Source organism: Oncorhynchus kisutch, linkage group LG19 (genome assembly GCF_002021735.2).
Source record: "Oncorhynchus kisutch isolate 150728-3 linkage group LG19, Okis_V2, whole genome shotgun sequence".
In the NCBI taxonomy this organism is placed as follows: Eukaryota; Metazoa; Chordata; class Actinopteri; order Salmoniformes; family Salmonidae; genus Oncorhynchus; species Oncorhynchus kisutch.
In genome coordinates, this window is record NC_034192.2 from 41,656,881 (window position 1) to 41,801,059 (window position 144,179).

At 42.1% G+C, this 144,179-nt stretch overlaps 4 protein-coding genes and 1 long non-coding RNA gene across 6 annotated transcripts; 3 read left to right on the forward strand and 2 right to left on the reverse strand.

Annotated features, from left to right (window-relative positions):
- Nucleotides 1–19,921: 19,921 nt before the first annotated feature.
- On the forward strand, nt 19,922–30,411 carry LOC109910035 (pituitary homeobox 2). 2 transcript variants are annotated; one of them, XM_020509181.2, is made up of 4 exons: nt 19,922–20,356; nt 23,006–23,074; nt 27,794–27,996; nt 29,247–30,411. In XM_020509181.2, exons 2-4 carry the CDS (start codon nt 23,029–23,031, stop codon nt 29,808–29,810), a joined length of 813 nt encoding a protein of 270 aa, XP_020364770.1. In that variant the 5' UTR covers nt 19,922–20,356; nt 23,006–23,028; the 3' UTR covers nt 29,811–30,411. The 2 variants fall into 2 exon arrangements, with proteins under 2 accessions (XP_020364770.1, XP_020364769.1); XM_020509180.2 differs by lacking the exons at nt 19,922–20,356; nt 23,006–23,074 and adding an exon at nt 26,492–27,074.
- Nucleotides 30,412–31,881: 1,470 nt separating this feature from the next.
- LOC116355103 (uncharacterized) lies at nt 31,882–39,976 on the forward strand. Its single transcript, XR_004204348.1, has 2 exons — nt 31,882–32,181; nt 39,564–39,976. It is a non-coding gene; the product is annotated as an uncharacterized LOC116355103 (long non-coding RNA).
- A 12,931-nt stretch (nt 39,977–52,907) lies between these two features.
- elovl6 (ELOVL fatty acid elongase 6) lies at nt 52,908–77,598 on the forward strand. The gene is made up of 4 exons (XM_020452820.2): nt 52,908–53,287; nt 73,022–73,153; nt 73,470–73,621; nt 75,924–77,598. Exons 1-4 carry the CDS (start codon nt 53,205–53,207, stop codon nt 76,385–76,387), a joined length of 831 nt encoding a protein of 276 aa, XP_020308409.1. The 5' UTR covers nt 52,908–53,204; the 3' UTR covers nt 76,388–77,598.
- Nucleotides 77,599–114,291: 36,693 nt separating this feature from the next.
- Nucleotides 114,292–123,378, reverse strand: LOC109910226 (leucine-rich repeat, immunoglobulin-like domain and transmembrane domain-containing protein 3). Its single transcript, XM_020509356.2, has 4 exons — nt 123,076–123,378; nt 121,418–121,884; nt 116,163–116,468; nt 114,292–115,961 (listed from the first exon to the last, which is right to left on the reverse strand). Exons 1-4 carry the CDS (start codon nt 123,189–123,191, stop codon nt 114,925–114,927), a joined length of 1,926 nt encoding a protein of 641 aa, XP_020364945.1. The 5' UTR covers nt 123,192–123,378; the 3' UTR covers nt 114,292–114,924.
- Nucleotides 123,379–125,941: 2,563 nt separating this feature from the next.
- On the reverse strand, nt 125,942–142,679 carry gpm6aa (glycoprotein M6Aa). The gene is made up of 7 exons (XM_020509178.2): nt 142,216–142,679; nt 131,715–131,907; nt 131,189–131,345; nt 130,570–130,723; nt 130,322–130,398; nt 130,008–130,073; nt 125,942–128,464 (listed from the first exon to the last, which is right to left on the reverse strand). The coding sequence occupies exons 1-7, from the start codon at nt 142,250–142,252 to the stop codon at nt 128,312–128,314; spliced, it is 837 nt and encodes a 278-aa protein (XP_020364767.1). The 5' UTR covers nt 142,253–142,679; the 3' UTR covers nt 125,942–128,311.
- Between the last annotated feature and the right edge of the window lie 1,500 nt (nt 142,680–144,179).

Below are 144,179 nucleotides of genomic sequence, written 5' to 3' on the forward strand. Positions count from 1 at the left end.
GTGCAATCAAGCTCCATTTAGAATGACATGAGCAAACAGGATTACTGATATGTGATTAGACAGGAACATGTTCAAAACGAGATGCATTCCAATGGCAAGTTTGTGTATTTTGTGAGAAGTCTGTTGATGTGCCAAGGAAAACTGACCTCTCTGGCATTTATAGAGGCTTGAAAGCTACCAGGACTAGGCCCAACCTACCTTTCATTTCTCAACGTGTTCTCCACAGACAATTAGCAAGACCTCCTGCGCAATTTATATTTGAAGGTAATGTTTCAATGAAAAACATTTGCATGGAAATGATAAACAATAATAGCTCATACATGTATCGTGACATTTCACACTTGACACTTTTGAATTCCGCTGGTTTACCCTCCAAATCCGCTACGGTAATACTTTGCTGCTCTTGTAATTGTAGACATTGACAATCCTCAAGCTGTTTATAAACATCAAAGGCGTACTGGAGCCCCTGTCAAGCATACAGTATTCACTTTGTTAAAGCTTGCCCTGGCAGATTTATGCCATTGGGTGCTTAACCCTTGTCCCTTTTAAAAAGTAGTCCATATCTATTTGATAGAGGGAAAGAACGTTAATCTACTCCTCATTCCACTCTATAGATGACAGGGATCTGAGGTGTCTAGTGGATACTGTGTGGGATTCCCATGGTATATTGTCATACAGTTCATCTTAGTTACTAAGATAAAGAAAGAAAAAGAAAAAAAGAAAGAAGGAAGGAAAGAAAGAAATAACATATAGGTATGGAATAGACATCAATAGACAGTAATTAGTTAGTTAATAAACAATCAATAATGTGAGACAATATTTGAACAATCAATTATGTGATACAATAGTTGAACCATATTATGATACAAATCCAATCACATTCAAGGGATTGAATCTTGAACAAAAAGAAGAGCAATCTTGAAAGAAGGAATAAAAGAAAGAACGAAAGAAGACAGAGAAGAAGAAGACTGGAGCGAAGAAGAAGCACATCAGACACTATAACAGCAGTGTCTCTAACTCTTCAGATGGCCATTCCTCCGGGAAAAGGTTTAGGAAAACATCAAAGCCGCCGTTCTTATTTTTCTCTCTTTATCTCCTCTCTTTGACTAGAATTATTCCATTGGGGCCGAATGTGACAGTTACTAAAGATGGTGGTTGTGGAGAGTCTCCTCAGGATTACCGACCTCTCCCCTTTGATACCCACGGTCATCCAAATGAGGCAGCAGCCGCAACACAAAGCAACGCCCTCAATAAGCAACCAGTGCAGATGGACCGCCAGCCAGCCAGTTCACCAGCACCACAAGGCTATAGTTGGAGAACAAATGACTTTACCTCAAACCAACCGCATCCAAACAACCCAGCTATGACAACATGTCTCAATAAACCATATGAAGTGATTGCAGATCCTGAAGTCTGAGGTGATTCCCCATTACATACTCATCATGCTCATCCTAAGGGCAATAGCCAGCTATACGGCACATGTATATCCCATTATGTTGATATAAAGCAATGCCGGCGGTGGAGAGATTGTGAACACGTTGAATGCTAATCCCCCTTATCCTGCTGTTAGGGCAGGGTGTGCCTCAGTCCTCTGTAATAGTCAGCAATGAGAAGCTTGAGTAAACACAATCAATGGAAGACACCGGGATATGCACCGCCGAGACTTCTGAAGTCTCTCGCTCTTTATTTTCCCCTTTCCAGTTCCCAGCAAATTAAATCCCAAACAATGTTATTGATCGGAGATTGGATATTACAAGTGGACAACGATCATTGGGAATGTTATCAGTGAATCAACAATTCAGGAAAGTGTTGGGGGGAAAACTGTGACTCCCTCTACCGCTCTCTCCTCTCTGCTAGTGTCTTGCCACTCCTGCTCCCTTGCTTGAGGATTACAACCTATTCATCCATTATTAATGAAGTTAAACTACTAGTGGCATGCTGAATGTGCTGCATGGGAGATTTGTAGCTAATCCAACGCAAAACAGCCTCAGTCACATAATGAAGGGGGAAAAAGCACAAATGTCAACAGTTTCACACAGGGACTGGATTAGGCGCCTCCTTGCTAGCTAACACACAACACACACACCTTTCCCCGACGGTTCCTCACCCATGGATTAGTGTTTCTTTAAATGGCTTGAGGAGAGGTTGACATGGCTACATACTGTAGATATGTGTTGTTCATCCCATGTTAATATGAACTGTTTTACCATTGTATTTATATCGCATTGACTGTCATTGGAATACAATACTGAGGAAAATTGGAGGACATAGTTTATCTACATTTATAAACTGGGTGGTTCGAGCCCTGAATGCTGATTGGCTGACATCCGTGGGATATCAGACCGTATACCACAGGTATGACAAAATATTTATTTTTACTGCTCTAATTATGTTGGTAACCAGTTTATAATAGCAATAAGGCACCTCAGGGGTTTATGGTATATTGCCAATATACCACGGCTAAGGGCTGTACCCAGGCACTCTGTGTTGCATTGTACATAAGTAGAAGCCCTTAGCCGTGGTATATTGGCCATATACCACATCTCCTCGGGCCTTATAGCTTAAATAAACTCTGAGAGTAAGAGTGAAGAACATCGGCAAGAAGATGCTTGGTCAACACAAGGGATAGCATGTTTCAGTGTGAGGCAATGGGGCGTCTGGTAATTGCAGGGTTGGTGGTTCTACTGTAGTAGTCTGTGTACAAAGCAATTCAGGGAAGTAGTACCATGCAGCAGAGACCAATTTTGCCTCAATTGGAACAAACTGACAATGATAAATAAGATATGTTTCGGGTCTAGATAGCAGGACCAGCGTTCTATCGCCAAAAGTGACAACAGCTTCATGTTTATGATACAGTACTACACAGTCTGATTTCAGGGCCCGGATGTATAAAACATCTTAAGTTTTTCTCTTAAGGGTTTACCTGAATTTCAAAGCATGTATGAAAGAAACAGTATCTCATTACCATGGAGACAGCCTGATTCATTGACTAAACAAAGAGATCACATTTATTTTGTGAGATCCCAAAAGAGAACTTTTACAATCAAGACAGGAGAAACAAATTGCTTCATAAAATAATAAAACAAGTTTCTTCAGGTTCCCTTTTCTCAACTGGTTTCTAGTGCTTTCTAGCATGTCAAGCTAGCTTACAGAATAGCTAGCTAACTAGCCAGCTAGCTAGCCATGGATTGTGCACCTTCCATTGTTTAGCTACCTAGCTGGTGGATGTTTTCCTTTTGAAACCAGGGAAGAGGAAAGCAACATTCACCTCCACAAATGCTGTTTACAATGATATCTATACTAAATGAAGCACTTAAGGGACATCATGGACAAACCTTAACTTTTTCACTTAATTTAAGGAGGAAATTCAAGAAACTTCAAGGGAAAAGATAAGGGGAATATTACTTAAAGGGTGTTCCGCAACCTGGCCCTGGGCCATATGTAAAATGTATGCATGCATGACTGTAAGTTGCTTTGGATAAAAGTGTCTGCTAAATGGCATATTCAGTGCGTTCCGAAAGTATTCAGGCCCATTGCCTTTAAAAAAATATTTGGCAAGGCAATTAGAAATGCCAGACAGGCTAATTTTTCTGACTTGATCGCTATTAATCAGAATAATTCAAGACTGCTCTTCTCGACCAATGATTGCCTGATAAGTCTTCTCCCCCTCAAACCTACAGTTGAAGTCGGAAGTTAACATACACCTTAGCCAAATACATTTAAACTCAGTTTCTCACAATTCCTAATATTTAATCCTAGTAAAAATTCCCTGTCTAGGTCAGTTAGGTTCACCGCTTTATTTTAAGAATGTGAAATGTCAGAATATTAGTTGAGAGATGTAACGGCGTTCTTCGTTTGTTGAAAGAGAGTCGGACCGAAATGCAGCGTGGTGGTTAATCATGATCTTTAATGAGGAAATGGTGACGATACATGAAATAACTAATAAATACAAAAACAACAAACGGAACGTGAAACCTAATTACAGCCTATCTGGTGAAACTACACAGAGACAGGAACAATCACCCACGAAAGACAAAGCGAAACTCAGGCTACCTAAATACGGTTCCCAATCAGAGGCAACGAGAATCACCTGACTGCTGATTGAGAACCGCCTCAGGCAGCCAAGCCTATACAACACCCCTAATCAGCCGCGATCCCAAATACTACAAACCCCAATACGAAAATACAATAACATAAACCCCTGTCACACCCTGGCCTGACCAAATATATAACGAAAACACAAAAATACAATGACCAAGGCGTGACAGAACCCCCCCCCAAGGTGCGGACTCCCGGACGCACCTCAAAACCATAGGGAGGGTCCGGGTGGGCGTCTGTCCATGGTGGCGGCTCCGGCTCGGGACGTGGACCCCACTCCATAAATGTCATAGTTCCTCCCCTTCGCGTCCTGGGATAATCCACCCTCGCCGCCGACCATGGCCTAATAGTCCTCACCCAGAACCCCACAGAACTGAGGAGCAGCTCGTGACTGAGGGGCATCTCGGGACTGAGGGACAGCTCGGGACTGAGGGGCAGCTCGGGACTGAGGGGCAGCTCGGGACTGAGGGGCAGCTCGGGACAGGGGCAGCTCGGGACTGAGGGGCAGCTCGGGACTGAGGGGCAGCCCGGAACAGAGGGGAAGCCCAGTACTGAGAGGAAGCCCAGTACTGAGAGGAAGCCCAGTACTGAGATGAAGCTCAGGTAGGTAGTAGGCTCCGGTAGATCCTGGCTGGCTGGCGGATCTGGAAGATTCAGGTTGACTAGCAGATCTGGAAGATTCTGGTTGACTAGCAGATCTGGAAGATTCTGGTTGACTGGCGGATCTAGCTGCTCTATGCAGGCTGACAGCTCCTTGCAGACTGGCAGCTCTTTGCAGGCTGACAGCTCTGACTGCTCCATGCAGGCTGACAGCTCCTTGCAGACTGACAGCTCCTTGCAGACTGACCGCTCCTTGCAGACTGACCGCTCCTTGCAGACTGACAGCTCCCTGCAGACTGGCAGCTCCTTGCAGACTGACAGCTCTGACTGCTCCATGCAGGCTGACAGCTCCTTGCAGACTGACAGCTCCTTGCAGACTGGCAGCTCCTTGCAGACTGGCAGCTCCTTGCAGACTGACAGCTCCTTGCAGACGGACAGCTCCCTGCAGACTGGCAGCTCCTTGCAGACTGACAGCTCCTTGCAGACTGGCAGCTCTGACTGCTCCATGCAGGCTGACAGCTCCTTGCAGACTGGCAGCTCTTTGCAGACTGACAGCTCTGACTGCTCCATGCAGGCTGACAGCTCCTTGCAGACTGACAGCTCCTTGCAGACTGGCAGCTCCTTGCAGACTGACAGCTCCTTGCAGACTGACAGCTCCCTGCAGACTGACAGCTCCTTGCAGACTGGCAGCTCCTTGCAGACTGGCAGCTCCTTGCAGACTGGCAGCTCCTTGCAGACTGACAGCTCTGGCTGCTTCATGCAGACTGACAGCTCTGACTGCTCCATGCAGGCTGACAGCTCCTTGCAGACTGACAGCTCCTTGCAGACTGGCAGCTCCTTGCAGACTGGCAGCTCCATGCAGGCTGACAGCACCCTGCAGACTGGCAGCTCCTTGCAGACTGACAGCTCCTTGCAGACTGACAGCTCCCTGCAGACTGGCAGCTCCTTGCAGACTGACAGCTCTGACTGCTCCATGCAGGCTGACAGCTCCTTGCAGACTGACAGCTCCTTGCAGACTGGCAGCTCCTTGCAGACTGGCAGCTCCTTGCAGACTGACATCTCTGGCTGCTTCATGCAGACTGACATCTCTAACTGCTCCATGCAGGCTGACAGCACCCTGCAGACTGGCAGCTCAGGCTGCTTCAAACAGGCAGGAGGCTCCGGCAGCGCTGTAGAGAAGGAAGGCTCTGATAGCGCTGAACAGGCGGGAGACTCCGACAGCACAGGAGAGGAGGAAAACGCTGGCTGCGCTGAACAGGCGGGAGACTCCGACAGCGCAGGAGGGAAGGAAGGCTCTGGCTGTGCTGAACAGGCGGGAGACTCCGACAGCGCAGGAGGGAAGGAAGGCTCTGGCTGTGCTGAACAGGCGGGAGACTCCGACAGAGCAGGAGAGGCGAGGCGCACTGTAGGCCTGATGCGTGGTGCGGGCACTGGTGATACAGGAGCGAGGACACGCACAGGAAGCCTGGTGCGGGGAGCTGCTACCGGAGGACTGGTGTGTGGAGGTGGCTCTGGATAGACCGGACCGTGCAGGCGCACTGGAGCTCTTGAGCACCGAGCCTGCCCAAGCTTACCTGGCTCGATGCCCACTCTAGCCCGGCCAATACGAAGGGCTGGTATGAACCGTACCGGGCTATGCACCCGCACTGGAGACACCATGCGCTCACTAGCATAACAAGGTGTCTGCCCGGTCTCTCTAGCCCACCGGAAAGCACAGGGAGTTTGCGCAGGTCTCCTACCTGGCATAGCCATACTCCCTGTAAGCCCCCCCCCCCCCCCAATAATTTTTGGGGGTTGCTTCTCGGGCTTCCTTGCCAACCGTGTTCCCTCGTATCGCCGGCTCCTATCTCCTGCTGCCTCTGCTTCCTCCTTGGGGCGGCGATATTCACCAGGCTGAGCCCAGGGTCCTCTTCCGTCTAATATCATCTCCCAAGACCAGAAGTCCTTATATCGCTGCTCCTCATGATTAACAGGGAGAGTTGGCTCAGGTCTGACTCCTGACTCTGACTCTGCCACTCTCTCAACTGTCATGTGCAGTTGTAAACCGCAGTCTGGCTTTTTTATGGCGGTTTTGGAGCAGTGGCTTCTTCCTTGCTGTGCTTCCTTGCTGTGCCTTTCAGGTTATGTCGATAGAGGACTCTTTTTTACTGTGGATATAGATACTTTTGTACCTGTGTCCTCCAGCATCTTCACAAGGTCCTTTGCTGTTGTTCTGGGATTGATTTTCACTTTTCGCACCAAAGTACGTTGATCTCTAGGAGACAGAACGCATCTCCTTCCTGAGCGATATGGCGGCTGCATGGTCCCATGGTGTTTATACTTGTGTATTATTGTTTGTACAGATGAACGTGGTACCTTCTGTCACGCGGGACTAGGTGGGTGAGGAAGGAATCAGGCGCAGATAGTTCCACTGGGAAAAGGTGCACTTTAATGTGGCACAAAAAATAACAAGCCCAAACCACTCCACAATAATGTGGACCACCCAAAACACAGGGTGCCAGGTCCAGAAACATCTCTAGATTTATTTTTTATCTTTATTTAACTAGGCAAGCCAGTTAAGAATTCTTATTTTCAATGACGGCCTAGGAACAGGGGGTTAACTGCCTGTGCAGGGGCAGAACGACAGATTTGTACCTTGTCTGCTCGGGGGTTTGAACTTGCAACCTTCCGGTTACTAGTCCAACGCTCTAACCACTAGGCTACCCTGCCGCACTGTGTGTACATAACGCACACACGTAACATAAATACAATCCTGCACAAAACAAGTACACATACTTTAAATAAGGAAGCCCATTAAGCACATACAACAGGACCCAGGTGAAACTAATAAGACAAAACAAACAGACAACGAAAAAGGGATCGGTGGCGGCTAGTAGGCCGGTGACGACGACCGCCGAGCGCGGTCGTCGGGCGGAACAGGCAGGGGAGCCAACTTCGGCGGATGTCGTGACACCTTCAGGCATTTGGAAATTGCTCCCAAAGATGAACCAGACTTGTGGAGGTCTTCAATTTTTTTCTGAGGTCTTCGCTGATTTCTTTGGATTTTTCCATGATATCAAGCAAAGAGGCACTGAGTTTGAAGGTAGGCCTTTAAATACATCCACAGGTACATCTCCAATTGACTCAGATTATGTCAATTAGCCTATCAGAAGCTTCTAAAGCCATGACATAATTTTCTGGAATTTTTCAAGCTGCATAAAGGCACAGTCAACCAAGTCTATGTGAACTCCTGACCCATTGGAATTGTGATACAGTGAATTATAAATTAAATAATCTGTCTGTAAACAATTGTTGGAAAAAGTACTTGTGTCATGCACAAAGTAGATGTCCTAACCGACTTGCCAAAACTATAGTTTGTTAATAAGAAATTTGTGGAGTGGTTGAAAAACGAGTTTTAATATCTCTAACCTAAGTGTATGTAAACTTCCGACTTCAACTGTATGTGAACTTTCCTCGATATATAAATGTGATAAGTTTGTGGCGTATTTCAGAGATAATACAACCAACATTAGGCTGGGTATCAGTCAAGCAAGACTTAATGAGAAGTTTGATGATTTGTACCACCTTCTTCAAAACAGTTTTTAAATGCATATCTAAAGAAGCGCAAGCAGTTGTTAATCATGCCCTGTTCACAGGCACTTTCCACACTTCATTAAAATCTGCAATGGTGAAACCCCTTCTGAAGAAAGGTAAGATAGATTCTTCAGCTCTTAGCAATTTGTGGCCAATTTCCAACCTTCCATTCTTAAGCAAAATTCTTGAGAATTTATTTTTTAAGTGACAACTGTATTTAAAAAAAATTCCAGTCTGGTTTTCGTGCCCACCACAGCACAGCCTTAGTTAAAGTGGTCAATTATCTTAGAGCCAACATAGATGCCAAACAGCTCTCTGTCCTTTAAGATTTAAGTGCTGCATTCAACACTTTTGACCATTATGCCCTTCTGGGTAAACTGGAGGGGTGGGTTGGCTTCTCCGGCCTCTCCGGCCTCTCCGGTCCAGTTCTAAATTGGTTTAGGACCTATTTAACCGGTCAAGAGTTTTTTGTCAACCATGGAGAAACATCACTCAGAGAAAATACATATCACATGTGGCGTTCCACAAGGTTTGGTTTTGGATCCCGTACAGTTTATATATGTTACCCTTTGGCAACATTTTCAGAAAGAACAACTTTACATTTCTGTTTCACCAGAGGATTTTAGCTCCACGGATAAATCATTAGACTCAATTAGTGATTTAAATACTTGTATTGCTCATAACTTCCTCCAGCTAAATCAAGACATTATTAAAACGTATTATTAAAATGTATTGTTTGAGCCAAAGCACAGACATTATTAAAGCGTATTATTAAAATGTATTGTTGGAGCCAAAGCACAGACATTATTAAAGCGTATTATTAAAATGTATTGTTTGAGCCAAAGCACAGACATTATTAAAGCGTATTATTAAAATGTATTGTTTGAGCCAAAGCACAGACATTATTAAAGCGTATTATTAAAATGTATTGTTTGAGCCAAAGCACAGACATTATTAAAGCGTATTATTAAAATGTATTGTTTGAGCCAAAGCACAGACATTATTAAAGCGTATTATTAAAATGTATTGTTTGAGCCAAAGCACAGACATTATTAAAGCGTATTATTAAAATGTATTGTTTGAGCCAAAGCACAGAGAGAGAATCTGGCTGCACATTTTAATTCACAGACAATAAAATAAAACAGCAGGTAAATAAAACCTAGGTGTTATTTTAGATTCTGAACAAAATTTCTAATCATGTGACCAAAATAGCTTTTTACAACCTGAGGAACAATGCCAAGGTACATCCGTTTCTCTCTCAGGCTGATACAGAGAGACTCATCCATGCTTTTATTACAAGCAGGCTTGACTACTGTAATGCTCTCCTGTCTGGTCTACCCAAGAAAGCCATTGGTCAACTGCAAAACATACAGGTCCTCTGGCACTGGAATTTTAACTATCCCAAAGTCTAGGGCCAAGTGGCAATGATGCAGCCTTTAGTCATTATGCCTCCAGCCTCTGGAATAGCCTGCCAGATAACCTGGGGGGGGTGAAACTGTGGACATAGCTAAAAAAAAGAGATCTTAGCACACTTCGTTTTAGCTTTGCTTCTCCTTCGGATGCATTTTAGTCATTACATTTTTGTAATTTTTTGTTTATTATCTTATGTTTGTGTAGTAAATATTTCAGCTTTAATTCATAGTTTTATTTTTTTCCTGTGAAGCACATTGTGTTGCATTTCATGTCTGATGTGTGCTGAATAAATAAGGCTTGATTTGATTTGGAATATAAATATACACTGAGTGAACAAAACACTAGGATTACCTGCTCTTTACATGACATGGACTGACCAGGTGAATTCAGGTGAAAGCTATGATCCCTTATTGATTTAACCTGTTAAATTTACTTAAATCAGTGTAGATGAAGGGGGGGAGACGGGTTAAAGAAGGATCTTTAAGCTTTGAGACAATTGAGACATGGATTGTGTATGTATACCATTCAGAGGGTGAATGGGCAAGACAACATATTAAGTGCCTTTGAACAGGGTATGGTAGTAGGTGCCAGGCGCACCAGTTTGAGTGTGTCAAGAACTGCAATGTTGCTGGTTTTTTCATGCTCAACAGTTTCCCGTGTGTGTCAAGAATGGTCCACTACCCAAAGGACATCAAACCAACTCGACACAACTGAGGGAAGCATTGGAGTCAACATGGGCCAGCATCCCTGTGGAATGCTTGTGACACCTTGTAGAGTCCATACCCCCAACAAATTGAGGATGTTCTGAGGGCAAAAGGGGGTGCAACTCAATATTAGGAAGGTGTTCCTAATGTTTTGTACATTCAGTGTGTACTGTATGTACTGTAGATGATGGTGTATATAGACATTATGGACAGTATATGAATAGAAAAGGTGTAGAAGTTATATAGGATGAGCCTTAACTAGAATACATATGAAGTGAGTAAAACATGATGTAAACATTATTAAATTGTCCTGTTTTCAATGACTACAGTGCCTTTAGAAAGTACTCACCCCCCTTGACTTTTTCCACATTTTGTTCTGTTAAAGCATGAAAAAATGGATTAAATTTAGATTTGTTGTCAATGGCCTTCACACAATATCCCATAATGTCAAATTTGATAAAAAAAAAAAATGAATTCATAAAAAATGAATAAGTATTCAATAAGTATTCAACCCCTTTGTTATGGCAAGCCTAAATAAGTTAAGGAGTAAAAATTTGCAGAACAAGTCACATAATAAGTTGTAAGGACTCACTCTGTGTGCAATAATAGTATTTAAGATGATTGTTGAATGACTACCTCCTCTCTGTACCCCACACATACAATATGTAAGGTCCCTCGACACCCATTGGTAGATGGGTAAAATAAAAAAATACAGACATTGAATATCACTTTGAGCATGGTGTAGTTATTAATTACACTTTAGATGGTGTATCAATATGCCCAATCACTACAACGAGACAGGTGTCCTTCCTAACTTAGTTGCCGAAGAGGTAGAAAACAACTCATGGATTTCACAATAAGGCCAATGGTGACTTTGAAGCAGTTAGAGTTTAATGGCTGTGATGGGAGAAAACTGAGGCTTGGTCAACAACCTTGTAATTACTCCACAATACTAATCTAATTGACAGAGTGAAAAGAAGGAAGCCTGTACAGAATAAGAAATATTCCAAAACTTGAATCCTGTTTGCGATAAGGCACTTAAGTAAAACAGCAAATAATGCAGCAAAGAAATGCACTTTATGTCTTGAATACAAAGCTTTATGTTTAGAATCACTGAGTACCACTCTTCATATTTTCAAGCATGGTGGTGGACGCATCATGTTATGGGTATGCTTGTCATCGGCAAGGACTAGGGAGCGTTTTAGGATCAAAAGAAACGTAATAGAGCTAAGCACAGGCTAAAACCTAGAGGACAACCTGGTACAGATTGCTTTCCAACAGACACTGAGAGACAAATCCATCTTTTAACAGGACAATAACCTAGAACACAAGGCTTACCAAGATGACATTGAATATTCCTGAGTGGCCTAGTTACAGTTAAATGTGCTTGAATATCTATGGCAAGACTTGAAAATGTCTATCTAGCAATTATCAACATCCAATTTGACAAAGCTTGAAGAATGTTTTAATTAATGTGCAAATACTGTACAATCTAGGTGTGCAAAGCTTTTCGAGAGTTATCCAAAAGAATGACAGCTGTCATCGCTGCCAAAGGTGATTTTCACTCTCAAAATTACATTTTTTCTTTTATAGAACATCAATCTGATTGGGTGTGCCTATCAGGGCATGGCTCCCCAGTGGGTGTGCCTCAGTCCACCCAGGCCCATCCATGTCTACACCCCTGATGCAAACAGTGCATGATGACAATTGCGGATCAGAAATAGCTTACTAACCAACACTTTGGACTAAACGTTTTCAATACCTGGTTTGCATACCCATTGTTGCCTTAGTTAGCATTTACTGATAGATATCATACGTCTAAATATCTTTCCTACCCAGCCGGCTACCGATGACATTCTTCTGTGAGCTGCTCCATGCCAAAACCAGTCGAGAGCTGCGCACTCTTGCTGCCTGCAGATGATATTCCGCTGAAACTAGGCTATGTGTGCGGCGTGGCGTGCATGTGAATATATTTCACATGCTTTGCAATTGTGTAGGCTGCTTTGTGCATGATATCTTTATTATACTACATAATGAATAAGTCGTATACCTCCACTACACTACTTTGATACGCATCAGTAGGGATTAAGAAGTGAGTATAGGCAATGCCCACTGAAAAATATGTGTGTGTAGATGGTTTATACCTGCATATAGCCTCCACTACACCACTGGCCATTTGTTCTTTACATAAAGTGCTCTCTCCTACACAATGGTATTACGGTTGCTGTCCTTTCAGAATCATGAACCTGTCACACACTGAAGGCCTATAGGTTTGCCGCTGTACTAACCTGTCACACATTGAAGGCCTATAGATTCACCACTGTGCAAACATGTCTATAGTAGATATAAAGGCTGTTAAGAAACTGTATTAAGGTTTCAATAAATATTTGGCCTGGCAAAGGGGTTTTATGCGCTGACTGAATGGAAGCTAATTCGAGTTTTTTACTCCGCTGGTCTCGGCTGGTCTTGGGAAGAAATTAGGAGTCCTCGCTGTCCGAGACTGAGTACAAATGTATCTGACACGGAGACAAGACCAAGACACTCAACATGGGGTCCGTGACCGGTCTAGAGTACTACAACACTGCCCGGAGATAGAAGCTGTTTTTCAGTCTCTCTGTCCCAACTTTGATTTACCTGTACTGTCGCCTTCTAGATGGTAATGGGTTGAACAAGCCGTGGCTCAGGTGGCTGAGGTCCTTGATATATTTTAACATCATTGTTTTTTAACACAAATAAACATTTGATTAATAAAATATTTAGTCAGTCGTCTTCCTCAAATGAAGGGGATGATGACACAATCTTTGTAAGAGGCAGGGAAACTGATAAAAAAAAATCCTCAACTCGTGGCTCAGTCATTTCATTCAGGGTAAGTGGAGTTAGCCGTGAGTTAGCCTCTGAGTAGGTTAGTTCTGAAGGATTCGTTGACATAGAAATTTACCTGGCTAAAAAATGAGCCACTTTCACATGACCAAAGATACCTCGCTACAGTGCATTCAGGAAGTATTCAGACCACTTCCCTTTTTCCACAATTTGTTACGTTAGACTTATTTGAAAATGTATTAAATTAAACATTTTGGTCATCAATCTACACACAATACCCCATAATGACAAAGTGACAACAGATTTTTTTGTAATGTATGCAAATGTATTAAAAAGAAAAATCAGAAATACCTTGTTTACATAAGTATTCAGATCCTTTGTTATAAGACTTGAAATTGAGCTCAGATGCATTGATCATCTTTAAGATGTTTCTACAACTTGATTGGAGTCCACCTGTGGTAAATTCAATTGATTGGACATGATTTGGAAAGACACACACCTATTTATATAAGGTCCCACATTTGACAGTGCATGTCAGAGCAAAAACCAAGCCATGAGCTGGGCTCCCAAGTGGCACAGTGGTCTAAGTCATTGCATCTCATGCTTGAGGTGTCACTACAGACACTCTGGTTCGAATCCAGGAGTCCCCGAGGGCGGTGCACAATTGGCCCAGGGTCGTCTGGGTTTGGCCGGTGTAGTCCATCATTGTAAATAAGAATTTGTTCTTATTGACTGACTTGTCTAGTTAAATACATTTTAAAACATTCTGAGATTGAAGGAATTGTCTGAAGAGCTCAGAGACAGGATTGTGTCGAGGCACAGATCTGGGGAAGGGTACCAAGGAATGTCTGCAGCATTGAAGGCCCCCAAAAACACAGTGGCTTCTATCATTCTTAAATGGAAGAAGTTTGGAACCACCAAGACTCTTCCTAGAACTGGCCGCCGGGCCAAACAGAGCAATCGGGGGAAAAGAGCCTTGATCAGGGAGGTGACCAAGAACCTGATGGTCACTCTGACAGAGCTCCAGATTCCCTCTGTGGAGAACCTTCCAGAAGGACAACTATCACTGCAGAACTCCATCAATCAGGCCTTTATCGTAAAACATCAACCAGCTAGCTAGGTGTGTAGATAGCTAGCTACTTAGCTAAACAATGGAAGGTGCACAATCCATGGCTACACAGCTAACCTTAGCTTGCTCTTTAAGATATCTTGACGTGCTAGAAAGTAATAGAAACAAGTTGAGAAGAAGTCACTAAACAAAGCACGTTTTATTATTTTCTGAATTTATTTGTTTCTCCTGTGTTGAATGCAGAAGTTCTATTTTGCGATTCCCCCAAAATGCCGTCTTTATGACAAGATGTTCAGTCAATCTACATGATAACCAGACTCTTTCTGCCATACATAGATGTGGTGAAGGAGTCAATGGAATGCAGACATGTAGAAGTTGTCAGTTTAAGAAGAAGTGACTGCTAAATGCCTACTCCCGTTCGTATAAACTTGTTAGCATAGCTAGCATACAGAAATCGGTGGCGGTAATCAAATTCGTGTTTACCTGTAATGCAGTTGATTGGTAAGGATGACATGAACATGTGTTGGGGTTGACATCCATACATGCATTATACTCAGATGTTTACCTAAACATAGTGTGAAATACGCATAAACAATAGCCTACATGTAGGCTAATTCTGCTGGGGGGCAATGGCAAGACTCGGGATCTTTCCCCCATGGCCCTTTCCTCCACGTGTTTCCATGGCAACCACATTGTTTTGGTTGAGATCGATTGACCTCTTTACCGCATCTACAGTATGCATTCAAACTACCCTAAAACCTCTTAAATTATGCACTTACCTAAGGAAAATGTTTGAGGGGCTCTATGCAGCGCCCTTAAATTTCCTTAGGTAAGGGGAAATTATTTATTCAGGGAAATCTTTAAAGGAAACACTTAAGATGTTTTATGCAAACGGGCCCAGGTCCTTAGCACAATCGCTCTCCCTCTTCCTCTTTATCCCTCATTCTTTCTATCTTTATCTACCACCTTTATCTGTCCATCTCTTCCCCTCTCCTCTTCTACTATGAACATCTCTCTCTATCTCTCTCACTCTTTCCCTTACAGTCACACTCTCTCTCTGCCTCAGTAGACCAATTATGGCTAAGCTGATTCCGATTGCGACCTGCGATACACCTGAGGTACATGGTCAGGGGAGTTAGCGTGTAGCCGATCTGTTTTACATGTTATTGACAAGATGGAAGTATCATGGTCTTTTTATTACACCAATTTCATTCTTGGCCAATTTCCCCTTCGGCAGGTTAGTGGCAGTTCGCAATAGATTTTTGTTGTTGTGTGGAATTGATCAGCGAACTGCTTGAGCAATTTATTGGTCCCCTTGCATCTGTGATTAAGATCCGCATGCTACGTGCCCTTATCTATGTGTCCGTCAATATTTTGCAAGACTGATTGTGGGATCTTGGCACTCGTATTAAAAAAAGGTTGCATTGTGTTCTATATGAGCGTGGGTTGACTTCCCTGGGGGATTCTTTGTTGTTCTCTGGAACATTTAAATCAAGTCTGACCATAGCAATGTCATGTCTTAAGTCAATGAGAATACAGACATGCCTGTTAAATCTGACCAGAAATGACAACAGAATATTTGTTCACGTGTCAACGTGGGCCCAAGTTTAATTCAAACTAATCCTTTCTCATTGGAAGCCGATGTAATGTATGAGATTCATATTAGAGCAGTCAAAGGCCAAAACCACCATGACATCAGCGGAGCATTTTCTTTGGGAACTCAAGGCTAGGATAATTACAAAGAAGATAGTATAGGCAAACATCTGAGTACTTTTTAAATATACACTGCATTAGTTGGTAGGCACGGGGGAGTGCAAGCAACCATGTAAGTCATTATATGTGCCAGCTCTATTAAATTCAAACCACAGGCTCATGTTTAGCTGGACTGTACTAATAGCCTAGCCTACTGTCATGCTGCATCTTTCCCACTGGGTGTTGAGACACAGCTTGGATATAACAAGGATCAGGCGGAAAGCCATTCAACAAGCTCAAGAGCTATCCAGGAGTCACCCTTTTAATTTTGTTAATTTACAGGCAGCTTCTTCTTATTAATTTGACTTAGAATAATGCTGGGCCAGTTGAAATACATGTTTTTTCCATTGAAGACGTTTGTAGTAGTGAATTTCTAATCTTTCTCTCTCCCTGTTTCTCTCTCTCCCTTCCTCTCTCTCTTACTCTCTCTTTCTATTTCTCTCTCTCTCTTCTCCCTCCCTTTCCTCCTCGCTCAAATGTAGCGATGGTAAATTAAGCTGATTTCCAAGCCATTACTTTCTAACATATTAGCAGTACATAAACTGATTTGTTTCAAGATTTGTGGCCTTGGAAACATCATTTGACTCCAAATTTTATTACATGGCCACAGAGTGCCGGCCAGACATTACGTTAGGCGACAATCACATGTGGGTTTGAGGGCTGATGCAGAAAACGAGGCAGACCAGTGTCTCAGGCAGACGTACACTCCTGAGAAATCGACTTCACGTCCACATTACCAAAGCCTGCCACTGAAAGAGAGATTTTGTGCATAAAGACAGATTGATAGTGGACCATATGATGTCATCATGCATAGTCCAGTGTTTTGGGGTGGGAGATGGTATGAAAAATGTACAAGTTCATGTCAACCTGGAATGGAATGTATTGATAATAGTGATGTGGAGATTTGATTGGTGGAGGTGAGAAACATTTGCACAACGTTCTGCTTTGGGGTATTTTTAGTCTAATTTAACTATACTTTAATTGATTCCTCATGGTCTACGCTGGATTCGACTTTAATGACTAGAAACTGGGATACGAAAAATTATTGGATGTGCCAAACTATTTATCCTACATGTCAGAAGAAATAAAGTGTTCTCGAAATAGACTTATAACACACTGTGTCAGGGGCTTAATATTAATGACATTATGGAGCTGAATAGAGGGAGATGTGTGATACAATGCCAAATAGTTCAATATCTCAACTCTTCTGATTTTGGTGCATGAGTATCAGTGGAGGCTGCGGAGGGGAGGACAGATCATAATAGTGGCTGGAATGGAGTCAATGGAGTGGTATCAAACACATGGAAACCATGTCGTTGATGGGGTTGATACCACTCCATTGACTCCATTACAGACATTATTATGAGTCGTCCTGCCCTCAGCAGCCTCCACTGATGTAGTACAGGTGAGTGATAATTGAACCAGTGATAAATGATCTATAACAAATGTGTGCTATACACAGTGATCACTCACCCACTATACCCCCCACCGCACATAACAATCTAGTTATTGGGCTCACATCAACAAGGCCTATAGAGAGAGAGAGAGAGGACTGTCCTGCTCTGGCACAACACAGTCAATGAAGCATTTACTAATGTAACATACATCAAACCATAAATAATTTAGGAAGAAAAAGGTAGATGTAGGCTACATCAAAATCCAACCAAGAAAACACTCACATGCATGTGACACAGGTTTTTACAAATTCCATTTGCAATGCAATGTTTATTATACCATATTCACAATGAATAGACTATGGAGTTGATTGATTAGTTCAGCAACTGATAGTCAATCCCATATTATTTGCCCTCTCTTTGGTTTTTTACACATTCATATCGTGGAATAACAAATACATCCATAAACATGAAAGGGAGAGGGTCATGTCTAAAAGTTTAGAGTATGCACAAGTAAAAAGTTGAAAAGTCTAACTGTACTGCTTTCGACAGCTGAATGTGTGCCAAGTAGATGATGTGCTCGTTAAGAATCAGGAGAGCGCACTTGGTCAGGTCACCTCCTTTCCCACATCACAGCCCCATCAGAAATTCTTTCAAGTGTCCTTCTGCGTCGCCAAAGATGACAACAGCAAATCGATAAGTGCTTGAAATGAAAAGAAGCCGTCGGTTTGCCCCCGAGGCAAAAGATTTCATAGCACCAGCAGCAAGCAGTCTTGACTGAACTTCATGCATTCTTTTGCACCTTTCTTCGTGAAAAAGAGAAGGCAGGCTCTCGTTTTTATTCTCCAGATGAAGGTAAGCGCGGTTATAGAACAACGTGACTCTCAAGTCGCAGACTTTCCCCCCTTCTAATATGACAGGCGGGGTTGGGCGTGATGTACTAAAGGGATGCATGCCAGGTTGATATATTTGATAACAGAGTTGGGGGATTTAGGAATTCTACGGCCCACACGGAGATCAAATATAATGGGTGTATATAGGTCATCTTCAGAACATTTTGTGACCTGATATTAAAATAAGGCGTCGCAGAACAGAAAATGTAGTCCTATATCTGCATTACAGGCTACCTTGCGCGTGTATTCATTCATAATAGCCTACGAATGTGCTTGTTATGTAACTAGGCTATAGACATGTGTTATGCCTATGACCGGACGCAGAGAAAATCAGGGATGCAACTCTCATAAATAAGGGTAATTGATTTCCTGATCTAATCCGATTGCCTTACACGAAAATGATAGCACCAGTATAATCATATTACAATAGTTCATTAGACATGCACGTCGAATGCATAATTTACCCACAAGACTATAAGGCCTACATGTTAGGAAGGTGTTTTAAATAGTATGCGTAATGGTATTCTGCGCGCGTCATTAAATTAAAGGGGCAATGTGGGGAAAAACACAAGATATACAAGTCCTCTGTCGTGTGCATGTTTTGCTTCAGTGCCCCTTTGCCGCGAAATTCCCATGTGGTTGTGTGCATTAATTCTTTGTTTAATGAGAGTATGACTAAAAATGTGAAAGAAGGATTAGGCACGTGAAATGTACATCCGGTCTGCTTGGCTCATTTAAGATGTGAAAGGAATATCAGTCTGTATTTTAAGGATCTATAAAGTGCATTTGCATCCCAGCCAGCTGTTCGCTTCTGCAGAAAATATTCGACAAGTCTAACAAAAAACGTGTCAATTAAAATGTAGGCCTACTAACTAGATTTATATAAATGTTTATCTCTGTTGCACCAAAAATCTCACACAAAAATGTTTCACTTTAAACTGCCAAAACATTATATAAATGTTTTCAATTAACATTTAAGACATGGTAATTTACACTGACACTGTAAATCTGTATCAAATGGCAGATATTTGTTTTATCATGATATGAACATTCACAATTCTCATATTTGCACCTGCCAACTAAATTATAGTCTACTTTTATGATTTATTGTTGTGATGCTGGTTAGTAAATGTAATCAATTCATGAATATAATAGCTTTAGCGACTGGTTTCTGGTCAATTTCAACATGTATAAGACTCTCTTCCAGCAAATGTATTGTAGCCTATGTGGGCTGCAAAGAAATGGTTGACTTGGAAATAACAGTGATAAAAATTAACATAGGCTTCAAATGCCCTAATCTTACTGAGAGATATAAATAGTATAGGCTATTTTATACGGGAATTATAGAGTCAAAAAATATGTAGTCATTGCCAATTTGCTTAAGCAAACATACACTGTGAATTAATTCCATATTTGATATATTATCTTAATTAATGAAGGCCTAAAAACAGGAAAATACAAAGGGTAACCTATTTGTTTTAATGAGGTTTTATGCAATACTGTTACATTTCGTTTATTTTATTTTTCATTGTGGTTGTGAATTGAGCGTTTCTACGTTTATACTGTCTGTAACTACACATGCACGTCGGCGCAGATAAAGACACCCACTGAGGAACACACACTCACACCCACACGCTCTGTCTCAAAAGTCAAGAGTGAGAGAAAAAAATGCGCCACTCTTTGAGTGACTGTCTGGGAAAAAAAGTTGTTAAGGCTGAGGACGATCCAAGAAGAGAATTATCTACTGAAGTGACAGCGCCTGCTTCACCATTTTTAATCGCACTGTTAGCTAGATGGTTATAAAATCGTATGTGGCTTCAGTTTTTATCCAATAAGCGGGGAAGAAAATAAATCTAAGTAGCTCTGAGACTTTTTCCTTCGGGAGGCAGACAGCAACTTTCATATTTTGGACCCGGAATTTCGCTGTCTCCGGTTCTTATCTGAAAGGTGAGAAGCGGACCCATCGGTGTGGAATTTACCTCTTAATCAGACAAGAATAAAACAGGAAAGGACGAAAAGCGCTGGCGTCTTCGACCACTGGTAAGTGCTGAGGCTACACTTTGCGGAGATGTGAGTTAATGCAAGTGAAATAATTCGTTCCACCTCGGGTTAGCCTTTTCGGCGTAATCTGGGAAAGTCTGATGTGAATTTCATCAGCACCGCAGTAACATGAAGGGACATGATAAGTGAGTTCGTGGCAGGTTTCACCTTACAAGTCCGCCAGATGATAATGATGTATCGTTAGCACTGAATTGAACATGGAATGGACTGGACTTCATGGTTCTTGCGCCTCTATTAGCCTAATGCAAAAACACATGTTTTTTTATTTTTTATTTTTTTATTTTTTATTATTGCACACAGGCTGGACTGGGGTTGTTCGTGTTTTTGAAGGGAATTGTGCAAACCAAAGAAATAAAGAAGCATACATCGAACCTTCAAATATCGCTTCTGATTCAACAATTGGTTGTGGGCTAATGGACTGATTGCGCATCAGTTGCGTTGCGTATATTGCTGTGATTGCATTCTTAATCTCAAACTGTCCATGTATCCGATTGAAATAAATATAATATAGGCTATTTATATTATATGTCGATTATAGTAACACCCTCAAAATATTTTACACCAGTAAAAGGCATATTAATGATGATATAGATCAATACTGATCATTTAGGCGTATGACTAGGCTATCAACGACTATAGACCGAATGTTATGATTTAGGACAAACATAATTAGACATTCAATGGTGTCACAATACACACAATTAAATTGACCTAATTATTATTATTATTATTATCGATATTTGTGGTAATAATACAGTAGGCCTAGTAGCAGTAGTAGTAGCAGTAGTATTAGTACCAGTAGTAGCAGTAGTAGTAATAGTAGTAGTAGAACTAGTAGTAGTAGGCCTTGTAGTAGGCCTAGTAGTAGTAGTAGTAGTTGCTGTTGTTGTAGTAGCAGTAGTAGTAATAGTAGTAGTGGTAGTAGTAGTAGCATTAGTAGTAGTAGTACCAGTAGTAGCAGGTAGTAATAGTAGTAGTACTAGTAGTAGAACTAGTAGTAGTAGGCCTTGTAGTAGGCCTAGTAGTAGTTGTTGTTGTAGTAGTAGCAATACTAGTAGTAGTAGGAGTAGTAGTAGTAGGAGTAGGATCAGTGGTAATAGTAGCAGCAGTGGTAGTAGTAGCAGTAGTAATCATAGTAGTAGTTGCAGCAACAGAAGTAGAAGTAATAGTAGTAGTATTAGTAGTTGTTGTTGTTGTTGTAGTAGTAGTAGTAGTAGTAGGCCTAGTAGTAGTAGTAGACCTAGTAGTAGTAGTAGTAGACCTAGTAGTAGTAGTAGTAGGCCTAGTAGTAGTAGGCCTAGTAGTAGTAGTAGTAGTAGCAGTGTTAGTAGTGGTAGTAGTAGTAGTAGTAGTAGACCTAGTAGTAGACCTAGTAGTAGTAGTAGTACAATGGTTATCATAATGAGAGATTTGCAAAGTAATGTATAGTATGTATTAACTATGCTTGCAAGTTAAATTGGAGTTAAAATAAACTTCTACAAACAGGTACATTACCTCCTAATCGTGCAATATTAATTGAACTATTACTTCTTTTTTTAAGTAACACGAATCCAATTAATATAATCAATTGAACTTCCAACATTTCTCACACAGGCCTATGTGCATACAAGGCTACTGCTCCTTTTTGTGGCCATGTAATTTTATTCGCCCAAAACTTAAACAGGAACTTTCAAATTCAAGTGAACATTTTCGATATTTCTATGTGGCTTCTTTGAAACGGCTATTCCCCGTAAATATAATTTCCAACCCAGTTGTAAAGAGAAGGGGTTAAGGGGAGCCTGCTGAAATATGAATGAAATCGTATTTCTGCCGCTGATTAGATAACACGAGGGATTTGCAATAACCTTGCACCTTGCAACCTGACACCCCATCTTTCATTTTACGGCGGAATACACGAGAACCTGCTCCACTCAAACCAGGGTTAGCAGGTACACGCCATGGGAAAACTAACCTCCAATTTCTCACCCTTTTGAATAAAATCACAGATGTATGCTATAAAGCAGGTGAGGCGAGTAGGAGATCCGTGCCGCGCAGGCGGGTCCAGAGAGAAAAATAATGAAGGGGGAAAACGGTTAACAGCATGATTGCATGCAAATTTCCCATCTTAAATTATCATAAGCAAACAGTCGGAAGTCTGGTCTAATAAAATCCCATCTGTGTTACTTCATATCGAGTTAGTATAGAGCTGCGATAATGAATTTTGTAATATCCCACCGACAGACATCTCAATCAGCCATTAATCCCGTGATTTTACTGCGGATTCACTCAACTTCCAGCGCCCCAAACTGCTGCATGCTGCCTGGCACAATTTACGCCAACCCCGTCACAGAGTACGGTTGCACTGCTTTTCTGTGGGACTGCATGGGCCTCACATTTGAAGAGCAGTTTAAGCAATGGGGCCTATTCAAACGTTGGATATGTGAGGAAACTTGAGGAAAATTGTGTATAGCGTCATATATTAACAATTATGAAAACATATAGGTGAAACTTGTGTTTGGTCCTATACTACAATATATTGACTGTAAATTAATAATAATTGTGTGATTTCTTTGGAGTACACAAGGTAGTGTGTAATCGATGCAACATTTTCAGCATTCTAAGAATACATCCAGTCCCTCTCTTTTCCAGAAGCCGTTCCTCTAATTGCAACAATGGACTCCCACTGCCGCAAACTTGCATCAACTTGTGCACAAATAGGTGAGTATCTATGTGTAACTCTTGACGCACCATCACCACACGTCAACGTGACATTATTTTCGCCCACTACAGTAAACAGATGCTGAGATTATAGCAGCATAATTTCGCGTTTTGTTTCCGTTGCATAGCAGGAAATACGATGCATTTATCTTCTTTAATTGTCACTTTTTGTCACAAAGGCCTACTTCTTCGTTCCCAAAATGTCAGAGACCTGTCTAGGCCAAAATGCGCTTTAGTCTAGTTAATATGGAAAAAGTGGTCTTAAACTGTCTTAGAGTGGCACCTGGTGGCTGGGTATGGATGTGCAGTAGCGGGCGACTGGAAAAGGCCTAAGCATAAATTCTATCTTTATACACCCAGCTTTTGTTAAACGTGCCAGAGGTTACAAATTACTCTCCACACTATATATGGACTACTTTTCTTTGTTGTCATGTTGTCTGTTTTCTTCATTCGACGTATTAAGTAGTCTAATAGCCGACCCTTGGCCTATGAATGACAGGCTATCTAATTGTATTTATTAAATTAGCCAATAAGGAACTTATTTTTATGAGACTCCCATTGAAACTTTACAGTAGCTGTAATTGATATTGCACTCGTGTGGATATCCATGCTGAATTCATGTATCTTACACCAAGTTGTGACCCATATCAGTTAGCCTATGCCAAAATATGATGACGCATTTTAAATGCATACACAGAAATATGCACATAAACAAAAATGGCTATTGTCCGTATTTTTATAAGATGCAGAAAAATACAGTTTATTTCGTCTGGGCCATGTCAATAATGTTGGAGTGGATTTAATTGATTTTGTTTTCAGGGAATGACAGAAAACGAATATTGTTTAAGTGCTAAACGAATGACCAGTTTGTCAACTCTTAATTTAGCTCATTTTATTTTCGTTCATGCTATATTGGATCTAATCAAGTGACAAAGCACGCATCATCCCGTGAGCCTACTTTGCTCCATAGCAGCAACTTGAGCAAGGACGGTGTTATGATCACTCATTGATTAACAGTAATAAGATAAATAGAAAACATAATTATTTGAGGTAATGCAATGATGAGCTAACGAGGCTTGCAAATGTAGGCACCGGAGTGAAGAGACACTCGAGCGACCTGATTATTGGGATCCCCTTTCAACTGTTTTACACCAGCCTTAATATATGCAGGTCTTGATAGATTGACTCCAGGGAAAACTAAATGTATAATGAAAGCTTATTCGTGAGGAGGAATATACTAATGGGGGAATCTGATGTCCCCTTAATCTTATGTAAAAAGCCTTGTCGTCTCCCTTATATTGACTGAATTACTAATTAATGGCCCTCTATGGCGTATCGCGCGCGGTAATCCGCGGAAGAGAGATAAAGCATCCTGAAGGTAAAACAGAAGAGGAAACCGATAATCCACTGCAAGTCTAGTATTACTTTCAGAAAATAATTGAGCAATCACTTGCTTGCATAGCCTACACAAAACCTGTGGACTGTTATGCCATTTACATGTTTTTCTTTTGAAATGATTAGTATTATTTTTTTGGCCTATTAAAAAAGACATAAATCAGTCAACATAAATCAATACTCAGAATCCTCGCCAACACGCAGACTGCAGGTGAATACTTTAGGCCTATGTCATGTTCAAATCAAATGAGTCACCATTTAGATCATGAAGCATTAGACCCCACATGAATCGCATATCAGGGAGATTTAAACAAATAAAATCCACTTGATATGCCTGACAGGGGTGCATGGATAGGCATTCCCGAGAATCCTCAAATAAACTGAAGAAATAAATGATGAACGGAAGACATGCAGGCTAAATTCACATCTTCAGTCAAGGATTGCATATATTATCGGCCAGCTACATATGTACCTACAGTGGGGTGGCTAAACACACAACACGAAATTATTTTTATAAGGAGGGAGGATGGAGGAATAATCATACCCTTGGTTTCAACAGCTCTCGCTACCTTCCTCCATGGTCCGCGGGCAGCTCTCCCACAAGAGTGCAAATAACGTGTATATCAAGGGCTTTCACGGGATTAGCTCAATAACGTATTAGTAGCCCATATCCTGATATCTACGAGAATGGGGTGAAAAGACGCGTGATGGCTAAATATTCAGGAGTTTACATGCCGGCCTATTGCCTTATCAAGAAATCATGCAACAATTTTTATTTATTTTTATCAACTCAAATTATTCATAATTTGTGTGATATTTTTATTATTTCTATTATTATTAATTAATAATATCAATGCATTCATAAATAATAATATATTATAAATTAATATATTATCTGACTTGTGGGGACTGACAACGTTTTCTTCCAAATTATTGTGTATAGTGTTGCATGAATGAAGATTTTAATTGCATTTACAATGTTAACACAAAGGCCTAAGGGGAAGTATAGTGGTCACATGTAACTGCTGTCAAAAGCCTGGTTAGAGAATATCCTCCAAGCATAGGCCATTTATCTGCTAGGATACTGGACATATGTTGACTTTATTTTTACGCGTCATGATCTTGCGGGAATTAGCGAAAATACAATGGGAAATCAGCTCTAAGTCATTAAAAGTCCTTATACCAAATTCTTAGGCAAATGAGAGTCTTATCAGATTAAAACCCACTACAAGTCGACTCCCTGAGAACCGCTGAGAGGTCCAAACGTACAGGATATCGGCTAAGGACCGAGATAAACTGCGTCATTTTGACGAGCTAGAATGAAATGGTTACTTATTGCCTAAACCAAGGCCATTTAACTTTTACGCAATTGGTGACAAATTAGGATACATGTGTGACTAGATTGTGTCACTTTACTTCTGATGTGGTTGATTTATCTGGTCATCATTTATCTGGTAGTCCCGAAATGGGCAACAACTTGAAAGTGACAACATCAGTTCTGTGAACTGGGCCCTGCATGGGGTCAGCGCATCACCATATCCCCATCATAGACATACTGTAGCGTTGCTCTTGTGCGCCTTGCTTAGAGATAGCTGACTGTTAATGGAAAGGTCAGTTCATCAGGTCATCTTTATTGCTTCGTTTCTTCAATGGGAAGAAAATAAGATTAGCAAGAACACAATGAATAGGCCAAATTTTACCAAATAAATGCATCATGCTGTTCGTTTGACTTGATTTTTAGATATGATTTCCTTAGTTGGGTTAGTGTTCAATTCTGCAAAACGGGCATTCGGTTCGTCTTGGGTAGGCTACACTACACGGTGCCTCCTGTCTCTCTTTACATGCTTTTTAAAAAAGAAAAAAAAGCACCGTACTCTACCCCGCATAAACACATTGGCAGTCGTCTCTTATTTCTCCGCGCACCGGTTGGCTGGGCAAACCGTCATGTCCACGTTGACGGCCTGTATAACAAATGGGAGGGCTCTCGGTGACGTCAAAGGTGTAGGAGAGAGTCACAGTGGGACAGCCAGAGCGCAGCAAACAGCTGAAATGAAGAGTGAGCGGCGTAGTGTGCCTAGCCTCTGGATCTAATATCACCTACCTGCCCTTGTCACTCTGGTACTCCGCACAGTTTACAGTATCAGCCCGAGATACATATTTGCTCTTCCTTAAATCAAAACGCCGTTGCATTTTCATCCAACGCGAATAATGCTGGGTTTATTCTAAAGACATTTTAAACCGTTTAAACAACTTTTTTTAAACATTAATTTGCCAGAGGAGACGTGTTGCTGTGAATCTTAACACCACTTGATTCCCCCTTTTCTCTATCCGTCGGACGTCTCTCTTTTTTTGCTTGCACTGAGGGAACGTAATCCGCCTCTGACAGCGAGTTTTGCGCGCTATCCTATTCATATGAACTCTATGAAGGATCCATTGAATTTGGACCATCATCACCACCACCACCTAACCGGGACTAAACTCTCCTCCACGCACCACACGGCACTAGCAATGGCCTCTAGTCTGCAGCCGTTGCAGCGGTCTGTGGACTCCAAACACCGGTTAGAGGTGCACACAGTATCAGACACCTCCAGTCCGGAGTCCGTAGGTAAGAATCATCCCGTGGTGCAGACTACTGTCAGCACATGGCTTTTTGAGGATGGATGGCCATTTTTCTGATGATAGGAAACAAGATGTCTCTCTACAGCCTCTCTCAACAAAAGCAGTTTGAGACCGAGGACGTTATTAGTTTATGTATGCAAATAGTCTGGGTATTGGAAATATCAGACAGAGGATCACTCTTTTTGACTATGCAGATATTGTGATTGCGCCAGTAATTGATTTATTTGTGTCATAAGTGTCAGGGAACGTGACGCTGTCGTTACTTTCAAAACCACCTTTGACTCCGGTGAAGTTATATATATTTTTCTCGAAATGTTTCATGTCTTCACGCATATTTTTGTAAGTGTAATAATTGTAATAAAACGTTTACATTTTTTAAATGTAAACCTATATTCGATGAATTACAACATCTAGAAACGTTTTTAAATACCATTTGTGTAGTATTACCATTGTGCATACTGACATTGTTTTGGAGTCACGTTGTAGGCTTTTTAACTCATTTTCATGTAGCCTACATGCTTTAAATAAGGAATCGTTACATTATTAGTAGTTTAACTATGAGAGTAACATTTGATCCAAAGGTTTTAAAATGGGTTCCAATTTTATGAGGATACACCTCTTATAATACCACCCAGGATAGGCTACTTCACGCCTGTGACCGACCCGACAATGACTCATTTAGTATTTTGTTCACTCTTTCAACAGAGAAAGACTCAAAGGGCCAGAGCAAAACTGACGACTCTTCAGATGATCCTTCTAAAAAGAAGCGGCAGCGGCGACAGAGGACTCACTTCACAAGCCAGCAGCTACAGGAACTGGAGGCCACGTTCCAGAGGAATCGCTATCCGGACATGTCTACAAGAGAGGAGATAGCCGTGTGGACCAACCTCACAGAGGCCCGCGTCAGGGTAAGGCCCTTGAGAACGAACACCATTCATGTGTATAATTTCGGGTTATTTGTGCCACTCAATATGGAGTCGAGGCAAGGATGTCAATTATTACGCAGGGAATTTGGGCACGCATAATTTGGGCACTCACCTCCAGAACATGTTGTCTTAGGGAAATAAAATTGCATGACTGGTTATTCTTTCCAATGTTATGACTCAGTTATGTCACAAAATAGTAAAATACCATACATTAGATGGCTACGCCTATAATGCATTGTTATTTAGAAAATGTCTAATGATAGGCCGTCCACCTACTTTACTCGTATATTTTTCCCTGTACAACAGTACGATTTTAGTGTCAATATCTCTGCAGTGGATAAAATGGAAATGTATTAAATAGCAATTTCACACATTTACTATATTTAGGCTATAATATCACAGTTTTGTTAGATATCTGACATTGCTGATAACTAGATAATTAGGCTGTTATTAGTTGTTTTAGAAAAACAAAGCATAATTACAGGCTAATTAACTTGTTAGCTGTTAGAACTATTGACATTAATGGCTGACAGATACCAATCTTGTTACTATGTTCGTTTGAATGAGGTGCAAAGCTTGTATTTTGCGTTTGTCATTCTCGTGTTGTATAACTAAAGCTACTAACGTGTTTGTCTCCGCCTATGGAGGAATACACATCTTCAGACACCACATTAAGATGGTGCAAAGACAGTTAGGAACGATGGATGTGTATTGGGATTCTATTGGAATCAACCCAGATTGCTCTGCACGAGAGAAAGTGACTCAATTAGGCCTGGTAGAGTTGCAAATCCAACATACTATTGTTATCACAAATAGCGTTGCGCTTTTACAATCGTTTTTTGGGGGGGATTATGTAAATTATTTAACGTTTGAGAATAACTAGATTTTTGGCATAGCCTGTGTTAACAACAATAATAATTGAGTTGTATATTTATATTATTTTGCATTGGTAAGGTCGACATTTGTCATTTGTGAGAAATTAATTTAATTGATTTACAGTTGTATGTCTGATTTTGACTTAAGACACACCTGAAGGCCACACATGAATACCACATCTGGTTCCTTGCAGACCAATTAGGCTACCCATCAATTACATTTTTGTGAATTGCACAGGATAGCCAACAAGTCCTAATATTCTTCTGTTGGCTATAAAATAAAGCACATGGGGCCGCCTTCATATTGCATTAATAGCCTATTATTAAATTCTGAACTCATATTTGTCTTTGTCATAGGTGTGGTTCAAGAACCGGCGAGCAAAATGGAGGAAAAGGGAAAGAAACCAGCAAGCCGAGCTATGCAAGAACGGCTTCGGTCCTCAGTTCAATGGACTTATGCAGCCCTATGAAGACATGTACCCCAGCTACACATACAACAACTGGGCCGCCAAAGGGCTAACTTCGGCCTCCTTGTCCACCAAAAGCTTCCCTTTTTTCAATTCCATGAACGTCAACCCTTTGTCATCGCAGACGATGTTCTCCCCGCCCAACTCCATCTCTTCAATGAGCATGACTTCCAGTATGGTGCCGTCCTCGGTTACTGGCGTGCCCGGTTCGAGCCTCAACAGCCTCAATAATTTAAACAACCTTAGCAACCCCTCTCTGAATTCGGGAGTTCCCACGCCAACCTGCCCGTACGCCCCGCCGACCCCTCCTTATGTGTACAGGGACACTTGTAACTCCAGTCTGGCAAGCCTGAGACTGAAAGCCAAGCAGCACTCGAGTTTTGGATACACCAGTGTTCAGAATCCAGGCTCAAATCTGAGCGCGTGCCAGTACGCCGTGGATAGACCAGTGTAATACCTGAGAATTTCACGAGCCCCAGTCAGAGGAACAAGAGACTACTTCTTTTTTTTCAGAAGGGCACTAGAATACTAAACCACCGAAACCCGCGATGGAGTTTCAAACTTAAACGGAAGTAATTAGGCTTTATTTTTAATTTTTATCCTAATTAGTATTTTGTTCTACACCGGCGAGTGGAGAATGTATGATACTTTACTTTCCACGCTTGTTTATTTTGAGGTTTCTAATTTTGGACGTTAATTGACTGAAAGGTTGTATATATCGAAATATCATCTCCAGTTTATTGAGGCGAATGCTGTTGCTCTCCAGTTTTCTCAAGGTAAAATTTAACAAAGCATGTGAAAACCCTAAATGAATAATGTTTTGCTTGCAAACAAGGGAATGTACATACTAAACGCACCAGTTGTGTGTTTCTAACATATTATAAATTTATTATTAAATGTCTGTGTGAATATCGATTTAGAGTAGCAATCTTGCGTATAAAAAGACGCATCAAATGTTCCTGCGAAATTAAATTGGTTTTGCTGTGTATACTATTTAGTACGGAATTTTGTTTCGTTTTTTTCCAACAAAAAAATAAATAAACTATTGTGTTTTATTTAATGGAAGTAAATATATTGTTCAAAACGTTTTGTTGAGGATTTTTGTGCTGATCAAAGTGTTAGTGTGAGTTTTGTCGAGTCTATAGTGCAGGGAATGACAGTGTGTCTATCGGGGTTCGATTATGCTAGCTACCAGGCCTACTAATCTAAAGCGAAAACAATGGCCCTCTCCAATACACATATGAATCGAGACGCAGGGAGATTCACGGGTGGAGAGGGCGAGATGCCCCGCCAGATTAACTGATGAATACATGTCTGCTTTTTAGCCAAGGACCCGGAGTGATCACTGGTGCTTGAAATAACACTGGAATCAACAAACTGGAATTGGACCACACAACAAAGGCCCGAGCTCATTACCTTCTGACACATAATAATCACGAGTGCTATTTATAGCCAAACAATGAGCAGCACTGGACGTTTAAGATGCGCCTCTTGATGCAGTGGAAAGTGATTATAGACTTACATAACATTCTATATCACAAAATAATCAATAATACCAATACAATGTTAGCATCTTGTTTTTATTTTGACTTGTGCAATGTTCTACAAATCTCTCATAAACACAACGATTAACTATTGCAAAACTATTCTTTAGCTTATTGAGATATAGGCTATATGACAGGCCTATGGCGTCGTGTTCTGGGCGTAGATGTTCATATTGTAAATATTTTCACTTTTGCTATATTTGTTGTGCAGATCTACAACAATCTGTCTTTTCAATAAGATAACAACACCAATCATAATATCAATAACAATTGGCTAACTATGACTACGATAATAACAATGTTATACTTGGCTGAATAGTACATTAAACATTTTTAAATGTGGCCTACTATTTTTTCCAGAGAGCCCATGCACCTTCTTTTACGCATTGTGTTGACATGTTCGTTCCGGCATTGTAGTTTTGTCTATACAGTCCTGTTTACTATGTGCTGTGGTCCGTTATCAAATGCACCAGTGCGTTTATAGAAAATCAAAACAACTACAAGGCACCGAGAAAATATAATTCACAAGTTTGAACAAACAAAGAAAGGTATGTAGCTCGGGGACGGAGGAGGCTGAGACTTGTGATCTAATGTCAGCGCATTGCTCGAGATCATTGTAGAGCGCTGATGAAAAATGGAAGAGTTACCACTGTTGGCCACATTGGCTAACAAGGAAAATGCAACCTTCAGAAGATGTCGAGGGAAATAGCCTTCCATTCGAAACAAATGCACTGTGCAGGGGGGTTTATTTGGCCCAGAGGAATTATTTCATATTTTCAGGTGAGCCCTTGTTCATTTGATAATGTATTATTCATTATGCTCATACAATGTTTAAAACAATAATTGACCTAATTTAGTTGTGCTGTAGCGAAAGTCAATCACTATTTTATTAGCACATATTAATGCGCGTTGAGGCTGATCAAATATAACATAACATGAAAGAAATACTGGTCATCCACCAGCTGGAGCACCTAGGCTACAACAAACAAACCTTTTCCATAAAAAGAGTGCCCCTAAAAATGTTTCCTAAAGACCTGGAGGCAGTACATTTTGAATTTCAGATCCGCTCGAGTTTGATGGAGTCGGTAACATGGAGCAATATTAGGCTGACAAGGATAAGTCTTGCAGCCTGGCGAATATGCAGTCTGCGTCTCAATACACATCCCAATCAACATTTGGGCACAGAGGGCCTGAAGAGACAAGTCTTCAGAGAGACATCTCACTCGCCCAGAAACCGCCCAAGACTCCAGACCTCTCCTTCTGTTAAGCATGGACTACCCGGTAAGAAATATATTTCAATGTTTTCAATAAATTACAAAAATATAACAGGGTTGACAGGCTTATTTTTTGGTAATTGACCACAAGTGGTTTGCTCAAACATTTTTATTTGTGACCAAATTATTTCACGTTTTTGAATTTAAAATTATGCTTTTAAAAATGTAGGAAGGCAATCTATTTGGTTGCAGCTCAATTTTACCTACTGCAGAACGAACGTCCTTAATAATATTAAAAACGCTTCGGTTTGATATCTGTCATTATTGAGATTCATTTTAAAGCGATGTAAACAACCATTCAAAAGTAAACTCAACTCCTTGTTTCATGAAGTCAATGTTATTTCAAGAGCTTATCCTCCACTAAGCTGGGCCTTCTTCGCTAATAGCCTAATCATTTTAAAAATTAATTTCACCTTTATTTAACCAGGTATGCTAGTTGAGAACAAGTTCTCATTTACAAATACGACCTGGCCAAGATAGAGCAAAAACAACAACACAGAGTTACACATGGAATAAACAAGCGTACAGTCAAACCTCACAGTTTATTAGGCTACCACAAACAGCACCAATAAGACTAATAACTACTTCGACTTTAGAGAATAAGCAACGCTTTGTTACCTTTTTGAAGATGTTTCCCTTTTGCAGTTTTTTTCTCTCGCTTGGTTGTTTTATTTCCACTGTGATTGTAGCTTACTCTTTACAGAAATAGAAATATCCCGAAACATAATGTGAATGCTGATTAAATTCGTTGTCTAATTTTGTCACCTCATGTTGGGGTTCTTATGATAAGGAAAAGTTACAGAAAATGCAGATACCCTATCACCTCTATCCCACCCCGGGGAATTCAAATTAAGCAAGTGAGAGCACACATCCGTGCATGACTCGTTACTTCTAATCTAAATAATTAACAAGCTCTCAATATTCATGTCATGGTGTGCCAAACATGTGAGACATTTTGCCAATATGGTGTCTATTTGTTGTCCAATTACACACACCAATTACATGCAACTCCGATCTTCTGAAAGCTATTTTCCAACGACTTTGTTATGCACGTCAACTTGTTTAGGTCTTTCTGTTCTGTGCAAAATGTGCTCGACATGCCCTTGCAATTTTTCATTTCAGATACACGGGTGCACAAGTTGATAAAAATGCATGAGCAATTTCCTATTCAAATAATTTTGTATTCAAATATCAACCAAATCAGGCACAGGTTTGGTCATCTTAGTTGGTTATTATATATAATACATTAACAATCTTAAGCAAATGGAAAATTAATGTTTTCAAAATAGACATGCATTTTTTCATGTGGGCGCCAAGCGGTTATGGCGGGCGATTATTCAATAGAATCATGGAGTTTCTTCTCGTTTGAATTGGGAACGGGGTGAATTAGGTCTTAACTATCGAAACAACTATTTATATTTTCATCCTTTGTTTTACCAATGTGTTAAGTTGAATTATAGTATTTCAAAAGCTACCAATTTATTAACACTTTCAACACTGTTGCATTGTAGGCTGGCTTGTCATTGGCGGAATTGACGACATTATTTGAGAAGAATATGCCTACTTTTTTTGTCAGATTCAACATTCTCATGCGTTAAATTGGCTAGCCATTAACAAATAACTATTGAGCAGGCCTACATTAGAGGCGTTGCCTAAACGCAAATCCCATTCAGCCTGGGAAATGTACACCTCTTCCTTTTGATGATTTGATTGCATTATGCTGTACAAGGTAAATTGGTATTGTCATAATCAGTGAAATATCAAAGAGAATGGCAAGCCCTCTTGCATTGGCTGGATAGTAGGAATACACATTGAATAATCTCAGACAAACTCGTTCATGCTTATCAATTCCAATTATTCGCCTCTCACACACACAAGCACAAGAATCCACACACATACACATTGGCCATACCACTCTGGGTCAGTGGGGGGCTTCTGACCAATCATAGCATAGGGGTCGCTGCTAGAGGTCAGATGAGTTGACCTCACACATTCTAACCCCCCCCCCCCCCCCCCCCCCACACGGAGGCCCTCCATAACAAGATGAAATACAATTATATTATTCCCTCTCAGACAAAGGTGTCTTCCATAGCTAAGTGTATACATCACCTTGTCTTTGTTTGTATGAAGAAAGAAAGAAAAATACCTATACATGTTACATGGTAGTTGCATAGACAGTGTAATTACAGTGTGGGAACACATTTTTGCATAAAACATCTGTTAAACCTGTTTGTGGTAAATAATTGTACATTACACAAGTAAGAACCTTACAATAAAGGGGTTCTAAAGTCACTTGTTGTGTGTGTGTGTGTATATGTTTGCATGTGTGCACACCTATGTGTGTGTGTGCACCTGTGTATGCCTGTGTGTATATGCTTCTGCTTGTGCTGTGAAGCCTGGGAGCAAGCGTGTGTGACTCGGACAGCTCTAGCTCCTCTCGTCCTGTTTCCGTGGGCTGCTGGCTGGCCGGTCGGCTGGAGCGTGTGAAAGCAGATAACCAGGGCAAATTTCATGACTCACACACTTCCTGCTCTGTGAAGTTATATTAAAGGATGCAGGAAAAAAAACTGATGTTTTGTCTCCAAATCGATTGCTACACATTGAGCATGTTGGCTTCACCCTTGAGTGTGTTCAAAGGATCGGGACCATGGCCCTAATGTGCCTTGAATAGAAAAATAATATGATCCGAGGATGGGATTCAGTAGATAAATAAACAGTCTTGTGTTTTCTAACAGTCTTGCCTTCAACCATGTGGTGTTAAATTGACTATTCAGTTTTCTAGTAGTCTTCTAGAAATGTATTGGAATGGGAGGTAATAGCCTATTAGGAATGTGCACTGTGTGTCTTTTGGGTGACATGGGACCATGTATCTAGCGTCTCAGAGCAGGAGTGCCTTATGACCACAATGAATACAATTACATGGACAGGGGGGAACTGATCCTAGATCAGCTCTCCTACTTGAGACCAGCCAGGTCACCTGTGATACAAGTCAGTAATCAATGTCCATCCATGTCTGAGGACGTCGGGAGATGATGTGGAAACAGGCCACTAGGGGTAACAGTGAGCACTCTTACCTTCAAGTAGGTTTCAGTTTTGCGAGTGTGTTGTAGGCGGGAATGGCGGATGGGCAGATGAAGCCTATCCCCTACCTTAACCATTCTAAGTGAATGCCTAACCTTATACATTTGGAGTTAAAGCCTGAAGTTAACCCCAACCTTGTGTTTTTCTTCTGTCAGTGTGATGTTCTGTAGTTGCTGTGATCCATTTCACTGGGGGGGAAACATGTCATAGGAATGTTTTAACATGGTAAGACCAAACCAATAGGAATCATACCATATTTAAGCAACTCAGATGAGTAGAAAAAGGATAACATTCATTTATTGGTGGTGGATGGGACAAGTTATGCCTTTACAGCACCGGAGGTTGGTAGCACCTTAATTGGGGAGAACTGGCTCGTGATATTAACTGCCATTCCATTTGCTCCGTTCCAGCCATTATTATGAGCCGTCCTTCCCTAAAGCAGCCTTCTGTGCTTCACAGCGTGAGGGGTTTTTAAACGCAAAATACACTAATTCATTATCATTTACTGAATATGCCATACGTCTGTTGTGTCTCTGTTGGCTGCCCTATATAGAGACAGTATAAGCACATTCATAGTTCCTTTTGAGGTATTCCAACAAAAAAAAAACGATCTCAAACACAGAGCCATATTATCCACTAATCACCCCACCTACTGCAACTACCAATATCTTCCTCTTCATGTCCCTTCATGTTAACCTGAGTCTCCCCCTCATGTGAGTCATCATGTTCAGACACCTTTAGTTTACACTGTAAGTCTGCCGTCTGGCCAAACGGCGTCAATCGCTTCTCAATGTTTTCCTTTCTGCCGTCACCTCCTATAACATTCTAAATGGCTATTACCTCTACCCCCTACTGTCAGCCACCCAGAGTCTCTGACAACTATTCTGATACAGAACATACTTTCATGCTGGTTAAAGTTTGACCTTATGTAGGAGGATACATTTCCTAAAAGGCACATTTTATAGCAAAAAATACATAAAATAAATATATACAATGGCAAGAAAAAGTATGTGAACCCTTTGGAAATACCTGGATTTCTGCATAACATTTGATCTGATATTCTTGGGATGTCTGGTGTGAACTGCCCTCTTAAGGTCATGCCACAGCATCTCATTCGGGTTGAGGTCAGGACTCTGACTGGGCCACTCCAGAAGGCATATTTTCTTCTGTTGAACCCATTCTGTTGTTGGTTTACTTCTGTGTTTTGGGTCGTTGTCCTGTTGCATCACCAAACTTCTGATGAGCTTCAATTGGCAGACAGCCTAAAATTCTCCTACAAAATGTCATGATAAACTTGGGAATTAATTTTGCCATCAATGATAGAAAGCTGTCCAGGCCCTGAAGGAGAAAAGCAGCCCAAAACCATGATGCTCCCTCCACCATACTTTATAGTTGGGATGAGGTTTTGATGTTGGCGTGATGTGCCTTTTTTTCTCCACACATAGTGTTGTATGTTCCTTCCAAACAACTCAACTGTAGTTTCATCTGTCCACAGAATATTTTGCCAGTAGCACTGTGGAAGATTCAGGTGCACTTTTGCAAACTTCAGATGTGCAGCAATATTTTTGTTGGACAGCGGTGGATTCTCCCGTGGTGTCCTCCCATGAACACCATTCTTGTTTAGTCTTTTAAATATCGTAGACTCGTCAACAGAGACGTTAGCTTGTTCCAGTGATTTCTGTAAGTCTTTAGCTGACACGCTAGGATTCTTCTTAACCTCATTGAGCATTCTGCGCTGTGCTCTTGCAGTCGTCTTTGCAGAACAGCCACTCCTAGGGAGAGTAGCAACAGTGCTGAACTTTCTCCATTTATAGACAATTTGTCTTACTGTGGACTGATGAACATAAAGGCTTTTAGAGATACTTTTGTAACCCTTTTCAGGTTTATGCAAGTCAACAATTCTTAATCTTAGGTCTTCTGAGATCTCTTTTCTTCGAGGCATGGTTCACATTAGGCAATGCTTCTTGTGAAAAGCAAACTCAAATTTTGTGAGTGTTTTTTACAAGGCAAGGCAGCTCTAACCAACATCTCCAATCTCTTCTCATTGATTGGACTCCAGGTGAGCTGACTCCTGACTCCAATTAGCTTTTGGAGAAGTCTTTAGCCTAGAGGTTTCCAACCTACACTGGGAATGTTTAAATTATGTATTCAATATAGACAATAAAAATACAATAATTTGTGTGTTATTAGTTTAAGCACACTATGTTTGTCTATTGTTGTGACTTAGATGGAGATCAGATCCAATTCGATGACCAATTTATGCAGAAATCCAGGTAATTCCAAAGGGTTCACATACTTTTTCTTGCCACTGTGTATACACTACTGTTCAAAAGTTTGGGGTCACTTAGAAACGTCCTTGTTTTTGAAAGAAAAGCACATTTGTTTATCCATTAAAATAACATCAAATTTATCAGAAATACAATTTAGACATTGTTAATGTTGTAAATGACTATTGTAGCTGGAAACGTCTGATTTTTAATGGAATATCTACATAGGCGTACAGTGGCCCATTATCAGCAACCATCACGCTTGTGTTCCAATGGCACATTGTGTTAGCTAATCCAAGTTTATAATTTTAAAAGGCTAATTGATCATTAGAAAACCCTTTTGCGGGCTTCCCGGGTGGCGCAGTGGTCTAGTGCCACCAGAGACTCTGGGTTCGCGCCCAGGCTCTGTTGCAGCCGGCCCCTACTGGGAGGTCCATGGGGTGAAGCACAATTGGCCTAGCGTCGTCCGGGTTAGGGATGGTTTGGCCGGTAGGGATATCCTTGTCTCATCGTGCACTAGCGACTCCTGTGGCGGGCCGGGCGCAGTGCATGCTAACCGGGTCGCCAGGTGCACAGTGTTTCCTCCGACACATTGGTGCGGCTGGCTTCCGCGTTGGATGCGTGCTATGTTAAGAAGCAGTGCGGCTTGGTTGGGTTGTGTTTCGGGGGACGCATGGCTTTCGACCTTCATCTCTCCCGAGCCTGTACAGGAGTTGTAGCGATGAGACAAGATAGTAACTACTAACAATTGGATACCACTAAATTGGGGAGCAAAGGGGGTAAAAAAAGAAAACCCTTTTGCAATTATGTTAGCACAGCTGAAAACTGTTGTTCTGATTAAAGAAGCAAGAAAACTGGCCCTCTTTAGACTAGTTGAGTATCTGGAGCATCAGCATTTGTGGGTTTGATTACAGGCTCAAAATGGCCAGAAACAAATAACTTTCTTCTGAAACGAGAGGGGTTTACCAAAACAGCTGATATAACCTAGAGGATTTAGGGAGAAGGGGGAGAGGGATGAAGTGAAGGAGAGCGACTGTTATTGTGTGTGTGTGGTCTCACCTGGTGTCCACACTAAGTGGCTACGGAGTACTTTATGCTGAAAAACAGACACATGAGGACAAACACCTATCGTGGTGTACCTGAAACATTTAAATATAGAGGGCTATGTGTTTCACCACTTGGTTATTGCAAGGCTAACCCCCAGGGAAATCATGACTTGGCAGCAACAGATAAACACAGCCATTTCACTGGACTATGTGGTGTAAATCTGAAAATTAGCAGTTGACATCTTAAGGGTTAAAGTGTATATATATAATATATATAATTACTTGTTTTAAGCAACTGTAAAAAATAAAATAAAAACATTATATATATAATGTTGGCAATGCTTGAGTTTGCCTTTAATGTTATTCCTGTCAATTAAATGGTGAGAGAAATGACAAGATAACCCAATACGGCCCTCATTTCAGCTGAGACACTCAGACACAATCACTTCACTGTCTTGAGGCCCCCAGAAGCCAACCTAGGTACTGCTTTAAAAACAAAATGCAATCTTACCTAGATTGATAGTCTAGTATTGAAATAATGGAGGTATCAAGCCTTTTTTTAGGTTAAAATAAGGTAAAATTGTCTGCCAGTGCAGTAAGATAATTTATCTGGGTAAGACGTCAAGTCAGTGTATCCTAATGGTACGCAATATGACATTTTTTGCAGTCTTGAGGTTAGCAGGTATTGAGTGTCTATATGGCCCAATTCCAAACCAAAAACTTGTTCCCTTGCAGATCTGAAAATAACTAAATCATTGTCATCATCAGAAACTAGACCATGTCAACGAAAATACCTACCCAGATCTTTACGATCAGTAGATCATGGGTAATCAACAAGGAGCGAGGGTAGAAACCAATGGATAGCACTGGAACCCGGAAGCGACTTATTGGCTCAAGCTATATGTCACAGATGGTAGAATCTCAGGAAGTTGATCTAGGAAACACACTGAGGAATATTGATCTGTGGTAACATTATCTATGCCTGATCTCCACAGGATGTCCACTTCCACTGGGGGCTGCAGTGAGACAAAGCTACTGGGATCTCCTATAGGACCTACGGTCTTCTGACAGACACCTGCTACAGTACCAGGGAGAACCATGGCACCACGGTCCTCTACCTCTATTCATCTAGATTCTACACTACAGTGTGGTTCATGCTCATACTGCAGTGGAACATGATGCCCAGTAATACTGAATGACTAATCTAATCATATTGAAAATAGTTTGTTTCAGTTCAAGTTTCATTCTACTGTACCAGTGTTCATTATATGCAGTTGCTAAAATGTATATGGTTTGTCTTGACAAGATGCAAGCATTGATTATTACATTGTTATTCACAAAGATGATTATTGTCTCAATAAATAAAATGTCCATAAAACATGTTGGGATTAAAAAGGTTTAAACTGTTCCTATAAGTGACAGGGTGTTTATAGTGCTTTTCACCACTCTGTAATTCAGATAATATCCAACAACACCAAATAACTGTTCAGATGAAGTAAATATTGAAGCGATTTTAAAATAATTTATAAAGTATTTAAGATATGCTTAATTTAGTTTGGAGATTGCGCTTTTGGGACTATATATCCCATTAGTTCCATTGTAAACATAATCAAGTGCATCTCAAGTATTTGATGTATGACTTGACCCAGGTCTGGAGCACCGTCTGTGACAACCAACCCATGTCTCAGTTACCTTACTTTATTACAGAGCTTTAACAACAGTAGGAAGACAAGACAAGACATGCCTCACTTGGTGAGCATTAAAAAGAGTTCAACTTCTGACAAACATTAAAGGGATAGTTGATCTTCTCACAAACATTAAAGGCATAGTTAATCTTCTCACAAACAAAACAGTTCAACCTTCCTAACATTATCACATAGGCCTGGACTACTTTGCAGGTTAGAGCATGTACATTGGCTTGAGGCGGCTGAAAGGTAATTTTTGTGGTGCAACAAGGTATATTGAATTGACACCCTATAGTAATACTGAACCATGAATAGCAGTCTCTCCTAAACTGGCCAGTTTGACATGACTCCCTTCAATTGTTTGCTGTGAAATTGCACACCGGTGAAAGGGCCACGCACGGGTATATGTGCCGGGCAGGTTGAGATAACAAGCGTATAAATGTACATTGCATTACTTTTTATGTCCATACAACCATTAGCAGTTACCTGGCCATCTCCAACCTCCCTCCTTTTGCCAATTATAATATTTAATACGTAAGGCACGTCCGAACCCGCTCTCACTAATACACTCTGGTGAAAAGCGATCTGCTGCATGCTCCCATAATGGGAGTCCCATTCCAACATCGCTGCTCATTACCGGGCGCAGTGGGAAATCCACTGTGTGCGACGCGGTAATCCCGGCTGGAAGGCGCCGCGATCATTAATGGAATGGATAGAACGGTAAGGCAAGACACACAAGGGATTGGATGGATGGAAGATGGATGTGACTCCCAACACATAACCACAGATCAAATATGTTGGTGTTCTCCGTGGGAGAATATGAAGTGGTGCCTCTGAAACTGCCTAACAAATATGTTTTCTCTTGACGTCTAGGCAGGCTGCCCCTGAGGTCTACTATGTTCTTTAGCATGAACATGTTCCTTCCTGAATCAAGTGTGTTGCTGACCTTTTGCTGGACTTGACTTGTTCCTTTCAGCTCCTATGGTGGAGTAAAAGGCCTCAGCGGTTGCATCTTCGGCTAACTCTGGTCTGGACGGTTTTCTCCTGCCTTCATCATTCCGCGTTCATCCTTCTCCATGACTTCACCAACCTTACTTTTTCTGGACCTGTGAATACATTTTGGGACAAATATGTCCATTCTTAATAGGCCTGTATGCTTAAAAAAAGGTTTTAAAAAAAGGGTAGCTCCACACAACTCCCGTCCTCGAGGAGGATGCTCAGTGTGTTGATGCACACATCTAGCCAGAAGAGGGCAGCAAATTTAGTCAAACCAATTAAAATGGTGTAGAGCTCATTTGAGAAGTTTGTATGGTCATGACAAGTTCAATGAGCTTTGGTGTTTGGGTCATTGGAAAACATTTTAGTTAACGGTGCTTGAAATGAATTAAACCACTATTATCCTCATCAATAATTTGCATTATACACTCTTTGTAAACATTGTAACATGACAACTTCTATGTGTTCATGTTCAAACGACTTTATCTACAATTAGTCACAATAGTGTGCTGCCTATGGTCACAGAAAAGGTTGCCTCACTTGGTTGGACCTGCATTTTATCTGGTATCCTTCAGGTTACTGAAGCAGACAGGTCAGGCAAAATGTATTTTATCCTCACTAAACTGATTGTATAGCCACTTTCCAACAGCACAACCCTGTGACAGCAACTGGTATATTTTGGTTGAAGCGCCCACGCTAGAACTGATCACTGTTGTTTACCTTGTTCAATCACATATCAGATCACCCGTTTTCTTACCTTGTTCAATCACATATCAGATCACCCGTTCTCATTGAAAATGTCTCCCTTATTTCTAAAATGTAACTTAGTAGTAGAGTTATTGAGAGGTACAGAGCTGGTTGTATATAGATTATAGAAGGGGAGGCCATGTCATGAATCCTGATTGTCGAGGTGAGTGAATAGTTCTGTTCTGCTCCTTGAAGTTCACTGCTAATATATCACCAGCAGACGGCACTCTACTGGAACAAACCAATGACTGTACGGAACATGCAGACAAACTGTATACCTCACATTCATTGCCTTGAAGACAGACTTGTCTACTCCTAAACAATAGTGCGAGTGTGCTTGTATAATGTCGCCATCATGCAATTGAACAAAACCTGTTGTGGGCCCTCAATGTGTTGTCTGGATCAAATAAGTTTACTAAACTTAATTCAATAGGCTAGGCACACATAGAAAATGAACACTGCTCACCACTCAAAGCATTCTGAAACTCTTGTTACATATGCCTCTTGGAGGAATGAACGCAACACCCCGCTACATCAACTCCCCGTGGAGTGACAAGATGTGATCGTAGGGGCAGGGAAGGACAACAGAGAAATATACAGTTTACAGGGAATTTATTTATTCCTTAACATGCTAAAGTGGGGAAAAGGGGCTGGACAGATCCAAAACAAAGTAAAAATTAAAGAGTCCCCTCTCCTACCTTACCTGCCTTCCCACTACTTACCTAACCTTTAGCACCACCTGGCGCACTAACCAAAACCTGGTCCATCCCAGGTTTTACCTAGTGTGCATAGACAGAATAACTACTACGAATTATGTATGCCCGTAGGCCTCTTGCCTAAACACGCCAAGGGTGCGTTCCCCTTCCCCCCCTGGGAACCAATGAAACAAAATAATTACTAACACTTTAAGTGAACAATTTCAATAACACTAAGTCCTATTGGCATACACATACCGCTGAAGGAGCGGCTACAAACTAACACAGGACATAAAATGACACTCTTCCCTGGGGCAGGAACACTAGCTTTTATCAAGCTGGAGAAGGAGTTGGTAATTGCAGAGACAGCTGTATCCCCTGATGAGTGGGAGGGGTCAGAGCTCCAATCTGCGATGGGGCTGACCAATCAGCTGCTTAGAATCCAGGAAGACATTTCCTGAAATGCACACATACAAACCCACAACAACACAGAAACTGGGGAACATAACAGCTTTCTATGGAGATCCGGATGGAATTCACACTGGGTTGGGAATTGCTTAGCTTTGCAGGGCTTCCACAATTGCGGGGTCTAATCAAAAAGTACACATAGAACACCCATTTGGAGTTAATATAAAGCCTATGCCGTGAAGTTCAACTGTCCTGCAGGATTTCCAAAAGCAACCCCACTGAGCTAGCTAAGAGCTACCCCATCAATCCATCCAGGCCTAGTTAATGTGAACCACATAGTTCATGTGAACCGCATAGTTAATGTGAACAGCATAGTTAATGTGAACAGCATAGTTCATGTGAACCGCATATTTAATGTGAACAGCATAGTTACTTTGAACCACATAGCGCACGTGAACCTCATAGTTAATGGCACCACAGAAGGTTTTGTAAAATGTGTATTTTTCATGAAAGGGTGCAAGATGGAGGTGGATATTCAATTGGAGTTGTACTCTGCATCCCCTCGGAGTCGGATCCCTGGATTCCTGTGTCAAGGTTTATGGTGTGATTAATTTCCTTAGAAATGCATTGTTGGTTTTGGTACCTTCTGTAACTGTATTTGGAAAGGGTTTATGACAACTTTAAAGGATTGCTTATAGGAGCAATTATTTTACTAGGCAAGTCAGTTAAGAACAAATTCTTATTCTCAATGACGGCCTAGGAACAGTGGTTTAACTGCCTATTCAGGGGCAGAACAACAGATTTGTACCTTGTCAGCTCGGGGGTTTGCCGTGCTGAGAAGCGACCTATTGTAGAGTGTCAAAGATTTGTTTATAATTCACAGGCCGTGGCTCCCTATAAGAGCCTTTTCTGAAAGAGAATCATAATTGAAAGCACTTTCAAGTACTGGACTAGGCTTAAAGTCCCAATGCAACCGTTTTCATATTACTATAAAATAGTTTCTGTGTGACAATAATGTCACAATAGATTTCCTTTAAAATGGGCAAAAATAACTTGTTAGCAAAACATTTTTTCTTAATTAAGCAAGAATTTTGCTCAGACTGTCTGAGAGGGGAGGGGAAAACTTAAAACTAACTGTTATTGGCAGAGAGGTTTGGAACTCTTTGTTATTGGTCTATTAACCCAGTTACTGCATGGTGATGTCACCAGGCAAGCCAAAACAAACCTGCTGATTAGAAGGTCCTGTGTAGATTGTATTTTCACCAGAAACTACACTACATGGCCAAGTGTATGTGGACACCCCTTCAAATTAGTGCATTCGGCTATTTCAACCACACCCGTTGCTGACAGGTTATAACATCGAGCACACAGACATGCAATCTTCATAGACAAACATTGGCAGTAGAATGGCCCGTATTGATGATCTCAGTGACTTTCAACTTGGCACCGTCATCGGATGCCACCTTTCCAACAAGTCAGTTCATCAAATGTCTGCCCTGCTAGAGCTGCCCCGGTCAACTGTAATTGAAGTGAAAACGTCTATGAGCAACAACGACTCAGCCACAAAGTGGCTAGGTCACACAAACTCACTGATTGGGACCGCCGAGTGCTGAAGCGCGTTGTGCGTAAAAATTGTCAGTACTCACGAGTTCCAAACTGCCTCTGGAAGCAACGCCAGCTTAAGAACTGTTCATGAAATGGGTTTCCATGGCCGAGCAGCTGCACACAAACATAAGATCACCATGTGCAATGCCAAGTGTCGGCTTGCGTGGTGTAAAACTCGCCGCCATTTCACTCTGGAGCAGTGGAAACGTGTTCTAAGGGAGTGATTAATCATGCTTCACCATCTGGCAGTAAGAAGGACAAATCTGGGTTTGGCGGATGCCAGGAAAAAATGCTACCTGCCCCAATGCATGGTGCCAACGGTAAAGTTTGGTGGAGGAGGAATAATGGTTTGGGGCTGTTTTTCATGGTTCGGGCTCGGCCCCTTGGCTCCAGTGAAGGGAAATCTTAACGCTACAGCGTCCAATGACATTCTAGACGATTCTGTGCTTCCAACTTTGTGGCAGCAGTTTGGAGAAGGCCTTTTCCTGTTTCAGCATGGCAATGCCCCTGTGTACAAAGCGAGGTCCATACATAAATGGTTTGTTGAGATCGGTGTGGAAGAACTTGACTGGTCTGCACAGAGTCCTGACCTCAACCCAGTCGAACACCTTTGGGAGAATTGGAACGTCAACTGCGAGCCATATTAATGCCCATGATTTTGGAATGAGATGTTCAACATACTTTTGGCCATGTAGTGTATTTAAGTGATAATGCCTGAGAAGACGGTGTTTGGAGGATATATTGGCACGGGTGTTGTTTGGCCCGAGACTTACATTTTTCTGTACCAATATTCTGTACATCCGGGAGACGATTCTACAAGTAGATAACACCTATCACATCTATTCTCTCTGACTCTCTCCACATATAAGTGCTGTGTAATCTTGAATATCTGACTTTCAATTTATACCTCAGTTTGAGTATGACATCATCGGTTCTGCACGGTCTCTAAAAAATTCCACCTCAGTGCCACCTCAAGGATCCACAAAGAGGTGCCCAGTACAAACAAATGCAAGGGCATAACAAACACACAGTATGTAGATTCCCCTATGGTCCACTTAAGCATCTGTAGGGTGGCAGGTAGCCTAGCGGTTAGGAGTGTTGGGCCAGTAACTGAAATGTTGCTGGTTTGAATCCCCGAGCTGACTAAATCTGCTGATGTGCTGTGCTATTCACTCTGGATAAGAGTGTCTGCTAAATGAGCAGTGGGGGAAAGCAATACATTAACTATTATTTAACTTCACATTATTCATTTTCTCCTTCCCTCTCTTTTGCTGAGAAGGCAAGGGGCCTTTCTGTTTCTCTCTACCCTCTCTCTCTCTCTCCACATCCGCTCATCTCTCTCTGTTTCTAGCACTCTCTTGCCCTTTCTTGATATCAGGAAATAACTGAATACATTCATGTGAGCTGATGTTAGCTGATGTCTCCATGTACATCCTCTCTCGTTCTGTCTCTCACACCCAGATGAATTTCCTATCCCCCAGAGTACCTTTGAGGGTTATCCTATCCCAGCTGTGCAGAATAAGGCCCAGATGCCTGGCATGACTGACCAGAGAAGCTGGATACTCCCTCGAGGCAAAGGCCACAAAAACAAGTGGACACAGACACACACACACACACCAAACCAGTTCATCCTCCCCTGGACAATGAACACAACTTCATTCCTTTTTGATCCTCCTGTTGAGTAGTACCTGAAGCTTGGTCGGCAGGTAGCCTAGTGGTTTGAGCATTGGGCTAGTAACCAAAAGGTTGCTAGATCAAATCCCTGAGCTGACATCTGTTGTTCTGCACCTGAACAAGGCAGTTAACCCACTGTTCCTAGGCTGTCATTGTAAATAAGAATTTGTTCTTAACTGACTTGCCTAGTTAAATAAAAACATTTTAATGATCATTTGAAATGAAAGAGCGATGTGCACTTGTATTATCTCTAAGGAAGGAAAAAAACACAATCCAAGTAGAAAGCTTTGTGGGGGGTCCTTAATGTAATGAGCTCAGGCACTGACAGGCAGAGGGTCATCTAGCTTTGTGGGGTGTCCTTAATGTAATGAGCTCAGTCACTGACAGGCAGAGGGTCATCTAGCTTTGTGGGGTGTCCTTAATGTAATGAGCTCAGTCACTGACAGGCAGAGGGTCATCTAGCTTTGTGGGGGGTCCTTAATGTAATGAGTTCAGTCACTGACAGGCAGGTCATCTAGCTTTGTGGGGTGTCCTTAATGTAATGAGCTCAGTCACTGACAGGCAGAGGGTCATCTAGCTTTGTGGGGTATCCTTAATGTAATGAGCTCAGTCACTGACAGGCAGGTCATCTAGCTTTGTGGGGGGTCCTTAATGTAATGAGGTATGTTAATCTCGGCTGTATCACATCCGGCCGTGATTGGGAGTCCCATATTGCGGTGCACAATTGGCCCAGCATTGTCCGGGTTTGGCCGGGGTAGGCTGTCATTGTAAATAAGAATTTGTTCTTAACTGACTTGCCTAGTTTAATAAAGGTTACATTTAAGGTCTGTAGGGTATCCTTAATGTAATGAGCTCAGGCACTGACAGACAGAGGCTCATATAGCTTTGTGGGGGGTCATTAATGTAATGGTACACATTATACACTGAAACAGTCATCACTTTTATGCAGCCATGCAGTCATTACTGCTTTGATTGAGTTTCTTTTCACAGTTACAGGAAGGTGCATCAGTACACCACCCTGAATCCAGGACTTCTTATGAGTCACAGAACTGTGTTAGACCACAGAGTTAAAGCATAGGGACTAGCTCAGGGAGCTAATGCAAGTCTTCAGGTCTCAGGCGAGGTTACTCATCAGGCGAGCTTGGTTTACAGTACTTCCTCCGTTACACAGACACGATTGGTAACTTTCAAAATGCATACTACTGTGCTCCGAGCACACAAATTGGAGCACAGGAGGGTCGGAGTATGATTCCAAATAAAAGTATGGGAAACAGAGCACAGAGGGCACTTCTCAAATGCGTACTCCATTTGTATATATTTAGAAGCATGTATCGATACAAGCTTCAATTGAATGTATGTTAAGAAATATGACGCTACCATGCAAAAAACGACGCAAAATGTTTTCAAATCAATGGCGGACACCATTTAAGCTAAATCTAGAGAAAATACACTCCGACTTCAGAATGAAATGTTGCCTATATTATCTTGATACGTTAATAAATACATGCTGTGTTAATTTTGGAACGCTTACCTGCCTACGTACTGAAGATCGCAAGCCCATAATAAGTCAATAGGGCTAACTGGCTAGCTACAACTAATAGCTAGCCCACATTTTCTTTTATGTTTACCTTGCATAACATTACTTTAAGGTCATTTTTGTCTTTTTAACTAGCTGGATAGGTAGACATTTGCTTTGTGTAAATGTTGTTGCCATTGTCTTGGCTGGGAGAAGGTTCAGTGAATGGGGAGGTAAAGCGTGAGGTAATACAGTAGGAAGAGTGCGAGTGCTTCTCAAATGTAATGTTTTATGCGTTCTCCACACTCTCGACCTTAGAAGAACATACTCAAGAGAAAGTAATCGGAGAATGCACTCAGAGCATGAGCGTGTGGAGCATGGTAGTATGCATATTGAGAAACACCTGATGACTCAATATGTGCAGACAGAAATATTACCACATTATCACACACTGAGGATGACAGTATTTCTACATCAGTTGATATAACCTACCCCTTTCAAATCTGGGGCAAGGTTGTGGGAGTCCACTCCATATTGGATAACAGAATGTGTGTGTGTGGCGATCTGCCACCTGGTGGCTTGGGAAACACCGCTCTTTGATTGCAATAGTTGAGATAAGTTCAGATAAGAACAGCCTACTGTAAACGTATTCAGGTGCAAACTGATGGAGCAATTCACAATGATACTCCAGCCAGCAACCTTCCACACCCTACCACCCAGCTAATAAGCCCTAACTCTAAGTTTGCGAATTTGGGGGACATCCAGGAGCAGAATAGAACCAGCAGCTTATAATGCCTCATGAATTAGTGTTAAAATGCCCTGTATGAGATGATCCACATAATGACTTGGGAATCCACGCAGGAGTTCCGTATTCAGGTTTTGGCTCTTAAGGCAGAGTTACGTGTGTAAGGTGGAATGACACTATATCACTTAATGAGCATTAGTGGTGTAAAGTGCTTAAGTAAAAATACTTAAAAATACTACTTAAGAAGTTTTTATGGGTGTCTGTACTTTACTATTTATATTTTTGACAACTTTTACTTTTACTTCACTTCCTTCCTAAAGAAAATAATGTGCTTTTTATTCCATCCATTTTCCCTGACAGCCAAAAGTACTTGTTACATTTGAAATGCTTAGCAGGAAGAGAAAATTCACAAACTTATCAAGAAAACATCCCTGGTCATCCCTACTGCCACTGATCTAGCGGATTCACTAAACACACATGCTTCGTTGGTAAATGTGTGCCACTGGCTATCCTTAAATAAATACAAAAACAAGAAAAGTGTGCCACATGGTTTGCTTAATAAAAGGAATTTGAAGTGATTTATACTTTTACTTTTGACACTTAAGTATATTTTGACAATTACATTTACTTTTGATACTTAAGAATATTTAAAACCAAATACTTTTAGACTTTTACTGAAGTAGTATTTTACTGGGTCACAATCACTTTACTTGAGACATTTTCAATTAAGGTATCTTTACCTTTATTCAAGTATGACAATTAGGTACTTTTTCCACCACTGACAAGCATGTGCATTTAATGTAACTCCTTAAATATGGAACTCCTGCATGGTCTCTGAAGTCGTTACACCCCTGTAAAGCATTTCATTCAGGGCATTATAATACTGCTTCATAAGGCATAACAAGTTGAAAACCTTGCAAACCTGAATACAGAACTCCTGCATGGATTCGGATGTCATTACCCACCTGTGGAGCATTTCATGTAGTGCATTATAACATCCACAGAGCATTATGGCCAGACTGAATAACACCTTAGGAAGCAGTGTTATAATTTACTGGCTGTAATGCTCTGTGGATATTGCAATGTATGTATGTTTATGTGCCATGTTATCAGCACATGTTATACATAGCTTATAAGGCATTAGGAATGTGCTCTAATGCAGTATGAAGATGGTATTCATATGGAGTATTACCGAATGATTATGCACTACTATAAGTAAAGGAAACTTATTTTTGCTGCATATTTCTCAATAGGCTGTATGTAGTAAGCATTTGCAGTGTCAGTGATGACATAAGCCTTATGCCCCGTACACACCGTGACGTATTTCATTACACCTTAAATCATCTTCACAGAGTCTTGCCCGCTACTGAATGGACAAGTGTAGTGTTTCTAACACAAGTTGGAGGAGAGTCTTTCATCAGAGATAGCATTTATTTTGGGAGATTGTAAAATATGACCTTTTCATTCAAGACAGGGAAAAATATTGCTTCAGGTGATAATAAAACATGTTTTGTTTAGTTACTTTTTCGTCAACTTGTTTCTCTAACTTTGTAGCAAGTCAAGCTAGCTAGCTAAACGTTAGGCATGCTTGAAGATACTACTCTAGCTAGCGACCTCCACCCCACCTAATAATTATCATAAACAAACTTAATTACCAACACTGACTTAAATGGGTTGCAACAGTCATATAATTTAATAGGGTTAACAGCCAATGTGTATTATTTAACATTACTATTAAAATAGTACTAACTTAGGGTACTAGGGGGTAACTAGCCCCCCCTAAGAACAACGTTTAATTCCTGACAAAAAAAATGCAAAGTTTGGAAAAAATGTGGCATCTGGATGAAGGTCATGCTTAGGTGATTTTTTAAAATTTTATTACATAATCAGGTAAGTCAGTTAAGAAAAAAATCTTATTTACAATGACGGCCTCCTGGGGAACAGTGCCCTGTTCAGGGGCAGAACAGATTTGTACCTTGCCAGCTCGGTAATTGGATCCAGCAACCTTTCGGTTACTGGCCCAATGCATGGGGGTGCCAGTTACCCAGGTAGAAGATTATGGCATAGGGTTTCACACAAGTGTGTTAAAATCCATTGAATCACTTTTATTTAGAATAATTTGTAAGTAATACTTAAAAGCTAAGTGTAGTTGTCTTATTTTTATTATTTAAATAAAATATGGGAGGGAAAGGGTGTTGCACATGTCACCTTTAATATCTGCACTATGAGGAGATTTGATGTAAAGTCATTTTACTTACCTGCTGTCACGTTCGTCGTATACATAATGAGCGGATCAAGGCGCAGCGTGAGAAGAGTGCGGGGATCCGGCACAGGACATACCGGGCTGGGGAGGTCACTGGAGGCCTGGTGCGTGGAGCCGGCACAGGTGGCACCGGACTGATGACACTCTCTTCAGGGCGAGTGCGAGGAACCGGCACAGGACGTACCGGGCTAGGAAGGCGCTTTTCAGGGCGAATGCGCTGCAGAATACACCTAACCAACATCTCTCTCCGATCTCCTCCTAAAACAGCTCCATCGACTCCCCGACGGCCTCTGGCTCTCTCCTCGGCTCGACCGACAGCCCCTTGTGTCCCTCCCCCCAAAATATTGCCGTTTCTGTGGCCGCGGACCACAGTGTCGTCACTGTCCTCCTATACTCCTTGGCGACTCCCGCCAAGGAAGGGTCTCGCATCCACCCATATCCGTAGCGCACATAGCACTAAACCAAATGAAACAATATCACACAAACGCAGATGGGAAAAGGACCATACTAAGTATGATCCCCAATTAGAGGCAACGATCATCAGCTGCCTCCAATTGGGAACCATACTCACACCAACATAGAAATGAAAGACTAGAACACCCCCTAGTCACGCTCTGACCTATTGCACCATAGAGAACCCCAATGGCTCTCTATGGTCAGGGCGTGACACCTGCACATTTTTTTGGTTCTTTCTTTGCTGTCCCTTTTCCATACAATCCATTATGTACAATTCCACTAAATATGATTTGAATAATGCAAAATGTTCAATCCCAGCAGTCATTAAAATGACATTCAGGAGCAAAAGGTTTTCAATAGATGTTTTTAATTAATAAAAAAACGTATATTATTTGGAATATAATATTGGATGGAATATAACTAATAACATTAAATAACTTTGGAATATAACATTTAATAACAATAACTTAACTCATTAATTCAGTGTGACATTGATGTGGAAACTCTCTTATGCTCTGCTATTGCATGATTCTAATTTGTACATAGGTCACAAATAAAGCTATCCCCAGTAAAATTGGAGCACAACTCATGAGCCCACCTCCTGCAATGCTCAAACCTAATCCAGTCCCCACCTGTGACTGAAAATGGAGAGATATGCCAATTTAAAAGCTCTCTCTTAAAAACATAGCTAGCTATCTAGCTATATGACATAAAATGCTGTGTAAAATTAAAAAAAATCAATAAAGTAAGTTTAACTGCAAAACTATCAGTCATTTACAACTGAAATTAAGTTACGTTATCTTTTTAATGTATTTTACCTCAGACGATCTGGTAGTAAGGTTGCTAGCTAGCACTCCAAGCAGCTTTTGCTAACTAGTTAGCTGGCTAGCATTTACTGCTAGTGAAGTTGCTAGCTAGCAAGTTAGCATAAGCTAGCGCTAACTGTGCTAGTCATTGTCTAAATGACAGGTAGAAACATTCATAACCGTAAAAGGGTAACTAGCCCCCAAAACACTCATCCAACATTATTTAAAAGTTATCTAAATATTTCTCTAAACAAGAGGATTATTTATTTTAAGGCTTGTACATTTAAAATTATAGATCCAATTTAATTGGAGTAACGTTATATCTACAACTTTTTCAAAAAAAAAAAAAATGGATACATTTACCACAAAATAGTTTTGTTGAAATATGTCCAAAAGTTGTGAAGACACAGAGGAGAACGTATTTGGTGACTACCCAAACGGGCTACCCAACGGGCTAGTTACCCCCTAACGTTAGTACCCTATACGAATGGGTAATTGTTTACAAGTTGCTAGCTATCCCATAAAGCCATCACCAAAAATCACACATTTTCATATTTTTCTGTGGTTGGTCACTTCCTGTTCTTCCACGGACTCTGGCTGGACTGAAGATCGTGCAAAATTTTGAAAAATGTAAGTGTGTGCCGTCCTTCTCCCAGCAGAGCCTTCAACCGCACGGGGGCGTTGCGATTCCACTTTGTTGTGGACGTCCCCATTTAAATGAATGACATCCTGCGCAATTTAACGGGGTTCCTATGGTTAACATGAACGAGGCATCACAGTGACAATCTACTTGCAAAATAAACTCGGCACCCTCAGGCTTTAGGACCGTGAATCCACCTCCTTGGTGGAGAGGGCCTATGCCGGATCGAGCTGTCATATAGTCGGACGTTCGCGTTCAGTTTGATAGTTTTTGGCAGTGGCAAGAGCGATGCAAGACAAGGAGTGTAGATGAGATAGAGAGATAAAGAGGAAACCAGTTAAATATAACACCTAATCAGAATATAACTTTGTATCCGTTTACAGGAAAGCGCACAGTGAACATGTCGGTGTTGGCGCTACAAGAGTACGAATTTGAGAGACAGTTCAACGAGGACGAAGCCATACGATGGATGCAAGAAAACTGGTAGATATAGTCTATGAAATATCATATTGATGTGGGGAGGATTGTTTGTGTATATGTGACACAATTTCCTCATACTCGTATTAATAGAAACAGGAAATGAATGAATAAGAATAGCATATTCTGGATGCTGCTAACGTTAAGCTTGCAAATAGCTTATGTTGTGGTCTGCTTAGGCTTTCCTATAATAACATCTTTCTCATAAAGCAGCTAGAGGATCATCCGCACACAGACAGTAGCCTACCCTATTCACAACAAATGCAGGCCTGGCTGTGAATTAGTTACAATGAATCAAGAAAGTGCCCATTGGTGAATAGCCTACCAACTGAACCTATCACTCTATTATTAGGCTACATCTCGTTACAATTTCCTTGCCTTCTGATGTGACTTTCAGTGATTTGCGTATGTAGAATGTTTATTTTTAGGCATCAGATTCCAGGTATTCAAGGTGATGCGGCGCTACTGTTATCTGTCTGCTGACCAGATAATTCCGTCCTCTTACATTTACCGCTGCCCAATAGCCCTGTATTACAACCGGTACGCTATGAATGAAATAAATCCCACATGCCGAGAGTTGAAAGAGGTAGACCTTTCGTTTATCAGCATACTATTTTGTCAAGTCCTTTGCGCTCCAAAAACTGATTACATTTAGACCTACAATACGCACAATACCGGTTTGGAGTCTGTAGTCTCGTTTCTCTGGCCAAACAGACAGAATAACTAAACAAACATGTTCATTCATTGACACAAAGCCACCAGTGCCTGTGGCTCTAACCTTCCTAGCCTATAAATCTAAGGTGCTAACCATTACAAACACATTCCTAAAGAAAAGATGACCAAATTATAGGCAAACACTCAAAATAACATCACTGCCTGGATAGGCTATATGTTCATGTTCTGGCCAAACCCTTAACATAGACATATGCTCACCAAAGACAGGGTAAGATCATTATATATGACTGAATAAATGGAAAACGAACAAAACTTGTCTTGGTAATGCCTATTGATGCCGGATGATGCAGGTGATGAGCACGGCCATAATCAGGTTATGCTCAGGTTATGCTCCATCTGAAATCACACCCTACTAATACCTGTAAGTGTCTAGGAAATAAATCACCATTATGTTTTTTAAAATCATTTTTATAATTGACTGTTATCCATGACCATCAGTGTCTAATTAGTCTCCTGTGTTTACCATTGTAATAGCCTATGGGAGGTGACCACTTAGGCATTGGTTATTATCTGACTTAAATAATGATTAAAGTATTTATACCTGTTGAAAAACCTTCAATAGACAGGTAAACATCTCATTTGTAATGAAACAGCAGCCTACACTAATGCCACATGCTGGTTTATTGGTAGGCTACAAGAACTAGGAAATAGCAAAAAGAAGTGTGTTAATTTGTAATAGTAGAAACATTTATGTTGCAATTAAACATTCTTTAAAAAGGAACCATTTACAGAAGTCCAATGTGTTCCTTTTCAGAATCAAGCGTGTGGAAAAATTGTGCAGGAGCTGCCCATAAGTTGGTGCTACCAACGGACCAATAGAAATTATCTTATGATGTCTGCTGACAGAGTGCTAGCCAATCACATCGCAGCTCATGATCTGTGCCCACTCTTCTGGGCAGCGTTTGCACTGCAGCAGGGATGTCTTCTCTGACAAGACCATACTGCATGGTTCTGAGAGGAAATAACCACTGCACAAATTCATGAGTGGTTAGTCATATTCACCCAAATTGACATTACACAATAGGTGTATGAACATGTTGCATGTTTTGAGAGATATGTTATAGAGTAGTCAACTTAGTTATAAATAGGTGCAGCCCTTCAGCCTAAACTCCTAAAGTGAAAAATCATAATTGAATGCTAACCAACCTGTTTCTTTCTCTGCCGTACAGATACAATAACAATGCATTGCTTCATGAGTGATTGTCTGGCACATTTCAACTGCCTTTAACCGTTGGGGCCCTATTCAATGAAACAAAATACCATAATGGCACTTTCTGATGCATGTACTAATCAAAACAACATTTCAAACTCTACAGCATTGTAATTGAAGCATGTGTTCTCACTATGCAGGTGACCTCCCTCTCTCTCTCATCACATTTCTTGAATGGGCTACTGTATGTTGAGGCCTACCAAATACCAATGGGAAATAGAGGAACGTTTTAATGGTAGGCTGCTGCAGTCTATTGACTACTGTGTGATGAAATAGTTGCAGGGACGGCCTCTGTAGCTGCCAGTACTAACAAACTCAGAGGAAGTGCACCTTAGTCCAGCGAGGACAAAACCCCTGGGGAAAGTGAGGACAGATGATAAGCTCTTTTGGGAATGACTGCAAAGAATCAAGCTTACGCAAACCTTGCCTCGTTGTTATAACAAGGCTTGCTCTTTGCTATTGGGGTGTTCAATCCAAATGGGAGAAAAATGTCATGGTTGACTCAGCATGTCTGGAAATGGCATCTGATCTTCAAATCACTGCTTCGGCTTCAGGGGGCAGTGTGCAGTGTGCTTAACTTGAAAAACAGCATATAGCTACCCTCACATAATTGCTAATTAAACTACCCTCACTTGCCATTAGCTCCTGCAAATACCCTCCCCCTCAGGACAAATGTTTTTGGTTGAAACTCAGTGAATTTATAAAATCTCCCACTGGGCACACCATGTCATTTCAAGGTGGATAATTGGGTAATATTTGGTTGCGATGTTGATCAATGAGATTACAATCACTCAAATGGGAATACAATTTCAGATATTTTGTTTATTTACACAACAAATTGTGATATCACTGTTCATCTAATAGCACAACCACATGACCTGTGTTGCAGTTGAGATTACATTAAAAGTACATGGTGCAAGTGATCAATAGCGTTCAAGATTCTGCACAGATCATTACAGCAATTGTGAAGATTTTCACAGACCTGCGACAACCTATGCACACTATCTTGAACATGCACACTTTATATGATTACATAAGAATACCTTTATAGTTACAGTAACCTCAATGTGGCCATGGATGTGTTTCTCATTTTAAGGTTGAATGTTACTTTAATTTAAGGCTATTTTCTCTATTACAAAAGTAGTGTTTAATTGTATTTGTTGACAATGCACCCAAATATCAACATTTAAAGGAGATGTATCTACTGCTTGCATAGTTCCATCTGAGCCACTGGCTTCATCCCATTCTTTAACTTGTATTTGTGGTTGAGTTATAATCTATTTTCTTCTATTTTGTTTTTATGTGTGTGTGTGTGTGTGTGTGTGGGGGGGGGGGGGGGGGGGGGGGGGGGTTGTAAATAGATTGTGGCTTATAATTATAAATATAATTGGATTGGTTTAACACTTTTCTGGTTACTACATCATTCCATATGTGTTATGCATAGTTTTGATGTCTTCATTATTATTCTACAATGTGGAAAATAGTAAAAATGAAGAAAAACCCTTGAAAGAGTTGGTGTGTCCAAATTTTTGACTGGTACTGTACATTTAAAAAATATATATATTTTCCTTCTTTATTATTTTCCCCTAACCCGACCACCCCTCCCCTAATTGGAGTAAACTAATGGGACAACAATACTTATGCTTTTACTTCCAGCTTATACATACTACACACATTTCACGGACAGTATATTTTACATTAGTTATATTTTGTTTGTTTTTAGTCCCACCCGTCAGCTAAGCTCAACCCCTCCCATCTATCTCTGAAGACCATACAGTCTAGCTGCCATATATTTTTCCACTCAACATATCATTTGTTAAAGGGATTCTTTTGAATTTTGGTAATGAGGCCATTTACAGTGCATTCGGAAAGTATTCAGACCCCTTGACTTTTTCCACATTTTGTTACATTACAGCCTTATTTTAAAATTGATTGAATTGTTTTTTCCCTCATCAATCTACACGCAATTCCCCATAATGACAAAGCAAAAACAGGGATTTAGATTTTTTTTCAAATTTATAAAAAATATAAAACTGAAATATCACATTTATGTAAGTATTCAGACCCTTTACTCAGTACTTTGTTGAAGCATCTTTGGCAGCAATTACAGATTTGAGTCTTCTTCTACATCTGCATTGCTTGCTGTTTGGGGTTTTAGGCTGGGTTTCTGTACAGCACCTTGTGACATCGGCTGATGTAAACAGGGCTTTATAAATACATTTGATTGATTCTTGGGTATGACTTACAAGCTTGACACACCTGTATTTGGGGATTTTCTTCCATTCTTATCTGCAGATCCTCTCAAGCTCTGTCAGGTTGGATGGGGAGCGTCACTGCACAGCTATTTTCAGGTTTCTCCAGTAATGTTCGATCACATTCAAGTCCAGGCTCTGGCTGGGCCACTCAAGGACATTCTGAAACTTAAGGTCGTTGTCCTGCTGGAAGGTGAACATTCCACCCAGTCTGAACACTCTGGAGCAGGTTTTCATCAAGGATCTCTCTGTACTTTGCTCCGTTCATCTTTCCCTGGATCCTGACTAGTCTCCCAGTCCCTGCCGCTGAAAAACATCCCCACAGCAGGATGCTGCCACCTCCATGCTTCAACGTAGAAATGGTGGCAGGTTTCCTCCAGATGTGACACTTGGCTATTCAGGCCAAAGAGTTCAATCTTGGTTTCATCAGACCAGAGAATCTTGTTTCTCATTATCTGAGAGTTCTTTAGGTGCCTTTTGGCAAACTCCAAGCGATCTGTCATTTGCCTTTTACTGAGGAGTGGCTTCCGTCTGGCCACGCTAACATAAAAGCCTGATTGGTGGAGTGCTACTGAGATGGTTGTTCTCCTGGAAGGTTCTGTGCCTTTCCAAATCATGTCCAATCAATTGAATTTACCACAGGTGGACTCCAATCAAGTTGTAAAAACACTCCAAGGATGATCAATAGAAACAGGATGCACCTGAGCTCAATTTCAAGTCTCATAGCAAAGGGTCTGAATACTTATGTAAATAAGGTGTTTCTGTTTTTAATGTTTAATACATTTGCAAACATTTCGAAAACCTGTTTTAGCTTCGTCATTATGGGGTATCGTGCTAGATTGATGTCAATGTTTTATTTAATCCATTTTAGAATAAAGCTGTAACATAACAAAACGTAGAAAAGGGGAAGGGGTCAGAATACTTTCCCGAAGGCACTCTATATACTTCCCCAGAGTCAGATGAACTAAAGGATACCATTTGTATGTCTGTGTCCATTATGAAGGAGGTTAGAGGTAGTTTTGCGCATCAATGCTAACTAGCATTAGGAAGTCTGTGGATATTTACTAGGATGCTAGAGACAAAAAATATATCCACTAGTTCATCTGACTCTGGGGAAGTAGATAAAGGCCCTCATTGTCAAAGTCCCAAAGTATTCCTTTAACTTGTGGACAAGTTAATGGGCTATTTATTGTATTTATTGTATTTCAGAAGTGATTTCAAAAGTAATATTGAATTATGTTTGGTTGTCAACACAACCAAATATCATCATTTTAAAGGGGATTTATTTTCTGCTTGGATAGTTCCATCTGTGCCACTGACTTAGTCTGTCTTTAATTCCAGTTTTTCTACAAATTAATAATTGATATGTTGGATTCACGTCTCCATCTCTACCAACAATCAAAGTTAAAGAATAGGATCAAATCAGAAGTTAAATGCACTTTAAATCAAATTTGATTTGATTTAGTCCGATTCTTTAACTTAGATTTTTGATTGAGGCGGAAATGTGAATCCAACGTATCAATGTTATACAGTAAATAACAGTAAGTAACATTCAACCTTAAAATGAGTTACACATTCATGGCCACATTTTGAGGTTTGAAGCCAACCAGAGCTTAAATCTCTAGACCTATTGTATTGTCTATTTTAGTTGAATTCTGGGTTGAATTGGAACAATAGCTGTTGATGACCTAAAATAGTATCATTTATGATATATGAGTGATGAAGTATTGTCCCATTTCATTTGCTCTGATAAACCTACCCTTTGGAATGACTTGGATAACAACAGTGAATCTATTTAGTTTTTAAGAGGAGATCTCTCAACAAACATTCTTATAATAGCACATTGTAATAGTGACAAATATCATAACTAAGCAGGACAGGGCTTGGTTAAAACCCTGGATGAGTGACCAAATGGTAGCTGTAGATAGATGAATTCGACAGTAGGTGTTGCCCAGCCTATAGTTTTTTTTCTGATAGTGGATAAAATGATCTGATGTTGTTTTAATGAAGGTACACATTTTACGTATTGTCTATGTTGAAATTTGGTTACCATGATGGCGTAATTCTGTGGTTAAAATTTCAACCTTAAAACAACAGTTTACTTTGACTTACATTGACAAACGATGTTGAAACAAACAAAGAATCTCAGTCCTGGGCACATACAGCATTTTGGCAACAGACACTTGTTCTTTTGGAGTTAGTCAACAAAGTGGCACTGTGACATTTTGATGATGGTTTGACATTAAACAGATTCATTCACAAGATCACTTTGAGATCACCGTTCAGTGGCAATAGAATGCACAATGTGGCTATAACTGAAAATAATTGTACATTCAAATGTCTCGATATTTTTACGTTTATATAGAGGACGCTGTTTGTTCTCTGTGTGGTCTTAAGTATAAACCTGATGAGACATTGCCCAGTGAGAGAAAAAAAAACCAAGGGACTGTTTTTGCTCAGCATAGCGTTATTAACAATCACATTCCCTCCGGGCTCAAACCCTATAGCACCAGATCACCTTCTTCTAGAGGTTGGAACTGGTTCAGGTAACAGGACCGAAAACTGAAAAATAACACCATTTTTAAAGGAACAGAATCAGAACCGGGAATGAAAGTGATCTACAGTATACTGTTCTGGAACAGAACCATTATTTTAAACCCGTTAATAACATTATTTTAGTTCTGGGCATTTTTTTCCCAGTCCCACAAAATATGAAAAAAAGTGCCTATGCAAAGCCCTCTCTCTGTCAATCAGGAACTTCTTCCAGTGTCTTCCTGCCAGTTGAAAATCTTTGCCAGTGTGTGTGTGTCTAGGCAACCTGCCTTTCCCCTTCAAAAGCATAGCAGTAGCCTACTGATGTTACAAGCGTGATTCAGAAGATAGGGAGAGAGATTTTTTTATTATAGAAGAATGGATTAACTTTTTCAATTATAGTTAGGGACAGTGGTGTGTACTCATGGCTGTCAAAGGAAGCCAGGCTTCCCTAAAAAATGGAATAGAAAAAAACATATCATAATTTATATTTCGTGTCTCTGTGTTTCATAATTTGTCTTCAATTTGCAAGAGGCTGAATGTATCTCACCAGAGAAAGCATCTGAGTGAGCGAAATAGCTCCCCTCGGTCTCTGTATGTGTAGGCCATCTATCTGATGCTGTCTGGTCAAAAAGTGTATGACATTGTTGCATTATTTGCAAGGGAAGCCAGTGAGCATTTGGCCTCCCTTGATCATTTTTTTAATAAAATAATAGCCAATCAGTATTGAGCTTAAATTAGTGAGCTCAACTGTGAATTGTCCTGGCACACATAAAACAGTCAATCAAATTACATTTAATTTATCACATATGCCTAATACAACAAGTGTAGACCTTACAGTGAAAATCTTACTTACCAGCCCTTAACCAACAATGCAGTTTTAAGAAAAATAAGAGTTAAGAAAATATTTACTAAATAAACAAAAGTAAAAACATAAAGTAACAATAACGAGGCTATATACAGGGGGTACCGTTACCGAGCTAATGTGCGGGGGTACAGGTTCGTCAGGTTAGTCAAGGTAATTGAAGTAATATCTACAGTTGAAGTCAGAAGTTTACATACACTTAGGTTGGAGTCATTAAAATTAGTTTTTGTTAACAAACTATAGTTTTGGCAAGTTGGTTAGGACATCTACTTTGTGCATGACACAAGTAATTTTTCCAGCAATTGTTTACAGACAGATTATTTCTGTGACAATTCCAGTGGATCAGAAGTTTACATAGACTAAGTTGACTGTGCCTATATACAGCTTGGAAAATTCCAGAAAATTATGTCATGGCTTTAGAAGCTTCTGATAGGCTAATTGACATCATTTGAATCAATTGGAGGTGTACCTGTGGATGTATTTCAAGGCCTACCTTCAAACTCAGTGCCTCTTTGATTGACATCATGGGAAAATCAAAATAAATCAGCCAAAACCTCAGAAAACAAATTGTAGACCTCCACAAGTCTGGTTCATCCTTGGGATAAATTTCCAAACACCTGAAGGTACCACATTCATCTGTACAAGCAATAGTACGCATGTATAAACACCATGGGACCACGCAGCCGTCATACCGCTCAGGAAGGAGACACGTTCTGTCTCCTAGAGATGGACGTACTTTGGTGTGAAAAGTGCAAATCATGTCCTCTGGTCTGATGAAACAAAAATAGAACTGTTTGGCCATAATGACAATCGTTATGTTTGGAGGAAAAAGGGGGAGGCTTGCAAGCCGAAGAACACCATCCCAACCATGAGGCACGCGGGTGGCAGCATCATGTTGTGGGGGTGCTTTGCTGCAGGAGGGACTTGTTCACTTCACAAAATAGATGGCATCATGAGGGAGGAAATTGATGTGGATATATTGAAGCAACATCTCAAGATATCAGTCAGGAAGTTAAAGCTTGGGTCTTCCAAATGGACAATGACCCAAGCATACTTCCAAAGTTGTGGCAAAATGGCTTAAGGACAACAAAGTCAAGGTATTGGAGTGGCCATCACAAAGCTCTGACCTCAATCATATAGAAAATGTGTGGGCAGAACTGAAAAAGCGTGTGCGAGCAAGGAGGCCTACAAACCTGACTCAGCTACACCAGCTCTGTCAGGAGGAATGGGCCAAAATTCGCCCAACTTATTGTGGGAAGCTTGTGGAAGGCTACCCAAAACGTTTGACCAAAGTTAAACAATTTAAAGGCAATGCGACCAAATACTAATTGAGTGTATGTAAATGTCTGACCCACTGGGAATGTGATGAAATAAATAAAAGCTGAAATAAATAATTCTCTACTATTATTCTGACATTTCACATTCTTAAAATAAAGTGGTGATCCTTACTGATCTAAGACAGGGAATTTTTACTCTGATTAAATGTCAGGAATTGTGAAAAACTGAGTTTAAATGTAGTTGGCTAAGGTGTATGTAAACGTACGACTTCAACTGTACGTATAGGTAGGGGTAAAGTGACTATGCTATCAATAATTTGCAGCGAGTCGCAGCAGCGTAAGAAATGAATAAATAGGAGGGGGGTCAATGCAAATAGTCCAAGTAGCCATTTGATTAGCATTCTTATGTCTTGGGGTAGAAACTGTTAAGAAGCCATTTGGACCTAGACTTGGCTCTACGGTACCGCTTGCCGTGCGGTGGCAGAGAGAACAGTCTATGATTTGGGTGGCATGAGTCTTTGGCAATTTTTAAGGCCTTCCTCTGATGCCACCAGTCAGGATGCTCTCGATGGTGCAGCTGTAGAACTTTTTGAAGATCTGAGGACCCATGCCAAATCTTTTCAGTCTCCTGAGGAGAAATAGGCATTGTCCTGTCTGCTTCACAACTGTCTTGGTGTGTTTGGACCATGATAGTTTGTTGTTGATGTGGACAGCTCTAAACCTGCTCCAACACAGACCCGGCGATGAAAATGGGGGCGTGCTCGGCCCTCCTTTTCCTTTAGTCCACAATCATCTCCTTTGTTTTGATCACGTTGAGGGAGAGGTTGTTGTCCTGGCACCACACTGCCAGGTCTCATCGTTGTCGGTGATCAGGCCTACCACTGTTGTGTTGTCTGCAAGCTTAATGTTGGTGTTTAAGTCATGCTTGGCCACACAGTCGTGGGTGAACAGGGAGTACAGGAGGGCCTAACCACTCACCCCTAAGGGGCTCCCATGTTGTGTTGTTGCCTACCCTTACCACCTGGGGGCGGTCCGTCAGGAAGTCCAGGATCTAGTTGCAGTGGGAGGTGTTTAATCCCAGGGTCCTTAGCTTAGTGATGAGCTTTGAGGGCACTATGGTGTTGAATACTGAGCTGTAGTCAATGAACAGCATTCTCACATAGGTGTTCCTATTGTCCAGGTGGGAAAGGGCAGTGTGGAGTGCAATAGAGATTGTGTCATCCGTGGATCTGTTGGGGTGGTATGCGAATTGGAGTGGGTCTAGGGTTTCTGGGATAATGGTGTTGATGTGAGCCATGACCAGCCTTTCAATATGTAACTAGCTAACGCATTTTATCCAGGTAGCCTAGGACAACAAAAAATAAAAATGTGTACTGTATGACAGCCATAGACCTTTTAAGCAACACAAAAGAGAGAAGGATGGCATTGGCGTTTCTCTACCTGTAGGGTGAGACAACATGTTTTTTTCTATTTGCACGAACGCACACACACACACACACACACACACACACACACACACACACACACACACACACACACACACACACACACACACACACACACACACACACACACACACACACACACACACACACACACACACACACACACACACACACACACACACACACACACACGCAGGGACACAAATCAGAACAATGGACAGACACATCATAGTTCGCTTATGTTGATTGGACTAAATAGTTTTTGGTATATTTTAGTTGTCACTGTATTAGACTAAGCATAGGTGATTTGATGATGTTGAAATGTGGAAATGGTGCTGGAATAGTGGAGGCAGCTCCTGTTTTCTTTGCGACTTGCTCTCTCCGTGGTTCTATTTTAAAAGCTATTTAGTGGTCCGAAAATGTCGGATACATTAGCTTGCTTGCCCATGCTATAGGTCATGTAACTGTTTGTTACATGCAATATGCTTTGCAGACTTCACTGGACAGTGGTTGCTCTCCAGTATTGTGAACAAAGGTGTGGTTTAATTTGTTCTGCCACGGTGTCTTCTTATTGTCTCAGCCTTCGTCCCATATATCACAGTGGCAAGGCATATGAACTAACAGGTTATAGAGCAAACAACACAATTATCACAACACAGATTCTAATATGGCTTTTTTTTTGGCTTGCCTCCCCCCGTGATTTTAACCATGCACTGCTACTGGTTAGGGATACATAGTTATCACAGTTGACATTGGATTTATTGACTACAAAAATGTAAGACGGGTTTTTAATTTAGGTGCTGCTCTGACCACACAAGCTTGTTTGTTAGCTAGCTATCTCTGGTCCAACGTTAAGTCAACTCTTAAGTTGAAAGACATTCAAAGTTCCTCCATAGAAGCCGCTCCTCCGTAGGTATAATGCTGTGGGCCTAATTCAAATGATGCATGTCATAACAAGATGCCCAGTGCTTCAAGCCTCCTACTCCACCCTCACTCGCTCTCTCCCCACCCGCAAAATTTCAGCTGCCTCTTGTCTTTCTGTCATGCTTGTCTTTCTGTCAAAACGCACAAATAGAGTTTATAAGAATAACTAACCTTTGATGATCTTCATCAGATGACACTCATAGAACGTCATGTTACACAATACATGTATGTTTTGTTTGATAAAGTTCATATTTAAAAAAATCTCAGTATACATTGGCATGTTACGTTCACTAGTTCCAAAAACATCTGGTGATATTGCAGAGAGCCACATCATTTTACAGAAATACTCATTATATATGTTGATGAAAATACAATTCTTAGACATGGAAAGAGATATACCTCTCCTTAATGCAACCGCTGTGTCAAATTTCAAAAAAACAAACCATGCAATAATCAAAACGCTCGTGCAGGTCCATCCGAACGTCGGACAAAAACTTCAAAAAGTTATATTACAGGTCGAAGAAACTTGTAGAATCAATATAATCAATCTTTAGGATGTTGTTATCATAAATCTTATAACGTTCCAACCGGAGAATTCACGTGACCAGGACCTGGCTCTCTGCCAGACAACTGACTCAAACAGCTTCCATCCGGCTCCACACAGTAGAAGACTCATTCAAGTTTCTAAAGACGGTGGACATATAGTGGAAGCCCTAGGAAGTGCAACTTGATCCATATCCCACTGTGTATTCAATAGGGGCTGGGTTGAAAATCGACCAATGTCAGATTTTCCACTTCCTGTTTGGATTTCTTCTCAGGTTTTTGCCTGCCATTCAAACCGTTTTAGAAACTTCCGAGTGTTTTCTATCCAATGCTAATAAGAATATGCATATATTAGCAACTGGGACTGAGGAGCAGGCGGTTTACTCTGGGCACCTTTCATCCAAGCTACTCAATACTGCCCCTGCAGATTAGTACATGGGGCCCTGACCCCAAGTTTGGGAACCACTGTAATAACCTCTCTCTCTCTCTCTACTTGCTTCCTCTCGCTCTATGTCTCCTCTGCTTCCTCCTGAATGCATTGCAGCCTGCCTCAGCCTCGACAGGTATTATGAGAACTTAGTAGCCTCTTTTTTTACTCCTGTTGAGGTAGACTCCGTTTAATGTTAGCTTCTTACTTCATCCTAGCTGGCTAATACATAGCCGGAGCCCTTCAACGTTACTGCAATATAAGTTTCTGCCGGAAGCTAGCCACCTGACTGACTGACACATCTATAAGCGACTATTTACCAGTTGTGCACTTGTTCTCCGAGAGACGGTTTTTGTTTGTTTGGAGGATGTCTATAGACACGGGCGGAGGCGCAGGACGGTTTTAAAATTGCATTTTGTCCGGCATCTCGCAAATACACTGTCAGAAACTTCTCTGCTTGCTTGCTTGAACCGACTCCGTGCTAGGGTAGTTAATTTCATGTCTATGGCCCTCGGCCTGTGCCACGAGAGGGTGGAGTTAGCCATTTGAGAGAGTGGTGAATGTGCTGCTAAAGATAAATCAAGGGGAAGCACGCGAACATAACAAACACACCACTATCCACTCATTCGCAAAGAGGCAGGCGCAACTCGAACTTAGTCAGATCAAGAATATAAGCGTTCTGAGCTGATTGACGCTGGGAGCAATATTTAGATGTTGATCTATATATTTTTTATGATTGTGTACAAAATATATATTTGTATTATTTAAAAAAAATTAAATTAGAAGAAATTACAGAGGTCCGGTCCTCGGTGTCCTCATATGTAGTTACGGCCTTGGCCCCTGTGTGTGTGTAGGCCCCTGTGTGTATGCCCTTGTGTGTGTGCATGTGTGTGCTTGTGTAAGCAAGAGTATAAGTATGAGTGTATGGCTCTGTGCCAGCAAGTGACCAAACAACACACAGATCAGTCCATAATGTTGTCTACTTACAGTACAGCTGGCAGTGTCCGACACACTGTGGCTGCCTGACACTGAAGTACACATATATTCCATTTACCTGCTGAGTCATCCCCAGTCAATCCCCCCACAAAATTCACCATTGCTCAGACTCAGTGATGGTTGCTCAGGTTGTGTAGTGTATTCAGTCAAATATTTAAGTGCCTTTGAACCGGGTATGGAAGTAGGTACCAGGCGCACCGGTTTCTGTCAAGAACTGCAACGCACATTGCTTATCCATCCAATTGTTTCAGACCTACAGCAGTTCCTAGGGTTAGTCTTTGGACAATACCCAGTATTATCTTGCCATCACATTCCAACTTCCTAAGGAACCTTACTCTCCCCTCAGTAGCTAATAGAGTAGAGGTCTACAGCTCTTCCTTCAGAATTGCATGAAACAACTGATCCTACAATGACATGCAGTCGCCCAAGAGGATGGTGTCCGATTGCTTGGAAGTCCACTGAGGGTTTCAATGACTGAATTGTGACTTTCTGACAAAGGTTAGGCCAGCTAGCTGGTCCCCAATGAGTTATGGTAACGACTACTGGGAGGGATGTTTTACATGCTGCTTTTCCCAGAAGGATAGGATGCGATGATGGTGATTGCTGCTGACTGCATCGACCCAGAGCCTACCTCTGGCTTGATGTTGTCACCCAGCAGTACATCTGGATGGAGGATACAGTGAGGGAGATGTGGGGTGACTTTGCCATCTTGTCAAAGTGTCAGCTGAGAGTCAGGATGCAGACAGAGGAAAGAGCAGTCATTCCATTGTATTTCATCAAACAGCTTTTGCAGAGGCAGATATTCATTTTCAACCTGCCAGTGTATCAAATGAAATGTGTTTTTGCATTTGCTCAAGTGGCCATGAGGTCAAATATACATCTAATTTGCACTGCTCACCTTGCATCTTTTTATTCGCTAATGATCTACACTTGGCAAAATGCAATAAGTCTCATTCAAACCTTCTAAAGCTTTCATTCTCTTCCTACTATAAATAAACCAGCCACTCACCATTACACTTTAATCCCTTAACAAGCTGAAACGATTATCTGCCAGAGCCAAACAAAATAATTTGCCTAGTTGTACAGTTATTATCAGCTCAACTGAAATAGGCAGTGTAACTAACAGTGCACATTTGAATGTATCATTATCAAACTCATTCTTCCCATTGAATACACTGGCGTAAATGTTTTAAACTGTATCATAACACTAGCGCCAGAGGTAACACTTTTTTGTGTTAGGCTTTGTATGATGTAACAATTATGTTTCTTGCTGTATGTCCAGTTCTAGATTTATAGTTCTCTGTTCACCACTGAATTCGACTCCCGCCTCAAGGCCACCAGATGCATCAAACTTTTTGCATTCCCGGCGGAAGTCATTAATTGTCAATGGAGCCGTCTGCAGCTCTACATTGGGGGTGCCGTACTAGGCGGCGGTGAGTTCTGTATACCGCATGTGTTCAATATTTTCAACTCGTGCGTTGCTTTACCGTGAGTTGAAAAGAGAAGCACGTGTGCATCAAACACGGAAAATGCAGGATAGACATCCAGCAAAACAAAACGCATATGCATCTGGTGGACATCGGGCATCAGGGTGGTTCTTACCGGACTGTCTAATCTGTTATATCCAGGGCCTATTTATATCTTGGCCTTATGTAGCACTTTGTTACAGAACAGTTTGGTGTACTTCAAGGGTATGCCTTGACGCCACAACTGATTCCACTGCTACTGTGCAACCTACAAACAACTAAAACAAGCCAAAGGACAAGGCCATTCACCCTGAACTGAGTTGCTTTACTGTGAAAGCAGCTCTCAGACCGAACACACACACACTCATCCTTATAGTCAGTGTTACGTAAGGGGTGAAATCTCCTGCTCCAGCTAATACAGATCCAAGTTACACATCAGGTTAGCCAGCAGCTTTGACCAAAACAGCTAGGGGAAGGGAAAGGGCCACAAGTGTGACTAGCCTAGTTATTGTGAACTGCTAACACTAGGTTAGCCCAACCATTAGAAGGTGCATGCAGATCTAGCCATCGATATTGAAAGACTCCTTTTGCATTAGAAAAGTTGAGTCAAATAGTTCCTGCCATGGTCCAATTTCATGATCAGGTGTGAGTTATGCCTTCAGGTAAGATTTGTTTAGAGATCTGTCCACACATTCCCTATCTAATCTCTCTCTGAAATAGGCCACTTACACTGTTAAATATTTACAGAGCGAGATACCTTTTGCAATGATTTTTCAAACAAGCCCTAAACCAGGGGACATATTATTCCAAAAGTAAATGCACACAGGTACAATATTGTGCAATCCTACATTATGATTATAACCAGGCTCAGTCATTAGTTCTGTGACCTCCATATTAAATATAATATTTATAGTTCAAGCCACTAGCTAGCTCTGTTTGGCAGGATGACCTGATACATTGTGCAGACATAGGAGGGAATGGGATCCCCCGGAAGGCCGCCACTGCTTTGCTCGCTCTATCAGAAAGCATTAGATCAGCCCCTAATGTTTGCTTAGCTCCAGCAAAGGCTCTGGTACAGACTCGGCCACCGCCCAACAAGTCTCACTCAGTGATAAGGGAATGCATGGGAGGTGGCTTGCTCTCCACAAATGCTGATGAGGACTGGCAAAATGGAGCAGTCTGCAGCTCTGTTGGATAGCTCTCAGGGATGTGAGAGGTACAATATAATAATGAAGAAAAAGAGACACAACTCCATTTTAAAGCATAGGAAAATGTCAGTAAATATGTCCCAAATATGTCCCCACTCAATGTTCGACCTTTGCTGTATGTGACGTTTACTATTTTCACAGTTATTATTCATTTGGAATCACTGTTAGGCTGTGCTTTAAACTGCCTTTGAAGCTGAGTTGAATTGTAAAAGGTATTTTGAACAAATCTCAGCTGGAAGAATAAAGTAAGGTTTCAGAACGTGCAGAGTGTGAGAATTCTCTTCTGATTCCTCTACTGTACTTGCAACAGTAGTACTCCATCCACTGATACATTGTGCCATCGTCATTAGTCAGGAACAGCATTCATAGTGTAGAGTTTCCTGTTAGGGTTTTCCAAATAGTATTGCATTTACATTTTAGCAGACACTCAGTGCTGGGGTTTCTGACTCCAAACTGAGTTTTCATCTAAATATATCCTGTCTCAGGTCGCTTTGTGGTTCATTATTGTTGGATGGGAGTAAAGAACAAATAAATCAGATGTGAAGAAATTAGTCCAGTGCCAAGAGTCTAATGTCTTGGAGTTGATTGAAGTGCTGTGTATAAATCTTGTTTCAGGTGAAGATGAATCTCTTGGATTAGTCCACCATCCCTGATGCTGTCATTCAGAGACGATTGCATATCTCTGACTATAACCCTCCCTGGCAGAGCTTCTCTTTTAAAAGTCGCTTAGAGGCACAGATCTAGGATTAATTTATACTCCGCCAATCATGACCTTAACTATTAAAGAGCCACTGAACTGGTCGATTCGCTCGTTTGTTTTTCTGTTTCGACACTAGAATAACTGTTTCTGACTCATATTGATGCCACATAGGCCGTTTTCAAAGGGTTTCATTGCTTTTTAAAGGCAGTCTATCTTTAATGTGCAAAACTGACCATAGATCAGCATCTAGGTGATGACCTCTGACCTCTAGACCTATGTATAGAGAGGCAGCAAGAGACACTTTCAGCCCCTATCCGAAGCTCCGACGTGAATGCTCTTGCCACATGCAGGTACTATGAGGCACAGAGGCATGATGTGAATTCACACTGACGTCTCAAATTAATTCCCATTCCTGGAGGCATTGCTTAGCTACAGCTGGCCCAATTGAGCAAGGAGAGAGACAGCCCTCGAACCCATTTGTCAACTTTGACCATGCCCCAGGTTTTCTCTGACCTTAGTGGGTTTTGGTCCATGTTATTGTACCTCATTCAGACTGTACTCTGTAGGGCTTTACACACTACTGAGACGAACCAAGCTGAACAAAACCAAGTTTTACTGTGCTGACCTGGTTGAGCATTCACCATAGTTGCTGGGAACTGTGCTGAATAGGACCGCGTGAAAAGATCACAACCAGCACAGTTTGGTTTGGTTTGGGTTCGATGGTGTGAACAGGGTACTTGGTCCTCTACTTCCTAGTATCTACATCTCTGAAGCTTTAACTGTACTGTTCTGAGGAATCTGTTTATCATTGTGGCCTTTAACCTTTTTGGCTGTGAAGACTGTCTGAGGAATGTGGGCTTGTTGCTCGTCTGGAATTCGCTCTGCCTCACTATAAGGTGCTTACTCTGACTCTCCATTCTTCACCCTTGTTTATTTTCTTTGGAACAAAGATGTCATTCTGCGCTCTGAACTGTGCTATCATTGTGTGACAGCAGCTTCTTTGGATTTTCACTGCACTGCTTTGTCCTTTGTTCAATCAGTTATCAAGCCTGCAAGCAAACACACTAGCTGTTTGATTATTTGCATTTTGCACAAAGGGGATACTCGTTGTCAACAACAGTAATGTTCTTTCAGGATATTGTTCTTGGTGAGGTTGTTCAGAAATGTTAGTTCTGGTAAACACAAGCTAGTGAGTTTCACTATAGGAAGTTAGGATATATTACTTTTCTATAATGTTAGATTTCCTTTGTTTGCAGACCCTTTTTTGAACATTTCTTCCGTTTCTTCAAGGAAAATATTCTGAGCAAAAATATAAACGCAACATGTAAAGTGTTGGTCACATGTCTCATGAGCTGAAATAAAATATCCCAGAAATTTTCCATACCCACAAAAAGCTTATTTCTCGCAAATTCTGTGCACAAATTTTGTTACGTCCATATTAGCATTTCTCCTTTGCCAAGATAATCCATCTACCTCAAAGGTGTGGCATATCAAGAAGCTGATTAAACAGCATGATCATTACACCTTGTGCTGGGGACAATTAAAGGCCATGCTAAAATGTGCAGTTTTGTCACACAACACAATGCCACAGATGTCTCAAGTGTTGAGGGAGCGTGCAATTGCCATACTGACCACAGGAATGTCTACCAGAGCTGTTACGTAATATTTGAATGTTAATTTCTCTAACATAAGCCGCCTCCGATGTCATTTTAGAGAATTTGGAAATACATCCAACCGGCCTCATAAACGCAGACCACGTGTAACCACGTCAGCCCAGGACCTCCACATCCGGCTTATTCACCTGCGGGATTGTCTGAGACCAGCCACCTGGACAGATGATGAAACTGAACGGTGTTTCTGTCTGTAATAATGCTCTTTTGTGGGGAAAAACATTTTCTGATTGGCTGGGCCTGGCTCCCCAGTGGGTGGGCCTGGCTCCCCAGAGGTTGGGTCTATGCCCTCCCAGGCCAACCCAGGGCTACGTCCCTGCCCAGTCATGTGAAATCCATAGATTAGGGCCTAATTTATTTATTTCAATTGACTGATTTCCTTATATGAACTGTAACTGAGTTAAATCATTGATATTGTTGCATGTTGCATATTTTTTTCAGTAGATCTAACCAGAATCAGATATAGTACCCAAATGTAAACTTCCCTACTTCCAATATGCTAGGTACCTCTGGTTCAGTGAAAGATGATAGGGGTTATGTGGGGTGAAGTGCCTTGACAAGAAATGGGGCATGATCTTGCTTAGCCCTATATTGCTTCTGAGAATTAGGTCTTAAACAGTTTTATAAGGATGGCCAGTGCAAAGTAGGTAGAGGTATGAATGGGATTTTAGGTAATATTGCTGCATTGCGATGACAAATGAAAAGACAACTCCAATCTGACCAAAGGGAATGGCAGAGGCTGAGAGGCAAAGTCTATGCTATCATAGAGTTATAAAACTCAAGCATAATGACAAGCCACATTTTCTTCCTCAATATATCATCATTACCCTAAATAAGCTCTCTTTTTGCCTCTTCATTTTTCACAGGGAAGCAACGTTTTTTTTAAAAAGCACCTCCTGGTTTTAAGTTCTTGTAGACCCACCTAGTCAGCTGAAAAGAGCAAGACATAGTGCCATTGTCACCATATGAAGCTGAGGTTGCAGAATGAAAAAGGGGAGTTATGTTTAGGGTTTTGGTTCTAACATATGGGAGCCCAAATTCTGGGTACCTATTGGTTTATAGTTAACATCACTTTGTTATATATAGTAATGTATTGCATAAGCTGCGTCATCAGCCACCTAAATTTGATTGATTAGACCTCAAGTCTCGTTCTGAGCCCACTGGGACCAAACAAAAACTTTGAAACGTCACTTTATTTTGGGCCTCTCAGCATCCAACCCCTCAGGTGATAATGCTGAGCACTTCAGTATGTAGCTCAACTGGCCAGGCGGTGTATCAGCTGGTGATCAGTGTGGAAGTAATGGAGTAGTCTGCTCCAAAATCAAAATTTGTCAGAAGCTTTCGTATTACCCCAAAAGTGATCTAATGTTGCGCTGCTGTATATGTTATACTGTGTACTTTATACTGTATATTTTAGGCCATCTGTTCTTACACTATTTTACGCTTGTAAGTGCTGATTATGTTCACCAAACTCCATCCTTCCTTTACAGGAAGAAGTCCTTCCTCTTCTCAGCCCTCTATGCTGCCTGCATTCTAGGCGGCCGCCATGTAATGAAACAGAGGGAGAAATTTAATCTGAGGAAACCGCTGGTGTTATGGTCCCTCACCCTCGCAGTGTTCAGGTAAGAGGGCAGACATTTACAACACTGGTCCAGTCAATGCACATTCTGTAAGCATCTTGTGGCCTTAGGTTCCTCTTAAAGGAACAGTCAGGATAGTTTGGAATAAAGAAGTCATGCTGCCACTTTTCAGAATTACACACTCAAACAACAATGCTGCACAAATATTGCTGTGGCAGGAGAGACTGGAGAGAGACTTTATACCAGAGTCCTGGGGCTTGACTGTATACCAGAGTCCTGGGGCTTCACTTCACACCATTCTCTCTCTCTCTCTCTCTCTCTCTCTCTTTCCTTCTCTTTCTCTTTCTTTCTTGTCCAGCATATTTGGTGCTGTTCGCACTGGAAGCTACATGACATACATTCTGATGACTAAAGGGCTCAAGCAGTCAGTGTGTGATCAGAGCTTCTACAATGGGCCTGTCAGCAAGTTTTGGGCCTACGCCTTTGTGCTCAGTAAAGCACCAGAATTGGGTAAGTTGACTGTTATTATTTCTACTACTGCTACTGCTGATGCTACTACTACTACTACTGCTGCTGCTGCTACTACTGCTGCTGCTGCTACTACTATTACTAATGCTACTGCTGCTACTACTACTACTACTACTACTACTACTGCTGCTGCTACTACTACTACTACTACTACTACTGCAACTACTACTATTAACACTGCTACTACTACTACTACTAACACAGCTACTACTGCTACTACTGCTGCTGCAACTGCTGCTGCTGCTGCTACTACTACTGCTTCTACTGCTGCTACTACTACTACTGCTGCTACTACTACTACGACTACTGCTGCTACTACTTCTACTACTACTACTACTAACACTGCTACTATTACTACTACTACTAACACAGCTACTACTGCTACTACTGCTACTGCTACTACTACTATTACGACTATTATTACTACTACTACTGCTGCTACTACTGCTACTGCTACTACTACTATTACGACTATTATTACTACTACTATTACTGCTACTACTGCTACTACTACTATTACGACTATTATTACTACTACTATTACTGCTACTACTGCTACTACTACTATTACGACTATTATTACTACTACTACTGCTGCTACTACTACTATCCTTATCTATAATATATCAATATGTTTATGAGACTGTGGCATTGGCCATATAGTATGTTGAGATAATACCCATGAAATATCTCTGCTCCCGTTGGCTGAAAGCATCGGCACACGGATCTTTAGGCATGAATCTGTCTTTTCTGTCCTCCAATGACCTCAGAGACATGTGTGTCATCTCACCCCAACCGGTCCTAGTTTTAGTGACCTTTCCCTCGTACCCAGAGTCTGGCCTTTTTGTGTCTGGGAATCCATTTTCTGCCTGTTTGGCCCTTTTGTTATTGCCCAGTCCTGCCGTCACTGGGGCTCCACACCCTGTCAGTTCTGAGTACGATGCCCAGAGCAGGAGCCCCCTCTCAGGGGCCCAGGGAGGGGGATAGAAGCCCCTACCCCTTGCCTGGCTCTGGCTCTCTTGTTGGGGGGTGGAGTACAGACCTGCTGGCCTAGACACTGATCGCTGTCACATATGGGAGAGAGAGAGTTAGAGAGAAAGAGAGAGAGATTTTAGAGAGAGATAGAGAGAGAGCGAGTTAGAGAGAAAGACTGAGAGAGAGAATGATGCTGTACAAACACACTCTCACACACAGACTGAATTCTCTGGTGGTGTTCCACTGTCGAGCAGTGGATTCACCAATTAGTCAGGTATGGTATGATAAGAGGTAAGGTCACCTTGAATGCATTGCATTTATATGTTAGGTGGTTTTCCTGTATAACCTGTAGCTGAGACGTCAGATGTAAGTGTACTCTGTGGGCCCCATTTCACAGAGCAAAGCTGAAAAATGTTCCCAAAGCTTTTAAACAGATACACCCTGGAGACTGCTCTGCTTTACAACAAAACAAATATATTTCACCTTTATGTAACCAGGTAGGCCAGTTGAGAACAAGTTCTCATTTACAACTGCAAACGTTTAAACAGAAAAACCCTGGAGACTGCTCTGCTTTAAAACAGATACACCCTGGAGACTGCTCTGCTTTTAAACAGATACACCCTGGAGACTGCTCTGCTTTAAAACAGATACACCCTGGAGACTGCTCTGCTTTAAAACAGATACACCCTGGAGACTGCTCTGCTTTAAAACAGATACAACCTGGAGACTGCTCTGCTTTAAAACAGATACAACCTGGAGACTGCTCTGCTTTTAAACAGATACACCCTGGAGACTGCTCTGCTTTAAAACAGATACACCCTGGAGACTGCTCTGCTTTAAAACAGATACACCCTGGAGACTGCTCTGCTTTAAAACAGATACGCCCTGGAGACTGCTCTGCTTTTAAACAGATACGCCCTGGAGACTGCTCTGCTTTAAAACAGATACACCCTGGAAAATGCTCTGTTCACACATATTGTTATTGTATGTTGACACCTACAGCATAACAATGCTGAGAACCCACAGTGCATTTATCTGTGATTAAATTTGATTAAACATGAGCACTGAAAATATTTATTCGGGTCCTTGCTTTGTCTTATCGCTCCTAAATGTTGCCATCATGATCTTTTAACATTGATTTACCAAGAACATGAGGGTATTAGAAGATGACGCTTAAATAGCACTTAATGCTAGAAATAAGTGTTACCTGAAATTGATGACTTTGTAAAGGTGTGCGCTTTGGTTCCTTTCCATTTGTAACTGACATTCTCTCTCTCTCTTGCTCTCTCTCTCCACACCCACCATGCAGGTGACACCCTGTTCATCGTGCTGCGGAAGCAGAAGCTCATCTTCCTCCACTGGTACCATCACATCACTGTTCTGCTCTACTCCTGGTACTCCTACAAGGACATGGTGGCTGGCGGCGGCTGGTTCATGACCATGAACTACCTCGTCCACTCCGTCATGTACTCTTACTACGCCCTGAGGGCGGCCGGCTTCAAGGTCTCAAGGAAATTCGCCATGTTCATCACACTCACGCAGATCACCCAGATGCTGGTTGGCTGCGTGGTGAACTACCTGGTGTACTCGTGGATGCAGCAGGGTCAGGAGTGCCCGTCTCACGTGCAGAACATTGTGTGGTCCTCGCTTATGTACCTCAGCTACTTTGTGCTCTTCTGCCAGTTCTTCCACGAGGCCTACATTGACAAGACCAAGAAAGCCGCCGCAGCTAGAGCAGAAGCCGCTGCCGCAGCCGCCAGGAAGGCCCAGTAGACGCGTTTTGAGAGGGAAAGATAGAAGGGAGACTGATGGACACGAAACGCGAGGACTAAGGACTGAGGAGATGGGGAGAATTATCGGCAAATGGATGGATGGATGATTTGACGGATGGGTGGAGGAATGAAAGAGGGAGGTTGGGGAGGGGGGGTAGAACACGAGGGAACAAAAGGTGGGACTGCTGTCTATTTGTGCTTGAGCATACTACTAACGCGCAGATGTAAAATCCTTCACTTTGACGGAGGTGCCATCTCAAGAGAGCTGCACTGAGGAAGGAAGCACTACCTACCAAGGCGATAAACAGTCAGTGTGTCCTTTATCTGATGTTTCTTTGGCTCCCACTTGATTCTCCATATTAATGGGACAGTTAATTTTTTACCTGATAAAGGAAGTACATCTACTTGAAAAGGTGTTACTTGATAAATAGGAAATCTATTGGTACTTATGAAGAATGCGGGGACTTAAATGTACGATTGAAACCATCTAGGTGTTTTTTGTCATTTCTTCATTGTCCTTTGCTTTTCTGTTTTTTGTTGAATCGTTTTAGACACTGGGAGTGTGTGAGAGGTAGACTTTTGTGTGACTTTTGTGTGACTTTTGTGTGCCGATGGAGCGAATGACACTGTAACTTCTGTACCCATCATTGCAACACAATATTTTCTCAGGTTTTTAGGTTTCCCTCAATTTTTTCATATTATATGCATATCATCTTGATAAAGATCTTGATAAAGGTCAGATATGGGCTTAAACAATGCCAAAAGGCATCAAAGGGGAAGGTTGCTTAGTTATACATACAAACATCTGATCTGAAGGCCCATTGGAGAAAATGAATCTTGTGACCACACTGATTCAATGTGTGGCATGATGGGAAACGGAGTCTGACAGTGATCTGTTCACCTGCCAGTAATGACCTCACAAAGTCGCAGACCACATTTGAAAGCGAGACGCTATACATTTCCAAAGACTTTAATGAAAGAAACAGTACGGAAAAATGCCTCAAGACCAGTGGACATCGAAGTGTATTGAATTTAAAACATATTTATGTTTAAAAAACAAACATGCAATTGTCAAAATTCAATGTTATAACTTTAAGTAACCTGTATCTTTTAATTGTGTCTGTCATGTTATTGTGCATTCACACTGTATCAATGTAAATCATTGTCGCTAAAGAACCAAGAGTGCAAACAAAGAGTGTTATTATGCCTACAGTGTCATGTCTGCTTATTTTAATCTCAGCAACAACTGTCTTGGCATTGGCATCACATATACCATTTACTCCATATCAATTAGTCATTGTGGTTTAGTTGTATGTCAGTAAAAGTGAAGAGTACAAATCAAGGGGAAATCATGCCCCAGCCCTTAGCAGCTTGTATTTCATTGGAGTTTATTCACAGTATGCAGAGAAGGTGTGTGTCTGTGTGCATGCACATGTGTGTGAGAGCTGCATGTGTATGAGTGTGAGAAAGAGAGCTTTTGCACCTCATCTATTTTGCATAACATCGTAAAGGTCCATTGCAGCCGTTTTTTATCCTCATATCGCATCATTTCTGGGTAACAATTAAGTACCTTACTGTGATTGTTTTCAATTTAAATGGTCAAATTAAATTAAAATAGCTTCTTAGCAAAGAGCAATTTCTCAAAATAATTTTGCTAGGACTGTCTGAAAACTAGCTGTTATTGGCAGAGAGGTTTGGTACTCTCTTATTAGTCTATTAACAAATTGCATTATCATAATTTTCTCAATTTCACAGTATTATTCCAAACTCAATGTGTGGCAATATATATAGAACACAGGAAAATCATGTTTTTGACTGCACTGGGCCTTTAACCAAGAGCTAAACTGGTTAAGTTGCATACCTGGAGCATGGTCTGACCAAAAAATTGCAGAGATTCCACCTGCTAGTTTAGGCTGAGAATCCAAAGCCACAACATCATAATAGATTATGGTTCTAGTGTCTGTTGGATACTGAAAACAGCTTCACACACAGAACATACCTTGAAACATGCATCATAGGTACAAAACAAATGAGGTTATTTAAAGTTTAGACGGAACTAAATGACCTAAGGTTAAGGAAACATTGTTAATGTAACTGCATCTCTCACAAATGTCAATGGAAGTAATTGGAAACATGCATTATTCTATAACAAAATAAACATGTCATTATATCCTAAGTGAGAACATTTCATTGCTCATTACAGCTGAAGAGAATGAAAACACTCGATGGCAACAAGCATATCTGTCTGCACTGGTGTCACAAGCAACAATCAGGTACTGTATAGGTGCCACAACACTGTAACCTTTGGCCATCACATGTATGAACCCTGCTATTGGTTCAATTATAGTCACATGTGTATCAACCCTGCTATTGGTTCAATTATAGTCACATGTGAATCAACCTGCAATTATGGTCAGTAGCTGTAGGTGGATGATAAGCAGTCATACCATACATGTGGAATTAGGCCACTATCATCATAGAGATTAAGATAAGCAAATTCATGTCAGATAAGCTCAATATCCTTTCTATTCCGCCATATCTCTGGTGTTATCATAAACACTGCACGTTAGAGAGTTGGTCAATGTTGAGATAAGGGTATTGTGTGTGTGTATGTGTGTGTCGTTGTGTGTACAGGTGTGCATTTCTGGCACACCTACAGTATCATACAGTGCAGCCTTTTCATATATAGGCCTACTCTGCATAAGACTACTCCACATTGGCTAATTTGATCGGGGAGAAGGCTCAAGTAAGGTGAGGAAGATGAAGCCATAACAATTCAATCAAGTCAATGTATGTTCAGCCAGACTGCTCAATGTATACTTACGCTTGTCTAACAAATGGTTAAACATTGCACCAATGCAAGTTCCCCAACCCCCACAATGTCAAGTGATTCAAGCTCATACACATCATGAAACCGATGAACCATTTTGAGCCCTTTCACACTACTCTCATTAAATATTCACAATGAGGCTCTGGGGGGGGGGGGGGGGGGGGGTTACATCTTCAACATAGCAGTAACTGGATCAACATATTACTTAAATATGTAGGACTATGGACAATTATGGAAGATATAAAGACTGGATATAAGACAACATTTCATCAAATGAAATGCAGGAGATGAGTACTTGTCGAGCATGTTACCGTGCTACTGGCACTATCAATTCCATTAAAAATAGGAAATCTAAAGGAAAATATTTAGGCTAAAAGACCGGCATAGGAGAAAGAAATGGGACTTGACAAAGTTATGAACTGAGTTAGAATGAATTCACCATTTCACCCGAGATACATTAGAAATGGATTACATTGCCGATATTTACTGTGAACATGAGGAGAGACCAATAATGTAGAAGACTGTACAAAAATATGAATGCAACATGCAACAATTTCAAAGATTTTACTGAGTTACAGTTCATATAAGGAAATCAGTCAATTGAAATAAATTAATTAGGCCTTAATCTATGAATTTCACATGACTGGGCAGGGGCGCAGCCATGGGTGGGCCCAGGAGGGCATAGGCCCACACACTTGGAAGACAAACCCACCTACTGGGGAGACAGGCCCAGCCAATACGAATACGTTTTTCCCCACAAAAGGACTTTATTACAAATATATTCCTCAATTTCATCAGCTGTCTGGGTGGCTGGTCTCAGACGAGCCCACAGGTGAAGAAGCCAGATGTGGAGGCCCTGGGCTGGCGCGGTTACATGTGGTCTGCGGTTGTGAGGCCGGTTGAACGTACTGCCAAATTCTCTAAAACGATGTTGGAGGCGGTTTATGGTAGAGAAACAAACATCAAATTCTCTGGCAACAGCTCTGGTGGACATTCCTGCAGTCAGCATGTCAATCGGACATTCCCTCATAACTTGAGACATCTGTGGCATTGTGTGACAAAACTGCACACTGTGTTGTGACAAAACTAACTTTTATTGTCCCCAGCACAAGGCACACCTTTGTGATGATCATGTTTAATCAAATTATATGCCACACCTGTCAAGTAGATGGATTATCTTGGCAAAGGAGAAATGCTCACTACCAGGAATGTAAACAAATTTGTTCACAATATTTGAGAGAAATAAGCTTTTTGTGCGTATGGAACATTTATAGCATCATCTATTATTTATTTCACTGAGTACTGCCCCTATATACAGGACTTTCCACCCCCACCTAGGATATGGATGCCTGATGAAGCCCCAAGGGTCAAAACTTTGTTATAAATAAAATCCCCTGGGAGCATAAGCAGCAGTGTGCAGCGTTTTCCTTTCTGTTTTACATTATTTATTTCAGCTTATGAAACATGGGACCAAAAATGTACGTGTTGTGTTTATATTTGTGTTCAGTGTCTATATAACCCTGGATTGCTCATGGTATGTATTGACCAATGAGAGGCTTTAAAGTCACTGGCGGCCAAATTGGTACTCCCCAGTTGGAGCATTCCCCATAGGAATGAACGGAATTATACAGTATTTCAATTTAATGTTTCAAGGACAAAATGTATTTATGTTTGTTGTTGTAGTGGGGACAGTAACATTAATAATATCCTTTAAAAATACTTTAAAGTTCCAATGCAGCTCTTTTATTTATTTCAATATCAAATCATTTCTGGCTAACAATTCAGTATCTTACTGTGATTGATTTCAATTAAATTGTTCAAAAATAAACAAAAATAGCTTGTTTTTTTATTATTATTATTATCTTTGGTATCGTTATTATTTTTCCCATAACCCTACCACCCTCCCCTAATTTGAGTAAACTAATGGACAACAACACTTAGGCTCCTACTTCCATCTTATACATACTATATACATTTTACAAGAACAGTATATTTTACATTAGTTATCTTTTGTTTGTTTTTAGTCCCATCCTTCAGCTACGCTCAACCCCTCCCATCTATCTGTGAAAACCATCCAGTTGTGATTTCAATTTGCCATATTTCTTTTGTAAATTTGTTGTAAATTTTCACTCTTCCCTTTGCAGTATTGAGAATGGAATGTCTGAGTGTTATAAGAGAGAGAGACTTTGCAGGATTGAACATACCTCCAGGGGTACACGCAATGCCACCGTGGGTACGCCAAATAAAAATGTGATTCACTTAAAAAAAAAAAAAAAATGCAGTCGCCCTTTAATTTATAAGTCCAAAAATTGATGCAGCAACTGCAGTTTGCCCCATTCATGAGTATGTTTTGAAATATGTTTTTATTTAACATTTTTATGTTTAGTTCACATAATATAATAAAAACAATATTCCTTATGACGGGGGTACGTGCAATTCTTTTGGGGGTACGCTAAATGAAATGTGATTCACATAAAAAAATATATTTAAAAAATGTTTTGTTTTTTAAAAATATTTTTCTCTATATTTTTTCCCCCTTACATTTTCATACAGTCCATTTATATTTTCCAACGGGGCTATACACTTGGGTGAGTTTTGTTTCTTGACTGAGTAGCCTAGTTTAACTGTCAAAAATAAAATGAAACCATCTAGTGTTCAGCAAAATAACAACACAATGTCAAATTCAGGTAGCCTAGTCAAATAATTAACATCCAATCACATTAACCGTTACTCTCTCGCGGGAATTCCACTAACAGTCCGTACTGATGGCGCAAAAGCCATGACGGGGAGACATAGTGGAGTGGTAACGTGTGTGCAAGCAGTTGCTCACGATGTCACTTGGGTACACTGCAGCATCCACCGAGAGGCTCTTGCTGTCAAGGGAATGCCTGACAGCTTGAAATACATTTTGGACACTACAGTGAACATGGTTAACTTTGTTAAAGCAAGGCCCCCGAACCCTCGTGTATTTTCTTCACTTTGTAATGATATGGGCAGCGACCTTGTAATCAAATCAAATGAAATGTATTTATATAGCCCTTCGTACATCAGCTGATATCTCAAAGTGATGTACAGAAACCCAGCCTAAAACCCCAAACAGCAAGCAATGCAGGTGTAGAAGCACGGTGGCTAGGAAGAACTCCCTAGAAAGGCCAAAACCTAGGAAGAAACCTAGAGAGGAACCAGGCTGTGGGGTGGCCAGTCCTCTTCTGGCTGTGCCGGGTGGAGATTATAACAGAACATGGCCAAGATGTTCAAATGTTCATAAATGACCAGCATGGTCGTATAATAATAAGGCAGAACAGTTGAAACTGGAGCAGCAGCACGGTCAGATGGACTGGGGACAGCAAGGAGTCATCATGTCAGGTAGTCCTGGGGCATGGTCCTAGGGCTCAGGTCCTCCGAGAGAGAGAAAAAAAGAGAGAATTAGAGAGAGCATATGTGGGGTGGCCAGTCCTCTTCTGGCTGTGCCGGGTGGAGATTGTAACAGAACATGGCCAAGTTGTTCAAATGTTTATAAATGATCAGCATGTTGGAATTATAAGAAGGCAGAACAGTTGAAACAGGAGCAGCAGCACGGCCAGGTGGACTGGGGACAGCAAGGAGTCATCATGTCAGGTAATCCTGGGGCATGGTCCTAGGGCTCAGGTCCTCCGAGAGAGAGAAGGAGAGAATTAGAGAACGCACACTTAGATTCACACAGGACACCGAATAGGACAGGAGAAGTACTCCAGATATAACAAACTGACCCTAGCCCCCCGACACATAAATTACTGCAGCATAAATACTGGAGGTTGAGACAGGAGGGGTCAGGAGACAATGCTTTTACAACATACAGAAGTGCGCTGGTTATCAAGCGGCAAAGTATTGACACGTTTTTTTTAATTAAGAGATGAGCTTAAAGTTTTCTTTACTGACCATAATTTTCACTTGCCGCTTGCATGATTATGAGTTTCTCACGACTGGCCTATCTGGATGATGTTTTAACTCGCCTGAATGATCTGAATCTAGGATTACAGGGACTCTACACAGCTATATTCAATGTGCGTTACAAATTGAGGCTATGATTAAGAAGTTAGAACTCTTCTCTGTCTGCATTAACAAGGACAACACACAGCTCTGTCCATCATTATATGATTTTCTTTGTGTGCAAATCAATTCAAGCTTACAGACAATGTCAAATGTGATATAGCGAAGCACCTGAGTGAGTTGGGTGCGCAATTACACAGTTACTTTCCCGAAACAGATGACACAAACTGGATTCGTTATCCCTTTCCTGCCCTGCCTCCAGTCCACTTACCGATATCTTAACAAGAGAGACTCATCGAAATTGCAACAAGCAGTTCTGTGAAAATTTAATTGAATCAGATGCCACTGCCAGATTTCTGGATTGGGCTGCGCTCAGAGTATCCTGCCTTGGCAAATTTCGCTGTTAAGACACTGATGCCCTTTGCAACCACGTACAGTATGTGAGTAGATTCTGGGCCCTCACTAGCATTAAAACTAAATACAGGCACAGACTGTGTGGAAAATGATTTAAGACTGAGACTCTCTCCAATACAACCCAACATTGCAGTCATGTGCATCCTTTCAAGCACACCCTTCTCAATAACCTGTGGTGAGTTATTCACAATTTTTAATGAACAATTAAGGTTTTGTATGTAAGATGGTGAAATAAAGATGAAAATTATTGATTATATTATTATTTGTGCCCTGGTCCTATAAGAGCTCTTTGTCACTTCCCACGAACCGGGTTGTGACAAAAACTCTCACTCATTGTTATGTTTAATAAATATATCGTATGTGTGTGGCAGGCTTACAATAATTGCAAAAAAACAAACATTTGAGAGTGTGGTAACCCTGGTGCTAGAGGGGGTACGCAGCTGGAGGTTGAATGTTTGAAGTGGTACGGGACTATAAACAGTTTGGGAACCACTGCTCTATACCATGCTGCTGTACTTACAGCACTGTAGCCCTTATAGCACTACAGTAACATTTCATTTCACACGGAAAGAAATCTTGTACCCCAACCATTCACACCATGTTTTTGCAGAATTGCTAGACGAAGAAACCGGCTGTTCACATTAGAGCAGGAGCAACACATAGTGAATATGGTCATTTCAAACAACAGCATACGTTTACAACATCTGCAACACAACATCATCACGGACAACACAACATTCAGTAACATAAATATGGTGAGTTTATCCGCACTTGGCAGTCTCCTGAAACGCCATCAGATTCGTGTGAAGCAGCTCTACAGAGTACCATTTGAGCGAAATTCTGACTGAAACAACTGCGCTATTAATATGTACAAGTAAGCTATGCTATCACTATCCTGTCATTGGTACTGTATTCCAGTGTATTGTGCTACATATTGACTGCTCTATGTCTATTCATACTGTCATACAATAATGTTTTGTCTTGTCTTTTTCAGAGAGTTCTGGATCTAGATGCTGCTGCAGAGCATCATGATTTGGTCTACATTGATGAGGTCGGCTTTAACCTAGCCAAAACAAGACACAGGGGAAGAAACCTCATAGGACACCACACCATCGTCAATATCCCTGGAGAGTGTGGTGGTAATGTCACAATGTGTGCAGCCATTAGTCAGAACGGTGTCCTTCATCAACATGCCACTCTTGATTCTTATAATACTGCCCACATTATCACCTTCCTTGACACCCTGCATAATATCCTCATTCCCAATGACCAGAGGAATGGGCCAGAGCCGTCCAGGTTTGTTGTCATCTGGGACAACGTCAGTTTCCACTGGCTGCTGTGGTCCGCAGTTGGTTCATTGGTCCGCAAGTTGATGCTCAACCTGTCACCATATTCTAAACCCAATAGAAGATATCTTTTCAGTGTGGCGTTGGAAGGTGTACGATCAACAACCCCACCAACGCATACCCCTTCTCCAGGTGACGGAGGAGGCCTGTGGTGACACAGACGAGGGGGCATGCCAGGGCTGGATACGCCCCTCCAGATGTTACTTCCCCCACTGTTAAGCCAGAGAGAACATCGCTTGTGATGTTGATGAGGTGCTGTGGCCAGACCCAAATAGGAGACAGGAGCACACCTCAACTGTATTTTCACGCAAAAAATGTTTTTGCTTTGTCATTATGGGCTATTGCATGCAGATTGATGAGGGAGAAGAAACTATTTAATAAATTTTAGAACAAGGCTGCCCCGCAACATAATGTGGAGAAAGTGCAGGGGTCTGAACACCTTCGGAATGCACCCAAATCCATCGTATCATATTATTAACACCACAGACTAGGCCAAATTCACTGTACAATAACCCTGTCATCAGAAAACACACATAACATGAATGAAAACACATCCCAAATCACCCTAATTGTTTTTCAGAAAACACACATAACATGAATGAAAACACATCCCAAATCACCCTAATTGTTTTTTTCTTTATAGTAACAAGCCTGTTTGTTTATCATCTACAGTATCTGTTTTGTCTGTTACTGTTCATCCCGAAATCTGGATGAAAATACAATGTTTTGAGAAATAAATCAATTTAATCCCCCCACCTTCTGTTTATAGTGTAAATAGAAAACTGAATATGCATACATACTGTATATATTTGTGCACATATATGTACGTGTGAGTGCTATGACAAACTGCCGTGAACTCCACTGCGCACTGAACATGCAAAAGACACAAGATAGTCGTGTTTTACATTTGTCACATCCGTGTCTAGTTGGCGTGTATAAGAGCTAATCATTTGATGGTTTGTGTGTAGTTTTGACGCAAAAACACAATTTTGAGAAGAGTTTAAATAGTTTAGAATGAAGCGTTTGGTTTTACAAGAATTGTGTGACGTTTTGCATGTTGTGTCTGTAGGCGTTTGTGTGTCCAGAGGAAAGGAGCCATAGTTTCAGAAATCATGTGTAAGCAGTTGTCAAAAACTGTATTTGTGAATGTGTGACTCAGCAGTGGATTGTCCCTAGTGGTGGAATAGAGCTGACTCAGAGCAATAACTATTGTCAAGGTTTATTCAGTTCTCTATCGCCATCTTCTGGACAAAAGACGCAAACAACTCAGATTTAGGTGTCAATCTACTTCATGGCCTGGAGCACTGCATACTTCACTGACATTTGAATCTCTGTTACAGCTCTCCTATCATATTTTATGATCAATCTCTTCCTCTGATTCTGCATCTATGTGTGTTTATGTACATATTTTCAAAAATAGCAAACGTACATTTAGACATAGTTGGAAATGTTATCATATATTTAGTCAGTTTACTTTTCTTGGATAGATCAAGTTGCTTGATATTCTGTGAATATATGCTTCTTTGCACTATGGAACCACCACTTGAAGACATACTGCTGCAGAAAGGCTGATATAGGTTACCAGCGTACCATCTTGCATGGCTTAGTCCTTGGTATGGGTAAACACAGTTCACACCACCAATCCCTCCTCCCCTCCATCTCTATCGGACTCCCTCTACCACCTCTAACCTCTCGACAACTCAATCAAGGGAGTAACAAGTAACTCACTCACTCAGCTTTTGGGCAAAAGTGTTCATGCCAAAATACACTAAATAAACATTATCCCCCATTCTTTCTAAATCTGCCCAAAGGCTTGCAAAACAGACCTAAAGTGCCCAGTTTAGACGCCAGGGGGACAAAGAAGTGACCTGAAGGATCAGGGTAAAGCCCTTGAGTGGACAGCTAATACTGTGTTTAGCCACTCTCATCGGTGGACCTAGCAGAGTGAATAGACGATGGCCATCTTGGGCCAACTGCTTCTATCTACCATATGACTGGGAAATTAGGGGGTAAGAATAAGATACAGTAATATTTTTTTCTGGGAAGGTAAGCTGTTGTTGTTTTCTCTCTCTCTCTGTCGTTCTCGCTCTCTTGCTTTCCTCTTTCTCTCCTCTCCCTCTCCCATTCTCTTTGTAGCTCTCTCTATCTCTCTCTCCCTCCTTCTCTCTCTCCTCTCCCTCTCCCATTCTCTTTGTAGCTCTCTCTATCTCTCTCTCCCTCCTTCTCTCTCTCCTCTCCCTCTCCCATTCTCTTTGTAGCTCTCTCTCTCTCCTCTCCCATTCTCTTTGTAGCACTCTCTCTCTCTCTCTCCTCTCCCATTCTCTTTGTAGCGCTCTCTCTCTCTCTCTCTCCTCTCACATTCTCTTTGTGGCGCTCTCTCTCTCTCTCTCTCCCTCTCCCATTCTCTTTGTAGCTCTCTCTCTCTCCCTCTCCCATTCTCTTTGTAGCTCTCTCTCTCTCTCTCTCTCTCCCATTCTCTTTGTAGCTCTCTCTCTCTCCCATTCTCTTTGTAGTTCTCTCTCTCTCTCTCTCTCTCTCTCTCTCTCTCTCTCTCTCCCATTCTCTTTGTAGCTCTCTCTCTCTCTCTCTCTCTCTCTCTCTCTCTGTCTCTCTCTGTCTCTCCCTTATCTCTCGCTCCCTCTCTGTCTCTCCCTCCCTCTCTGTCTCTCCCTTATCTCGCTCTCTCCCTCCCTCTCTGTCTCTCCCTTCCTCTCTCAGGTGGATAATCTCCTCATCCCTTGATCCCTCATTTTAAATTCCCAACAGCTGAAGCGAAAATGGGACTGGACACACACACTGAATGAAGTAGTAGCAGTAGTAGTAGTAGTAGTAGTAGTAGTAATGGCAGTAGTAGTAGCAGTAGTAGTCTTAGTAGTAGTAATGGCAGTAGTAGTAGCAGTAGTAGTCTTAGTAGTAGTAATGGCAGTAGTAGTAGCAGTAGTAGTCTTAGTAGTAGTAATGGCAGTAGTAGTAGTAGTAGCAGTAGTAGTCTTAGTAGTAGTAATGGCAGTAGTAGTAGTAGTCTTAGTAGTAGTCTTAGTAGTAGTAATGGCAGTAGTAGTAGTAGTAGCAGTAGTAGTCTTAGTAGTAGTAATGGCAGTAGTAGTAGTTGTAGCAGTAGTAGTCTTAGTAGTAGTAATGGCAGTAGTAGTAGTAGTAGTAGCAGTAGTAGTCTTAGTAGTAGTAATGGCAGTAGTAGTAGTAGTAGCAGTAGTAGTCTTAGTAATAGTAATGGCAGTAGTAGTAGTAGTAGCAGTAGTAGTCTTAGTAGTAGTAATGGCAGTAGTAGTAGTAGTAGCAGTAGTAGTCTTAGTAGTAGTAATGGCAGTAGTAGTAGTTGTAGCAGTAGTAGTAATGGCAGTAGTAGTAGTAGTAGCAGTAGTAGTCTTAGTAGTAGTAATGGCAGTAGTAGTAGTAGTAGCAGTAGTAGTCTTAGTAGTAGTAATGGCAGTAGTAGTAGTAGTCTTAGTAGTAGTAATGGCAGTAGTAGTAGCAGTAGTAGTCTTAGTAGTAGTAATGGCAGTAGTAGTAGCAGTAGTAGTCTTAGTAGTAGTAATGGCAGTAGTAGTAGCAGTAGTCTTAGTGGTGTGGGGGCTGTGCTTTGGCAAAGTGGGTGGGGTTATATCCTTCCTGTTTGGCCCTGTCCGGGGGTGTCCTCGGATGGGGCCACAGTGTCTCCTGACCCCTCCTGTCTCAGCCTCCAGTATTTATGCTGCAGTAGTTTATGTGTCGGGGGGCTGGGGTCAGTTTGTTATATCTGGAGTACTTCTCCTGTCCTATTCGGTGTCCTGTGTGAATCTAAGTGTGCGTTCTCTAATTCTCTCCTTCTCTCTTTCTTTCTCTCTCTCGGAGGACCTGAGCCCTAGGACCATGCCCCAGGACTACCTGACATGATGACTCCTTGCTGTCCCCAGTCCACCTGGCCATGCTGCTGCTCCAGTTTCAACTTCCACCTGACTGTGCTGCTGCTCTAGTTTCAACTGTTCTGCCTTATTATTATTCGACCATGCTGGTCATTTATGAACATTTGAACATCTTGGCCATGTTCTGTTATAATCTCCACCCGGCACAGCCAGAAGAGGACTGGCCACCCCACATAGCCTGGTTCCTCTCTAGGTTTCTTCCTAGGTATTGGCCTTTCTAGGGAGTTTTTCCTAGCCACCGTGCTTCTACACCTGCATTGCTTGCTGTTTGGGGTTTTAGGCTGGGTTTCTGTACAGCACTTTGAGATATCAGCTGATGTACGAAGGGCTATATAAATACATTTGATTTGATTTGATTAGTAGTCTTAGTAGTAGTAATGGCAGTAGTAGTAGTAGTAGCAGTAGTAGTCTTAGTAGTAGTAATGGCAGTAGTAGTAGTAGTAGCAGTAGTAGTCTTAGTAGTAGTAATGGCAGTAGTAGTAGTAGTAGCAGTAGTAGTCTTAGTAGTAGTAATGGCAGTAGTAGTAGCAGTGGTATCAGCAGTAGCAACAGCAGTAGCAGTAGAAGCAGTATTTGTAGTAGTAGTAGTAGTAGTAGTAGTAGTAGTTGTAGTTGTAGTAGTATTAGTAGCAGTAGTAATAGTAGTAGTAGCAGCAGCAGCAGTAGCAGCAGCAGCAGTCGCAGCAGTAGTAGTAGTATCAGTAGTAGTAGTAGCAGTATTTGGAGTAGTAGTAGTAGAAGTAGTATCAGTAATAGTAGCAGCATTAGTAGTAGAATTAGTAGTAGTAGTAACATTAGTAGTAGCAGCAGTATTATTAGTAGTAGCAGTATTAGTAGTAGTATCAGCATTAGTAGTAGTAGCAGTTGGAGTAGTAGTATCAGTAGTAGCAGTAGGAGTAGTAGAAGCAGTATCAGTATCAGCAGTAGTAGTAGTAGTAGTAGTAGTAGTAATAGTATCAGCAGTAGTAGTAGCAGTAGCAGTATCATTAGTAGCAGTAGTAGTAGAAGTAGTAGTAGTAGCATTAGTAGTAGAAGTAGAAGCAGTAGTAATAGTATTAGTAGTCATGGCAGTATTAGTAGCAGTAGTATTATTATTTAGTAGTCGTAATAGTAGTAGTAGTAGTAGCAGTAGCAGTATCAGTAGTAGTAGTGGCAGCATCAGTGGCAGTAGTAGTAGCAGTAGTAGTATAAGTAGCAGTAGTAGTAGTATAAGTAGCAGTAGTAGCAGTGTTAGTAGTAGTAGTAGTTGTAGCAGTATTAGTAGTAGTAGCAGCAGTAGCATTAGTAGTAGTAGTAGTAGTAGTCATAGCAGTATTAGTAGTAGTAGTAGTAGTAGTAGTATTTAGTAGTAGTAGCAGTAGTAGTAGTAGTAGTAGCAGCAGTAGTGGTAGTAGTATTAGTAGCAGTATCAGTAGTAGTAGTGGCAGCACCAGTGGTAGTAGTAGCAGCAGTAGTAGAAGTAGTAGCAGTATTATTAGTAGTAGCAGTAGTTGTAACAGTAGTAGTAGCATTAGTAGTAAAATCAGTAGTAGCAGTAGTAGTAGTAGCAGTAGTGGTGGTCATATTAGTTGCCATAGCACTATTAGTAGTGTTAGTAGTAGTAGTAGTAGTAGTAGTAGTAGTAGTAGCAGCAGCAGTAGTAGTAGTAGCAGTAGTAGTAGCAGTAGCAGAAGTAGTAATAGTAGTAGTAGCAGTAGTAGTAGCCCTTGGTAATGGTTCACATCATCAATCCCTCTCCCTCTCTATGGGACTCCCTCTACCCTCTTGTAGAGGGAGTAGTAGTAGTAGTAGTAGCATTAGTAGTAGTAGTAGAGTAGTAGAAGTAGTAGCAGCAGTGGTAGTAGTAATAGTAGTAGTAGTAGTAGTTGCAGTAGTAGTAGTACCAGTAGTTGTAGCAGTAGTAGTAGTCATATTAGTTGTCAGCAGTAGTAGCTGTAGTGGCTGTAGTACTAGTTGTAGCGGTAGTAGTAGTAGTAGTAGTAGTAGTAGTAGTAGTAGTAGTAGTAGTAGTAGCAGCAGCAGTAGTTGTAGCAGTAACAGTAGTACTAATTGTAGCTCAACCCAGGTCATGTATTCATTAGATTAAATATGTATCCCTCAAGGTCAAACAACTAGCACCTTAAAGAAATACAATTTCTTTAAACACAAAAGTTTAGATGGTGAGTAATATAAAAACATCCTTGAAAATGAGAGGATAATATTGTGAGAGAAAACGCCTTTTACTTACCATTGACTATATTGCCCCTAATACAAAATAAATTGACACGGGTCCAATTTCATCATTATTTCACGGCCGATCTACCACTATTTTAGAGTAGAGAGCTAAAAAGGCTACAATGGAGGGCAATATATAGATGTGTTCCCTTGCCAGGAAATCAATATCGATGTGGCCTCTAATAGTTTTTGAAGGAAAGTATTTTGTTTTCCCCTATCAGCTCGAAACAAAGAAGCGACGTTGGCCCGCCATTAACCATCCCCAGTGAGGCTTGAGAGAAACGCGGGTGCATTGGGCACCAAAGTTGCCAGAGTGTTACAGATAGAATAATTTGGTCCCTTGACGGGAAAGCATCATCGCTGGAGCACAACCGTCTTTACCTGGGTGAGGTGAGGGGCAGGGAAAGAGAGAGAAATATATTGCCAGATGGGAAGGCAGGCAGACAGATAGAGAGAGAGAGACAAGCAGACAGACAGACAGAGAGATAATCTGTTATTCTTGAATTGTAGCCAGAGAGGCTCATGCAATCCATGAGGTATTCCATGAAATAATCACCAATAGCCTTTCTCGAAAAGGTTATTTAGAAGTTTCACAATGACTGTTCAAAGAAGTCACTGCCAATGGTTCTCTCCTCGTTGTTAGCTCTTCTTATGGCTAGAGGCATTAGGCTGATAAGGGTCATCTCCCCCCAAGGCCTTTGAACTATTCTTCTTTTAACATCTTACTCTTAGCCATAGTTGGCGTGCTTGTGGTATGATCTTGAGATGTTGGTACATGCTTTTCCTTTTTAAAGAACTACGGTCAGGTAGTGTGGTTGTTACCATTGATCATTGACTACTGACTTAGTATTACATTTTATTTTATTGCACTGAGACAAACCCATATCACACTTGGATTGAAATGGTATTTTCTGGTACTGTTGAAAAGATATCAGTCTCTCCATCAGACAGTTTTTTAAATGTTTATAAGTATTTTATCACCCACAAAAATACACAAGCACTGACCCATATGTAAGTTTCAACAGGTCAGTCCAGTTAAATGGAGAATGTGTATGATGAACAACAAAAATACAGCAAAACCGAATAGAAAAGGAGACCAGTTGTTATCAAGTTCTAGAAAATCACACTCACTGTCAATAACTTGACCAGGTATAGACCAAGTCATATTGAAACAGTGAAAAAGCAGAACTCAGCAGCATAACAAGTCTCCACTTTCCTATTAGTAGCGTTCTACACCAGTACTCACAGATAGTGTGTCGCTGTGGTTACGTCCCAAATGGCACGGCCTACAAAGTGCTCCCTGCATAGCCCTATGGGCCCTGCACTACATAGGAAGTGGGGTGCTATTTGGGATGCATTCTCTTTCTTCTTTCTTTTTTTATTCAGACACCCTCAGCATCTCCAATGGAACCTTCCAGACAAAACAATGTTGTTTTAAACCAGCATCAAGGAAAAGTGACTATAAACAAATATCCTAGTTGAAACCCCAGTGGAATGAAGGACAGGCAAATGTTAGGGGTAAAAATGTGTTTCCACTCATAGGCCTACCTAAATATAGAGTATAGTGCTACAAACATCAAAGCAAGACAGAATCTGAAGCAACACAAGGGTTCTCCTAGCCTGGAATCTACACTGAATATCATTCTGTTTCACTATTGTTTCAGCAATTGTAGCAGCTTCAATAGAAGAGTATCTGTCCTGGAGAACAAATAATCAGTTTGGATTCCAGGCTAGCAATCTCCAGGTTCCCGAGTGTGTTTTTGGTTCTCGTTTGGTTGGTTTGGGGGCTGTGTCATGGTGGGTGGGCGGGCGGAGGGTCGTCCAGGAAGATGAGGTTGTCGATGGACTTGAGGTGGTTGGCGCCCTTCTTGTTGGTCTCCATGGTAGCCGATCCACAGGAGCACTTGTTCCTTCTCTTGAGTCTGAGGAGAGTCCCCGCCTCCTCTGACACAAAGCTTTCACGTGGACAATCAAAGCCCCCCGAGTGGCACAGCAGTCTAAGGCACTGCAGACCCGGGTTCAATCCTGGCTGTGTCACAACCGTCTGTGATCGGGAGTCCCATAGAGTAGCGCACAATTGGCCCAGCGTCGTCTGGGTTAGGGTAGGGTTTGGCCGGGGGGGGTAGGCCATCATCACTTGTGCTTGTCTCGCTCATGTCATCCACAGAGGGGTGCTCCCGAAATAATCTCCTGGACCTGAAATCACATAGTATAAATAAAATAAAATGTTATTTGTCACATGCGCCGAATACAACAGGACAGTGAAATGCTTACTTACTTAAATGCTTAACCAACAATGCAGTTTTACAAAAATTCCCCAAAAATTAAGAGATAAGAATAACAAATAATTAAAGAGCAGCAGTAAATAACAATAGCAGGGCTATGTACATGTCCTGGCATCACACGGTCAGGTCCTGACCTCCTCCCTATAGGCTGTATCATCGTTGTCGGTGAACAGCGTGGATGTGAATGTAATGATGGTGTTGGAGTCGTGCCTGGCCGTGCAGTCATGAGTGAACAGGGAGTACAGGAGGGGACTGAGCACGCACCCCTGAGGGGCCCCCGTGTTGAGGATCAGCGTGGCGGATGTGTTGTTACCTACCCTTACCACCTGGGGGCGGCCCGTCAGGATGTCCAGGATCCAGTTGCAGAGGGAGGTGTTTAGTCTCAGAGGCCTTAGCTTAGTGATGAGCTTTGAGGGCACTATGGTGTTGAACACTGAGCTGTACTCAATGAATAACATTCCTTTTGTCCAGGTGTGAAAGGGCAGTGTGGAGTGCAATAGAGGTTGCATCATCTGTGGATCTGTTGGTGTGGTATGCAAATTGGAGGGGGTCTAGGGTTTCTGGGTTAATGGTGTTGATATGAGCCATGGCCAGCCTTTTCATGGCTGCAGACGTGAGTGCTACGGGTCGGTCATTTAGGCAGGTTACCTTAGTGTTTTTGGGCACAGGGACAATGGTGGTCTGCTTCAAACAACAGGGAGAGGTTGAAAATGTCAATGAAGACACTTGCCAGTGGGCAGCGCATCCTCGGAGTACACGTCCTGGAAATCCGTCTGGCCCAGCGGCCTTGTGAATGTTAACCTGTCTAAAGGTCTTCCTCACATCGGCTGTGGAGAGCGTGGTCATACAGTTATCCATAACAGCTGATGCTCTCATGCATGTTTCAGTGTTACTTGCCTCGAAGTGAGCATAGAAGTTATGTCGCTCATCTGGTAGGCTCGTGTCACTGGCAGCTCTTGGCTGTGCTTCCCTTTGTAGCCTGTATTAGTTTGCAAGCTCTGCCACATCCGACGTGCATCGGAGCCGGTGTAGTACGATTCAAATCAAATCAAATCAAATCAAATCAAATTTTATTTGTCACATACACATGGTTAGCAGATGTTAATGCGAGTGTAGCGAAATGCTTGTGCTTCTAGTTCCGACAATGCAGTAATAACGAACAAGTAATCTAACTAACAATTCCAAAAAAACTACTGTCTTATACACAGTGTAAGGGGATAAGGAATATGTACATTAGGATATATGAATGAGTGATGGTACAAAGCAGCATAGGCAAGTTACAGTAGATGATATCGAGTACAGTATAACATATGAGATGAGTATGTAAACAAAGTGGCATAGTTAAAGTGGCTAGTGATACATGTATTACATAAGGATGCAGTCGATGATATAGAGTACAGTATATACATATGCATATGAGATGAATAATGTAGGGTAAGTAACATTATATAAGGTAGCATTGTTTAAAGTGGCTAGTGATATATTTACATAATTTCCCATCAATTCCCATTATTAAAGTGGCTGGAGTTGAGTCAGTGTCATTGACAGTGTGTTGGCAGCAGCCACTCAATGTTAGTGGTGGCTGTTTAACAGTCTGATGGCCTTGAGATAGAAGCTGTTTTTCAGTCTCTCGGTCCCAGCTTTGATGCACCTGTACTGACCTCGCCTTCTGGATGACAGCGGGGTGAACAGGCAGTGGCTCGGGTGGTTGATGTCCTTGATGATCTTTATGGCCTTCCTGTAGCATCGGGTGGTGTAGGTGTCCTGGAGGGCAGGTAGTTTGCCCCCGGTGATGCGTTGTGCAGACCTCACTACCCTCTGGATAGCCTTACGGTTGAGGGCGGTGCAGTTGCCATACCAGGCGGTGATACACCCCGCCAGGATGCTCTCGATTGTGCATCTGTAGAAGTTTGTGAGTGCTTTTGGTGACAAGCCGAATTTCTTCAGCCTCCTGAGGTTGAAGAGGCGCTGCTGCGCCTTCTTCACGATGCTGTCTGTGTGAGTGGACCAATTCAGTTTGTCTGTGATGTGTATGCCAAGGAACTTAAAACTTGCTACCCTCTCCACTACTGTTCCATCGATGTGGATAGGGGGGTGTTCCCTCTGCTGTTTCCTGAAGTCCACAATCATCTCCTTAGTTTTGTTGACGTTGAGTGTGAGGTTATTTTCCTGACACCACACTCCAAGGGCCCTCACCTCCTCCCTGTAGGCCGTCTCGTCGTTGTTGGTAATCAAGCCTACCACTGTTGTGTCGTCCGCAAACTTGATGATTGAGTTGGAGGCGTGCGTGGCCACGCAGTCGTGGGTAAACAGGGAGTACAGGAGAGGGCTCAGAACGCACCCTTGTGGGGCCCCAGTGTTGAGGATCAGAGGGGTGGAGATGTTGTTGCCTACCCTCACCACCTGGGGGCGGCCCGTCAGGAAGTCCAGTACCCAGTTGCACAGGGCGGGGTCGAGACCCAGGGTCTCGAGCTTGATGACGAGCTTGGAGGGTACTATGGTGTTGAATGCCGAGCTGTAGTCGATGAACAGCATTCTCACATAGGTATTCCTCTTGTCCAGATGGGTTAGGGCAGTGTGCAGTGTGGTTGAGATTGCATCGTCTGTGGACCTATTTGGGCGGTAAGCAAATTGGAGTGGGTCTAGGGTGTCAGGTAGGGTGGAGGTGATATGGTCCTTGACTAGTCTCTCAAAGCACTTCATGATGACGGATGTGAGTGCTACGGGGCGGTAGTCGTTTAGCTCAGTTACCTTAGCTTTCTTGGGAACAGGAACAATGGTGGCCCTCTTGAAGCATGTGGGAACAGCAGACTGGTATAGGGATTGATTGAATATGTCCGTAAACACACCGGCCAGCTGGTCTGCGCATGCTCTGACGGCGCGGCTGGGGATGCCGTCTGGGCCTGCAGCCTTGCGAGGGTTAACACGTTTAAATGTCTTACTCACCTCGGCTGCAGTGAAGGAGAGACCGCATGTTTTCGTTGCAGGCCGTGTCAGTGGCACAGTATTGTCCTCAAAGCGGGCAAAAAAGTTATTTAGTCTGCCTGGGAGCAAGACATCCTGGTCCGTGACTGGGCTGGATTTCTTCCTGTAGTCCGTGATTGACTGTAGACCCTGCCACATGCCTCTTGTGTCTGAGCCGTTGAATTGAGATTCTACTTTGTCTCTGTACTGGCGCTTAGCTTGTTTGATAGCCTTGCGGAGGGAATAGCTGCACTGTTTGTATTCGGTCATGTTACCAGACACCTTGCCCTGATTAAAAGCAGTGGTTCGCGCTTTCAGTTTCACACGAATGCTGCCATCAATCCACGGTTTCTGGTTAGGGAATGTTTTAATCGTTGCTATGGGAACGACATCTTCAACGCACGTTCTAATGAACTCGCACACCGAATCAGCGTATTCGTCAATGTTGTTATCTGACGCAATACGAAACATCTCCCAGTCCACGTGATGGAAGCAGTCTTGGAGTGTGGAGTCAGCTTGGTCGGACCAGCGTTGGACAGACCTCAGCGTGGGAGCCTCTTGTTTTAGTTTCTGTCTGTAGGCAGGGATCAACAAAATGGAGTCGTGGTCAGCTTTTCCGAAAGGGGGGCGGGGCAGGGCCTTATATGCGTCGCGGAAGTTAGAGTAACAATGATCCAAGGTCTTTCCACCCCTGGTTGTGCAATCGATATGCTGATAAAATTGAGGGAGTCTTGTTTTCAGATTAGCCTTGTTAAAATCCCCAGCTACAATGAATGCAGCCTCCGGATAAATTGTTTCCAGTTTGCAGAGAGTTAAATAAAGTTCGTTCAGAGCCATCGATGTGTCTGCTTGGGGGGGGGATATATACGGCTGTGATTATAATCGAAGAGAATTCTCTTGGCAGATAATGCGGTCTACATTTGATTGTGAGGAATTCTAAATCAGGTGAACAGAAGGATTTGAGTTCCTGTATGTTTCTTTCATCACACCATGTCACGTTGGCCATAAGGCATACGCCCCCACCCCTCTTCTTACCAGAAAGATGTTTGTTTCTGTCGGCGCGATGCGAGCCACGTTTCCGTGAAGCAAAGAACATTACAGTCTCTGATGTCCCTCTGGAATGCTACCCTTGCTCGGATTTCATCAACCTTGTTGTCAAGAGACTGTATTAACGCTTTGCCTGTTTGATGGTTCGTCGGAGGAGGATAGAGTTATGGTCAGATTTGCCAATTGGAGGGCGAGGAAGAGCTTTGTACGCGTCTCTGTGTGTAGAGTAAAGGTGGTCTAGAATTTGTTTCCCTCTGGTTGCATATTTAACATGCTGATATAAAATAGGGACAACTGATTTAAGTTTTCCTGCATTAAAGTCCCCGGACACTAGAAGCGTCGCCTCTGGATGAGCATTTTCCTGTTTGCTTATGGAAGAACACAGTTCATTGAGTTCGGTTTTAGTGCCAGCATCGGTCTGTGGTGGTATGTAGACAGCTACAAAAAATACAGATGAAAACTCTCTAGGTAGATTGTGTGGTCTACAGCTCTTGATGAGATTCCTCAGGCGAGGAAAACCCTGAGACTTCCTTCGTGCACCAGCTATTGTTTACAAATATGCATAGGCCTCCGTCATGTGTCTTACCAGAGGCTGCTGTTCTGTCCTGCTGATAGAGTGTATAACCCGCCAGCTGTATGTTCTTAATGTTGTCCTTCAGCCACGAGTCTGTATATCATTGTGTCCTATGTTATATGTCTCAAATAATTCTGGTAGACAAAGAATAGAGTAACATGTGATCCATCTGTCCATAATGCATTATAAACATGATTTATATAGGCTGCTGTTAGCTACCATGAGCTGTTAACAAGCATAGAATGATGGAAGATACTTCCCTTTACATCATAATGTTCGCACCCATTGCAACATAGTGAGTCTCAATCACAGGTCAAAGGTCAAGGGAATGGTGTTATGTTCAGTTCTCTTCAATACATTTCACATGACAACTCCAACACCAGTGTCACTACGGATATCAGCTGTGTAAAAACCGTCATGTAAATATGGTTGCTCCTATCTATGTAAATAGTGACCTGGGAATCCTGACTGATGGTATCATTTTGATATCATTTTGACAGACCATATCGGTTCCACAGTAAAACCTGTCCCCACGGCCTACAGACTCCCTAGATAATATTACATGCAAACAGACATGACTCAAAGGAAAAGATGGTGAAAACAACATTATATAGTTAATAAAGTATATTTTACAGTGGATAGAGTAAGTGGCTTTATTACTTTTACAATGGTGTATGTTTGATCTATGTGACCTGTCCTTCCACCTGGAGAAGAGAGGTGTGTGTATGTATGTGTGTGTATGTTTGAAAGTAAACTACATTTTCAACAGATGTGAAGAATGAGACAGGCAGAGAGAGAGTGAGTGTGTGAGTGTGACTGTGACTGTGTGTGTGTGTGAGTGTCCCCAAACACTTGTATGTGTGGGGTGCATCAGCTAGAAAAACTAAACCGCAAGGGTATGTCTGCACATGCAACCAAGTGCGAAAGGCAATTTGGGGGAAGAACTATTACCTATTGTCAACTGTGCAGAGATTGAACTGGGTTATAGCTCAGTGGGTCCATCTTGAGGCAGAGAAATTACCTATTTTCGTGTGTAATTGCTGTAGAACAAGCTAAACCAAGCATGTCATTGAAAGCGTGCCTCTTCCACCAGGAAGCCAAACGAAAACACCCTCGAAAAAGCCTTGCTTTGTGAGTCAGAAGAACCACAGAGCCACCTATGTGTCCCTCTAAGCCACCAGAACATCTGTCAAGAGAATCAGCCACTTAAATCAGATAGGGGAGTGTATGTGTGTGTGTGTGTGTGTGTGTGTGTGTGTGTGTGTGTGTGTGTGTGTGTGTGTGTGTGTGTGTGTGTGTGTGTGTGTGTGTGTGTGTGTGTGTGTGTGCGTGTGTGTGTGCGTGTGTGTGTGTGTGTCTGTGTGTGGAATCAAATGGACGAGAATATAGAGTTTATGTATGCTACAGGCACCTCAGCAAAAGCCACTATTTGTTCCATGTGATTAGCTTAATTCTTGTTTTTTCCCTGCTGTTGTGCCTTCACCTATATTACACATACCATGACAAGGTGCATTTGATGGACACCTCTGCATGTTTCTACAAAGGGATTGGATACTTGTCGTGGTGTTAACCCCACGAAGGGTCCACGTCTTTAAACTGTTTTTTAGATGCTTCCATCTAACAAGATTTGATGCATCACGTTTATACATTTACACACACACAAAGACACACACACATCATCACCACCTCCATCACCACCACCACCACCACCATCACCACCACCACCTCCACCATCACCAAGATACATAAAGAAAGCTAGCATGCATGGTAAGGACTATAGCCTGTAAGTACATTTTTTTTATTACACTGATGGTTACTGTGGTATAAGACCCACCTTATGTAAAGTGTGACCAAACCAGCAAACCCCCTTCACCCCATCTCCTTTTCCTCTCTTCTTCCTCTCTCTCCTCTTTCCCCGTCCCCCCGTTCCCCTCTCACCTCCGTTCCCCTTTCACCTTCATCCCCCATTTCCCCGTTCCCCTCTCACCACTGTTCCCCCGTCCCCCATTCTCCTCTCACCCCAGTTTCCCTCTCAACCCCGTCCTCCCCTTCCCCTCTCACCCTCGTTCCCCTCTCACCCCGTTCCTCCAGTCTCCAGCCTCCCGCCCCCCCCCATCCCCCTCTCACCTGTAGCAGTAGTTGACGCAGGCAGTGATGGGGAGTAGTGGAATGAGGACCAGCATGCCCAGGGCGATGGCCATGTTCCTCCTCTTCTCCTGTTTGGCCTGCTGCAGCTCCCACCACTCCTGATAACTGAACTGACAGCGCTCGCACATGTAGCCAGAGACACAGCTGGGTTCACCAGCACAAAACTCACTGTTAGTATAGATCACACAGTTTCACCTACTTGTGTAAACATAACACAACTTCTGAAAACAAGAAGCTCAAAATCAGTGTTGGCTGATTTATGAGAAAAGTCTACCGAGGACGTCCTGTATATTTTGCAGATTCATGCAGATTTAAACTTTAGAATCGTAAATATGATTATTATTAATGTTTTACTGTCACGGCTTCTATAAGTAGTGGGTGGAGGAGTCAGGCGCAGAGAGCAGGGTAGTTCAAAAGATGTGGATCTTCATTTTCCAAGAAACCAGAGAGACGGTCACGCCACACACACAAGACCCAGTCCAAACAAACAGGACGAAACTGATCGGAAAAATGAATACCATGAAATAATCACACACCATAAACAGAAAAACAAGCCCGCACAAAAGCCAGCGGGCCTACCGGGTTTAAACAGCCCACAACCAAAACCTAAACACGAAACAGGTGCAACTAATCAGACACAACTAAATGAAACAGGACAGGGGATCGGTGGCAGCTAGTAGGCCGGTGACGACGACCGCCGAGTGCCGCCCCAACAGGAAGAGGCACCATCTTCGGCGGGATTCGTGACATTTACCCTACAGCTCACGTTGTTACCATAGCTACCAAGGAAAGGCTTTACACATGGAACAATAGTGCCACCTACTGCCATTGTCTAGACTGGCTTACTTGAAAATCCCTATCCAGAAACAATATTCAACCCCAACTCCAAGTTAGTGTAATAAAAAACAGCATTTTTGCCCCCTTAATGTTGTAGAATAGTCAGTCAACAATAGTGTTGATCCATGTACAAGGAGGTAGATAGGGGGACTTGGTTGCAGGTGTAGGACTTTATCTCTGCGAAGTAAAAGCAGACTCCCTCATAGAGACAGTAAGTATCATGAGGTGAGAGGCAGCTCTCCACTGTGTTGGTGTTCAGACACTGGCTGGCGATGTCAATATGGCTACTGGGAAGGCCCCGTGTAGTAGCCAGAGCTCCGTGTGTCAACACAGCCGGTGGATATGAGTTTCTTCATTTCAACATTTTCATGTCGTTTTCACTCCCATCTAGATATTGATTAATGTAAAATGAGAACACACAAATGTGAAAAGCGAGCTGAGTGCATGAATACTATGAGGTAGCGCTGCAATCACCCACACACAGCTCTCTATCCCTAGTGAAGCCTTCCAGGCAGTGGCAGGTGGGGTTGCCTCCATCCAGCAGACATTAGTCATCCTGGTCTGTAAGTGCAAGGATGTTGCCAACACTTTTTCAAAAGACTAGTTTCACTGGGACTATAATATGTACATTATCTGGAAAAATCAGTGGCAGCCAATTTGTGCCCGTATGTAATCCCTGGTATTGTTGTTATAGAGGTGTGGTTTTTATCTGACACTATCTTTTCAGTGAAGAGTGTGGGCTCACTCTATTTGTCCATGTTGTCCTCTGCCTCCTCCCCAGGAGAGAACAGGCATGAAGAGCGGCATGCTCTCATCATTCAATGTTTGGTTTTTCAGAGAGAACTGGTCTGCAGAATCACCATCTCCAGAATCGGTAGGAAAAATCATGAGCAGGGCAAACGTATCTCTTAATACCAAATGCCTGCTCTCACACAGAACTTCCCAGGACTCACAGTCCAAATCAGCCCGGTCAATCTGCTTCAGTACCGTACTGGCAAAGTACACCTAGGAAAACACACACATTTTTTTATATTTTTTTTATCATAATGCCTCGTAAGCATCATTGCCTGACATGGACCAAACCGTTTCCCTTCCCCATCATCAACAGTCCTACAGTAACCAGTTATGACATACAGGTGGCAGCAGATCTCAATATAGCTGACCCAAAGTGCTCCATAGTCAGTAAAGAGCAGTCAAGTGATTTTGCACTGCAGTTTTGAAGTTGTAAAACTGACTTCACTGTAGTCTAGTTCTACCATTTCCTTACTTGTTTTGTACAGGATCATAGGCCAGAGTTAGCACTGTTGCCTTTGGCTCCTCCGCAAGGCTGTCGTCACCAGTCCCATCCAGATGACCACATCTACTGTCTACCATTTTGACAGCAGATAAGGCGGAGATGCTGGAACATATTGATAAGTGATGACAAATAAAAACAAGAATGCAAACATAAATATTTTCCCATGTGTGTGTAGGCTTGCATGTGTTTGTGTGTTTGTGTGTGTGCTTGCACATGTGTGTAATGTGTGACTGCCTGTGTGTGTTGATATATTTATTGTGTGTGTACATGTATGTTTATCCATGGCAGCATATGTGGTGTGTGTGAGTGTGTAGGAGTGGGGACTTACCAGTGGCTGTGCAGCGTTTGCCGTCTTGGTGGAGCTGGCACACAGGCAGAGTGTCACACTTCCAACTACCAGGGTGGGAGTGTGACGACAGCCCCCTCGGTCTGAAGAAGAGCAGCCTGGGAGATCCATACACACACAGGGAGAGATTTAATGGCACAGCCTCCAATCAGTAACGACAAAAAACCCTCCACTCAGGAACAACAATAAACCCTCCAATCAGTAACAATGATTAACCCTTCACTCAGTAACAGCAATAAACTCTTCACTCAGTAACAGCAATAAACCTTCCAATCAGTAACAGCAATAAACTCTTCACTCAGTAACAGCAATAAACCCTCCAATCAGTAACAATGACTAACCCTTCACTCAGTAACAGCAATAAACCCTCCAATCAGCAACAATGATTAACCATCAAACTCATTAACAGCAATAAACCCTCCACTCAGTAACAGCAATAAACCCTCCAAGCAAGTTCCCCGGGAACGTCTGCCTCCAGGGTTGAGAACGGCCTCTGATCTCTCTGCTGTTCCCACAGAGTACCATGACCTCCTGGAGGTTTTCAGCAAGGCTCGTGCTACCTCCCTTCCTCCACATAGTCCTTACGATTGTGCTATTGACCTCCTCCTGGGCACCACACTGCCTCGAGGCTGGCTATATTCCCTGTCTGGTCTTGAGACCGAGGCCATGGAGGAGTACATCAAGGACTCTCTGGCTGTTGGGAGTGTTCGTCCTTCTGCCTCTCCTGCTGGCACAGGATTCTTCTTTGTGGGGAAGAAGGACAAGACCCTGTGTCCATGCATTGATTACCAGGGCCTCAATGGCATTACGATCCAAAATCAGTATCCTCTACCTCTCCTCAGCTTTCGAACCTCTCCAGGGGGCTACCATATTTTCCAAACTGGACCTTCAGAATGCCTACCACCTTGTGCGGTTACTAGAAGGAGATGAGTAGAAGACGGCTTTCAACACTGCCAGTGGACACTTTGAGTACCTGGTCATGCTGTTTAGACTCACCAACGTGCCCGCTGTCTTCCAGGCACTGGTCAACGATGTGCTCCGGGACATGTTGAATTGTTTTGTTTTTGTCTTCCTCGATGACATCCTGGTTCTCTCTCTTTCTGTCCAGGAACACATTCTCCGTGTTTGACAGGTCCTTCAGCACCTCCTGGACAATCAGTTGTTTGTAAAAGCTGAGAAGTGCGAGTTCCATCACTCCACTATCTCCTTTCTGGGATACATCATCTTTGAAGGGAATGTTCAGATGGATCCGGAAAAGGTGAGAGCGGTGGTGGATTGGCCCCCTCCCACGTCCAGGGTGCAGCTACAACGGTTTCTGAGGTTTGCTAATTTCTACCGCCGTTTCATTCGGGGCTACAGCAACCTGGCGGCACCCCTCTCTGCACTCACCTCTCCCATGTTACCATTCACATAGTCTCCAGCAGTGGACAAGGATATTGGGGATCTAAAGCAGCGATTTACTACTGCCCACATCCTCATCCATCCAGACTCGTCAGTATGTGGTTGAGGTTGACGCTTTCAACATGGGAGTAGGGGCCATCCTTTCCCAGCGATCCGTCCAGGACCAAAGCTTCATCCCTTGGCCTTCATCCCTGTGCCTTCATCCCTGTGCCTTCATGCCAATCATTTCAACCCTGTGGAGAGGAACTATGACGTTGGAAACCGGGAACTTCTAGTAGTTAAGATGGCTCTGGCTGGAAGAGGCGGAACATGCATTTTTGGTATGGACGGACCATAAGAATTTAGAATGCCTCTGCACTGCCAAGCGCCTCAACCCAAGGCAAGCTCGTTGGGCCCTGTTAATTACCAGGTTCATTTTCACCATCTCCTACCTCCCTGGGTCCAAAAATATAAAGCCGGACGCTCTCTCCCGTCTGTACAGTTCCACTGCCACTCCCTCTGAATCTGGACCATCCTCCCGTCCGGCTTCGGTTGTTTGGGGTATTATTAAGGCTCTGGTCCGCAAGGCACAATGTTCCCAGCGGGGAACGCTGGGGGGGCCCAGCTAAATGGATGTTCGTTCCTCATTCGGCCCAGCCTCAGGTCCTGGAATGGGCTCACTCCTGCAGGCTTACCTGTCATCCTGGGGCTCATCATACCCTGGCTTTCCTCTGACAATGCTTCTGGTGGCCCACCATGGCTCCTGATGTCTCGGCCTTCATTGCCGCATCCGTCTGGCCTCCTTCAGCCTCTCCCTGTCCTTCATCACCCTGGTCCCATATTTCCCTGGATTTCATTACTGCGCTTCCTCCGTCAGATGGTAACACCACCATTCTGATGGTGGTGGATAGGTTTTCCAAAGCCGCCCATTTCATCCCTCTTCCAAAGTTACCTTCAGCCAAGAAGACGGCCCATCTCATGGTGTAGCACGTCTTCCGAATCCATGGACTCCCGGTCAACACGGACTCGGATCGGGGTCCTCAGATCTCATCCCGATTCTGGAAGGCGTTCTGCATCCTTATCGGGTCGTCGGCCAGTCTGTCCTCCGGGTTTCATCCCCAATCCAATGGCCAGTCGGAGCGAGCCAATCAAGACATGGAGATGACACTTCGGTGTCTCATTGCTAGTAACCCCACCAAATGGAGCCAGCAACTGGTCTGGGTGGAATATGCTAGGTACACTCTTCCCTGCTCAGCTACTGGACTCTTTTCCCTTCGAATGCTCCATGGGGTATCAGCCTCCGCTCTTCCCAGAGCAAGAAGTTGAGGTCAACACCCTCAGCCCAGACGTTGGTCCGCTGCTGTCGGCGTACCTGGAAAAGAGCTTGGGCGGCTCTTCTCAAGACCACCTCCAGGTATCGTCGACAGTCGTCAAGCGGACCACCACCGGACTCTGACACCCCACTGTTGGGCAGAGGGTATGGTTCTGGGTGGAATCCCGCAAACTTCCCCCCAGCCCTTAGTTCCACTGCTGTTACCCCGTACCCTCTGTGTTCACTCTACTTTTCATGTGTCCAAGATTAAGCACCTGTCTCACAGTCCTTTATCTTCTGTTTCTAGGCCGATCCCTTCCCCCGTGTCATCGATGGTCTGCCAGCGTACACAGTGAGATGCCTCCTGAGGATTTGACTATGGGGCAGGGGTTTCCAGTACCTGGTTTACTGGGAGGGTTATGGCCCGGAGGAGAGGTGCTGGGTTCCCGTTAAAGACATCCTGGACCCAGCCCTCATCGCTGACTTTCACCGCCGGCACCCTGGTCAGCCAGGTATGAGCTCAGGTAGAACACCAGGTGGTGCCCCTAGAGGGGGGTGGGGAGTACTGTCACGCCCTGATCTGTTTTCACCATGTCTTTGTGATTGTCTCCACCCACCTCCAGGGGTCATCCCAGTTTTCCGCATTAGTCCCTGGGTATTTATTTCCGGTGCTTGTCTGTTGCCAGTTCATCTTCACAGCATGTTTTTTCATGCGCCTGCTTTTTCTTATCTCTCTTTTGATAGTCCTCCCAGTTTTGACCCTTGCCTGCTTTGACTCTGAACCCGCCTGCCTGACCATACTGCCTGTTCTGATCTTGAGCCTGCCTGCCACTCTGTACCTCCTGGACTCGGACCTTGTTTATGATATTTTGCCTGTCCACCACCACTTTCTTGCCTGCTTCTTGGATTATAATAAATATCAGACTCGAACCATCTGCCTCCTGTGTCTGCATCTGGGTCTCACCCTGTGCACTTATTGTAACAGCAATAAAGCCTCCACTCAGTAACAGCGTTAAAACCTCCACTTAGTAACAGCAGTAAATCCTGCACTCAATAATACTGATAAACCCTCCACTCAATGACAGCAATAAACCCTCCACTCAGTAACAGTTGGAGAGGACTGCCCAGAACAGTGGAGTGAGTTGGAGAGGACTGCTCAGGACAGTGGAGTGGATCTGTCAATGGCCTATGTTCCCTGAGTAGCTATGGGCCTAAGTAAGTAATGTGTGGATGACAACATTACTCTCTTGCCTATTTTTGGCAACAACTGTGTCTTCTCTGGACAAAGCCAGATGGTTAGTGGACAAAAATGCTCCTAACCCCTACCCACCTCAAATCCCTTTTTGAAGTCAGCTGTAATCCCATCCAAAAGGGTGAAAGCGTAATTAGAATGCTTTCCAAAACCAAGGCCCATCACCACCATCACCACCAGTCCAGGGGTCAGTAGTCCAGGTGGCCATTTGATTAATTGTTCAGCGGTCTTATGGCTTGGGGGTAGAAGTTGTTAAGGAGCCTTTTGGTCCCAGACTTGGCACAATGGCACCGCTTTCCGTGCGGTAGCAGAGAGGACAGTCTATGACTTGGGTGACTGAAGTCCTTCCTCTGACAGCGCCTAATACGTAGGTCCTGGATGGCAGGAAGCTTGGCCCTGTTCAGCTCTACGTTTTCTGTAGTCTATGATCAGCTCCTTTGTCTTGCTCACATTGAGAGAGAGGTTGTTGTCCTTACACCACACTGCCAGGTCTCTGACCTCCTCCCTATAGGCTGTATCATCGTTGTCGGTGATCAGGACTACCACTGTTAGGTTGTCAACAAACTTAATGATGGTGTTGGAGTCGTGCTTGGCCGCACAGTTGTGGGTGAACAGTGAGTAAAGAAGGGGACTATGCATGCACCCCTGAGGGGCCCCAGTGTTGAGGATCAGCGTGGCAGATGTGTTGTTACCTACCCTTACCACATGGGGATGGCCTGTCAGGAAGTCCAGGATCCAGTTGTAGAGGGAGGTGTTAAGTCCCAGTGTCCTTAGCTTAGTGATGAGATTTGTGGGCATTATGGTGTTGTGGACACTACGCTGAGCTGTAGTCAATGAACAGCATTCTCACATAGGTTTTCCTTTTGTCCAGGTGGTTAATTATGGGTCGTGTGGAGTGTGATTGAGATTGCGTCATCTGTGGATCTGTTGGGGCGGTATGCGAAATGGAGTGGGTCTAGGGTTTCCTGGGATGTTGGTGTTGATGTGAGCACTTCATGACTACCGATGTGAGTGCTACAGGCGGTAATCATTTAGGCAGGTTACCTTCGCTTTCTTGGGCACAGGAACAATGGTGGTCTGCTTGAAACATGTAGATATTACAGACTCTGTCAGGGAGAGGTTGAAAATGTCAATGAAGACATTTGCCAGTTGGTCTGCGCATGCTTTAAGTACACGTCCTGGTAATCCATCTGGAATGGATAGTTCACCCAAATGACAAATGACAAATTGGTTTCTTTACCCTGTAAGCAGTCGATGGACAAGGAATGACAGCAATCCATGATCTCCTTAAAACTTCTTAGGGCTGAGATCCCGCTAACGGGATCGATATGACAACAGCCAGTGAAAGTGCAGGGCACCAAATTCAAAACAACGGAAATCCCATAATTAAAATTCCTCAAACATAGAAGTATTTCACACCATTTTAAAGATACACTTCTTGTTAATCCCACCGCAGTGTCCAATTTCAAATAGGCTTTACGGCGAAAGCACCACAAACGATTATGTTAGGTCAGAGCCAAGTCACAGAAAAACACAGCCATTTTTCCAGCCAAAGAGAGGAGTCACAAAAATAAGAAATAGAGATAGAATTAATCACTAACTTTTGATGATCTTCATCAGATGACACTCGTAGGACTTCATGTTACATAATACATGTATGTTTTGTTCGATACAGTTCATATTTATATAAAAAAATCTCAGTATACCTTGACGCGTTATGTTCAGTAGTTCCAAAAACATCTGGTGATTTTGCAGAGAGCCACATCAATTAACAGAAATTCTCATAATAAATGTTGATGAAAATACAAGTGTTATGCATGGAAGTTTAGATACACTTCTCCTTAATGCAACTGCTGTGTCAGATTTTTTAAAAACTTTTAAAAAAGCAAACCATGCAATAATCTGAGTACGGCACTCAGAGACCAAACAAGCCAAAAAGATATCCGCCATATTGTGTAGTCAACAGAAGTCAGAAAAAACATTATAAATATTCACTTAACTTTGATGATCTTCATCAGAATGCACTCCCAGGAATCCCAGTTCCACAATAAATGTTTGTTTTGTTTGATAATGTCCATCATTTATGTCCAAATAGCTACTTTTGTTAGCGTGTTTTGTAAACAAATCCAACCTCACGAAGCGCGTTCACTAGGAGCAGACAAAATGTCAAAAAGTTCCATTACAGTCCAGAGAAACATGTCAAGCGGTGTATAGAATCAATCTTTTGGATGTTTTTAACATAAATCTTCAATAATGTACCAACCATTGGTAAACAGTTTATAATGGCAATAAGACACTGCTAATATGCTGCCAATATACCACTGCTAAGGGCTGTGTCCAGGCACTGGGCGTTGCGTTGCGCTTAAGAACAGCCCTTAGCCATGGTATATTGGCCATATACCACACCCCCTTGGCCTTATTGCTTAAATATAGCACTCTCTTGTGCCTTATTGCTTAATGGTTAGATTTTGCTATTGTTATATATTATAATGAGACCATGTTGAAAATTGTTACAGTCCCATTTCTCATTTTATTATCCCAGTCTTAGATATGGACCTGGAATCGAAAAAATATATAAATGTTATTTTAAGACCCTTAAACGATGTAATTACAATGTAATTACACAAAGAGTGAAACACTGTAACTACTATGCAGGTTGACACAGTTACCAGGTACTTAACTGCTTTGCAGCTGACTGCAAACAAACTCTCACTGCAGTGCTTATACAGTACCTATACAGTACCCTTCTTGTGTCGTCATAATTCTAGGATGTAGGTTAAACCAATTAACTTGGGTTTGATTGTAATCTAGTAATGCAATTTTCTCATGAGTAATTGAATGCATCGCTGAAGGTTTGAGCGTTGCCAAGCCATTGACACAGAGTGCCTACATTAACTAGCATTTAAAAGCTATTAAGCTACCATATACCCTACATGTAAATACACATCTACCACACAATGAGAATTCAATTTATGCGTAGGAATCAGTCATCTTCATGATGATTAAGACCACTTTGGCTCAAGGTCTCCTTGAAAACATCATATTCTGCATTAGCTTAAAAACATGGTACAGCCTACATTCAACATTTTGTACCTTGACCTTTCTTCCTCTCTTTTCTCTGTCAACCTTACACCTTACTCTCCAGTGGCCGCCCCATACTCTTATATACAGCCCCCTCCACTTCTGTGATTTTACTTATATAACCTGAGTGAGAGTTGGAACCTAGCCTCTGTCTGTCTTTTCTCTTTTATTAGGCCTCAGGGGTCAAGGTAAGGTCTAGGGTCCCCAACCAGGGCTTTAATACCTGTCACAAAGGGGACCCAAACGGGACTTTTATACCTGTCACAAAGGGGCACCAAACAGGGCTTTGATACCTATTACAAAGGGGACGCAAACAGGGTTCTCATACCTGTCACAAAGGGGCCCCAAACAGGGCTTTGATACCTGTCACACAGGGGCCCCAAATACCACAAAAGGCTGTGTAAGAATTAATGTGTACAAATACCACACCATATGATGTGGGAACTACTGATGTTGGTTGGAACTAGTGATGATTACTTCTATGTGAAAACAAACTGCCTTTGCACACAATCTCAAAGTCTAAAAACACAACATGTACAACAAAGTGTTTGTTGCTTACGTGAATGAGTATAAATAACCACACTTTCCAAATCAAGAAGACAATACCACTTTTGGTCAAGGAACAGCATGGGATAATCAGTAGTTCAGCAGCACTGCCTTACCTTGGCAGGTCTTCCTATCAAACAGTAGAACATAACCCTTGGGAGATGTGCAGAAGTAGGAGCCTGGAATGTAAGAGTCGTTGACATCTAGGATATGATTATTGTGGGTCATTCACTTTAGGTTGACGTTCTCTGCCTCACCCCCTGAGTAATAATTGACTTGCCGTATGGTCCAGGATTTCACATCAGTGTAGTAGACTTGATCCAGGGACACAAACATCCCCAAAGATTGACACCTGATGGGAAGAATACTGAGAAGTTAGCAATGATATACACCAATCTACAAGTGATATCGAATTATAAACTACTCTAGTGCCAAACACAGATAGCTGCCCTAATGCAACATGATCTCAATAGAATATGTCAACACAGTGAACCATTGTGTTGATACCTTTGTTGAATCAATGTTGCTGGATAAAAGCTTCTTCATATGGCCCTAATGGGGTGGAGTTCAAGGCAGCTCTGGCTTTTCCAATTAAATAGTCATCTCTTAGCAACATATGCGTTCACACTCTCCTTTCACATGGTGAACTTCCTCATATGTCAGTGAAGACAGTCTTGGACAGTCTGGCTTGTACGATATCTTATGTGTGAGATCGTTTGTATCTTTCAAGCAGAGTAATATTAATTGAAATAGTAGAACATTACATTTTTTTCTTTGGCATGTAATGTTATATTACACTAAAATATCAAGATGTCATGTTGTTTGGAAGAGAAACTGTTAACTGGGTGATTCCAATATATTATTTTTAAGTGGCAAAAGAATAGCTGAGACAACCGTTGTCTTGACACCTGGTGAAATGGTCCAAAACATGAACGCTAGTTGTGTTGTATTGTGGTGTGTCGTGTTGTATTGTGGTGTGTTGTGTTGTATTGTGGTGTGTTGTGTTGTATTGTGGTGTGTTGTGTTGTGTTGTATTGTGGTGTGTTGTGTTGTATTGTGGTGTGTTGTGTTGTGTTGTGTTGTATTGTGGTGTGTTGTGTTGTATTGTGGTGTGTTGTGTTGTATTGTGGTGTGTTGTATTGTGGTGTGTTGTGTTGTATTGTGGTGTGTTGTGTTGTATTGTGGTGTGTTGTATTGTGGTGTGTTGTGTTGTGTTGTATTGTGGTGTGTTGTATTGTGGTGTGTTGTGTTGTGTTGTATTGTGGTGTGTTGTATTGTATTGTGGTGTGTCGTGTTGTATTGTGGTGTGTTGTGTTGTATTGTGGTGTGTTGTGTCGTGTTGTTTTATCAATTTCCCTCCATTTTCTCCACCAGAGACAGTCATGTAACCTGTTGTCCAGATAGTGTGTGTGTTCAGATTAGAACGTGTACCCGGTATGTGTGTCTCTCTTATCCTGTATAAGCATCTTCCTCTCCCTGAGTGAATCAGGCTGGATGAGTAAGCGGGGGAACATGTTGTGGGGAAGACATGTTTTCTGCTTACTCAGGAGAGCCATCATCAGACTCCACCAACCAAACCACCCTTCATACTCAGGATGACTAGCATACTGCGTCACTGTTCACTGTTTTGTTGGTTTGCCCAATCTGATGCTAAACAATGTTTACATGTAGACCAAATTAATCATAGATTAATCATCTACCTAAGATTTTAAGTATGTATGTGGGACATGGTAACAAACGAACTAGGATTCTTATTACTGTGTTACTATAACTAGTGTTTACCTATAAATGTTATATGTTACACGGATCCTTCACGAATGCAGAAGTAATAACACGGTAAAGTGTTCAAGGGGGGGGGGGGCTCAAGACTAGCAGGTCCCACTAACTCAACCCATCTGTTAGTCAAACAACTTGGGTGTTGTCATGTTAATGGAATAGCTGGTATGACGGTTAGTGCCCAGACACGTGCAGAGAGTGGCATAGGCCAGGGTATCCATGGGAATGGCTTTCTAGCTCCACACATGTTATCAGGATTTATGGTAACGCCTTTTCAGGCACACAGTAGGCCTTGACCCATTGATTACGGTCCCGCTCTCTCACTGTGCAGCCAGCCAGTGGGGCTAAAGGATAGGAGAGGAACACCCATGGGTCATAAGCGGATACATTCTAATATTTACATGCTCAAATACACAGCCACATGCATGTTGGTGGACACACAGACATCCACATAATCACTAAGTAACAACTGTGAGACAGGGGAAGTGGAGATCAGGGTGGGATCGACAGAGAAGACAGAGGAAGGGTTGTAAATGTTGAAAAATACACTACCGTTCAAAAGTTTGGGGTCACTTAGAAATGTCCTTGATTCTTAAAGAAAACCTATTTTTTGTCCATTTAAATAACATAAAATTGATCACAAATACAGTGTAGACATTGATAATGTTGTCAATGACTATTGTAGCTGGAAACAGCTGATTTTTATTGGAATATCTACATAGGTGTACAGGGACCAATGATCAGCAAACATCACTCCTGTGTTCTAATGGCACGTTGTGTTAGCTAATCCAAGTTTATCATTTTAAAAGGCTAATTGATCATTAGAAAACCCTTTTGCAATTACGTTAGCACAGCTGAAAACTGTTGTCCTGATTAAAGAAGCAATAAAACTGGCCTTCTTTAGACTAGTTGAGTATCTGGAGCATCAGCATTTGTGGGTTCGATTACAGGCTCAAAATGGCCACATACAAAGAACTTTCTTCTGAAACTCATCAGTCTATTCTTGTTCTGAGAAATGAAGGCTATTCCATGCAAGAAATTGCCAAGAAACTGAAGATCTCATACAATGCTCTCCACTACTCTCTTCACAGAACAGAGTAAACTAGCTCTAACCAGAATAGAAAGAGGAGTGGGAGGCTCTGGTGCACAACTGATCAAGAGGACAAGTATATTAGAGTGTCTAGTTTGAGAAACAGACGCCTCACAAGTCCTCAACTGGCAGCTTCATTAAATAGTATCTGCAAAACACCAGTCTCAACGTCAACAGTGAAGAGGCGACTCTGGGATGCTATCCTTCTAGGCAGACTTGCAAAGAAAAAGCCATGTCTCAGACTGGCCAATAAAAATAAGAAGATTAAAATGGGCAAAAGGACGCAGACACTGGACAGAGGAAGATTGGAAAAAAAATGATGGACAGAAGAATCTAAGTTTGAGGTGTTCGGATCAGAAAGAAGAACAATCGTGAGACGCAGAAAAAAATGACAAGATGCTGGAGGAGTGCTTGATGCCATCTGTCAAGCATGGTGGAGGCAATGTGATGGTCTGAGGGTGCTTTGGTGGTGGTAAAGTGGGAGATTTGTACAGGGTAAAAGGGATCTTGAAGGAGGAAGGCTATCACTTCATTTTGCAATGCCATGTCATACCCTGTGGACGGTGTTTAATTGAAGCCAATTTCCTCCTACAACAGGACAATGATCCAAAGCACAGCTCCAAACTATGCAAGAACTATTTAGAGAAGAAGCAGTCAGCTGGTATTCTGTCTATAATGGAGTGGCCAGCACAGTCACCGGATCTCAACCCTATTGAGCTGTTGTGGTAGCAGCTTGACCGTATGAAGTGCCCATCAAGCCAATCCAACTTGTGGGAGGTGCTTCAGGAAGCGAAGGTGAAATCTCTTCAGATTACCTCAACAAGTTGACAACTAGAATGCCAAAGGTCTGCGAGGCTGTAATTACTGCAAATGGAAGATTCTTTGACGAAAGAAAAATTTGAAGGACACAATTGTTATTTTAATTAGAAATCATTATTTATAACCTTGTCAACGTATTGACTATATTTGCAACTATTTTCATATATGTTTTCATGGAAAACAAAGACATTTCTAAGTGACCTGTTGCTCAAGTGAGGAAAAAGCACAGAATCCTATTCCTCATGGCTAAAGACCAGAGATGATCACATTGGGAAATATCACACCTCATAGACAATAGTGGAGTTGTTGTACAGAGAGCCGATGACAGCACAATTTCACATTGACCAACACTGCCGTATATACCAAATGCTTATACGAAATATGAGGACATGAAATACACAAAGATTTGTTTTATTAAAAAGAAGAATACAATACCATGGTATGTACAAGTAAAAACAATACGTTACACAGAAACTGTTGCGTTGTATGTCGGGCAAGACAAATATTCTAATATACTAGGGTTCGAGAAAGCTTTTTAGTAAAGTAAGGCAACAATTAGCTTGAAGGTTTGACTTTTGAGTGAACCATTGCTAGCAGTTTAAATCAACGTGTTGTTGGATAGTCGGCATGTCTATTTATACCATATTGAGATCAATGAATGTCTAGTCTGTTTAAACCTGGTGTGGTGTATAGTTACAAAGAAACAAGACAGAGTGAACACTGTGGCAGATGATTTCATTATGGTATTATGGAAAATTGCATTAAACTGAGAATAAATGTGATAATAAATGTGAATAAGTGCTGAGCTGCAAAGACAGCAATCTTAAAATTGAGTTGTCATGATGCTGTCTGTTTCCAGTATTAGGGCTGTTTTCCTAAAGCATTTAGAACATGTTTATTTTTCTTACCACGATACTTCTGAATGTTGCGATACTGGTATTGTGACAAACCAAATCTCAAAGTGTGGTTAAAAAAATAAGACATGAAGGCTTCAGCAATCAGTGATGCCATGTAGTCTTCATCTAGTGCTAGCACAGAAATTCTGACCTGGAACTGTCACTCCTGTATGTCATTTGTGAGTCAATGCTGGACCTGGAGAAGAGGAGCATCCTCTCTTGGGACTCCTCGGTCTGCCTGTGGGCCCACAATTCACTGGGATTAGCGTTCAAGGTCCTCTGCTTCATCGACAGCGTCTCAAACTTCAAATACGTGTCTTTAGACAGCTCGTCGTCCAAACCTGGCACACTGCCCTGGCAGTAGAGTGAGAGGATCTTGTAGACCAGCAGACCGATGACAGGTAAAGCTACGGCGCAGGCAATGCCGCTGATGAGCATCAGCAGCTGGTTCTCGGCATCGTCCTCAACAATGTCCAGGGTGAAGAAGTTGATGCAGGGGTCTATCCCCGCCGCACTTCCCTTGGCAACCAGACAAACCTGGTACCTCATTCCAGAAGTTAAGCCTTCGAGAAGGACCTTGCCACTCCCGGCATCAGTATCCATTGTCCGTTTGGAGTCGTCCTCATCGTCGTAAGTAGAGTACACAACGGTGAGAGGGGCATCGCTCGGCAAACCATCTGCCGTCCAGAGTAGAACCGCGCTGTCCGCCGTTTCCTCCACGATCTCGAGATCTTGGACGGACTTGGAAGCGTCCTTCTTTTTGCTCTGATCCGCCGCCAGCATCCTGTCGCTGCCTTGCTGGATCTTGGATGGTTTGGGTGGGGCTTTCTGCTGCACATTGATGGGAATGAGTTTCTTCTTGGTGGGAACGGGTGGCAGTGTGGTCGTGGCTGGGGTGGTGGTGGTAATCAGGGTGCTAGGGGAGTTGGAGAAGTCAGTTGCCGGAGCAGAGGATGTTGTGGATGGGCTACTCCCTCCAGCCTCTCCATTGGACCTCTGTGGGGGCATGGTTGTAGCGACATAACCTGCCACAGACAGGCTGATGGCAGCCTCTGCATTACCGGCGAAGTTCTTAGCCTTGCAGCTGTACTCCCCGTCGTCTTTGAACGAGATCCCATTTAGGCTGATGATTGACCATCGGACACCTTCTCCCGGAGACTCCTGGACAACTGTAGGTAGATCATGAAAATGCCAAGACTTAGTAATCGCCAAGATGTAGACATTCTTTAAATGAAACACAAAGATCAACTGTAGAGTAAAAGCAAATCCTATCAAATTAATTTCGAAATAATCTAAAACTATTTTTGATAACCATGTTGAATAAGACACTATATTCCTTTTCTTAAAATAAAATGTCTCACTGTTGATACCTGTGTTGTTGACAGGTGAGCCATCTGAAGTGGTCCAGATTAGGGTAGGTGTGGGGTAACCCGTGGCATCACAGCGCAGAAGCACATTGCTGCCCAACGAGGCTGTAATCTTGGTGGCTGACATCATGACAGACGGCTTGAGACATTGGTCCAGCTCCGCCCTTTGGAACATAACCCCGGCCAGGTTCTCAGGCCCACTGCAAGACAGGAACTGATCCATTAGTACCACTGATGTGTCAGACATTTTGGAGAGCTCGATCAGCTTGGAGATCCTGCAGTCACAGATCCACGGGTTGTCCTGAAGACCTGGAGGGGACAAGAGAGGAAATGTTTGTGATAGTTATGCTAAATAAAATGGACATGAATATTTGTAAAAAGGTTAGGAACATGCAGTGCTTCAGAGATGAGGAACATGCTAACAATTATCAATGCTAATAGTAATGTGGCTGCGAACGTAAACAAACTCAAAGAGTGGATTCCAGTCTCTCCTAGCTGATACACAAATTATACAAATGGTAGCATTTTATTACAACTCCATGTAACAAATAATGTATAATTGATTGGTAAAAAGTTTATTCATAATTTACTAATCATTACTCCATTCATAAGATGTTTAATATTGTCCCATATAAACAGTCATTAGTTAAGGCTTTTCGCATGGCAAAAAAAAAGGGTGTCTGTTTTTCCCTATAGTTGCACACGCATCGGTTTTGTTGCTAAACAACCAATGGCATGTCCGTCTTTTTGAGAGAAATTACACTGGTCACTCAAAAAATGTATAAAGTATTTATAAAGTATAAATAGAACACACATTAGGCCACACAAAATACTGGTAAATGGTTAATACATGGTTTATAAGGACCTATGTTTAACATGTCAAATTATCTTATGAATCATTATTAAACACTTTGATAGTTGTTTGTAAATGTGTGAATAACTAGGTTACTGACATTGACAAATGTGGGAGTAAAGATGAATAAACAGTGGTGTAAAGTACTTAATAAAAATACTTCAAAGTACTACTTAAGTAGTATTAGGGTATCTGTACTTGACTTTACTATTTATATTTTTTGACAACTTTTACTTTTACTCCACTACATTCCTAAAGACGTAATGTACTTATTACTCCCATACATATTTTCTCTGACACCCAAAAGTACTCGCTACATTTCAAATTCCCAAACAGAAAAATGGTCCAATTCATGCACCTCTCAATATAATGCGTTGTCATCCCTACTGCCTCTGATCTGGCAAGTATCTTTACTTTTATGCTATGAATTCCATGTTCATCTATTTTCCCGACAAAATTATAGAAAAAAAACTATACACCGTTAATTTTCTGTACAGCTAGCATGTGTAACTTAGTGTTTTCATTCAGTGGTGAGTGGCGCAGCGGTCTAAGCCACTGCATCCCAGTGCTAGAGGTGTCAGTACAGACACCCTGGTTTGAATCCAGGCTGTATCACAACCGGCCGTGATTGGGAGTCCCAGTATCGTCCGGGTTTGGCCGGTGTAGGCCATCATTGCAAATAAGAATTTGTTCTTAACTGACTTGCCTAGTTAAAAAAAAAATCTAGGTATGAATACAGTCGTTACAACTGAGCCATCCTTCTATTACCCTAATAATGGGATTTCCCAGACCGAGGGTCAGACGTGTCAAATTTGAAGTCATATCATCTCTTACAAATGACATTAAGTTACTAGCATGTTACATGTGTGGGAAAGGAGGGTAGAGACGCTTTCCCAGAACACACACACAGACACACAAGCTAACGGAAGCACAGCTACTGTACAAACACAAACACAAACACACACTCAAACACATATACATATACGCTCTCTCACTCACTCACTCACTCACTCATTCACTCACATGCACGCTCACACACATACACACACAGTCACACAGTCACACAGTCACACACACAGACACACAAGCTAACGGAAGCACAGCTACTGTACAAACACAAACACAAACACACACTCAAACACATATACATATACGCTCTCTCTCTCTCTCTCTCACTCACTCACTCACTCACTCACTCACTCACTCACTCACTCACTCACTCACTCACACACTCACTCACTCACTCACTCACTCACTCACACACTCACTCACTCACTCACTCACTCACTCACTCACTCACTCACTCACTCACTCTCTCACTCACTCACTCACTCACTCACTCACTCACTCACACACTCACTCACTCACTCACTCACTCACTCACTCATTCACTCACATGCACGCTCACACACATACACACACAGTCACACAGTCACACACACACACACACACACACGCATGTGGAAGTGCATGTGTATTGTGGAAACCCCTTGTGCTTAACCAGATTAGTTGTACTTAACTGGGGACAACCCAAACGCAAACTCTAAACCTGGTGTTGACTTTCTTCCCAGAATACAAAAGTGTTGTACAAAAGGAGCAATTTGTAGTTATTACATTTTTGCACTTCTGAATGAATGATGTACAGTATACCATTGATTCTTGAAGAATTTTACTTATAAATACTACATGAGCTTAGTTCAATTGTCTTACCCCATAAAAACCCAAAATATAAACTTTTTTTGCTCAATTGTTTGTAAACACTTTAATTTTAAACAAACACTGTATTTCCTCAACATGGTTGAAACGATATTGTGTCCATGTGGGCTCTGCTATGTCCATGTGGTCTCTGCTATGTCCATGTGGGCTCTGCTATGTCCATGTGGGCTCTGCTATGTCGGTAAAACCTCTCGTTCTCTCAAACAGAGAATTAGTGAACATACAAGTTCAATCAGGAGAAACGACAGGGATTATCCAGTCGCAGTACATTTCAATGACCTGAAGCATGACATTTCTACCTTTAGATTTTGTGGCATAGAGAAAGTTTAGATATCAGACAGGGGAGGTGATATTAATAATACTCTGAGTAAAAGAGAATGTTTTGGATTTTCACCCTCCAGACATTATTTCCTAAAGGACTTAATGATGAAATGCGTATGTATGTTATGTTGTGAATTTGAACATGAATTATGTGCCTATTTAAGATTACTCTGTTTTTCATACTATGTACCCAATGACTAATGAAAACTTGCTATGTCCTCATTGTGGTTTTACAGACATGTTTCATACGTCTTATTTATACACTTTTGTAATATTTATGAAATGCATATTGTTATATTTGGTAGCACTTATTTGTTTTTCCTTCGCCTCCAACCCCTTTCGATGTGTGGAACGGATGTGGGTGGGGCTAGGTCTACATAATGGTGCAAAAAAGAATTAAATCACAAAAGCTCTGACGAAGGCCGTGAGGCCGATACGTAAACTAATTAAAGATCAGTGATACCATCAAGAGCAGTGTGCGGTTTCCTTTTTCCTTTTTCCTAAAACTATATTGTGACATCATGGATGGTCAGTCATTCCATCCATAGCTCTGTCTATGAATTTGAGAGTGTTGACATTTCTCCAGCCCCATTCCTCAGCTTTTACCAAAACCGTGGCGGGGTGTACACTTTGCTATTGTTTGAACTGTAGATTGAATGCTGATTGGCTGACAGAACCTCCAGTTTATAATAGCAAAAAGGCACCTTGGGGGTTTGTAATGTATGGCCAATATACCACGGCTAAGGGCTGTATCCATAACAACAGCCGATAGCCGTGGTATATTGGCCATATACCACACCCCCTCATGCCTTTTAGTTTAATTCTATCATGTGATGGTACGGAAAGAGTCTATATTCTGTACATGGGATGTTATGTGTCTTCCTTAGGGATAGGCTAATCTTGTTTCTCCTTCCAGTACGCCAGTGAATAGAACAAGCTTTTTCAGCATGGATAAGCTAGCTGGTCCTTAACATCCCATGAACATTATCTCACTCCTCAAGCTAGTTCTCAGACAGAGTAAAAGAGATAGTATTTTCTTTGAGATGGACAATCGTCACTTATAATCAATTCTATACTTCATTCATAAAGAACACTGTACATGTGATTTGTTTTAGGAATGCCCCTTAACAAGTCCCGGTTTATTTATTGATGTATTTATTTGTTTGTCTTGTATCCGAATGCTCTGTATATGTCAATTTGTACATCAGCGTTCTACTCAGCATCTGGCATGCAAATAAAAACCTGGGTACATCTGAGGGCCTGCTTACACCTTCCCACATTCTGTGAGATTCAGTGTGAAGCCCAAAATACATGGCATGTTTGTACAAATGAAAGCATGGAAAGATAACTAATTAGATTTGTCAAAGCCAAAGTTTAGAAAGGGACTATCATTGCATGATAACTTTAACTCCCTGCTGCTTATGAGGTGGATCTAAAATAGGTTGCCCTGCTAACCTGCAGCTACAGCACATTGAAGTCCAAGCGTTGTGGATGTGTAGGTGATAGTCTATTGATAGTTTGCTGAGCATCTATAGATAGATTTTCCGAATAAAGAGCAGCCCAAATATGTTTTGGAACCTCAATGTGAAGGTGGAAATATGCCTTTGGGTTAAATGTAACCGTCACTAAGTAAACACATTGCGTTACAGTCCAGGTGCCAGACAAAAAGTGACATCACGTTGAGGTGTTGTCATAACAATTGCCATGGATTTCATGTATGTACAACTTCCTAATGTTCGTCAGCAAACGCCCTTTACGGCTACGTAACAACCCAAAACTCCTACGCAGACCAGTGCCATGTTCTGTTATCACCAAACACTGCTTTAGTGCAGGGGTGGCCAACCCACCTCCTGGAGAGCCACTGGGAGTTCAGGGTTTTGCTCCAGACCTGCTCTAACACGTGGGTCAACTAATCTCAGGTGTGTCCTCCTGAAGAGTAGCTGATCAGTAGAAGCACATGTTGTAGTCAGGGCAAAAGCCTGCAAAACCAGTACAGATGTAGGATCTTAATTTGAGCCAATTTGCTACAGCAGGAAAATAATTCTGCAGCAACAGGAAATGTAATGTGAATTATTATTAATGGACATTTTGTAGGGGTAAATTATTTTTTTGTAAAGGAAAATCAAGTCAGAGATTTCTAATGGAAAATTACAAACTTCCGAACCCTTTTTAAAACTCAAATACTCTACAAGTTTGCATTGCAGGAACGCTGCAATGCAGGGTGATCAAATAAGCATCGGGGTGATCAAAATAAGATCCTACATCTGTAGCTCTTGAGGGTGAAAGGTTGTGCACCCCTGCCCAAAGTCCTAACCTTAAACCCTCATCCCCACATAACCCACTCACACTTCACTATCAGTTCTCTTACCGAGCACCACTTTCTGGGACAGGCTGGAGGAGACGGGCTTTCCGTTGAACGGCGGCCAGATATCCACGAAGTCCGAAGACAGAGTGGTCAACTTGTTGCTGGAGATATCCAGGTAGGTGATGTTGACCAGGTACGGGATAGCCTCCATGGCCACGCTGGTCAAGCGGTTGTTGTGAAGATCCAGCGTCCTCAGACTAGGCATCTCCTTTAGGGACTCCCAGGGGAAGGTGGAGATCAGGTTCCCGTCCAGCCGCAGTTCGTGGAGGACCTTGAGGTTGTAGAAGGCGGCGGCGTCCACAGAGGAGATAGAGTTGTAGGTAATCCACAGGTAGCGCAGGTCGTTCAGGTAGTAGAAGGCCTCGGTGGGGATGCGCCTCACGCCTGTCTTCTCTACCCGCAGTTTGACCGTATCCACAGGGACATTTACGGGGATGTCGGACATGTCTGGGTCATTACACAGCACAGATCTGAGAGGAACAGAATACATTGGCTCAGTTTAAATATATAAAAAAATTTCCTTCTCCCTTTCATGAAGTTATCACTCTTCTGGACAGGTCAAAGCTAGAGTTCCATCACATAGCTTTCACCTATCCAGTCCAGTCAGATCACTGATTACCATTCAGAAGGGGTTGGAAGGTTCTTCAGTTCTTGTTCTTGAGAACCACAGGGTGTTGTTCCGGCCCAGTAGCCTTCTAAACCACCTGATTCATCTGATCATCTAGCCCTTAATAGCTTGAGTCATGTGCATTAATGCTGGGCTGGGACAAAAGCCTAGAAAACGGACCATGATTGAAGAGCTCTGCACTTTGTGTTTCCATTTCCACAATTCATGTCTTACATACTTATGGGACTTTAGAAAAGTTGTTCTATGATTCTTTTTCACGACTCCATACTCTGTTCCCAACTCTTGAGATGCAGTCATCCTAAACATGGGATAGGTATTGAGAAAAAGTGCTCCTCTATTGAACTCATAATTCAAAGTTTAAGAGGTCTGACACAAGGTTCTAATACTAAGAGGGACAGGTGGTTTTAGTACTAAGAGGGACGGTTGGTTTTAGTACTAAGAAGGACAGGGGGTTATAATACTAAGAGGGACAGGGGGTTATAATACTAAGAGGGACGGGTGGTTATAATACTAAGAGGGACAGGGGGTTATAATACTAAGAGGGACAGGGGGTTATAATAGTAAGAAGGACAGGGGGTTATAATACTAAGAGGGACGGGTGGTTATAATACTAAGAGGGACAAGGGGTTATAATACTAAGAGGGACAAAGGGTTATAATACTAAGAGGGACAGGGGGTTATAATACTAAGAAGGACAGGGGGTTATAATACTAAGAGGGACAGGGGGTTATAATACTAAGAGGGACGGTTGGTTATAATACTAAGAAGGACAGGGGGTTGTAATACTAAGAGGGACAGGGGGTTATAATACTAAGAAGGACAGGGGGTTATAATATTAAGAGGGACAGGGGGTTATAATACTAAGAGGGACAGGGGGTTATAATACTAAGAGGGACAGGAGGTTATAATACTAATACAAAATACATGGATCATTTAAAAAAGATAGTTATACTGTATATCTGTGGAAAATGGTCCAGATTCAAATATAATAAAATATGTAAAGACAGCCTCCTATAAGAAACATGGTAAATACCTGGTCCCCGTTCCATCACTCCGTCCATGGTAAACACAGGTACACTGGGAAGGACAGAAGGAATGGGCCACACTGAAGCAACACAGGAAGACATGGGCGTAGAGAAGAAGATGCATGGTTCACCAAATCAACCAAACACGATCACACCACAAGGTCAGGAGAAAGAGGAGAGGAAAAGACATCTGAATTCAGGTAGAAAGGTTGAAAAAAATACTTCTCGTCTTTTGTAGAGAGGAAAAAATATGAATAGTCCCAAAGTCCCGCATGCATAAGAAGTGCTTACAGGTGACCCATCGTTAGGATGGGAGAAGGGGGAGGGGAGGACAGTAAGGCCAGATTAGTGGAGGATTTCACAGGGCTGACTAGGTCACGCAAGCCAGGACAGGGAGGATAGAAATCAGCCTTGGGGACACAAACACTAATCGTCTAGCACACTTGGCGGGGAGGTTTCCCCTTACCCGATCCCCTGGATACCCTCACACACCCACAGCCTTCATCGCCCCAGACTACCAATCCCTAACCCCCCTTCATCACCCCAGTCCACCCAGCCCTAACCCCCCTTAACACACACCCACAGCCTTCATCAACCCAGTCTATCTAGCCCAGACCTCCCTCCCACACACACCCACAGCCTTCATCAACCCAGTCTACCTAGCCCAGACCTCCCTCCCACACACACCCACAGCCTTCATCAACCCAGTTTACCTAGCCCAGACCTCCCTCCCACACACACCCACAGCCTTCATCAACCCAGTCTACCTAGCCCAGACCTCCCTCCCACACACACCCACAGCCTTCATCAACCCAGTCCACCTAGCCAAGACCTCCCTCCCACACACACCCACAGCCTTCATCAACCCAGTCCACCTAGTCCAGACCTCCCTCCCACACACACCCACAGCCTTCATCAACCCAGTCCACCTAGCCCAGACCTCCCTCCCACACACACCCACAGCCTTCATCAACCCAGTCCACCTAGCCCAGACCTCCCTCCCACACACACCCACAGCCTTCATCAACCCAGTCTACCTAGCCCAGACCTCCCTCCCACACACACACTCCCACCACTGTATTCTCCTCCCTTACCGCTCTTCTAACCTTTACTGTTATGGTACTAGCCCTACCCTTGCTGACACTGGGCTGGGCCTTTTCCTAAGAGTTGCGTGAGGGATCTCCGAGTGACCCAAGGTTGCAAGCTGTAGTCTGGGCCGTGATTTATCTCCTCATGGAGGGGACCGGAGTGGAGGGGTTGGGGGTGACCGGGGTGGCGTGGGAAGAATGGCATTGTATGCTGTAGCGTTAAGATTTCCCTTCACTGGAACGCAGAGGCCTAGCCTGAACCATAAATAGCAGCCCCACATCATTATTCCTCCACCACCAAACTTTACAGTTGGCACTATGCATTGGCACAGGTAGCGTTCTCCTGGCATCCACCGAACCCAAATTCATCAGTCGGACTACCAGATGGTGAAGCGTGATTCATCACTCCAGAGAACACGTTTCCACTGCTGCGGAGTCAAATGGCGGCGAGCTTTACACCACTCCACTCGATGCTTGGCATTGCGCCTGGTGATATTAGGCTTGGGTGCGGCTGCTCGGCCATGGAAACCCATTTCATGAAACTCCCAACGAACAGTGCTGACATTGCCTCTAGAAGCAGTTTGGAACTCGGTAGTGTTGCAACCGAGGACAGGCGATTTTTACGCGTTATGCACTTCAGCACTCTGGTGCTAGAATGACAGTGTACTTTTGCCTGTGTGGGCAATACATACATCACATACATACATACATACGTACATACTCTCTCTCTCTCTAGCCCATATACAGGTAAATGCCAAATAAAGGAAACCCCAACATAAAGTGCCTTTTTTAGGTCATTGGACCACCAGATTGTACATGTATCTAGAAGTCTATTGGAGGGATGTGACACCGTTGGTCCATGTGAAATTCCATCATGTGGTGTTTTGTCTCAGGTGCTGCTCCAGAATCTCCCATAAGCATTCAATTGGGTTGAGATCTGGTAACTGACACACACACACATCTCTTCTTCTAGCCATGGTAGCAGGAATAATGGGCAACTGGACATTTTATACATGACACTAAGCCTGATGGGATATAAATTGTTTAATTAACTCAAGAACCACACAAGTTGGAAGCCATGCTTTCAATAGACGTTGTATCCTGTCACGCCCTGATCTGTTTTACTTGTCTTTGTGCTTGTCTCCACAGCCCTCCAGGTGTCACCCATCTTCCCCATTATACCCTGTGTACTTATACCGGTGTTTTATGTTTGTCTGTTGCCAGTTTGTCTTGTTTGTCAAGCTTACCAGCGTTTGTCCTGTCAGCTCCTGTCTTTTCCCAGCCTCTCTTTTTCTCGTCCTTCTGGTTTTGACCTTTGCCTGTTCTGATCCTGTACCCGCCTGCCTGACCACTGCCTGTCTCTGACCCTGCCTGCCGTCCTGTACCTTTGCTCCATCTCTGGATTACCGACCTCTGCCTGACCTGAACCTGAGCCTTCATGCCATCCTGTACCTTGGCCTCTGCTCTGGATTATCGACCCCTGCCTGCCTTGACCTGTCGTTTGCCTGCCCCTGTGGTTACAATAAACATAGTTACTTCACACAGTCTGCACTTGGGTCTTACCTTGATTCCTGATAGTATCCCTCATTTACTCAAGTGTTTCTTTTATTTTGGCAGTTACCTGTACACACTATTTTCTGTTTGTAATTACTGAATGTTACATTGTACTTACTGCAGTAACCCTAACTCTTACCCCAACCCATTTGGTCATTGGAAATGAAAATACTTGCTAAACTGTACTTAAAGGAACAATTATTGTAATAAGAACACTGTGGAGTGTTTCACAGGGAATACAGTGATTTTTATTTATGCAAGCAAATTTTGATCCTACATGCCAGAAAAGCCACTTCAACTGTTAGCACACGTATGTACAAAACAGATTCAATTAAGACAATGTTACTATGTAACATTTAGAACGAACGACTGGGTCCACAGATACAGAACAAGAAAAAGTGAGCGACTGGGTCACGTCTCTAGCAACCCTAGATTTGTGTCGGGACTATATATTGTGGAAGGGTGAAATAGTATGAATAAATGAATACAAATATATTTTTTAATTAAAATATGTCAAACATAAGTTGAATATGTCTGGTAACCCGTTGTATAAAAGTGATAATGCCCTTGAAGCCGGCGTTTGGAGGATATTCTGGGACGGTTTGCCGACTTCGTCTCGGGCCTAACAACACCCGTGCCAATACATCCTCCGATAACACCGGCTAAAAGACAGGAGCTGACAGGACAAACGCTGGTAAGCTTGACAAACAAGACGAACTGGCAACAGACAAACAGAAAACACAGCTATATCCTCTGATAACACCACCAGTAAAACCGGCTTCGAGGGCATCATCACATAAGTAAGCATTCTTTGTCAAAGTACAAAAGACTAATACGAGGAGAAAGCTGAAAACATTGTCAGGTCATTTACTGAATAAGCAACGTTGGTACAATAGTCAGTTCAAGACATGGTTGAAAGCTCATCACAAACTAAATAGACACAACTCAAACACTACCGTCTAATATCAGTAGCATAATGCTGTTACCATTGGGGGGTTTAGTACTGCACATGTAAACAAAAGGTTGACCCAGCAAGACAGGCAAAGTGTTAAACAAAATTGTCCATGCCACAAAAAAACATCTAAATTCACAGTTTTTACCTAACAGTACAGTTATCCAACTCTGAGTTGAACACCAATGCGCTTACACCTAGAGAGAGCACAGAAATGTCCAAATAAGTGCACAAAACTAGCTCTTAGAAATACTGACAAAACAAATATTGCCAGGCAATGAAATGGTAGGCCACCTTCGGAGTCCTATGGCATAATGATGTGTAAGCAATACAATCCAACTTTTACTGTCATAAATAAAATAACTTACTGTGACACACTTTTCTTAAGACTGATAAATCCACCAAAAAGTTCAATTTGACATTAAATACTTTTTTTTTGCATCAATATTTTTGAAAGACTGAGGGATTCGTAGTGAATTAAACCACAGAAACATATTTTTATTCTCTTATCAATTGTCCTGAATTTGAAGTGCTTAACATATAGGACCAAAGAATGCATTTATATCTCAATATATGCAGGGCAGAAATCTGCAAAAACTTTCATACTTGTATTTATTAAGTTACACTTTATGAAATAAAAATGGGGTTATGAGAACATGTGTCCGTGTGCTTGTGTGGCATATGATTGAAGACGATGGAATCATTCACAGTCCTTAGATACATAGCTTTAAATTGGCAAGATGCCTCATATTGTAATAAAATAATCCATTTTTTATCATATTGGCAACTAATTTCTTCTTTGATAATGACCTAAGTGTTTCCTGTTTAACAGGCTTCCCACTGGACACACACTGGTTAAATCAATCTTGTTTCCACGTCATTTCAATGAAATTACATTGAACCAATGTGGAATAGACATTTAATTGACATCTGTGCCCAGTGGGTTGGCACATCTAGTAAATCATGTTTTTGTATAATTATAATTTGGTAATGCTATCGTGTAACCGCAGGTAGAAAAAAAAAGCTTTTCACTTCAAAGTTATTATTTAGATCCCTGGCAGTACTGGTATTTAAAGGCTTCGGAAGCTTTAAAAGTTCCCCTGTGTGATTGAAAATATTGTAGTCTTCAACACCGATCACCCATCCATGTACATAGTGCTTTAAAATGAGATCTATACAGAAACACAATCATGAGAAATGTGCTTGAAACCCTTTAAGCCCTAATTGACCACCTAAAAAATGAATATAAATCAATTATAAAAGGAGGGAAATGTGACACTTGATAAAACTACAAACTCATAAAAAATCCAAAGAAATTCTCCAAAGTAAAAAAGTAAATGAAAAATACTTCTGCTAGATACTTCCAATTCGACTACGTACTGAACTACCAACTACTATAAAAGCCATAATACTACAGGTAATACTAACAATCATCATCATAATCATAATACAGTCCATAAGAGAGGTAATAGGGCTCATCATCTGAAATGCCATTTGGAGGGGTTGTGAGGGTCCCCTGGACCACTTTGTCATATGACGCACCAGTGACATTAGGGGTGGCGAGGACCCCCGGGCGCCACCCACCCCCCTCTTTAAAGGGGATGGTGGAGATGGAGGGGCAGGGTGGCAGGGCCAGGCGTCACGCTGGCCTTATGTGTAGGCGTTGAGACGCTCCTTGGAGCGGGTGGAGTGGATGTCGTGGAGCTCCTGCTCCTCCTTGGACTTGGTGTCCTCGTACTTCTGCATCCTGCACGCGTCCTTCACGTAGGCCCAGTTGGCTGACAGCACCATCAGGTAGTGGATCTAACAGAGATGAGTCACCCACATGTTCAGTCGGGGAGAAAAATCAAACACACCACAAATGATTGGTCTTTCACTTTTCCACTGACATCCATCAGGGAAAGATGAATGCCTGTCAGGAAATGGAAGAAAGTGTACCATATTTATATATTGTATTATCACTACAGATTTCATGATACTGTCTTAATGGAGAACATAGAAAGAGGAATTAGAATATTAGTAATTTAATAGGATCTCTATGGATTTTCACATCATGACATCATCAGCAGAAATGTAAAGTGCTATGATTGTGACCCACAGCTTTAATTAAACCTGGAAAATGAGTCAAATGAAGTATTCTACTGCTGAAAAACAATGTCTCAAATTTCGAATTTTTTATTTTTCAATTCACAATGGTGTATTTCACTGATATGCCAGCAGGCGGCAGTACAGTAGAAGCAGTCGTAGTAGTACCCAGGGTTTCAATGGCAGAAAAGGCTCATGGAGACGCACAGCCATTGTGAATGTATTTTGCTTAAATGACTGTGGTTGTTACTTTGCCACACCTTTCACACTGAATCAGATCAATATAAGAAGCTAATAGATTTGAATCTACACACAGACCAAATTACTGGTATCTTAAGGATTCCAACATAAGCTGCAGTCTCAGCTGCGAGGACTTGGAATAGTGAAAACACTGCATCCATTCTGTTTAACATCTCATCTCGTATTTGATGTTGATAATTAATCATTTGTTTTAGTAATCAGTTAAATAATCAGATAAAATGGAAGGACCATGCATTTTTTACTGCATTAACACCTTTTCAGTTCAGCATGAGACAGAAGTCAGACATGCATTGATTCTTTTTTAACATTGTAGTTTCCTTTTTTTACTGCCGCCCTTCTGTTGGTGGGTGTCTGTCGCGTACCACCACCGTTTCCTAGCCATTTGTTTTGTTAAAATGGGAGGCAATGTCTCACTGAAATTTGCACCATCATCTTTGACTAACGATGACCACATTCTCTTTCTTAGAAAATGGCTCCTCACAAATTACCGAGAGATGTTTTCAACAAGCTCCGGGCCTTTCTTCTCCCAGTTTCCATGACAACCCTGTGAAATGCCTAGCATCTCTGAGCCAAAGAAAAACCTTGTCTCTCCACTGCGCCAAAATACTGCCTCCCCAGCCATTCCCATACACTTGCAGCAAAACAGAGATTTCAGCTACAGAAATCAACTGAGCCCATTAAAACACAACATTTGGTTTACCACCGTTACCATTTGTATTTGACCTACTACTGTCATTTTCAAAATGGCCACGTCAAATCAGAACCTTGTATTACAATTTGTTTGCCTATGGACTAGTTAAATAAAACTAGTGCAGGGGAAAAATCACTGACATGTCTGATTCCTATTTTGTCATATGAGACAGCGACCTGCACAGATCTCAGCCGTTCATATACAGATTACATGGTCCATATATCCATTGACCTCAAATGGATATAAATCAAAGCTGTAATATCAGCTACATCAACAGAGATAGAAAAGTAATAGGTTTTTGTGTCTCACCATAGCAATGACGGCAGCTCCAGCACCAGCCAGGGAACAAACGAACAGGTGGAATGTCATGTCCAGCTGTATCAAAGACAAAGGAAAGGAGAAAATGAGTCAGGCTTCCCCATAAAAACCCTAGTGAACCTGTACAAGACCCACACACATTTCATTATATGCATTATTTAAAACCTTCATAGATGTTGCACGGAAATGTTCATTTTGCAAAAGCTTTTGAACTTTGAAACTTTGAAACCAAGTATCACATCATTTATTAAACATATGTTATTCACATTTGATGTATTTGTAGTTAAGTTATTTGTATCACCTACCTCATTTGATTCACACATTTTGTAAAACTTGTCAGATCCAGTACATACAGTCTTCCCCTCCCCAATTGGCACAATACCTGAAAAGAAAGGAGAACATTTCATTAGGGCATTCCGACATTTTCATATTCGTTTTGATTTATCTCAGAATATCTATACCACAGATGTCTATGCAACATTCATGGGTAATATGTTTGAAACTACCCACAGAGAAGCAGTAAACCCAACTACTGTATATCATGAATCCTTACCATACTGGCGCGGGTCCAGGCACAGAGTGACTCCCTCCAGGATGGTGGCGTTTTGGCAAATGGTCCAGATGTTGAAGTAGATGAAGACGGGGAGGGAGGTGAATGCAGTCACCCCGAGCCAAGCCAGCATGAAGATGTACGTCAGCATGATGAACTAAGACATAGGATAGCGGAGACTCAGTAGATTCCAGATTCCAGGTATACCTCACGTCAAGTGAATTAGGAATAACATTAAGAGCTGTTAGTATTTCCCATCAGGATTTATTGTGACTGAGTCTATATCAGTGTTTCCCAAATGTCTCCCCACATTCCACTTTTTGATCTATTCCAGTACTAGCACACTTAATTCCACATAAACTTGATGATTGGCCATGTGAAACAGTTGTGCAGGTATAGAAAGTGGAACGGATGGGGGTACTCGGAGAGAGGCCTAAATTCTGCCCTTTTACACAGCATAGTTACATTTTATCTACAATATTTTGATTGATGGCACTGCCATTTTAAAAGCTACTTTGTCCCTTAGGGCCATTGCATTACACACAGGTCGTTCATAGAAAATGTTACAAGCTACTCTTGAAGATCACTAAACCTCATCATTCAGTGATTAATGACCCCTTACCCAAGCACTGACGCAACGTCCACAGGTGGTGATCTTGAAGTCTCCGTAAAGGTCCTTAATGGCTCCGCTGGTAAAGAAGCCCTCCACCATCAACAGAATGCCATAGACAAAGAACGCCGAGGCGATGCCATAGATCACATACTTAATGATGTCAATCCTAGATGGAAAAAAAGTGAAAAGTGTGTGAAAACAACTGTAATGTACAGTTATTACATTGTTGTTTCATTGTTATTGTGCATTAAAAACACATTTCTACATCCTCTGTAACTCTGTCTGGTCAAACTTATCAAGTTACATTGAATAGTGTATTTACACAGTAACTATACAAGTGACTAATTTCAAACCCATTTTAAATCGAGACAGTGTTCTTTCACCAGGATACAATGTTGGTCTTATCGAGCCCATCTGCAATGCAGGTTCTTCTAAAGTACAGAGAGCTACTAGGTATAGGGGTAACTTTCAGGTGATACACAACAGTGTATCTTGAATGTTTCCAGTTTAGGTCATTGGTGTGTAGCCTGCTCACATGGTGAACACGTCAAGGGAATCCACGGGTCCTCTGACCACCTCAAAGTAGTTCTGCAGTATGGTGACGGTCCCAGAGAGGGCCTCGTGCCCACAGCCACAGAACAGTGCCACCCCGGCGTACAACAGGATGGTCGCGATAAGTGACGGGTATGGGATGCCACCCAGGCATTTGATGCAGCACTCCAGGCATCCTGAGCACACAGAGAGAAGAGAGACAGAGAAGGTCAGACTTCACGAAAGACAGGAGGGAATGTTCACTATATACACTAAATCACAGGACAATAGAGGGAGAAACACTGTATTGAGAGTACTGGTTGAGAATGCTGGAAGATATCTTGAGAGGAATCAATCAGACTAAGCTGTGGTCAGTACAAGGCCTTTATATCAACACCACAACCACTAAAATGATGTTGTTGCATGAGGTGCATAGCAATCCTAGTAGTAGGTACCATAATCAACATGGTAACTGTTTCTAAAAATGGATATTATGTGATTGCGTGGCACACTTCATAGGGTTTTGACACAGCAGCCTTCACCTAAGAACAATATGGTATCGTATGGTACCTCACCTACAGTGGTCATCCTCTACACACTGGTGGTTAAATGCAGTCGAAGGTGAAGCAGTGAGAGAGTGACTCCCCTCTTTGCTACACATATTCTAGTATGAGGAATGAGGTGAACCCAACTTTAACCCTACAGAGGTTTAACCCACCCAGCAGAGCCCTGGTGTGGTTGACCCTTTCAGCCTGAGCCCTAGGTGAACTCTGACCCATAGGCGTCCCGGGCATCCACTCTGTCTGGCCACACATCGGACAGGGATCAGGGTGAATAATAACATGTTACGAGAAGTGTGTGTGTGTATGTCTGTCTGTGTGAGTGTGTGAGACTGTGCCTCAGTCTAAGTGTCTGTGGGCGGGATGTCCGGGTGTATTTGACTGGATTGGTGTGTTTCTACAAAATGCTGTGACCATATTATAACAGCATCACAATCCCATGGATGTGTTACTGTATGTTAGGGTTTGTGTATGTGTTTGAGGGAAGCAGTCTGGACAGTGAGTTCATTCTTCAGCCTAACGAATGCTATGCCAACATACTCTAAAAATGCATGTCATTCATGCACAACTTTCAGACTAATGTCATTTGCATTCCAATTTCATTAGTGAACCCCACTCTTTTTCATGGCCAGATATGAGCTGTTATTGAGTCAAATAGTATTTCCTCTCCTCCTAGTGCACTCTGAAATATGCTCCCCAAATCAATGCGCAGCACTAATGAAATGCACAAATTTAATTTCACGCTCATACGACTGGAGAATTTCCTCCAGTGCCTCTACATCACCATTAGAACCATTGATTAATTCTTCCACATTCAATCCCCGCTCATGATCCCCATTCAAAAAAAAAGTCTGAAAAACCGAGCTGACTCTATTTCATTTGTAATTCTCAGAGATACCAATCAATGACATCTCCCTCATCGCAGCCAAGCAGTCATTTATTTGCCATCTCCTCTATCACGCCTCGTGTTTATTTTCCGTTGCACTGCATTGCGAAAGCAATAGCCCTCTTCCTCCTCCCTCCTCCACGCTCTGCATCTGTTTCTATACAGATTGTGACTGGAATAGCAAGTAAGCTAGCCATCTACCTCTGCCTCAGCCTGCTAGGTTGGGGATCCTTTATTGAAAAAACACATGAATTTCACATGTGAATACATGTTAAGTGTTCCAAAAACACATGGGATCACATGTGATCTTATGTTAGGTTAATGTGATAACGTGACAACATATAAAGCAACATAACATGAAACGATACATTTGAAAAAATCTGATTACGTGAAGTGTTCCAAAAACACATTTTCACATGATTTCACATTTTCACAAAATCATGTGATTTTCCACATGTGAAATCATGCGTTTTCCTCATCCTAGCCTATCTCCAGATGTAATCCAAGGCCAGTGTCATCACGTCATCAAGCCCGATTCCCAGCTATGATATTGACTACATCACTACTTGTTTTTGTAAGAAGTGCTGACATGCTGAATGCACAGATGTGCCTGTTTAAACTACTAGCACACAGCTTGGACACCCACGCATACCCCACAAGACATGCCACTAAATGTGTCTTCCCAATTCCCAAGTCAAGAACAGACTATGGAAGGTGCACAGTACTACATAGAGCCATGGCTACATGGAACTCTATATTTTTTATTTATTTAACCTTTATTTAACCAGGTAGGCCAGTTGAGAACAAGTTCTCATTTACAACTGCGACCTGGCCAAGATAAAGCAAAGCAGTGTGACACAAACAACACAGAGTTACACATGGGATAAACAAAATCTATATACAGTGTGTGTAAATGATGTAGTATTAGGGAGGTAAGGCAATAAATAGGCCATAGTGGTGAAATAATTACAATTTAGCAATTAACATTTGAGTGATAGATGTGCAGAAGATAAATTTGCAAGTAGAGATACTGGGATGCAAAGGAGAAAAAGTTAAATATAACAATATGGGGATGAGGTAGTTGGGTGGGCTATTTACAGATGGGCTGTGTACAGGTGCAATGATTGGTAAACTGCTCTGACAGATGATGCTTAAAGTTAGTGAGGGAGATATAAGACTCCAGCTTCAGTGATTTTTGCAATTCGTTCCAGTCATTGGCAGCAGAAAACAGGAAGGAAAGGCGGCCAAAGGAGGAGTTGGCTTTGGGGATGACCAGTGAAATATACCTGCTGGAGCACGTGCTATGGGTGGGTGCTGCTATGTGACTGGGACTGGGAGACTAGCCAGGATCGAGGAAAATATGAACGAAGCAAAGTACAGGAAGATCCTTGATGAAAACCTGCACTAGAGCACTCTTAGCGCTCAGGACCTCAGACTGGGGGTGAAGGTTCACCTTCCAACAGGACAAAGACCCTAAGCACACAGCCAAGACAACGCAGGAGTGGCTTCAGGACAAGTCTCCAAATGTCTTTGAGTGGCCCAGAGACAGAGCCTGGATTTGAACCTGATCAAACATCTCTGGAAAGACCTGAAAAAAGCTGTGCAACGACGCTCCCCATCCAACCTGACAGAGCATGAGAGGATCTGTAGAGAGAAGAATGGGAAAAAGCTGGAGGACAGCTAGTTTCCGTCCTCCTCTGGGTACATTGACTTCAATACAAAACCGAGGAGACAACTTTTGTAGGACGTCCTCCAACCTATCAGAACTCATGAAGAATGAACTGACATGTTGTCCACCCAATCAAAGGATCAGAGAATTAATCTAGTACTGAAAGCATAAGCTACAGCTAGCTAGCACTGCAGTACATAACATCTGGTGAGTAGTTGACTCAAAGAGAGAGAAAGACAATAGTTGAACAGCTTTGAACAATTTCATTTAAAAAATGAAGGAGAAGCCAGAGAGCGAGCGAGAGAGATAGCTATATTTCCTTGTATTTTTTTTACTTTCACTTACTTAGCTAGCAAATGCAGTTAGATTGTTTAGCCTATTCAAACACCTGACTCAAACAGAGAGGGGTCGTATTGTTACGTACGTCGTCGGAATGAGACCAAAGCGCAGCGTGGAAAGTGTTCATGATAATTTAATAATGAAACACTGACAAAACAATAAAAGATAAACAAACGTAAAGTTCTGCAGGGCTAGACAGCTACTGTGCAAAAACAAGATCCCACAAACTAGGGTGGAAAACAGGCTGCCTAAGTATGATTCCCAATCAGAGACAACGATAGACAGATGCCTCTGATTGGGAACCCTACCCGGCCAACAAAGAAATAGAAAACTAGAAAACTAGAACACCCAAATCACACCCTGACCTAACCAAATAGAGAAATAAAAAGGCTCTCTAAGGTCAGGGCGTGACACGTATGTTAGCTAGCTGGCTATGGCTGTCCAACACCGGAACTCTTCCAAGTCAAGGTAAGCTTTTGGTTTTATTAATTTATTGCCACCTTGGCCCACAAGTGTAACTACTAAACTTCTTGCTGACTGTACACTGTACTGCATGATTGTAGCGGGTTCTATTAGCTATGTTGACTATGACGTTAGCTAATATGGTGACAATGATGTAGGCTGTGTGTAGAGTTTAGCGGTTATTTTCGCCTGTTCACAGACAGATGATGTGTTGTGCACTGACATCCACAAGCGAAGGGAAAAGGTGAGAAGAGGATAGCGCGTAGATGCAAGAAGGAATTATACAACAAGCAAAGTGATCATGCTGTTTGTATGTGGCTACTATGAAAGTGAACTGTGTTTGCGTGTGATCAGAGGTGTATTCATTCCATCGATTCTGTTGAAAAACTTTTCTTAAAACGGAAACAAACGGAACAAAACGGGGATAAACATACCTGAATTTGTCCAGTAGAAACTCTCATTAGTAACTGTTGAACTAATGATAACACCCTAGATCAGCTAGATGCAGACAAGAGTGTGCAAGGCGGTATTGAATGCGTTACTGTCTGTAACGTTGATTATAAAAAAATTATCAAGACCTGTGCACCTATGTTATAAACTTTCATTCATTGGCCTCATGATGGGTATAGGGAAAATGTGAGTATCATGTGGTAATCTAAACCTGTCGATGTCACATTGAGCTGAGTCAATGGAATATGAAGGACAGTCATCCAATATGCTGTAATAGAAATAAGGCCATGCTGATTCAAAAAATGATCTTCCTCCCTCATGTTAAACTGCACCGACCGCCACTGGTGTGTTTTGAAAATGTTTTGTGGACTTCATGAATCACTATAAAAAAGTTTTGGGGATAAATTGAAATATTTGACAATATTAGAATTGTTAAAAACTCACATGGTTCTTCATTGCAAGGGCATTGGGCGGTAGTACTGGTGGCCATATTGCCATTTAATGCAATACATATGAAGTCTTAAGGATTCATTGGGAACCAGATATGGTTATAATCATACATTTGCATGGCACTATTGGTTTTCTAACAAGTTCAACAATTCTCCACTGGAAAACAACAGCTACTCCTCCCATCATAAGTCTAATTACCAGCCTTTTCACAGACTTACATTGAACTTGAGATTCGTGACTCAATCTGTTGGCGCTATGCTAGTGAAAATGACAACTAGTGTGAATTGACTGAAAGAGCCACTGGATGCTTGATCCATAATTTAGCACCAGCAGCACAGTAACAGCACAGCGCCAGCCACTTCCATCCATTATTCATGGCAGCTGCTTTACTGTTACATTACCTGGGATGAGAAAGTTGCCTGTTTAATGAGCTGCCACCGGGATTCCAATTGATCATGTTCACAGTGGAATAGGGTTGAGTGTGTTGTAGAACTTGTTGGGTATCAACTGGCCCAGTGTCAGTTTAGGTATATGTTGTGAAAGGGACCATTCACTCTCTCTAGCAATGTATTTAACAACAAGACCAGTTTTTATAGCCTGGGCACCAGTCTGTTTGTGTCATCATGACTAAGATGACAAGGAGCTGTCATGATAGCACAAACAGATCTGAGACTAGTCTACAGTTGTTCTTGGAGACAAGCATAACAGAAAAGTTAAATGAACTGTTGTTTTTACAGATTGGCATTAGTAAAGCATTCCTCCAAAAGTGGCTTACGGTCAACAATGACATTGTCTATTATATTTATCTCATGATGACCACACTTTGTTCTTGAACTTTATTCATATGAAACCTTCAAATTAGGGTGCCATTAAATATTACTGGAAATCAGTACAGTATGTGAAAACATGGCTACATGTGGATTATCTCTAAACTGACAATAAAGGCTGAATCAAGAGACAGGCTCCAGCTCCACCTTCAATTGTACTCCATACAAACAGCCCCTCTTCAAAAAGTAAAGTCTGTAATTCGGCTCTGACCCCAAACATGTCTCTCCAGTCCAATCAACAGAAGGCGTCTCTCTCTCTCTCTAACACAAAGAGAAAGGACAGGCCCCTCCCATGCCCCCTCCCCACTACCACGGTCACCACTCTCCCATCTGTCAGCGTCATGTCCGACAGGCAAAAGGGACACACACACACACACACACACACCCTCAGCACACAATGGCTCATTAAAAGGTTGAGGTTGCCATCATGTAATGGTCACCTCTTAGAAAACATTGATAATGTATCTTGAAGACAACAGCACTCCTAAGGATCATTCAGAAAATAATCCATATAGTATCAGCCGCACAATCACAAGATCTATAGTGGCATTAGTTTCATTAAAACAGGGAAGGGGGGAGCGAGAGACGGAGAAGGGGTGGAGGGAAACAGAGGGAGAGATTGAGAGAGAAGGAGATAGATTCAAAGAGAAAAAGCGAATTAGTTTCTGGTTAGAATAGCTTGTGGTGTACACAAGGCACATTTTCACATTTACTAATGTTCATTTGATCTGGTGGCCTGGAGACGTCCATGGGAGGCGGAGTAGGGGAAAATAAGCCTACACAAAGCAGTGGGGATGTTTCAGTCTGTGAATGTCGGAAGAGTACGTGTTTCAGCGTTCGCTTTCCCTATACCCCCCCCCCCCCCCCACCCCCCCCACCCCCAACATTTGTTATGCTGCATCTTGACACACATGTCCAGTTTATGAGGTAAAATAGTATACTTTTATTTGATCAATGGGTTGTGTTACCCCTTCTCGCGCACTTGCAAATTGTATCTTTTATTACATGACATTGAATATATGACAGACATGGAAAACCTGTATTATGGCTTCCCTACTTGAATTCATGTTTTTTTTGTAATAATCTTGGATAGATTCCAAGAATTCCAATTCCAGTTTCTAGAATGAAAGTTTTCCTGACCAAGAGGCACGATTCTTTTGCAAAGGCCACTCTAGTGAATTATAAGATCTCTATGGTATGGACACTATCATAATGCAATACACCTCAGGCTATGGGACGAATGTGAATCCAATTTGGTTGATTTTGGTTGCTAAAAAAGCTTAGCCTCTTCCATTTGACAGCCAAAATAGATCTGTAACACTAGTAGCAATATAACAGAAGATCAAAGGTATTTTGTAACACTTTGTTAACGGTGAAACTAAATGTGATGCAAACTATTTGGAGGTATTTATTGTTCTTTTGAGTATTTACAAAGCAGCCCTGAGAGGTATAAAATGCACAGTTTTAAATTTGCATGTACAGTCATGTTGTGTCTGATAACCATAAAGTGTCATGTTCTGTACAGTATGTGCATTCCATTTGTATTATTTTTGCACGGTAGCCCCCTGGCTAGTCCATGGTGCCCCTAATGCCAGGACAGGGCTACAGACGATCTACAGAGCTCTGGTCCACACATAACGGATGTCCTCATAGGAGGTGACAGGGGGACAGTTGCTGGAGGAATGGCCCAGAGAAAGAGCACTTACATCTGCTTGTCCTCTTAAATATGTCATGGACTCGGGGTTCTCTGAGGTGGGGGGTCAGTTTGTGACCAGTCACCCCAGAATGACAGTGAGGTCACATACCGTTTGATGCTGCTCGTCCCTGAGAGTTGCTCAGATTTATATATAATGCATGGTTAAAGCTAGGTGGCCTGACAACTTTAAAGATCAACGACTTCAGCTCAGACTAAAAATAATACTACAGGAGCAGTGTTACCATAACTTTTTTTTAAATTTTATTTACATAATCTCCACAAATACACGGAAATGAAAACTGAAATGAATTTGTCATCTAAGGTAACATACAAAACACATTGAACATTAAATATAAGCAATATAAAGCCATTTGAGAGGCCCTCAAGGCGGAGGCCCAAAGTCATTCATTGGCCTAACTCCCAAGAGGGTGTTAAATCTCCCCTTTCATGTGCTCTTAAACCAGCCTTTCAGCTCAGTAGATTTACAGTGGTCATGTGAATAATTGTCTCAACCAAGTGACAAGTGACAAGAGAACCCTTAATATAACAGTAAGGTGTAATCTATAACTTGGTAATACTTTACATAGAAGTACTGTTTATGACGGGTTGTGGTTTTATAAGTAGTTTATAGATCATCATTAGATAATATGTAGTTTATGAATAATTATTAAATAGTTATAATTTTGGTCGTTGCCAAATAATAGGTTTATTTATGGCTGCACTGAGGATTTTGTTACTGTTATTAAAAGATGAATAACATAAATCACATTACCTCACTAAATGCGGAAGACACATTTCAGATGAATGCATTCAGTTGTACAACTATGTGTCCCACTTTCCCTTTCCCTTTCCCTCACTGCGAAGGTAATACTGCGAGAGCATACTCAAGTCCCTCTCAATATGGCTACTCTAGCTTTCTAAAGTGAAATGTATTTTCCTTGTGTCAATAATTGAAATGTCAGGAACATTTTGGGGCAATTTGATGTTTGTTTGAGGTTGATGCCTTTTCTGTTTAGGGGGTGGTTTTAGGGCTAAGGTTTGCATGGAGGAACCAAATGCCAAATATCAACAGTTAACCAAAATTCCATTATTTGCTAGTGGGCAAGACACACTGCACATACTGTAGCAGGCCTAGAAGCATGTAGGCCAACCTACTACATGGCATTTACACTATGCATGCATTCAGACTTCATAATTGGAAACAGGAGGGTCAAATCATCTTGTTTCAAGCACTAGACTTCTAAGTGTCCCTAGCTGAACTTCAGTAGCCTGGTCCCAGGCCTGTTTGTGCTGTATCCGACTCCCATGATCATTGTTATGGTTTAGCATGTTGTAGAACCATGCTAAACCAGGGACCAGGCAACTGAAGTTCATCAGTCAGTGTGTTGATTCAGAGAGGAAGCACTAAAGAAGAAGAGTGTTAATGTGGAGCAGCACTTAGCCAAGCTGCTTTAGCACCCTGTTTCATTTATAACTTTACAAATTTGATAGAGAAGAGATGTGCCAGTTAGCCACCTTTGGGCCAGTGGGGCCGCAGCGCTAGTAGTGTAAAGAGTGCTCGGCTAAGTATTATAGAAAGACTAACAAGGCCTTCACCCAAATGAATGGGCATGGTGTACTCGAGACACGCATGCACAGTCTGGGTGCTAGTCTCATTCAGTATGGTGAACATTGATGGAGATGGCCAACTGTATCATGTGACAGATAGGGCTTCCGGGATAAAGAATTCACACAGAGAGAGCGAGTACAATACCCATCAGTCATCCCACAGGTTGGAGACATCTTAGTGCCAAAGAATCATGGATCATAGTGTGAAAACAGAATTCCTGATCCAATGTTATATTGCAGCCACCATTGGTTATAACATCTTACCAGACAATAAAGGCCTATCACTTTGTAGTACATGCAATTATTCAGCTGTCCCCATAGCAGAACCCTACCCTGGTTCCAGGTAGAATAATTTTGGGTTCCATGTAGAACCCGCTGTGGAAAGGGTTTTTACATGGAACCCAAAATTGTTCTACTTGGAACCAAAAGGGTTCTACCTTGAATCAACAAGGGTTATTCAAGGGCTTGTCCTATGGGGACAGCAGAAAAATAGTTTTTTTTTAACGAGTGACCATCCATGACACTCACACAAACACACACACACGCACACAGACACTGTGTAAACTGTGTGTCCAGGATACCAAAATGTCATCTGCAGGAACAGAACAGAGAGCAGAGTGGCTGCAGGGATAATGACCAGACTTGGCCAGTGCCATGGCAACTCATGCCTGTGAAGCACTGGTTTTCAGGAAGGAGGGAAGAAAAGAAGCACAGACATACGAAGCCCTGTCACATGCACAGAACCTGGGAAGAAGGGGGAAAGGAAGGAAGGAAGGAGGAGGAAGAGGAGTTGAGGGGGAGAAATACACCTCAGAGTGGAGAGAACGACAGCATTTTTATTCATCCAGTGAGCATTTAAATTAATATGGAAGAAGGCTCATTCAAACCAACCGCTTGTAAACATCAATGTATTTATACATCATGTATTTATAGACTGCTATTTTCGCCTCAAGCCTACACTTCTTCAACAATGGCGAAGGGGTAAATTTGCATTTTAAATGGCAACCCCTTTGCACAATGCAAACAACATACCCTGCATGCATATGCACTAGAAAGGAATCTTCACATGCGTCAAAAAAATGTCTGCTGAATGCATGAAAGCGCTTTGATTTGAATACAAAAGCTAGACATGCATATGGTCGGAATACAATGGTTTTATTAGCGAAAGCGGACTGGCTCGATGTCTCTTGTCTTCGATGTTCCGCTGATCCATTTCGACAGGCATGGGAGAGCCTTACCGAGACACCCGTGAACAAAGACAATCCTCCCTGTGCTTTCACAGTCAACGCTCACAGAGGCAGGTCACACCCCTCTGACTGTTTCGACAGCAGACAACACCCACACCACACACACACACTTTAGTCAAGCAGACAATCAATGGACAAAGGAACAACCCAAACAGATGCTTTTTTATACCCAGATCATTAACCAAATATTTTCTCAAACCTTTCTGCATAAGTACTTCACTGACAACAGACAAATAAATTAGGGGAGGATTTCACTCAAATGGAATCTCAATCCATCCACTGGAATATAAAATACACTTCTCTTTCCTTACCTTTCTGAGTCTGCCCCTCGTCCATATCTTCTTCCATCTGGGCTATTCTAGATGCAGAGCAACTGATATGACAAAAGCTCAGAACTCTGTTTCTGTGTGTGTTGTCGGCTGAGGGATAGTCCACAGAAGTCTCTCTCTTTCTCTATCTCTCACTCTCTACTCTGTGTTCAGACCTCTTGTCAGCAGAGATTTAATTCAAGTAGTCGTGCCGTTGATTTATGAGAGAGATCAGTGCGTCTTCACAGCGCTGTCCATCGCGAGCCACTCTGGCAAGTGCTGAAAACCTGGTCTCAACAGTGGAGAATACAGGGGGTGGAGGGAAAAGGGTGGTCTCAGTATGCAGGAATAAGTATGTTTGCAGGAAGGCGCAGGTGGTCAGAAAACAGAAAGCATAGAGAGGCAATGATAGAAACACCGGCTCAGCCTTGAAAACATACCCTTACCCTGAGAACAGGAGGAGGGGTGTTTCTTTAGAGGTGTTGAACACTCTCCCACCCAGCCCACCCGGATAACCCCTTTTTTCAGAGAGAATGGTTAAGCCTGTCAGCCCCCTTGGCTATGTTCTGCTGCATGAAGTGAACCTTCTCCTTAACTGAAAAAATATATATTTCAGAAATCCAAAAGGGAATTCTCATAATCATATTAATCATCCAGGTTCAATTTGTTTATTACAAGGACTTGTCATGGGACCCTTATCATATATACTGAACAAAAATATAAACGCAACATGCAACAATTTCAACAATTTTACTGAGTTACAGTTCATACAAGGAAATCAGTCAATTGAAATAAATTCATTAGGCCGTAATCTATGGATTTCACATGACTGGGCAGGGGCACAGCCATGGGTGGGCCTGGGAGGGCACACTTCTTTATGCATTTCTGTTTTACTCACCTGTAAGAAAAACCTGTCCCTTTAAGAGTGACAGACGATGTCACAGCAAGCAGGAGCTCACAGTTTTAATTAGTCTAACTCCCAAGTTTAGCTCGCCACCTGAGGCTTCTAACATTATTATTCTAACTGTTGTATCCTTCACTGTGTGTGAATGCAATAACTGTGAGTACAGTATTTGTTTCCTTGTTTCCTGACATAGTTGCCAATGTTTAAGTCATATTTTTGTCATTGTACAGCATTTTATGCACTTGTTTTGTGCCAGCTAGGAAACAACTGTTAGCCATATTTTGCCTGTACGTTGACTAGCTAGCTAGCTATGTTGTAGCCATTTTAATGTAATTTCTGAGTCACTTTATTGTTATAGCAGATGAGAAATATTTATTCTTGTTTATTATCACTAAATACACTACTTGACCAAAAGTATGTGGACACCGGCTCGTCAAAAAACGTATTCCAAAATCATGGGCATTAATATGGAGTTGGTCCCCCCTTTGCTGCTATAACATCCTCCACTTATCTCTGAAGGCTTTCCACTAGATTTTGGAACATTGCTGTGAAGACTTGCTTCCATTCAGCAACAAGAGCATTAGTGAGGTCGGGCACTGATGTTGGGCGATTAGGCCTGGCTCACAGCCAGCGTTCCAAGTCATACCAAAGGTGTTCGATGGGGTTGAAGTCTGGGCTCTGTGCAGGCCAGTCAAGTTCTTCCACACCGATCTCGACAAATCATTTCTGTATGGACCTTGTTTTGTGCACAGGGGCATTGTCATGCTGAAACAGGAAAGGGTCTTCCCCAAACTGTTGCGACAAAGTTGGAAGCACATCATCGTCTAGAATGTTGTCATATACTGTAGCGTTAAGATATCCCTTCACTGGAACTAAGGGGCCTAGCCTGAACCATGAAAAACAGCCCCAAATCATTATTCCTCTTCCACCAAACTTTACAGGTGGCACAATGCATTCGGACAGGTAGCGTTCTCCTGGCATCCACCAAACCCACATTCATCTATCGGACTGCCAGATTGTGAAGCATGATTCATCACTCCAGAAAACGCGTTTCCACTGCTCC

Coding starts and splice junctions, on each gene's coding strand:
- elovl6 (XM_020452820.2), top strand. CDS start 53,205: ATGTCGGTGTTGGCGCTACAAGAGTACGAATTTGAGAGACAGTTCAAC. Junction 53,288..73,021: donor CGATGGATGCAAGAAAACTG/GTAGATATAGTC, acceptor CTTCCTTTACAG/GAAGAAGTCCTTCCTCTTCT. Junction 73,154..73,469: donor CTCACCCTCGCAGTGTTCAG/GTAAGAGGGCAG, acceptor TTTCTTGTCCAG/CATATTTGGTGCTGTTCGCA.
- LOC109910226 (XM_020509356.2), bottom strand. CDS start 123,191: ATGCATCTTCTTCTCTACGCCCATGTCTTCCTGTGTTGCTTCAGTGTG. Junction 121,885..123,075: donor AGTGATGGAACGGGGACCAG/GTATTTACCATG, acceptor TGTTCCTCTCAG/ATCTGTGCTGTGTAATGACC. Junction 115,962..116,162: donor CTCACCTGTCAACAACACAG/GTATCAACAGTG, acceptor ATCTACCTACAG/TTGTCCAGGAGTCTCCGGGA.
- LOC109910035 (XM_020509180.2), top strand. CDS start 26,882: ATGAACTCTATGAAGGATCCATTGAATTTGGACCATCATCACCACCAC. Junction 27,075..27,793: donor CTCCAGTCCGGAGTCCGTAG/GTAAGAATCATC, acceptor CTCTTTCAACAG/AGAAAGACTCAAAGGGCCAG. Junction 27,997..29,246: donor TCACAGAGGCCCGCGTCAGG/GTAAGGCCCTTG, acceptor TCTTTGTCATAG/GTGTGGTTCAAGAACCGGCG.
- gpm6aa (XM_020509178.2), bottom strand. CDS start 142,252: ATGGAAGAAGATATGGACGAGGGGCAGACTCAGAAAG. Junction 130,724..131,188: donor GACGTTGCGTCAGTGCTTGG/GTAAGGGGTCAT, acceptor CCTATGTCTTAG/TTCATCATGCTGACGTACAT. Junction 130,399..130,569: donor CCTGGACCCGCGCCAGTATG/GTAAGGATTCAT, acceptor CTTTCTTTTCAG/GTATTGTGCCAATTGGGGAG.